This window comes from Rhineura floridana, chromosome 2, assembly GCF_030035675.1.
Source record: "Rhineura floridana isolate rRhiFlo1 chromosome 2, rRhiFlo1.hap2, whole genome shotgun sequence".
Classification (NCBI taxonomy): Eukaryota; Metazoa; Chordata; class Lepidosauria; order Squamata; family Rhineuridae; genus Rhineura; species Rhineura floridana.
Window position 1 is genome coordinate 162,004,893 of NC_084481.1, and position 107,946 is coordinate 162,112,838.

The 107,946-nt window shown below is 43.7% G+C and overlaps 2 protein-coding genes and 1 long non-coding RNA gene across 3 annotated transcripts; 1 reads left to right on the top strand and 2 right to left on the bottom strand.

Moving 5' to 3' along the window:
- The first annotated feature begins 12,898 nt into the window (after positions 1-12,898).
- Positions 12,899-61,545, top strand: PLEKHD1 (pleckstrin homology and coiled-coil domain containing D1). The gene is made up of 13 exons (XM_061611143.1): positions 12,899-13,146; positions 25,183-25,276; positions 26,004-26,093; positions 27,805-27,881; positions 37,746-37,837; positions 41,568-41,620; positions 45,121-45,215; positions 46,418-46,511; positions 47,473-47,654; positions 48,222-48,354; positions 52,778-52,922; positions 54,443-54,592; positions 55,955-61,545. Exons 1-13 carry the CDS (start codon positions 12,998-13,000, stop codon positions 56,107-56,109), a joined length of 1,509 nt encoding a protein of 502 aa, XP_061467127.1. The 5' UTR covers positions 12,899-12,997; the 3' UTR covers positions 56,110-61,545.
- An 8,932-nt stretch (positions 61,546-70,477) lies between these two features.
- On the bottom strand, positions 70,478-79,063 carry LOC133378353 (uncharacterized). The gene is made up of 3 exons (XR_009760972.1): positions 78,981-79,063; positions 71,527-71,682; positions 70,478-71,387 (listed from the first exon to the last, which is right to left on the bottom strand). It is a non-coding gene; the product is annotated as an uncharacterized LOC133378353 (long non-coding RNA).
- Positions 79,064-84,149: 5,086 nt separating this feature from the next.
- CCDC177 (coiled-coil domain containing 177) lies at positions 84,150-89,628 on the bottom strand. The gene is made up of 2 exons (XM_061611144.1): positions 89,055-89,628; positions 84,150-88,068 (listed from the first exon to the last, which is right to left on the bottom strand). The coding sequence occupies exon 2, from the start codon at positions 88,056-88,058 to the stop codon at positions 86,028-86,030; it is 2,031 nt and encodes a 676-aa protein (XP_061467128.1). The 5' UTR covers positions 88,059-88,068; positions 89,055-89,628; the 3' UTR covers positions 84,150-86,027.
- Positions 89,629-107,946: the final 18,318 nt, after the last annotated feature.

Here is a 107,946-nt window from a genome sequence, read left to right on the forward strand (position 1 = left end):
TTTTAGCCAGTTCTTCATTTCCTGCATTCCTGAAAAGCTGCTCTGGAGGGTTGGAGGCAGGAGGTTCTGCAGAGGGAAGAATTAGCCCAAATTCCCTTCCTGTCCTACAGAAGCTTCCACTGAATCCCAGTCACTTCGTTTTATGGAAGGGAAACTGGATCTAACCCAGTATGTTGAGAAAGGCATATAAACATGTATTATGCATTTTTGTGCTGATTTTATTTTTAAAAAATGCATATTGATGCCAGGATGAGATGGACTTAGGAGAAAACACATGCAAAAGTAACACAGGCTGGAAATGGCTGATTCATCCATTCCTAGTTTCATATTACCACTGGCTTAAGATCCCATCCCAGAGTAATTCAGTTTATGATTGGATTATTTTTACAAATAAGAGGCCACAATACTAGACAGCAATAGTGTGGTGGTGGGCTGAGTAATGTCAACAGGCAACCAGATGTTTTGTTTTTATTAAAATGTTGCTATGCAGCCCTTCACTTCAGCATTTCCAAGGCAGTTTGCAATTGATTCACCCTGAAAGTTGTTACTGAAGAATGGACAAGCCGCTTTTTCACACAAAATCAAACTAGAAAGAGACTTGCTGGCCCCCTCATTTTGGTTGTGATGAATGAGCAAAAATGTGCTGAACTGGGTAATATTTGCAAGTCAAAATCCAAAGTTAATGAATTACAGCATGAGCTAAAACAAAGTGTGTCCTCTTGTTTTGCATTCTTTAGTTTGTGCGACTCTGTGGCGCAGAGTGGTAAGCAGCAGTAACGCAGCCGAAGCTCTGCTCACGGCGGAGTTCGATTCCAACGGAAGGAGAAAGTCGAATCTGCGGTAAAAGGGGTCGAGGTCCACTCAGCCTTCCATCCATCTATGGTCGATAAAATGAGTGGGGGGTAAAGAAAGGCCGGGGAAGGAACTGGCAAACCCACCCCATATATATACGGTCTGCCTAGTAAACATCGCAAGACGTCACCCTAAGAGTCGGAAACGACTTGCACTATAAGTGCGGGGACACCTTTACCTTTTTAATACACTTTTACAGAAGCTTTCCATTTTGGCTTTCTTGCCTGCAGTTGATTTTGCATCCATAAGGTGGAGTATATGGAGAAGTGAAAGAAGGAGTTGAGAGGGTGTCGGTCATGCCATTGCCTCATTTGCAAGAGCAAATAGGGTGCATTGCAGGACGTGACTGAGCTGAATCTGGAGCTCTGGCTAGCTAAAATACTGTATTGGCAAGATCGGGGTTTCCAGTGGTCCGTAAACTTCATTCAGGTGGTCCGTGATATGTCTATTCAATATTTATATTGACTTTTTTAAATGGTATTTTATTGCTTCTTTTATTTATTATACTGTATTTTATTGCATTACATTTTGAATTCCACAGAATGCAAATTGTAATGCAAGTGAATCCAATTAAAAATCAAACAGCATCTAGCACAGCAGAATACAATTGCAGCGACAGACAGAAAAATCAGTAAGTGGTCTGCCAAGACCATCAGCAATTTTCAAGTGGTCCATGGGGCGGGGGTTGGGAACCACCAAGCTAGATCCTGTGCTTCTGTTTTTCTTATCCACATACATTTTTAATGTGGAATATAGAAAAACCAGGGCTCTATTGTAAACTTAGCAAGCCACTACATCCACTAGAGTAGACTCATTCAGATTAATGGGCTTAATTTAGTCGTTGAAATCAATGGAGACACTGAGTGTTATTAAGTCAGATACAATCCTCTGTGTTTTGGGGTGCAATACAATGTAAGGTATACCCATATACCATGTTTTTTCTTCACAGAGCAGCAATGATTGACAGGTGCAAATAAGCCATTATCTCTTTGTGCAACCCCACATGTGAGTTTAAAGGACATAGCTATTCTTGCTTAGCATGCTAGATAGACCATCACTATATTTACTTTAGGGCTGAAAACAAAGCCTCTGTTCACCTTGTTGTGAGGGGAATGTTTATAGTTTGACAGTATTTTAAAGAGAATCAGTGAAGATACATTTTTATAGGCTGCCCCCATTCCCCAAACTAACAGCATGTAGCAAAGCATAAAAGAGAAGAGACTAAAGCAAAACAATGTATTTGAATTAAAATGCAGACAAGTAGATTTTATCACTACTTCCAAAATGGGCTCAGAATTGGGATACCTGCATACACTCTATTTCGCAGGAGGGCTTCAAGTGCATAACAGAAATTTAAGTTTTCACGATTAAAAATGGATTAAAGTGCTCTGTCACCTTGACCCTAGCATGGCAAATCCATTTTAAAAAAGAATCAGACTTTTTGTGGTTTTGAAAAGTGACAGGGAAATGCATTTAAAAGTGTGGGACACACGCCACAAGCCAGTCAGGTTGCAAGCAGGATGAATGGTCATTGTTGTATAATTGCCTGGCACACAAATCAGTGTAAATGCTCAATAAAGACTGGATATAATCTAACCTCTGCATAAGCTTTGCACAAGCAATTCAGGATGCATTTTAATAAATAGGTCATCTGGAGTAGCTTTTAGATTTTGGCAGGTTTTGGAGTGGGGGAGGCTGGAGAACAAAGAAGAGTAACTGAGGGTGTGTCTTTGGGATCTTTCATGTAGATAATATAATTAACGGGGTGTCCTCAATTAGGATTTCAGATTCTCATTTTTCCAATCTTAAAATTCATTTCTCCACGTTTCCACACAAATTTGATTTTTTTTAAAATCCTCATGAAAATTCATCAGCATTAGTATGATTTCTCCTAATAAGCCCAGTTTTGCATGTAGTTTTGACTTATACACATTTTTGCAGTTTTCCTAATATGCATTTTTGTATGTTACTTCCACTTATTATCTGCATCACTTTCCCCTGATAAATACATGTTTGTACACATTGGTTGGAGAACTGTATCACAAAATTTGGAGACGTGCACATTTTGAAGGACAGCTGTGCTTGCATATTGGTTTGAGTAGTACAAATTAGGTAGCTTCTCACTGAAATGCAAACAAAAACAAATTTCTCCCCCATCCTCAATATATCTTGAAGATCATAATGGGTCAGTTGGAGTGAGATGTCTGTAAGCTATGCTGAGCCTAATGTCTCTTCTCTCAAGTGAATATCCTTAATTATGTTCCATTATGGATAGACCCAAATGTGGCTGCACTGTGCAGTGTACTTGGCACAGTGGCTAATCTTGCTCTGTCCATGTTTAACAGCATGATTTTTAGTTTCATTGTAGGTAAGGATATGCCACATTAATAGAATCAGTAATTTTGGTTTTGCCTGGAAGGCTGAGTCAGGCCTTCCAGTTATATCCTGGGGATAGCATACCCATTAACCTGATAGCTTGCTAACAATCTTGGCAAAGCTGAACTTCTGTGTTCTAACTTGTATGGCTTTCTCTTTAATAACCTTCCTGGCTTTCCAGTGTAACTTTGCTATTCTCCTACTCCCTTCTATTCAATCTCTTAAAATGTAACAGTGCTGTGGGCTGAGTAAGCCTCATTGGGGGTGTTATTACCCAAGTAGACCTGAGCTTCTAGGGTTTAATTTGGGTGCATAAATATGCAGCTACAGCTCATGATGTGGAGGAGTGTATCTGTGGGAGGAATTTTAAAAAATGCTAGAGTGAAAATATTCCAGATTTTCAGGGCAGTTTATCCTCTTCAAGACAGCTGTATCAAGGTTTTGCACACATCACCATATTTTCACTGCTACATGAAAGCTGATCTTAGATGCTTTCCTCACCTCACCCAGATGGATGGTCGAAGACCCACTGTTGTTGACTACCTCTGCCCTCCAAGCTTCCTGAGTAAAGGAAGTACTTCTTTACTCAGCGCATAGTTAAACTATGGAATTTGCTCCCACAAGATGCAGTAATGGCCACCAGCTTGGACGGCTTTAAAAGAAGATTAGACAAATTCATGGAGGACAGGGCTATCAATGGCTACTAGCCATGATGGCTGTGCTGTGCCACCCTAGTCAGAGGCAGCATGCTTCTGAAAACCAGTTGCCGGAAGCCTCAGAAGGGAAGAGTGTTCTTGCACTCGGGTCCTGCTTGCGGGCTTCCCCCAGGCACCTGGTTGGCCACTGTGAGAACAGGATGCTGGACTAGATGGGCCACTGGCCTGATCCAGCAGGCTCTTCTTATGTTCTTAAGCTAAGTTAGAGGAGAGCAAGCCTATTTAGAAGTGACAGCCTACTTCTGTCATTCTGCCCACTGGCTTCCTTCAGTTCTCCCTCTGTTTTTGCTGGCCTAGCTGGGGCTCCTAGCCTGCTGGTTTAGAATGCATAGATGGATGGGGGGGGGAGAGAAGGAAAAGTGACCAGTACTTAATTCCATTGGCCTCATGCTTGTAAGAGGTGGTGGGGAAATGGTGGCTGTCTCTGAGCCCCCGAGGAACACGCATGTTTTAAAAATGGAATCAGACTTGGCAACAACTCATTGTGTGCAGTATTCAAATGGGATGACTGAACACTACTTTGTGTATATGATCACAAATCATTCCCAGCTGTCAAACTCATGAAGTAAACAATCTGGACGACAGCAGCACAGATGTTAATTGTTTTGTGCAAGGTATAATTGTATGATCCTTAATATCCATCCCTTGTTCTGGGCCTGTCCATAACCAGAGGATAACTGGGGGACGCAGGACTGCATCCGACCTTTGACTGCTGTTGTGTAATGCCAGGTCTGTGACGCAAAAAACAACGCTCATTCATGATATGATCCTGGATGAGAGCGCAGACCTGGCATGTATTACGGAGACCTGGCTGGATGAGGCCTCAGCTCCCACGCTTGAGGCCATGTGTCCAGCTGGTTTCCAATACGCACAGCAGCCGAGGGTTGGTAGGCGGGGAGGGGGAGTGGCAGTCATCTATCAAGGGTCTTTGGTTTTCGCCAGGCCCCCTCTCCATGCGACCAAGTTTGTTGACTGTATGTACTGGAGGTTGGGTCCAAAGGGCAGTTTAGGGATTCTACTTGTGTACTGCCCACCCCACTGCGCAGTAGACTCCCTGACTGAGGTGCTCGAGGTGGTCTCGGGTGTACGGATGCTCTCTCCCAACCTATTGGTTTTGGGGGACTTCAACATGCACGCCGAGACCATCCTCACTGGGGCCCCTCAGGATTTCATGGAAACCATGACTTCCTGGGAACTGCACCTTAGTAATATAGGGCCCACCCATGTAGCCGGTCATGCTCTTGACCTTGTGTTTGTCTCGGGAGGGGAGGGAAGTGCTCTGGAAATGGGGGCTGTTTCTTCCAGTCCCGTGTCATGGTCAGATCACTACCTGGTGAGAATAGACCTCTCAATGCCACACACCCTCCGCAGGGGACAGGGACCTATTGGAATGGTCCGCCCCAGACGCCTGATGGATCCTAATGGATTCCTGAATGCGCTGGGAGATTTGGAGCCGGCTGAAGGGCGCCCGGTCGAAACCCTGGTGATGGAGTGGAACAGGGAGATCACTAGGGCAATAGACCGGGTGGCTCCGAAACATCCTCTCCCCCTGAATAGAACTCAGATAGCACCCTGATATACACCACGGTTGTGGGGTCTGAGACAGGAGGTGAGACGACTAGAGCGCCAGTGGCGGAAATCTTGCTCTGAAAACGATCGGACACTGGTTAGAGCAGCAATAATGGCCTACCAGGTGGCAATAAGGGCAGCAAAGAGGGAATTCTTTGCTGCCTCTATTGCATCGGCAGAGTGTTGTTCCAGGAGGTTGTTCCAAGTGGTCCGAAGCCTGGTCGGTCCAGTTGCTCAGGAACCCATGGAACCTTCTAAAGCCTCCTGCAACATATTTGCTAAACACTTTGCCGATAAAATCGAGCGCTTGAAGAACATGATTCCGTACGCTGTGGACACAGGAAGTGAGCCAGAGTCGGCCAGTTGCATTCCGGTCTGATGGGATCGGTTTCAGCCTCTTCCTTCCGAGGAAGTGGACAAGGTGCTCTCTACTGTGAAGCCAACCACCTGTCTGCTGGATCCTTGCCCGTCATGGCTCATTATGAGCTGTAAAGAGAGACTGGGCGAAGGGATCAAGGCAATGGTAAATGCATCCTTGGAAGAGGGTACAATGCCATTAGCCCTCAAGGAGGCAGTAATAAAGCCCATCTTGAAAAAGTCCTCCTTGGATCCCCATGTGTTGGACAACTTCCGCCCAGTCTCAAATCTACCATTCTTGGGCAAGGTGATTGAGCGAGTGGTGGCTAAACAGTTACAGAGACACTTGGATGAAACAGATTATCTAGATCCATTCAAATCGGGTTTCAGGACTGGACATGGAACTGAAACAGCCTTGGTCGCCCTGGTGGATGATATGAGGAGGGCATTGGATAGGGGAGAATATACCTTCCTTGTCCTCCTGGACCTCTCAGCGGCTTTTGATACCGTCGACCATGGTATCCTTTTAGATCGCCTGGAGGGATTAGGAATAGGGGGCATTGTTCTACGATGGCTCCGTTCCTATCTCTCAGACAGGCAATAACGAGTAGCATTAGGGGATGAGGTTTCAGACCCTTGGCCTCTCAATTGTGGAGTGCCACAGGGTTCTATCCTCTCCCCTATGCTATTTAACATCTATGTAAAGCCGCTGGGGGGCATCATCAGGAGATTTGGGTTGCAGTGTCACCAATATGCAGATGACACTCAGCTCTATCTCTTGTTTAAGTCCTCGCCAGAGTTGGCTGTGGATACCATGTCCAAGTGCCTGGAATCCGTAAGTGGATGGATGGGAAGGAATAGGCTGAAACTGAACCCCGATAAGACCGAGGTGTTACTCGTGGGAGACAAGAGAAGGTTGGGGGATATAGACCTGGTGCTGAATGGGGTAAAGTTGCCCCTGAAAGACCAGGTTTGCAGCCTTGGGGTCATTCTTGACTCCCAGCTGTCCATGGAGGCTCAGGTTTCAGCAGTGAGCTGGGCAGCTTGGTATCAACTTCATCTGATACGGAGGCTGCAACCCTACCTTCCTTCCCACCTGCTCCCACGTGTGATACATGCCCTGGTCTCCTCTTGCTTAGACTACTGTAATGCGCTCTACATGGGGTTACCCTTGAAAACGGTCCGGAAATTACAACTGATACAGAATGCGGCGGCTCGTTTGATCAAGAACAGCCGCCGCCGTGACCATATCACCCCGGTGTTAGAAGATCTACACTGGCTACCAGTTGTTTACCGGGCCCAATTCAAGGTGCTGGTGTTGACCTTTAAAGCCCTATACGGTTTCAGCCCAGTTTATTTGAAGGAGCGCCTCCAGCATCACCAATTATGCCGCCTGACGAGATCAGCCACACAAGACCTTCTCTTGGTCCCGCCGGTCAAAACAGCTAGGCTGATGCGGACCAGAGAGAGGACATTTTCGATTGTGGCCCCCACCCTCTGGAATTCCCTTCCTTTCGATCTGTGTCATGCCCCCTCCCTGACAGTTTTCCGCCGAGCCTTGAAGACCTGGCTATTCAGGCAGGCCTATGGGATCTCTGGGGTGGGTTAGTTTTAATGTTGTTTTAACTGGAAGAGGGATCTAGATCATTATTGACTGTGGTCCTCTTTGTTTTTATATTGTATTTTGCTATGTTGTTGTACGTCGCCTAGAGTAGCCGTTCACTCGGCCAGATAGGCGACTCAAAAATAAAAAATTATTATTTATTATTATTCTTTATTATAAGTTAAAAAACAAAATGCCTACAAACTTGGTCATTTATAGTTGGACTTTTTGTTTTTGTCATTACTTTACAAGAGGTTGAAATGATTTTGTGCCCAGAACAGCAGACTTGGTTGTGCTTGCATTAGGACTGAGTCACACATGCATGTTCACATTAAGCAATTATCATGTGTGAACAGACCACTGATATTACATCAGATGTGATGCTTCAGTATGTATCAGTTCATAGTCTCAGCTGCCTGCCATCAAGCAAGCAAATGTTGAGAAAATAACACAGGCACTTGTAAACTAGCCTTTGGACTCCTGAATTCCTTTATGTAAAACGGGTAGGGTACCTTTTTAAGCCTGAGAGTTGCATTCTTTCACGGGAAACCTTCCAGCGGCCACAGGCCAGTGGTGGATGTGGGCAGAGCGACAGATGTGACTCTTTCCTGCGGACTACATTCCAACCACACAGGTTAGAGGTTTCTATACATGCACACCTCTCTTTCCATGGGCCATCCAGGCAATCAAGAGGGGTTATCACAGTGCAAGGGCACCTTCCAGCCAGACAAAAACACTTAAAGGGATGTAGAGGAGGGCCAGTGAAGGGCATGGCCTGAGGCGGGAGCATGGCGGCCTGGGAGATTCATGAGGGCCAGTTAGAGAGGCCTAGAGGGCCACATTCAGTGCATAGGTCTGAGGTGCCCTACCCTGATGTCAAATGATGTCTAAAATCATCTCCCAGGATATGTAAAGGAAGACAGACATACACCTGGTTCTCAGTTAAGTTGACTAAGGAACACTAGGGGTTGTATTCAACTAAGCCCTACTCAGAGTAGAACCATTGGAATTAATTAACCTAATTTAGTCATGTCTATTAACTAATGGGTCTGCTACTCTGAGTAGAACTAGCATTGAATAACACCCCATGACTGTGAAGGAATATACAGTTTCTATGCTAGCAGACCTGGATGTGGACAAGACATAATAACTTGCCTTTCTCTCTCTCTCTCTAAACAATGATGGCTACATGATTCCTTGGGGTTGCTAACAGGGAGCATAGTGGTGTTCCGCTATTCAGTTCATGTGGTGGCATGTTTGGTCAAGCAATATTTACTTTTGCCTGGATGAAGCCAAAGGTGAGCCTTGGGGAATGTGAGGTTTTTATACCCTTTTCAACAGCTTCAGACAATTTGTGTTGTTGTTGTTGTTGTTATTATTATTAGTAGTAGTAGTAGTATCAATTAGATTTATATCCCACCCTTTCTGCCAGTGGGAGCCCAGGGCAGCAAACAAAAGCATTAAAAACACTTTAACACACCATACAAATAGACTTTAAAATATATTAAAACAAAACAACCATTAAAACCATATTAACACAAAACAACTTTAAAAACATTTTAAAAACTTTTAAAACATCTTTATTTTTAAGAAAAGGTTTAAAAACATATTAAAAAGCAATTCCAACACAGACGTAGACTGGGATAAGGTCTCTACTTAAAACGCTTGTTGCAAGTTGAAGGTCTTCAGCAGGTGCTGAAAAGATAAGAGAGATGGCATCTGTCTAATATTTAAGGAGAAGGAATGCTAAAAGTGTAGATGTCACTACACTAAAGGTCCGTTTTCTATGTTGTGCAGAATGGACCTCCTGATAAGATGGGCTCCTACTGGGAGGAAGGGCGGGATATCAATCAATCAATCAATCTCTGCAGGAGGCCCTCACTTGCAGAGCGCGGTGATCGACTGGGTATAAAGGGGTAAGACGGTCTTTCAGGTACCCTGGTCCCAAGCTGTATAGGGCTTTTTACACCAAAACCAGCACCTTGAACTTAGCCCGGTAGCGAATAGGTAGCCAGTGCAATTCTTTCAGCAGTGGGGTGACATGTTGGCAATACCCAGCCCCAGTGAGCAGTCTCACTGCCGCATTTTGCACCAGCTGCAGCTTCCGGACCAACCTCAAGGGCAGCCCCACATAGAGCACATTACAGTAATCCATCCTGGAGGTTATTAGTACATGGACAACATGTTCGGTATTATAAAAATACCAGAGAGAAATAGGAACTAATCTGGTTGGTCCTATTTCTTAGCAGAGATATAAAAATACAAGCAGCAGAATGAGAATAAACCAGGCCCACCTTTCTCTATATAAACAACAACAGACACAGTCTTTTAGGTAAAAGAAAATGATGTTTACTTACGACCTCATATGTTAGGAACATAGGCTCTAGCTTAGAAGAAAGAAAATAGGAGTCTCAGTTCATTTTAGTGGTTTAGTATTGATGCTTTCAGAGAGAGCATCTGTGCCATGCAGCCTCTCTCAAAGGTAGGAAGATCAGCAATGGAGAATATTCAAAAATCCCCCAGGACAAAGGAGGAGGAAGTCGGGTAAGTAACCCCACCCATTAGGAAGTTACATCATGGTAAAACAGGTACATGGGATATTTCCCCAAATATCCCTTAAAGGGAACATGCAACATTTGCCTATTCCAACACAGCAGTGGTCAGGCTATCCAGGTCCAGAAATGGCTGCAGCTGTCTTACCAGCCGAAGCTGGTAAAAGGCACTCCTAGCCACTCTGAGGTCACCTGGGTCTCTAGCGACAAAGATGGATCCAGGAGCACCCCCAGACTACGGACCTGCTCTTTCAGAGGGAGTACAACCCCATCCAAATCAGGCAGCTGACCAATTATTAGGAACTCGGGAACCACCAACCCACAGTCTCCTCCTTGCTAGGATTCAGACTCAGTTTATTGGCCCTCATCCAGCCCACCACAGAGTCCAGGCACTGGTCCAGGGCTTGCACGGTCTCTCCCGATTCAGATGTTACAGAGAAATAGAGCTGTGTATCATGAGTGTACTGCTGACACCTCGCCCCAAATCTCCTGATGACCGCTCCCAAGGGCTTCATATACAGTGCCTTTCCCAACATAAAACCAATGTGACCTTACAATAATTGATTTTGCGTTTCAGTGTTTCAAAATAAAATATCATACAGAATGAAATTACAATGTACCATTTGTAATTCAGTAATATGAGAGTATTGGACAGGGCTCTGATTACTTTTACAAGGAACTATAAATGTTAAACAGCACAGGGAACAAGATGGTACCCTGCGGCAACCCACAGCACAACTGCCAGGGGGGCGAAAAGACAATCACCCAATGATATTATCTGAAAACGACCATGGAGATAGGATCGGAACCACTGTAAAACAGTTCCTCCAATACCCATCTCACCAAGTCGGTCCAGAAGGATACCACGGTCAATGGTATCAAAAGCCACCAAGAGATCAAGTAAGAACAACAGAGTCACACTCCCCCTGTCCTTCTCCCGATGAAGGTTATTCATCAGGGTGACCAAGGCCAATTCAGTCCCATAACCAGGCCTGAACCCAGACTGGAATGGGTCAAGATAATCTGTTTCATCCAAAAGTACTTCCAATTGCTGTGCCACAACCCTCTCAAGCACCTTCCCTAAGAAGAGGGTATTTGCGACTGGTCAGTAGTTGTCTCAAACCAGTGGGTCCAGGATGGGCTTTTTCAGGAGCAGTCAGATCACTGCCTCTTTCAGGGAGGCTGGAACCACTCCCTCCCGCAATTATGCATTACGGAAGACAAAATTCACCGTGTAATCCCCACTACCACAGCAGAATATGATTGCCAAAGCAGAAAGCATATTGTGTCAGGCTTCCTCCCTCCTTCTGAATGATGGGAAGTTCCAGGCAGCTTTTATAGGATAAATGTCCTTTGGAGAAAATTGCTCTGGAGGCTTAATGTTTCTTTATGATGATCAGTTTGCTTATGCATTTTAAACATTGAGCAAGCATTATAGGGGCACAGAAGCAAGCAGACACGATGCGTAATGTGTCAAAGCAATCTCGGCACTCTGACTTAATAAAATCAAGTCTTCAGTGAAATGTATTGTTTTGTACAAAGTAACTTAGAAGTTGTATTCCCGAATAAGCCAACAACCCCTTGCGGTTTAGGCACATTCTTGTTTCTCACAGTGACCAACCACCTGTGACTGGCATTCAGGGGGATACTGCCTCTGATCCTGCAGGTAGTAAAGTCACTGGCATTATCCTCTATGCCCCATTTGCCCTAATGCACTAGCCTCCATTGGCTCTTTCCTTTCAAGAACTCTGTGCCAATTTCAGGAGAATGTGTGTGTCTTAGCTGAAGGTCATACAATGAATTTCATAGCAGAGTGGAGCATCCCTCACACTATATCAGAGTGCCCAGGTCACTGGTCACAGTGATCACGTGTTCCACGATAATCTATCATCCAAAGGTTTTCATACTGCTACAAAAACCAAATTTGGATTTATGCCCACTTTTTGTGTGCATAGTTTATGTATTTATGACATTTATATTCTCCCTTTTCTCCAAGGATTTCAAGGTGGCATATATGGTTCTCTCCCCCCCTTTTTTTATCCTCACAAGAACCCTGTGAGGTAGGTTAGGCTGAGAGACTGTGACCAGCCCAAGGTCACCCAGTGACCTTCATGACTGGGGATTTGAATCCTGGACTCCCAGGTCATAGTCCAACACTCTAACCACTCTACCATACTATGCACACTGTGTCTAAATCCCTCTTTTGGAGCTGCTGCAGTAGAAACAGTACATGTTTTAAAAAGAGTGAGAAAAAGTACTTTTCCAGCTACTGCCAAGTAACATGTGATGTGGCTACATATCTTCCCATCCACTCCAGTCTGTACACTGTTGTGGGGAGGGGAGGGGTCCACAGTTGTAAACTACTTGGTTGACCCTGGCTGTCACCATGTTCCTGTTACAGGTCAGCCTTGTCCAACCTGGTGCTCTTTAGATGCTTTGAACTACAACTCCCATCAGCCACAACCAGCCTGGTCAGGGATTATGGGAGCTATAATGTATACATAGCAGGAAATAAATTTAAGCTCCCTGCATATTACAGGACAGAAGCAGGTGCATGTATCTGCCTCTGCTGGAGTGCACAAATGCCACAATTTCATATGATGCCACAATCTTATACAAATTTTGAGTTTGGCCTGTTATATGATGTGGACTATAGTGTTCATTCTGCCTTGTGAACGAGACTGTCATCAGGCTGGTCTGGAATGTTAACTCTCTCCCCCCCCCCCAGCACATCAGGAAGTCTGCACATGGAATGAGGAAGCTCTCATCATCATTGCATCAGGGAGACAAATATTGACTGAGCACTGAGCAGTCCAATTATTGATTCAAAACATAGCTTCAGACTCGCTCGCTCTCGCCCTCCAGAGTGGCTGGTTACATGCTTCTGGTTCATCGCATTTAATCGGATTCCCTGAGCTGCAGAGCAGAGGCAGAGAATTAGATTTTTAAAAATCCATCTCCCTCTCTTGACAATGTTCACTTCAAAATCCAGCTCTGTGTCTCCTTCGCCATCTATGGAACCTGCAGATTCAGATGCGTTGGATATCAGCACCAAAGTGCAGCTGTACGGAGTGCTCTGGAAGAGACCTTTTGGGAGACCGTCGGCCAAATGGTCCAGGAGGTAAGCTGCAGAATTGGGTTGTGAAGAGCTGCAGTTGCTATGAAATGGCTTCCCCAGGCAGTGAGGGGCGTGGGGATAATTGAGTTTATGCTGGAGGGGGAAAGCCAGAAAATCAAGGAAAGCCTCTGAGGGAGTCTCAAGCTTGGCATAAAAAACAGTTACATGACTAAGCAGATGGATGCAAGAGTCAAGGGGAAAGCTCAGCAAGGATGTTCAACACAGTGTTGTAAGAAATCAGCTGCAGCTTTGTAGCATCTGTAGACAACCTACGTAGGCAATCAAGTCAGGTATGTACAGCGGCATTTTTCCTCTTTAGAGATGAGCTTTAGATTGTTTGCTGTCCTCCGTGTTCCTGGCAGAGAAAGTTGCAGCTAGCATTGGGTCAACTTAAACCGGGAGATGTGTGGCATTTAGAAGTTTCCAGAACACTTTGCTTTGGGGGCCACGTATTTTCAGTGGAGTGTGGTGCTAATTTGAGCAGGGAGTTCACCTGCCACTTTGGGCGGGAATAAAAACCATTGAACAGAAGTTGTGCCAAGAACTAAAGTACTGTAGCTGCTTTCCTGCCTATTATGCTGAGTGATGAGCGAACTGAATCCCAAAACGCTTTCTGAACTAGCTGGTTGTGTGACCTGAAGGCATGAAATGGTGTGGGCATGATGGGGAGGATCTGTGTTGTTAGCGATGTCAAAGGTACTATCCAGTAGGGGTCTGAGAGACTTTCAATCATGTTCTTCCTTGCATTTGAAATAACAATTGCCACACTAGTTGGGGAAGAATGGCATTTCTGAATAAGACATTGTGGTGTGAGCTGAGAATGTGTGATATCTGCTTAATGCAGACACTTTTTCTTTTTAAAAAAGGCATCTGGATGTCTAAAAAACCCAAACAAGCACCCAAGAACTGAGCCTTCTATTGCCAGGAAGCTGGAAATGACTCTGATGTTTTGGTTACTAGGTAGCCCTACTTTCAAACCAGGAACAGTTATTGTATACAGTTATCAGGTTTCAGAAGTGCTTGGGTAGATTTTATATAAAAGGTTCTTCTTAATGTAAGAGTTACTGCTATATTAAACACCCCAGTAGCATTTATATATCAAAATAAATGTATCTTCATATTCATCACCTTGAAATTGTGTGTGTGCATGTATGTACCAGGGACTCTGTGCCTGCTTGCTTCACTCGCCAACCCTGCCTACCCTTGCCAAAGCCCCCCCTTCCCCCTGGGTCACCAAAGGCCCCTTTCCCCCAACAAGGGTTGCCAGAGCTCCCCTCCCCCCAGGTATCATCAGAGGTCCCCTCCCTCACCGCCATCCAGAGGTCACCAGAACTCCCTCCCTTTCCTCCCCCCACCAAGGGGTCACCAAGATCAGCCTCCCATGCACCAGATGAGGCCGAGTCCTAGGCTGGCATGCTCCAGACCTCACTTGTGGGCCTGCCAAGCTCCAAGCCGAGCTGTGGGCCTCACGCCAAGCTCCAGGCATGCCACCAGCACCACCGCTACCGAACTCCAGGCCTCCCATCATCATCATTGCTGCCCCCGCCACCAACAATCTCCAGGCCCAATCTGTTTGGAGTTTGTTTGTAAGACACTTTGTTGCTGTGCCTGCACATCACAGTGCATGATATTATGACAGTGTGACGGCATAATGTCTTACAAAAATATAGTATAGGAGATGTATATTCATAGCCCAGTGCATAGCCCAGCCGTCCCCACCTTACAGCTCCCATCATCCCTGAGTTTGGCTATGCTGACTGGGACTGATGGGAGTTGGGAGTCCAACAATATCTGGAAGGCATCAGGGTGAGGAAAGCTGCCATCAGTGCAGCTCCTCATGAAGTCTCAGAGTTTAAAAGCAGAGGCCTAGTAGCAAAACTGCAGTTGCGGAACATCCCAGCTGGAGGAGTGTCTCCTGAAAAGCTGCTCTGGAGCCTTCAGGGACCCTCCAAAATGTGTGGGAGTTGGGAGAGGGTGTACAGCTGGAGGAAGAACTGGTGAAAATTGCCTTCATCCATGCTTCCTTTGGAAGCCTCCACTGGATCTCAGACCCAGAAGGGGTCAGTAAGGAGAGGTCCCGCTGTGCCCCTGGCCTCTGTACCTGGAAGGAGTGGGGGAGGGGTGGGAAGATCAGTGCTGTGTTAGGTGCATCGGTGGAAGCTGAATGCCTCTGGGACTGGGACCCACATGGGGTTCTTTGCCTTATTTTCCGATTGGTTGGTAGGTTGGTCAGCTTTATGGGAGAGTGTTTTCCCTTCTCTGTCTCTCTTTCTCTGCTTGGTTCAGGGATATTTTGCCTGGATTTGAGGTTTTTTGGGGAGTTGCCTCTTTATTTATTTATTTATTATACTTTTATACCGCCCCATAGCTGAAGCTCTCTGGGCGGTTTACAGTAACTAAAAACAAATACAATTTAAAATACATATTTTAAAAAACAATTTAAAACACAATTTAAAAATTTAAAACAATATAAAACACATGCTAAAATGCCTGGGAGAAGAGGAAATACTTGACCTGTCCCCGAAAAGATAACAATGTTGGTGCCAGGCGCACCTCATCAGAAGAATCATTCCATAATTTGGGGGCCACTACTGAGGAGGCCCTCTCCCTTGTTGCCAGACTCCCAGCTTCCCTTGGAGTAGGCACCCGGAGGAGGGCCTTTGATCTTGACCGTAGTGTACGGGTGGGTTCGTATCGGGAGAGGCGTTCCATCTGGTATTGTGGTCCCAAACCGTGTAAGGCTTTATAGGTCAAAACCAGCACCTTGAATCGAGCTCGGAAACATAAAGGCAGCCAGTGCAAGCGGGCCAGAATCGGTTTTATATGTTGGGACTGTCTGGTCCCTGTTACCAATCTGGCCGCTGCATTTTGCACACGCTGCAGTTTCTGAACCATCTTCAAAGGCAGCCCCACATAGAGTGCATTGCAGTAATCTAATTTAGAGGTTACCAGAGCATGGACAACTGAAGCCAGGTTATCCCTGTCCAGATAGGGACGTAGTTGGGCCACCAACCAAAGTTGGTAGAAGGCACTCCGTGCCACTGAGGCTACCTGAGCCTCAAGTGACAGAGACGGTTCTAGGAGAACCCCCAAGCTACGAACCTGCTCCTTCAGGGGGAGTGCAACCCCATCCAGGACAGGTTGGACATCCACCATCTGGTCAGAAGAACCACCCACTAGCAGCATCTCAGTCTTGTCTGGATTGAGCTTCAGTTTATTAGCCCTCATCCAGTCCATTGTCGCAGCCAGGCACTGGTTCAGCATATTGACAGCCTCACCTGAAGAAGTTGAAAAGGAGAAATAGAGCTGCGTCTCATCAGCATACTGATGGCAACGCACTCCAAAGCTCCGGATGACCGCACCCAACGGTTTCATGTAGATGTTGAACAGCATGGGGGACAGAACTGACCCCTGCGGAACCCCATACTGGAGAGTCCAGGGTGCTGAGCAATGTTCCCCAAGCACCACCTTCTGGAGGCGACCTGCCAAGTAGGAGTGGAACCACTGCATTGCAGTCCCTCCCACTCCCAGCTCAGCCAGTCTCCCCAGAAGGATACCATGGTCGATGGTATCGAAAGCCGCTGAGAGATCAAGGGAAATCATCAGAGTCACACTCCCCCTGTCTCTCTCCTGACAAAGGTCATCATACAGGGCGACCAACGCTGTTTCCGTGCCAAAACCAGGCCTGAAACCCAACTGAGATGGATCCAGATAATCGGTCTCATCCAAGAGTGTCTGGAGCTTTTGAGTATGTGTATGTATACACATGTTTACAAGCACGTTTTGCCTGTTTTGGGGGAGGGGGTTGCCTGCTTTTTGTCTGTCTCATTTGTTTGGGGGTATGTGTAAGGAGGGGTGGTGGTCTGAGCACCAGCAGTTCTGTGAAGGAGTATTTTGTGATGCCCATGATAATTTCTTTTGGGGGAATGGCATCTAGGTCCAAATGGAACTCGTTCCTCAGTAAATGGGAAGGGGGATGGTAAAGTTGCTATGGGAATCCAGGGATGTATAAAGTGTCATGTGGAACTGGCATTTTAATTCTTGCTTGCAGAGCTTGGAAAAGTTACTTTTTTGAACTACAACTCCCATCAGCCCTAGCCAGCATGGCCACTGGATTGGGCTGATGGGAGTTGTAGTTCAAAAAAGTAACTTTTCCAAGCTCTGCTTGCAGCTGATGGATAAATCTTACCAGCAGCAATAAAGTACCTTCATGTGGAATGGACCACTTTCAGGGAGTTTATTGTTCCTGTCAACTTTCCTTTTGTTCCCTGAATCTAGCAAAGTGTTTGATGTTTACAATCAAGTCCTATTTAAAATTCCAAAGTCATTGTGTTTCTGAAAGGAGCCAAGGACTGGTGTTTGTCCCCTGTGTGAGAGAATGCTGAAGGGCAAAGATTTCTTTGCAGTTGGCAGAAAGTTCTGACGCTCATTTCCTCCTAACAAAATCTCTCATCTGCAACTCTAGCCTCTGAGTGTAATTATTAATTTAGCAGTTTTATTGCTGGAAGTTGCCTCTTTCAGCAGATAGTATGACTCAAATATATAAAACTAAGTAACAAGAATTAGGGTAAGGTCATTCCCATCTTCCATAATCTCTGACCAGTGGCCATTCTGGCTGGCTAGTACAGATGGGAACTGGTGTCCAACAACATCTAGAGAGACAGAGGCTCCCTTACCTGTAGTAGGATATTGTTGTGGTGCTTACAGCAGTTGGTGACACTTGTCCAAACCATGGGGAGGGGAAGGAGATTTAGTAGCAAAACAGGATGCAAAATCAGGTGACAAAACAACAACAGAGCAACAAAAATAAGTGTTATGTTGTCCAACAACAAAAGCACCACAGATTTACAGGAGCGTCATGCAACTCCATATTGGAGAATGCACAGGTGTGGCTCCTGCCCTTCTGTTTAGAGACTGTGGACATTGTTTGCCACCTAGACACGTGTGGTGCCTGTTCAGTAATTGAACTGCTAGCTATCCACTGTCCCCCAAGTATATGGAATGCGACTCTCACATTCAATTGCCAGGATGAATAGATTTTTAGGCACCCTTTTAAAGTCACAATAGCCTCTGCTTATGCCCTGATTTGGCAAGTTTCTCTGATATCTTAAGGACATTATCTCTGATAGAGAGGGAGAACTTGTTATTACTGGCGATCTAAATATCAGTCAATTTCCCGGTGCATAAATCTAGAGGGAGGAATTTAACCAACAATATTTATATGTAATTTGAGAAAGTGTTACGTCGTTAGAATATGGCGGATATGAGACATTATAATGGGATGTAAAAGTTTGTTAGGAAGAGGCAGCTGCCTTATACAGAGTCAGAATATTGGTTTTCTACCTCAGCGTTGTCTACGCTGATTGGTAAAAGGCTTCAGACAGGGGTCTTTTTCCTCTCTATCTAGAGAAGAATTCAACCTGGACCTTCTGCATGATTGCAACAGCAGTAGTGGAAGGGGGGGTTAACTTCCTCCTGCGTCGAAGGCACAGTCATAGGAAGCTGCCCTGCTCTTAGTCAGACCATTGGTTCTGCAAAGGGCCAGCCCAGCTATTGGCTGAAAATGTGCATAAAATGTGCTGAAATCATTTACATTTTGCTTATATTGTTTAGTTTATAGCTTTTTAATGCATGAGTTGCATAGAGGAAAAAATGTTCTAAGCTGGTATTGCCTACACGGACTGGCAGCAGCTCTCCAGGCTTGCAGGCAGATTCTCTCCCAGCCCTCCCTGGAGATGCTGGGGATTGAACCTGGGACCTGAGGAGCATTCTGTTGAAGTTCAAGTGACTGTGAGTAAAATCTCCTTGCAGACCTTCTCCTCTCAACATGGGAAGATCAGGGCTGACATGCATGGGGACATTGGGGGTGCGGTTTGCATATGTGGCCCCTGCTCCTGCTTTTAAACATCACATACAGTATTCAGACAAACACTGAACGTCATCAGCCCCAGCCAGCATGGTCAATAGCAGGGATGATGGGAGATGTACTGCAACAGCATCTGGAGACTATCACATTGGCTACCTCTGAAGTAAGGTAACCACAACACAAACTCAATGTATGACCCTTCCAAGGGACACAGTTTGAGAAGTGCAGTGCAATACTAAGGCCCCAAAGTCATTTAAGAGTCATGATTAATCAGGGGAAGCATCTGGACAACTGTTAATAAAAATTCAGGCTTTGCAAACAGAAAACTGCAATTAACAACAGGTGTAAAGCACTTTGGACAGCTCCTTGAAGGTTTGGATTAAAACCTGGAGCAGATTCTATTGCCCCACTGGCTGTCTCAGCCTCTCAGGTGGCACATGCATCAGTCAAAGCAGCTTCAGATTTGGAGATTGTCTTGTTCCACTTTCACTAGAATATTCCCAGAGAATGAGAAATCACCCCATCAATTACTTGATATACTTAGTTCCTGGAGCAATTCCAAAAAAGCATTGTGAGCTCCAAAGGCCAACAACGATGTTATAATCTTCTGGGAATACTTAACACAGCCTTTTTATGTTTTCGAAACACTCTTGTAAATATTACCTAACTAATCTTATAGACTATGTGTATTAGCAACAAACCATTTATCTGTGAAAAACAGGCTCTCAGCGTTGATCACACAACATATTTCTATTCCTCACCCCCCCAAGCAGTCTTAATCATGCCAGGTGTGAGTTCAGAAAAAATAGTGTATGCACCAGCAGCTTGTGGAGGCAGTTCCTTGGAAAGACCAGGAGAGACAGAGGGTGAACCTGAATCAGTTCTTGGATGTGGTAATGGACTGCATGAAGGCTAGTAAACTAAGGCTCAATCCAGACAAGATGAAGATACTGTCAGTAGGTGGTTCATCTACCCAGGAGAGTGGTGTTTGACCTGAAGGGGGCTGCACTTTCCCTAAAGGATCAGGTTCACAGTTTGAGGGTGCTCATTGATCCATCACTGTTGCTAGACACATAAGTGACCTTGCTGGCTCAGAGTGCCTATTAAACCAGCTGTAACCAGACAGAGAGTGCCTTACTTCAGGATCCATGCTCTGGTAACCTTGTGTTTGGATTATTGCAATGTGCTGTATGTGGGGCTACCATTAGATAATATTCCAGATACTTCATTTAGTCTAAACAGAGCTAAAAGGTTATTAACTGGGACAGGATATTTCAATCATATTAAGCAAATGCTTTGTCATCTATTATGGTTTTTTTATATATATATAGTGAGTTTCCTGGCCTGGTTTAAAGTGCTTGTTTTGACCTTTAACGTATTTCATGGACGTGTGGGGAACCTTTGGCCCTCCAGATGTGGCTGAACCACAACTCCCATCATCCCTAAGGCTGATAGGAGTTGTAGTTCAGCAGCATCTGGAGGATTAAAAGTCCCGCACCCCTGGCTTGGGGCCAGGTTACTTGAAAGAACCATGAGATCATATTTGGAGGCTTTTCTCCAGGTGCCTCTGCCAAGAAAATGAAGTGGGTGTCTAGTTTGGAGGGAGCTGTTTTAGTAGTGGTATCCTGGCTGTGGAACACACGCCCCAGAGAAGCTCACCTGGCACCTTCCTTGTGATCTTTTCGGTGATGTGAAGACCTTTTTATTTATCCAGGTTTTTTAAAGCTTAATACTCTAAATGTGATGAGGAAGGTAATATATTGTATTTGTTAGTTATGTTATAGTTAACATCACTAGTTGGCAGTAGTGATACTAGAGCTACATAACATGAACCAAGCCAAGTGAAGTGTTCTTTGTTAGCAAGCAGAAATCATGTGTCTACTCCTTATCAAAGAGGAGTCACCCCAGACATTACAAGGACAATCCCCATAATAAATACTCCTAAACATTATGTCCTCTTGCTAGCATCAATGACACTATGATTGCAGGAGCATATACTTTTTCTTGGCGATCACTTGTGACCGAGTAAGATTGTCTTCCAAAATATAGTCTTTAACAATGGATCTGTCTGAATCTGTACCCACCGCCGATGTACCAGACCATGACTAGGGGCTTCTGGATTTCACAGTCCTGCCCTCGTCTCCATTTGTCAATTGCCATGGGACTTATGTTATGGAAGACGCTTGTGCGTGAATTTGTTTTATGTGGGGAGATTGGTGCACCACGATCAACACACAATCTTGACAGAAATAGGCTTTGATCCAATGGCATGGGTACCATGATGATTGGAAGTCCTTTATCTGCTGCAACCTTCATCCACCTTCACAGCCGTTGTAACATACACATTGTTTTCCTCTGCCTGTTCTGCCATTGAGGACTTTCTTGGATCGTTCTTTGTCTGGTTCCTCTCCCTTGACCTTACCGCCATAGGTGACCCTGCTGGGAGTACATTACTCCCAACGGCATCGCTCACAGGGTTCATTGGAACACGCAAGCCACTCACCACTACAAGGTGCCTATTCGAGATTTCTTTTGACATAATTCATGTAAGTACAGTAATACCTCAAAGTAGATGCATTCCTGGACATTACGTCTTTAACAGAAACTTGGCACCCACCCACCCTCCTTCTCCTCCCCTGAATTGTATTGGATCCATCCCTCCCCAGCCCTGGGAGACAGCAAGAGGTCTTTTTAATGCAAAGCAAACACACAGGCTTGAAAGTTTATGGGTAGCAAAGCCAAGACACAGGCTGGTCAGTTTCACCTTAAAGCAAAGGCACAGGCTTGAAAGTTTATCCATAGCAAATAAAATCTGGTCAGTTTCACCTTTAAAAAAGCCTTGTTAAAAGAAGATTGGTTCCTGGAGGATTCCTTAAAGGAGGTATCAGGTAATATATTATCCTGTATCATGAACAGTTTTGGCAATGTACTCAAAAGGGTTTTTTTTAAAGAAAGCTAATTCTCCTGCATCTGATGTTATGTGATTGCTCCAAATGACCTCATGGATAAAAAGGAGAGGCCCAGTTGGCCTACTCAGGTTCCATACGAAGGTTCCATAGCACTGCTTTAAAAAGATGAGGGGAGGGAGAGTGTTCCCACTCTTTTCAGTCCTTTCCTTCCTATCAAGAACATTTTCTTAATTAAAAAAAAGGTTCATTTGGGAATTAAATTGATTGAACAGAGGCTACTTACAGTCTGAACTAGTCAATTTCACCACTCTGACTTCCATGGGACTGGGCTAGAGGAAATAGCTGAGGTTAGGACAACTAAAATGGAAGTCTCCGCCAACTTACGTTAGTTTTCCTTGCTAGAAAAATGCTGATGCTGGATCAAGGTTAGCACTCTCAAAATGCAGAAGGGGGGGTAGGCTTTTCCTCATACTATACAGTAATTGCTGCACAATACCTTCCAAAAGTATGCATTGCATTTTCTCACCTTTTCTGATTGTAGCGTGAATTTCTGTAATTCAAGTAATGTTACAGCTTGTGGCAAAATTAGTTGCCAGTGCTTTACAAAACTTGTAGGCAGGGCACTGTCAGTTTCTGTCCTGTTGAATTCAATGCAGCTGAGGTGTGCTGAAATGTGAGATGACCCTCAGTCCATAATGGTAACTGTAGCTTGTAAAGGCGTAGTCAGTCTGCCTATGCTCAGGACTTTAAAACTTCATTAAGCCATCAGTGCCATTATCATTACTGCTTAGAGCTCAAATCTGGCTTGATGTGGGGAGAGGGACCATCTAAACAGAGAATTATCTTGAATACTACTAGCCAATAATTATAATGGAAAGAGCTAATAAGTAGGTGAAATAGGATCTACCCTTGCAGAAACCATGCTGGCTCTGCTTCAGTGAGGCATGCTTTTCTATATGCTTGGTTATTTTATCTTTAACAATACTTGCTACCAGGATCATTCAGACCATGGTATTTTTTATCTCTATGTATGGATGTGAAAGTTAGACAGTGAAAAAAATGGATAAGAGAAAAATCAACTCATTTGAAATACAGTGTTGGAGGAGAGCTTTGCGCATACCATGGACTGCGAAAAGGATAAATAATTGGGTGTTAGAAGAAATTAAACCAGAACTATCACTAGAAGCTAAAATGATGAAACTGAGGTTATCATACTTTGGACACATCATGAGAAGACATGATTCACTAGAAAAGACAATAATGCTGGGAAAAACAGAAGGGAGTAGACAAAGAGGAAGGCCAAACAAGAGATGGATTGATTCCATAAAGGAAGCCACAGACCTGAATGTACAAGATCTGAACAGGGTGGTTTATAACAGATGCTATTGGAGGTTGCTGATTCATAGGGTTGTCATAACTTGTAATTGACTGGAAGGCACATAACAACAACAGGACCAGTTTTCCCGGGACAGGCTTTAAGCTAACCGGCCAGTAGCACTTTTTAAAGATTGGTGTAACATTGGCCACTTTCCAGTCCTCAGGTATGGAGGTGGATCTGAGGGACAAACCTACTTCACAGATTTGTTGAGGATAATATGGGGGGGATCATGTATGCCACTTTAAGTTTCTCAAATGAAAAATGAGACAAATGTAATAATAAAATAAAATATTAAGGATTGTATTCAATGCTGGTCCTACTCAGAGAGTTGACTCACTGAAGTTAATAGACATGATTAACTTAGGCTTCCTACTTTAAATAGGACTAGCATTGGATACAATCCTAAGAGTCTCCAAAGTGGCACTTTGACTTTGAGATAGAGATGCAGCAATTTGCACTTGGCCTTGTGACTGTTGACAGAAGTGATTCTGGGCTGATTTATTGAAGAAAACACCTAGCCAAGTAGGAGCTTCTGGGAATTATGAATCAAGAGGTCTTTTTTTCTGCTTAGACAGAAAATGCCTTTCCTTTGCCAGAATTGGAATCACTTGAAATATATTAGCAATTAAGGGCAAGCCTATCACCTAAAGAAATATTAGGAGCTGAAAACCTCTCGAGTTCCTTTTGTGGTTGTAAGTACATTGAGAACAAATCTCCAGCCTTCAAATTACATTTCACTTTCAGCTTCAGATCCCTTGACAACATCAGTGGTTTCTAGTATTCAACTTACCATAGGTTTCTAGTGTCGGTGTGCTGCTTTTGCACATAAGAACAAACCAGGGTGAACAGTATATTATTCTAGAATTTGGCCTCCTGAGAATCTTAAGATTCCTTTGTGAAAAAAGAAAAAAAAAGATTCTAGCCGTTGTGATTGAAGAGCAACATTTTAAAAGGCTCTCATTGAGATGGCTTACAATAAATGACATTAGAGGGTGGCAAGGAGTGAATTCCTAGATATCTCTTTAGATCTAACTGCTTGGCCGGGTTTAATAGTGAGAGTCTCTTCACAAACACTGCCACCATCCAAAGGTGAAAAATAACCTAGCTTAATGGGTTGTATTCAATGTGGTGTTGAGGCGATAGTTCAGTCAGTGCAAGGATTACATGATGGAATGATCTTGTCTCTTCCCTCCCATGCACCCTCTGTTCTGGGTGTTCACCCAACCCTCTGCAGCAGATTTGGGGACAGTGTGGGGCATGTGCGGGTGGAGGAGGAGGAACTCTGTTGCACTAGCAATAACCCTAGTGCTAACGCAAAAAGTTGAATACTGCCTATTGATTCATTTTACACACACACACACTTTAAAATTCAACATGTTAACTGTTTTCAAGCATCTGGTCGTCTTCATGGACATGTGCACATATATGGCAATAAACTTGAACTACTAGCAATAAAAAGGGCTTCTTCTCAGATTATCTTCTAAACTAGTATGTCTCAAACAGTGGGCCAGGACCCAACAGAGGGCCTTGATAAAAGTTTTAAAGGCATCCCAACAAAGGATTTACCCTAAAACATCTTTCCATGATGAAGCATGAGTCAGTGGCGGGTTTCAGGCATGTTCCAGGTGAGCCACATAGGCTATGAAACAATACCATTTTACATGAAAAGTGTCTCTTTTTTGCTGGGTTCTTCCTTCATCTTATTTGTTGGGTTAATTTCTCCCTTAAAATGACCATCCAGATTTGTTTCTACCACTCTTCCATCAAATTACAATTAACTTGTTTCCAGTTGTTGTTTCCACCTGGAGTTTTTTCATCCATTTAATATTATTGGGGAGCTAAATGTTTCTACAAAATTTCATATTTCTGTCTTCCTTTCTTTTCAGGTTCTTTATTATCAAGGAGAGTTTTCTGCTTTACTATTCTGAGAATGAAAAGAAGAGCTTTGAAAACAACAGGTACTTTAATATCCACCCCAAGGTAAGCAGCATCAGCAAATGCCATCTTTATAGACAACCAGGGCTAGAATCTCTGTTGTTATCTTCACTGGAAAAAAATATGACAAATCAGGTGTGCATCTGGGTCTGACTTTTATCCCTTTAAAATATGTATGAATGGGAGTCCAGTACTTTCCTGATAACTGAATATTTAGTCTCAGAAAAAAGTTACTTGCCTATCCCTGGGACACCACTCATCCAGACACTTTTATAGTTTGTTTGCATATGCATTTAAAACATTTTCTTTTGCTTCCCTTCAGTAAAATTATTCAGGGGTTGTCGCTGGCACACCAGCATAACCTGGTAAAAGAGACCCCCTTTGGTAGTTGGAAAGGATTCCCACGGATCACTGAGACTAACTCCCCCAAACTGTAATTTCTTTCAACTAGAATTGCATAATCTTTATAAAGTAGTTCATGTACATTTTCACACAATCCTTACTGTTTATAAGTTAGACCCATATTCTTACTCACACCCACACCTAATATTGCAGAAGGGCCACAGCTGAAAAAGAGTGATGATGTCCATGACTGAGATGAGAGCTAAAGTGGGGCATTTCTGGCTTGTCCTCCTTTCGGCTCTCACCATCTCTGAGCCAGAAACCACCACGGCAGACATCTGTCAATCCTAACTCATTATAAGCTGTATCGTGCTGCAGTTCAGGGGTGTTCTTAACAACTAGCCTGAATCTTTGGTGTGTGTCTCCTCAGGGTGTCATACCTCTTGGTGGCTGCATCGTTGAAGCCAAAGAAGAGCCAAACATGCCTTACGCCATGAAAATCTCCCATGAGGACTTCCATGTAAAGTCAACTTCTTATTTTTCCTTTTCAACTTAATGTATTTTTCATGCTGAAGCTGTTGGAAGTGGGGCAAGAGCAACTCCTGTTTTGTTCTTTTGTTTATGTTCCGGAAGGGAGATAGAGCTAGGGTCCTCCAGATGGATAGGCTTGTTTACCTTTTCCTGTGATGCTCTGACTGACTTCCTTCTGTCGCTAGACTATTATGTCTTTAGGGAAGCTTACCTGCCCCTCCTTCTGCCCTTTCCACTTCCTTCTTCTCTGACTGTCCGAGAGAGAGGAGACATCCATTTGTCTCCGCTCTCTCTCCTAGCCATGGGGCTAACTCCCACACCTGGGTGTTATGCCTCCAACTTAGTTAGTTAGTTAGAACTAGGTTTGCCTTTCTATCTATAATGTATTTCTATAAATAAAGTAGCTTTTCTTATTTTACTAAGTCTCAAGTCTCAGTGATCCTGATGCAGGGTAAAACCCTGCTTTCTTAGGTAAACGCACACACACGCTGGCACACTCGCATTTCAACATCCGCTGTTACTCTCTGCTGCTGTGGTGCTGCTTTAAACTAAATTAAGCACACAATTACACAGCAACAGAAGCAAGCTGCTAATTAAGGAGGAAGTAAAGTGTGCTGGCAGAGAGAAAATGAATGGGACTCCCGCTGCTGTGCATAGGAAGCTGCCTCATCCAGAGTTAGACAATTGGTCCCTGTAGCTCAGTACTGTTCACGCTGACTGGCAGCAGCTCTCCAGCATTTCAGATAGGGGTCTTTCCCAGCTCCACCTGGAGATGCCAGTGACTGAACTTAGGATCTTCTGCAAGCAGAGCAGACGCTGTACCGCTGAACTACACCCCATATATCTAAGCTACGTATTTCTCATGGAAAATATGTTGTCCACCCAGTTTTGTTTTCTCTAGCTATAGCTCCCAAAGTAAGGTGCCGAGTAGCTATGGCATCAGAAGTCTGAAGACTCTCAAGCAAACACACAGATACACATACTTCACAACCCATTATCTTGGCTTCAGCAGAATGCTACTTTCAAGTCTAAATCTAGTGGAGGGAGGGAATCCTGTGAGCCCTGGGGAAGGACTCCACATTGGTGATCCCTGTGTTTAGCATTTCCCTATGTTTGTGACTGCATGTTGTTTTAAACTGTTTTTAATGTTGCATTTCAGTGGTTCCCAAAGTTTTTTTCCCCCGCGGACCACTTGAAAATTGCTGAGGGTCTTGGTGAACCACTGATCAATTTTTTTTGTCTGTTGCAATTTTAAGGTGTTGTGCTAGACGCTGTATGATCTTTAACTATTTTTTCCTTCTTTTATTTCTTCTTTTGTATTTTATTGTATTTCAGTATGCATTCCATACAATTCAAATTCTAATGCAGTAAAATATAAGAAATAAAAGAAGCAATAAACAAAAATACAATTAAAAAGCACTATGAATATTAATGCTGACTTGCCATGGACCACCTGAATGAAGTTCGTGGTGGCCCATGGGCCACAATTCAGGAACCCTTGCCTTAAACTGCAATCCAATACATGTCTACTCAGAAGTAAGCTCCATTGGGTTTAATGGGACTTACTGCCAGGTAAGTGTGTATTGGATTGGAGCCTTACAAACTCTTCTCATGGTAGCTGCAGTTGTCTGGTTTTTCTCCTTGATGGGACATACTTACATGCCAGCTTCTCTCCTCATAGTCACTGTTTCTTTTTTAAGGGTAACATTGTCCTGGCCGCAGAATCAGAATATGAACAAGCCCAGTGGTTGGAAATGCTACAGGAGTCTGGAAAAGTGTAAGTTTGTGAGAAGTCACTCTATTAGGCCTGCATTTACTTTGAAGTAAAGTGGAGTTTCCATTACCTCAGCTCTGATTTCATTAACGATCTGGTTATTAGGTGCTTTATTTTTTTTGCTGTGTTCATATAAATACTATATAAATAATACTTCCATTTACTTACCATGAAAACCCTATTCACAGGGTCGCCCATAAGTAGGAATCGACTTGAAGGCAGTCCATAATAATAAAGGGAATCAGATTGATGGATCCTATTTTCCCTCCTATATTTATGTTGCCACCAGTATAAATCTTTATTTAAGATACCAACAATTTTTGCTTGTGATAGCAGTGTGATTTTAAACATAAGTTTATCAGTCCTCTTGGTTTGGATCAAGGCTGAAATATAACTTTTTATGGATAAACAGAGACCTTTTGAATTAGCTGCTAAACTTCCATCATGCAACAAAAGTCTGAATTCTAGGAATCTGTTTGGGGCCATATATCTTAAATGAAATTTCACATTCCTTCCTTGTCCCTTTTCCTTTTTGTGTGCCTCAAGGCAGGGATTTTCTTGTTTGTTACTGATCCTGTGTAAGATGCTATGGGAGCCTTTTTTGTTTGAAAGCAAGGTAAAAATGCTTTAAACCAGGCCTCTTGCCTCCAGATGTTGCTAGTCTACAAATCCCATCATCCCTGACCACTGGCCATGATGGCTGGGCCTGATGGGTGATAATGGCTACAGATTCCCCATCCCTGCTGTGGTTAATGTTAACAGTAGTTTGTTTTTTAAAATCCATCTTCTGAAGCGATGGTTTGAAGGTGGCTTGTTTCAAACAAACTATGATTAATGTTAAAACTAGGAGAAATATTACATGGCCAAAGGGGATTTACAAGGATGTGTTTAACTATGCAGTTGGGCTTGATTTACATTCACTGGTGGGTACAAAGGGAGAGTGTGTGTGTGTGTGTGTGTGTGAGAGAGAGAGAGAGAGATGTTCCCTCCATCTTAGAAGATATTAACAATTTCAGACCCCAACCATACGTGTCACAGGTATGTCAGTTTGGTGGACAGCTGTACCTGCATGTAAATCTGACTCTGGTTTTCTGCTTGTGTACCGCCCACCCCGCTGCACAGCAGACTCCCTGGCCGAGGTGCTGGAGGTGGTCTCGGCTGTACGGGCGTTGTCCCCAGAATTATTGGTGCTGGGTGACTTCAACGTGCATGCCGAGACCACTCTCATTGGAGCCCCTCGGGATTTCTTGGAAACCATGGCTTCCTGGGAACTGCACCTTAGTAATATTGGGCCTACCCATGTAGCCGGTCATGCTCTCGACCTTATGTTTGTCCTGGGAGGGGAGGGAAGTGCTCTGAAGTTGGGGGTGGTTTCTTCCACCCCTGTGTCATGGTCAGATCACTACTTGGTAAATATAGACTTCTCGATGCCACACATCCTCTGCAGGGGAAAAGGACCTATTAGAATGGTCCGCCCCAGACACCTGATGGATCCAGAAGGATTCCTGACTGCGCTTGGGGAATTGGAACCTGCTGAAGGCCGCCCGGTCGATGCCCTGGTGATAGAGTGGAACGAGGGAATCACCAGGGCATTGGACCGGGTGGCTCCGAAACGTCCTCTCCCCCTGAATAGAACTCAGTTAGCACCATGGTATACACCACAGTTGCGTAATCTGAGACGGGAGGTGAGACGACTAGAACGCCGGTGGCGGAAATCACGTTCCGAAGATGTCCGGACACAGGTTAGAGTAGCAGTAGCTACCTATCAAGTGGCAGTGAAGGCAGAAAAGAAAAAGTTCTTTGCTGCCTCCATTGCGTCCGCAGAGTGCTGTCCCAGGAGGTTGTTCCAAATGGTCCAAAGCCTGGTCGGTCCAGTTGCTCAGGAACCCTTGGAACAGTCAAAGGCCTCCTGTGACAAATTAGCAAAGCACTTTGCTGATGAAATCGAACACTTACGGAACTTGATCCCGTACGCCGTGGATACAATGGATGAACCAGAGTTGGCCAGTTGCAAGCCGGTTAAATGGGATCTGTTTCGGCCTCTCCCTTCTGAGGATGTGGACAAGGTGCTCTCAACTGTAAAGCCTACCACATGTCTAAATGATCCTTGCCCGTCGTGGCTCCTTGTGAGCTGCAAAGAGAAATTGCGCGAGGGGATTAAGGCGGTGGTTAATGCATCCCTAGAGGAGGGTGTAATGCCATTAGCCCTCAAGGAGGCAGTCGTGAAGCCCATCTTAGAGAAGCCCTCCTTGGATCCCCAAGTTTTGAATAACTTTTGCCCTATTTCAAATTTACCATTTCTAGGCAAGGTCATTGAGCGAGTGGTGGCTAATCAGCTGTTGGCACACTTGGATGAAACGGATTATTTGGATCCATACCAATCGGGTTTCAGGACTGGACATGGAACTGAAACAGCCTTGGTTGCTCTGGTGGATGATATGAGGAGGGCATTAGATAGGGGAGAATTCACCTTTCTTGTCCTCCTCGATCTCTCAGCGGCTTTTGATACTGTTGACCACAGTATCCTTTGACATCACCTGGAGGGATTGGGAATAGGAGGCACTGTACTGCAGTGGTTCCGCTCTTTTCTCTCCGATAGGCATCAACAAGTAGCATTGGGGGAGGAGGTTTCAGACCCTTGGCGTCTCAATTGTGGTGTGCCCCAGGGCTCTATCCTCTCTCCCATGCTATTTAATATCTATATGAAGCCGCTGGGGACTATCATTAGGAGATTTGGGCTGCAGTGTCACCAGTATGCAGATGACACTCAGCTCTATCTCTCGTTTAAATCCTCACCAGAGTTGGCTGTGGAGACCATGTCCAAGTGCCTGGAATCCGTGAGTGGATGGATGGGAAGGAACAGGTTGAAGCTGAATCCTGATAAGACCGAGGTGCTACTCGTGGGGGACAAGGGAAGGTTGGGAGATATTGACTTGATGTTCGATGGGGTGAAACTGCCCCTAAAGGACCAAGTCCGCAGCCTAGGGGTTGTCCTTGATTCCAAGCTGTCCATGGAGGCTCAGATTTCGGCAGTGAGCCGGGCAGCTTGGTATCAATTACACCTCATACGTAGACTGCAACCCTACCTCCCTGTTCATCAGCTCCCATTGGTGGTACATGCCCTGGTCACCTCTCGTTTGGACTACTGTAATGCACTCTACGTGGGGCTACCCTTGAAAACGGTCCGGAAACTACAACTTATACAAAATGCGGCGGCTCGACTACTTACAAACTGTCGTCGCCGGGAGCACATCACCCCAGTGCTGTTCGATCTGCACTGGCTCCCAGTTGTTTTCCGGGCCCAATTCAAGGTGTTGGTATTAACCTTTAAATCCCTACACGGTCTCGGCCCAGTTTATCTGATGGAGCGCCTCCAACACCACCAATTATGCCGCCCGACAAGATCAGCCACACAGGGCCTTCTCTCAGTCCCACCAACTAAAACAGCTAGGCTGGTGGGGACTAGAGAGAGGGCCTTCTCAGTGGCGGCCCCCACTCTCTGGAACTCCCTCCCATATGATCTTCGGCATGCCCCTTCCCTGAATGTATTCCGCCAGGCCTTGAAGACCTGGCTTTTCAGACAGGCCTTCGGGACTTCCGGGGAGGGTTAATCTTTTTGACTAATTACCTGCTACTCTGAACTGTCACTGTTTTACTGTTTTATTGTTGTACTGTATTTATTATGATGTATTTTAATTGAGTTGTACGTCGCCTAGAGTGGCCATTGGCCAGATAGGCGACTTATAAATTAAAATTATTATTATTATTATTATTATTATTATTATTATTATTATTATTATTATTATTATTATTATTATTATATATTTTAACAGACCAATATCAATTGATGTGTTTTAATGATAGTTGATTTTACAATTAATTTAAAATGTTAGAATGCCCATATTATCAAAGTGAACTCATTTATTTGGATTGCCATATTCTGTTTTGAAATGAATTGGCATTAGACTTACGGTAATGATATACTGACGTGTTTTTTGCTCTTGTGTTGTAAACTGCTTTGGGCGTGTTTATTTGGAAAAGCCTCATACAAACTGAAATAACACTAATCACGGTTTTTTGGTTTGGACCACACAACAAGTTGTAGTTAAGGATAATGAGAATCAAAAGCTTCTATACACCTCCTTTCAACTTCAGCAGAAGAGGAGAGAGGAGCGAATACAAGCCTGATGCTTGCTGCAGCTTGTTCTCATCACGTTAAACTATGGTTTAGCGTGACATCAAAACACAGCCTATATGTATTCAGTGTACAAATCTCCATCTCTGACAAGCTAAATATTGGGTCAGAAAATCCAAATTCAGTGTCCAGAGTAAATATTCAAATATGTTTTTCAATGGATTTGGAATATTTTGGCAAGGACTTCAGCTTGGTTTGTGGGGAGATTTGGGGCTGAGAAGATGTGAGGATAAGGCATGGCCCCTGAAGTGGAATGGTTCCCTGAGGCAGGTAGGGAGCAGCAGCAGAGGGAATGGGAGTTTTGGATGTTGGGTATTGTGCTCCAATTGCACTTTGGATTCTGAGGCTTCCAACTGGCAGAGCACATATTACCTGACTTTTCTTCAGGATTGCTGGGCCTAGAAACTATGGCTACTATTCAGCAGAGTTAAGAACTTGGAAGTACATGCTTAATTCTCCAGTGAAATGAATGGGATTTAAAGGTACTTAACTTTGGCTAGATTGTGGCTTTGACTTTAAGAAGAAAAGTTGGATTCTCTAGGAACAACTGCATCATCACCTGATTTCATAACTTCATAGTAGACTCATTATTCTGGCTATTTCTCTGTAACATCTGAATCAGGAGAGGCTGTGCAAGCCCTGGACAGCTGCCTGGACTCGGTGATGAGCTGGATGAGGGCCAATAAACTGAGTCTGAATCCTAGCAAGATGGAGGCGCTGTGGGTTGGTGGTTCCCAAGTTCAGATAATTGTTCTGTTGCCTGCTTTGGATGGGGTTGTACTCCCTCTGAAAAAGCAGGTCCGTAGTCTGAGGGTGCTCTTGGATCTATCTTTGTACTAGAGGCCCAGGTGACCTCAGTAGCTAGGAGTGCCTTTTACCAGCTTTGGCTGGTAAGACAGCTGCGGCTGTTTCTGGCCCGGGATAGCCTGACCACTGTTGTCCATGCACTGGTAACCTCTAGACTCAATTACTGTAATGCACTCTATGTGGGGCTGCCCTTGAGGTTGGTCCGGAAGCTGCAGCTGATGCAAAAAGTGGCTGCAAGACTACTCACTGGAGCTGGGTATCACCAACATGTCACCCCCCTGCTGAAAGAATTGCACTGGCTACCTATTAGCTACCCTGCTAAGTTCAAGGTTCTAGTTTTCATGTACAAAGCCCTATACAACTTGGGACCAGGATACGTGAAAGACCATCTAATCCCTTGTATATCCAGTCGATCACTCTGCCCTGCAGGGGAGGGCTTCCTGCAGATACCATCTTATCAGGAGATCCATTTTGCACAACATACAAAGTGGACCTTTGGAATTCCATCCCCTTAAATATTAGACAGGCACCATCTCTGTTAGCTTTTTGGTACCTGCTGAAGACCTTCCTCTTTCAACAAGCCTTTTAAGTAGAGACCTTATCCGAGTCTGTGTTGGAATTGCTTTTTAATATGTTTTTAAATGTTTTTTTAAAAATAGATGTTTTAAAAGCTTTTAAAAATGTTTTTAAAGATGTTTTGTTTTGAAATGTTTTTAATGGTTGTTTTGTTTTAATATATTTTAAAGTCTGTTTTTATGATGTGCTAAAGTGTTTTTTAAAGTGTTTTAAAGACCCTCCGTGGCGCAGAGTGGTAAGCAGCAGTAACGCAGCCGAAGCTCTGCTCACGGACGGAGTTCGATTCCAACGGAAGGAGGAAGTCGAATCTCCGGTAAAAGGGGTCGAGGTCCACTCAGCCTTCCATCCATCCGTGGTCAGTAAAATGAGTACCTGGGTGGTAAAGAAAGGCCGGGGAAGAAACTGGCAAACCCACCCCATATATATACGGTCTGCCTACTAAACGTCGCAAGACGTCACCCTAAGAGTCGGAAACGACTCGCACTATAAGTGTGGGGACACCTTTACCTTTTTCTAAGTGTTTTTAGTGCTTTTGTTTCGCCCTGGGCTCCTACTGAAAGAAAGGGTGGGATATAAATTAAATAAATGAATATAAAAGAACAACACATTTATGCCCATGGAACTTTACAAATTAGTGTCTGTACTTGGGTTACAGTGTCCAGGAGGGTTCAATTTGATGCTCACTACTGTGGTTCTGTGGCCATGAGATAAGAGTCCTTCCATCCTATCCTAGATCCAAGTAACTGACACAGGACCATGGATGCATCCCAAGAAGATGACTCTCACTACTCACATGAAACTCCATGAAGTTTTATGAAGAAGTCTAGTATCCCAAGTTTGCTTTACACATCTGTAATGTTCAGAGAGCATGCTCCAAAATAGTGAATGGGCAGTAAATTAGCAAATGCCATCCAGTGTAAACAAGTGTAAAGTGGTGCGCGTTGTGGTAAAAACAGGAGGTAGTGATAGCCAGCCACCATTCATGGAGGGATAAGGCTATTAATGGCTACCATCCATGATGGTTATGCCTCCACGGTCAGAGGCCAGTATTCTTCTGAAAACCAGTTGCTGGAAACCAAAGGAGTGGTGAGTGCTCTTGCATGCAGGTCCCGTTCGCAGGTTTCCCCTAGGCATCTGCCTGCCAATTGTGAGAACAGGATGCTGGATGAGATGGAACACTGTCCTGATCCAAGAGATTATTCCTATGTTCTTGATTATTTCACTAAGGCTGCAATCCTATGCACATTTACTCAGATGTAAGTCCCATTGAGTATCTCACATAAACATTGCTAGGATTGGACTGCACACCTGCAAACCTATGCCCATTTAAGTGGTTTCTGTGGGCTTCCCATAGACACCTGGTTGGCCACTGTGAGAACAGGATGCTGGACTAGATTGGCCACTGGCCTGATCCAGCAGGCTGTTCTGATGTTCTTATGGCTTAGGGAGTGGGCTGCAAATAACATCCAGTGCTTGTCCTCCTGAGGTCTTCTTCCCGCTGTGAAGCATGAGCAAGCTCTTTCCAGTTCTGACAATTAAGCAAGGCAAGGGCTACAGATGTAGCTGCATGAAGGAGGCTGTCCCAAAGCAGATGGGGAACTTTTAGAGCCCTGTAATTATCACCGAAGCTGCGTAGGTTTTGCTGTTTGCTTCATACCAGCAGTTTATATCCAGCTATAAAGATTTTATTTCATTGACGCTTACAGGAAACAATTTTAAAACCGCTTTCTCACTCTACAGGGGTGTATTCTAGGTTATCCCTCTGTGTGTGCACTCACACTAGGGAAGCAATGTCATATTCAAGTGAAAGAGCAGAAAAAACATGTGCTAACATTTCATAAAAGGTGGCTATGCAGGAGAAATAGCATTGGGCGTCTAGGCAGCAGTCGTAAGCACGTTTCTGGCCCACTGGACACAGTGGGATTGACTTCTGAGTCAACAGGCATTGGATTGTACTGCCAATAGCTGCAAGCCTGAGTTCCCAGTGGCTCCCTATTGACCTGGGGCCTATGACCCCGGCTACTATAACAAGCAATGGGCAGGTTTCATCATCTCATGAGTGGACTTCTACTCACACAACATGACTTCCCATTCCTCTCATCCACCCTGCAGCCCTCTGGATGTGCATACATACCCATGGCCCTGCTCCAAAGGATCCCCCAGCCCTCCAGAACAAATTTGGGGGTTGTACTTGGGACTGCAGTGGAGAGGAAAGTCCTGTTGCATGAGTGAAAGTCTGTTCCACTCACACATTAACACTATTGGATTTCATGTGACTCACCTCTTGTATGTGTAAATGAATTGGGGGCTTCAGAGAGCTGGAAGAGAGTCAATAGCACCTGATTAGGCTGTGGGAGCTTCTTCTCCCTTATTGGTTCAGAGCCTGGCCTTTTGATTGGCTGACAGCCTTATAAAAACCCTTGGAGGTCTGTCCCAGTCCTGCTCATTGTGCAAATGACACCTCCCTACCTCAGCCTACCTAAACTGTCTGCTCCAGTCCTTGCCGCCTGTCCTCCCTTGCCTGCTTCCTACAGTGCCTCAAAACTGCCTCAGACTCCAGTGCCCATTTTAGCTTCACCTCTTTATGCAACTTGCCTCACCCCTAAATGTACTAAAAGGGAAGGATGCCATCAAGCCACCCTAGCTTCCAGCCTTCAGATAAATACCAGGTGAATGTCTGCACACCAGCATACCCTCCAAAACACTAGGCCTATAGCCCAATTACATCTGAACTAAGCTGTACTAGTTCACACATGTAACTACCTCCATCACTGTTTGCTCTGATGCTGCTGCGCACACCATCCTTGCTGAAAAAGCAAAATCACAGAAGAGCACCTTTACTGACCAGGGGAGTTTGAAGAATCGCTCCACCAGTCATGCAGTTGCTTTGTTAGAGGGAAGCGGAGAGGGCAGAGCTGTGAAGGTCAAGAGACATTTTGAGAAATGCAGGCTTTAGCAGGACAGAAGCTAGCAAGCTGCCCATCTGTAGCAGAACTGTTCAGCGAGCGGGTCCATCTTCCTCTCTGTGTAGCAATCACATCCTAGGGCCATTGTAACCATGGCCTCATCTGTGGGGGGGCATGCCATTTATCTAGATCAGGGTAGCAGTAGAGTCTGGTCAGCACTTTGGACAGCTCCTTAAAAGTTTGCACTAAAACCTTGAGCAGATTCACTGCCCCGCTGACACAGAGCCACCAGTCTCCACTGAGGGGTGGGGATTTTTTCCAGCCTGAGGACCGCATTCACTTGTGGGCAACCTTCAGCAGGGGGCAGGCATGCCAGTGATAGGTGGAGTCAGAGGAAAAAGCAGGCAGAGTAACAGATGATTTCTACCTTTGTACAGTGGGCTACAGTTGACCCACACAAAAGTCAGAGGTTTCTACACACCCATTTGCACACATGCACACACACCTCTTCATCCCATCTGGGCAAGCAAGAGGCATCATTGCACTTCAAGGACATATCCCAGCCAAGCAAAAGCACTCAAGGAAAATATGGAGCAGGGTAGGTGAGAGGTGTGGCCTGAGGAGAAGGGGTGTGGTCTTCAGAGAGTCCTGAGCACCAGACAAAGAGGTCTGGAAGGCCATACTTGGCCCCTGGGCCTAATGTTCCCCATCCCAGCTGGGTGAGGCAACCAGTCAACAGCAACAAACCACTCTGGCTTCCCTAGCAGTTCTTTCACAATCTCCATCCATTCTGAGCTCTTGCGCACGCTCTACAAAATGGTTCATATCCATCTGATGCTTCAAAATCTGTGTGTGGTCCTGGCCCATGTCCCAAATTCACTTTGCAGCCTTTCAGGAAACCAAAGCAATTTTGAATGTGATGTTTTGTGGATATATTTCAAGAATCTGCCTGTGGAGGGGACTGGAGGGGATTGTGATTTGTGACATAAGACAAAGTCTGGAGCTGCAAGAGCCAAAAGGCCCAGAAGATTGAAATCAATAGTTAAAAAGACACTATGAATTACTTTGGCACCACATTTTTATGGTCCTTTTGTTCTCCAGAGAGAAATGAGTTCCCTGTTCCATCATAGAGCTGGTCATTTGTTTCCATTATATCCCGCTACCCTATCTGTTCAGGTTAACACTATGGGAGCAGACAGAGTTGCCGGCTCTTATTGTTTTTCATGGAACTTCTCTTTTTCTCTCAGTCTGTTAAATGTTTTTACAGAGGTGTTCCTATTTTCACAGCTACAAAGATAGGAAAGAGTACAAACTTGACAGCAGGTGGTTTTTAAAAGGAGCTCTTGCCATCCCTTCATTTCTTCTTTTCTCTTCCTTTTTTAGGACCTGGAGAAATGCTCAGCTCGGAGAAGCCATGATTGAGAGTCTCGAAGCTCAGGGACTCCAGCTGGCCAAAGAGAAGCAGGGGTATTTAGGTTGGAACAAACAGCTGCTAAACCTCAGGGAATTGCTTTTCAGTAGCATTAATATTTTTTATTGTAGTCTTTTATCATTGATACAGTGTCATCACAGTAGAGTGTGTTTTATTGCATAGCATGATGGGGAGGGGGGAAACAGGTGTAATGACTCGCCCCTGTATGTCACAGCAACATCCCAAGTAGCAACCTTCTTTTCTTAATGACAGGTAGGTTAAGGAGAGCAACTCTATCTGTGTACCCTCAAGACCTTACAATCAATGACCTCAACAAAGTAGCATGTTCTATTACGCTATTATGGGAGACAAAGATAAAGCAGAGTTAATGGCTGCCTTGTGAGTGCAGACTGCTCCCAGATTCAAAGATATTTTGATCTTGTGATGAAAGCTTCCATGTTAATGTGAATCTGTGGAGGAGGGGGACATTTACCTCCTACCAGATTACCCTCGTGCCCACTCATTAAGATTAAGAAGGGAAGCCTTTTGCTGTGCCCCTTCTATGATGGGACAAGGGACAGAGCTTTCTGCCAGGCTGCATCAAGATGGTGGAACAGCAGGGCCACATGAGGCTTGCACGGTCTCCTCTCTGAATGGCTTCTGCCAGCTTGTGAATACTTCCCCCCCCCCTTGCAAACGTTTCATTTGCCAGGTTGAAGTGTTGTTGTTGTTTTTTTAAAAAAAGACTAAAAAACAAAGAGTCTTGTGGTACTTTAAATACTAAGAAATTTATTGTGGCATAAGACTTCATGGACCACAGTGCATTTCAACATGCATCTAGTGGTACCCTGATTTTGCAAGAATATACTTCTTGTGGTAATTACATTAACAGTGGCCATACACAAAAATAATTGTTGACAACAAAAGACATCTTGGCATTGGTTAGCTAATTAATGCATGTAGCGTGTAAAAAACCTATGTCCTGATACAACTCACAAGTCATTTATCATTTGTGATAAATTCAACGGATCAACAGTTGCACATTTGAAGTTCTCCTTTGAAGTTCCCTTTGTTCCAGTGTGGCCACTTTAAGTTGCAGTGGGACCTGGGAGGTTGAAATGTTCCCCCACTGGTTTTTGGATATTCCCATTTCTGCTGTCAGATGTGTGCCTATTTATTGTTTTGTATAGAGACTGGTGTGTTTGTCCCATGTGGAACGTAAAAGGGCATTGTTGGCAGATGATGGCCTATCTCACATTGGAAGAGGATAAGGTGAACTGAACCCCTGAAGTTGTGGATTACATTATTAGGTCTTGTAAATAGTGTTGCCAGAGTAGATATGGGCTTGCCACAGGCCATCTGGATCTATCACAGGGGCTGCTCCCTGTGTCCACTCTCTGTTCTGCTGACTGTTGTTGCTTGTGAGTAGCTATTTTAGGTTGGAGGACTGACTGTGTAAGAAAGTGATGGCCTGCTGCCACCCTAGGCCTGCTGTGAGAAAAAAATGTCATGGTCTAGCATCAGGGCCAACGCCAGGCATGGCTAGGCCCTTGGGCACCAGCCTGCCCTGGGTGCACTGCGCCTGGCCACATGTGCCACCTCCCTCTCCCACTGTGGTAAATGCTGGCTGCGCTGTGCGCACATGCCTACCATCAACCAAGATGGCAGCCGAAGCTTCCCTAAGGGGCTGATGCCTCCGCTGCCATCTTGGTTGATGGCATACATATGTGCTACACATGTGTGCGTGAATGCCTGCCATCAACCAAAATGGTGGCAGGGTCATCAGCCCTTTAGGGAAGCCTCAGTCACCATTTTGGTAGATGGAAGGCATGCGCGCACAGCACGGCCAGCATTCGCAACAACGGGAAAGGTAGGTGGGGTGTGCATGCAGGTGTCACAGGCCTGCGTGGTTGTAGGGGGGTGCCTGGGAGATCCCTTTCTGTGATCTGTGGCAGGGTTGGGAACAGATGCTGCTGCAGATCGCGGAATGAGAGCAGTACCCACCCACCTTAAGGAGGGGCCCTTGGCTAGGACCTGACCTGGCCACCCTCTGGTGCCTGTCTAGGATGGCCTGGAGATCATTAATAATATATTTGAATGGTTTTAACTGGGAGCTGTAAGGTGATCTGTCTACCCAAAAGAATAAATGGATTCATATCTGACATCAGAAATGGCAATATCTAAAAGGCAGTGAGGAAACATTTCAGTGTCTAAGGACACTCTGGAACTGACAATAAGAGGGCCATGCTGGGGGGGGCACGGAGGGGACTACAAAGTGAAAGTACTGAATTGCTTTTGATCAAGAGGCTCATTGCTCTTGCTTGTGACTTGAATTGGGGACAAAGGACGCTTTTGTTTTTTAATCACGCTATATGTGTAATTTGGCTTAACAATGCCAGGATGTTTCTGCTATCAGCATTTTTTAAAAAATGAATGGCCAGTGTTAATCTATTACTTTCTGCATTTCATTTCTTCCTGACTTCACTATTTACAAGCAACCTGTCCCCTGTACACCATATGTATATATGCCTGCAACTCAGGATAACACTTCATGCATCTGATAAACTAACCTTTTATCTATGAAAGTTCATGTCCTAACAAATTTACTAATCTTTAAAGTGACACAAGACTTTGAAGAAACTTAACACATGTACCCTTCTGGAAATTATTGAAGACTGTACTTCATCTGCCATGTGTGTCTCTTTTGTTTGTATTATTGCGGTATTTCACTTTTTACAAGGCACTATAATGCTGTAGTGAGTGTCAGACCTGTGCTGGGGAGACCCAGGTGAAAATCCCCCTCAGACATGAAGCTCATTGGATGACCGAGAGACTGCCATCATCTTTCAGCCTAACCTACTTTGCAGGCTTGCTGTAAGAATAAAATGGGGAGAGAATCATATATATGGCCTTGAGCTCTTTGGAGCAAAGGCAGGATATAAATATAATTTTCAATTTTAAATATTGTAATTTTAATTATTGGAAGCACGCTGAGTAACACACATGTATTAGAAAGGTGGAGTATAAATTATTTTATAATAAATAAGTTGCTTGATGGGATTTTAACCCTTCTTGCCAATGATTCCTTGCAAATGTTGTGTGTGTATCCCCAGGCAGCAACTGCATTCCCTCTTGCATGTGTCTTTGGCCCTGGTTGCTGTTTATAGGGGTGAATTTGCAAACTAGAATCAGGCAAGGGAAAAGTTAAGCATCTCCCCCTCCTAGCCACTTGTTCTCTCTCTCTCTCTCTCTCTCTCTCTCTCTCTCTCTCACTCACTCACTCACTCACACACACACACACACACACACACACACACATGCATGGAAGCTGGGAGCACTGTGTGTTATTTCACAATATGTACTTCCACAAATTTATTAACCAAATCACAGCCTCTTAGGGTAAGGGGGCGAGCCTTCTCCACTGCTTTGCCGTTGACCTTGTCCAGTGTGTCATCCATTTAATTAAGGTAGTGATGCCATCACACTCGATGAGAGCGATAGTAAAGGTGGGCACATTATTGGACACTGACACCCACCCACTCCACTTTGGAAGGAAGTCACTGGAGGCAGAACAAGTCATCACTGGCATCCGTAATTAATTTGGCAGGTAACAGATCAAAGGCAAGAACACATTAAAGGAGTCTCATCATAGCAAATGCAAATCAACACGTTGCAATATACAGGAAGAAAGGTTCTTGCTATGTTTCCAGGTCTATGCAGTCTGTGTCTAACAGTTCAAACAATTTGCTTCCATGGCGACTCGATGCACTGCACTTTTCTCTTTCCATTTGCAGATAAACTGATGGAAGAGACTGAAGAACTCTGTCTACAGAGGGAGCAGAGAGAGGTTTATTCTCCCCCTTTTAAATTATTTAATTTGTTTATTGACAATATTTATAATGGTAAGACTTTCGCTGAATGCAATAGATACGGATTGCACTTGTTGTCTTTCTCCTTTCAGGAGTTTAGAGGGTGGGGACTGGGGGTTTAGGGAAATCTGAGGTAGAGCTATGCAATGTATACCTATTGCCCACTTGCAAAAGGAAGGCTTGGGATCTTCTGATTGTGTTACTTCTTCTTAGGGTGAAGGCAGATATAACACTTTTAGAGAAGTAGGGCTATCCTGAAAGCACTATCTAGATATACTGTTCCTCTAAATTAAGCTCTGGAAAAAAATTGTTTCTGCAAGTTTTGAAGCACTAGCTGCCTTCCACACCTAGGGATGGAGGAGAAATATGATTCGGTTTGCATTTAAAGGCAAACCTACCTAATTCGCACTTACCAAAACAATGCCCAAACCGAGATACAGCCATCGTTCAGAATTTGCACATCTTTTAATTTTGCATTGCAGTTCTCCAGCCAAGAAATGTGTACAGAAATTATGAACATACTAGAGTAAACTGTGCAAAACAAGACATATATTTGTGGAAATAATATACAGAAATGCATTGTATTAGGCAAAATTCCTTTGCAAGAATGTGTGTTAGGCAAACATGCATACAAAAATATATATATTAGGAGAAATTTGCAGTAAATTGCTGATGAATTTTAATGACTTTTTTTTTTAAAAAAAGTGCAAACTGGTGCAGATATGTGAAGAATTGCCCTTAAGACTGGAAAAATGAGAAACCAAAATTGAGAGATTTGCCCATCCTTATCCACGTCCCATGACTGCACCAAAAAAAAATCTCCCACACAATCCCCAGAGCATTTTTGCACTTCACAAGTGTTTCCAGGTGTTTTTTTAAAAAAAACTTAATAAAGTGATGACTGACCTGACTAACATAAGAATGTTGCTCATGTAGTGGTTTAATTTTTTTTAAGTGATCATCCTGGAAAAAACTTTTCAAAGGCATCTATTTAAAGCAGGGGTGGAGAACCTGAGGCCCTTCAGCCATAGCTGGACTACAGCTCCCATCATTCCTGATCGTTATATAGAATCATAGAGTTGGAAGGGGCCTTGTAGGCCATCGAGTCCAACCCCCTGCTCACAGCAGGAAATCCACAGCTAGAGCATCTCCCGCAGATAGCTGTCCAGCCTCTGCTTGAAGACATCCAGCGAAGGGGATCCCACCACCTCCCTAGGTAGTCAGTTCCATTGCCGAACTGCCCTTACTGTCAAGAAGTTCCTTCTAATGTCCAATCTGAATCTACGCTCCTGCAACTTAAAACCATTAGACCTAGTTCTACCCTCTGGGGCAGCAGTGAACAAATCTGTACCCTCCTCTATGTGACAGCCCTTCAGGTACTTAAAGAGTGTAATCATGTCGCCCCTCAGCCTTCGCTTCACCAGACTGAACATGTCAAGTTCCTTCAACCTTTCCTCATAAGACTTGTTCTCCATACCGACTATCATCCTCGTCGCCCTCTTCTGAACCCGCTCTAACTTGTCTATATCTTTCTTAAAATGAGGCGCCCAGAACTGAACGCAGTATTCCAGATGAGGCCTGACCAATGCAGAATATAGTGGGACTATTACTTCCCTTGACCTGGAAACTATAGCTCTGTTTATACAGCCCAAAACCGCATTTGCCTTTTTTGCTGCAGCATCACACTGCTGGGTCATGTTCAACTTGCGATCCACTACAATTCCAAGGTCCTTCTCACACGCACTACTGCTAAGCCGGGTATTTCCCATCCTGTACCTGTGCATTTTGTTTTTGTGGCCTAAATGCAGAATCCTGCATTTGTCTTTATTGAATGTCATTTTATTAATTTCAGCCCAATTTTCTAGTCTATCCAGATCCCTTTGGATTTTATTCCTGTCTTCCATTGTGTTAGCTATCCCTCCCAGTTTCGTATCATCCGCAAACTTCATAAGGCTTCCCTCCACCCCATCATCTAAGTCATTGATAAAAATGTTGAAGAGTATCGGCCCCAAGACAGAACCCTGTGGCACTCCACTCGAGACCTCCTTCCAGGCCGACCATGCTGATTGGGGCTGATGGAGTCAAGCAACAGCTAGAGAGCTTCAGGCACTTTAATCCTCCATGGAAAGCACTTTTATATAGAAATTATAACATGCTTTTCCCTAGTGATCACTGAACATATGGGTTTGTATTGTGTGTTTGCTGCTGCATATGCACCTATTGGCTGCATTCTCACTTAACACTTAAGTCATAGTTTGCTTTAAATATGGTTTCTTAAATAAACTAGATTGAGTCTCACAGATATGTTGGTTTCATTTTTGAATGTTCTTGCCTTGCACCTCTATAGCTCAGCAAGCATCTGGGGCAGGGCACCAGAACATACCAAGATTAAACCAGGACAGCTGTTCAGACATAATGAGAAACTAAGGTTAACACAAGCCTAGATTTGTAAGCCAGCTTTAAACCATAATAATAATAATAATAATAAAACTTTATTTTTACCCCGCCCTTCTCCAATAGGACTCAGAGCGGCTTACAACTAAAAACAACATCGTTAAAAACATACAAATATATTATTAAAAAAGAATTAAACTATAAGGGAAATTAAAAACTACAAGATATAGGTTAAAACAGCGAACAATTTAAAATAATAAAGCCATATAATATGATCACCAAGCTGATAAGACGTTAATCCTGATCATTCTCTGTCCCAAATGCCCGCTGAAATAAAAGTCTTTACTTGTCGCCGAAAAGACGGCAAGGAGGGAGCTGATCGTACCTCACTCGGGAGGGAGTTCCACAACCTAGGGGCGACCACCGAAAAGGCCTTGTCTCGTGTCCACGTCAAATATGCTTGCGAAGGTGTAGGGAGCACAAGAAGGGCCTCACCTAAAGATCTCAAGTCCCGGGCAGGTTCATGTAGGGAGATACAATCTGTCAAATAGTCTGGACCTGAGCCGTATGGGGCTTTGTAGGTCAAAACCAGCACTTTGAATTGTGACCAGAAACAAATTGGCAGCCAGTGGAGCTGTTGTAACAGGGGAGTTGTATGATCCCTGTAACCAGCTCCAGTTAGTACTCTGGCTGCAGCTCTTTGTACCAGTTTAAGTTTCCGAACAGTCTTCAAAGGCTGGTTTCATGTTCCAATTTGTTGGCTACAAACGAACCATACTTAGCTGGCTGAGGTGGGTTTGGACATATAAACAAATCAGCATAACAAACTATGGCTTAGATTACATGTGAACCTGGCCACTGTGAAGGTGTGATTTGCTATGGCTTCTCCATGTGTACATACAGCAGTCATTGAGTGATGATGCCTGTGCAAGTTTGGTATTATCTTCTATACTGAAGTGCTTTCCATGGAGAAATGTGTTACGCCTGAAGCATCCCTGAAAGGAGTGTGAGACCTGACACATTATTAGATAAGGAACTCTGCAACCTTTTGGTCTCCACATATACCCTTTTCTTCTCTTTTAAGGCTCTGGAGCGCCTCAACCAAGTATTGGAGGCAGAGAAGCAGCAGTTTGAGGAGGTGGTGCAAGATCTGCGGGTGGAGCAAGAGCAGATTAAACGGTAATAATATCATATTTGTGAAGGGAGCCTGGTGAAAAAGTGGGTCCTTCAATTGGCGTCCTAGAGTGGTTATCCTGGGAGACAACTACTCTGGCAAACTCTCACTTTAAAGTCCTTATGTTTTATTTCCTAATGGATTCCATTGCTTCTTAGTAATCCCTGTATACTAGCTTAGTTCCTGTACATTGCCCTCCATATAACATCAGTACATGCTAATTCCTCCTTTGGTAATTTGGACTACTCTATTGGACATGGCCTTCAGATTCTCCTTTCCATAAATTGTGCCAGATTTGCACAGGGCCAGGAGTTCACCTAATAGTAACTTTTCAGTCTTTGTGTGCGCGTGGATGTCTAGGGAATTGTGGAAATAGGCATGTGTACCATTAGACGAACAGACAACAAAGCTACAAAAATGTTCTAACATATGAAGGCTGGTGAAAAGGCAGATGCATGCTGCACAAGTTTAAACAACAAAACTCAAAATAAGGCTGAGTGAAAGTGATGGAGTGGTGCAGTTTGGCACATGGCTAAGCAGTTAAAAACTCCCTTTGCCTGGTGGCATGGACAGCTACATCTCTGATGAGCTCAAGACATTTTTGTTCACCCAGGAGGTCGCCGATTCATGGGACCACCATAAGTCGTTATCAATTTGAAGACACATAACAACAAGAACAACAAGCTTACTGTGGATCTGGTTAACCTGTTCTGATTTATGAGATTTTTATGCTGCCCTATTTTATGGATTCTGATGGTGGTTTTGTGTTATTGTTTTACTTACGGTATTTCTTAAATTGATGTTCTTTTCTTCGTTTCTTTTTCAAACCTCTTTGTGATCCCTTTTCTGAAAGACATGAAATAAATGAGTAATTTTTAATTCAGTGGTCTCACGACGAACCTTCCCTGTGAATATCCTTGTTTTGAGAAAGCCTCCAACAACTCTATCCTCGTATGTTCAGGAAAAAAGTGAGGAAGGGACTTCAGGTGATCTGTCCAGCCCCTATAGTTACTTTACTGCAGGCATGGGAAACCTCCAGCCTGTGAGCCTCTTTTGGCGAAGCCATGCCCACTTGCCTACACCAACCAGCTGTGCTGACTAGAGTTGATGGGAGTTGTAGTCCCAAACATTTGGAGAGCTCCAGGTGGACAAAGGCTGTATGAATCAATATTCTTCCTCCAACGGCATTGACATGGTTGTTTTCCAGAGAGCTGGAAATGACTGCCCAGTCCCTCAAAGGAGTGGAGGAGGAGAAGAAAGGACTTCGAAAGCTGACAGAGACATTGCAGAAAACACTGGAAGTAAGTGCCTGGTTTCTTTTTTCCCCTTGATGCGAGCCTTTAAGATCTAGTAGCTGATCCCTATGAAAATTCTTTAAGAATGAGTTCTTACCTATAGAGCAAGAAGTACTATTTATTTATTATTTTATTTATTAATTAATTTTATGTCCTGCCCTTCCTCCCAGAAGGAGCCCAGGGCAGCTCCTGTTGATCTCTTAAGGCTACACGGAAGGATTTTCCCCCTGTACCACAATTCTCTTGTTTATGGCAGGTATGTTGTGGGAAATGGTTCAACTGACTCCTGCGCTTTGCAATACATAATGTTACTCACATTTTAATGCAAACCTATCTAGTTTGCACTTTATGAACCAATACACGAACCATACCTCAGTTATCCTTCACAATTTGCACTTGTCCAAATTTCATAATGCAGTTTTCCAACCAAAAAAGATACAAAAATGTGTATATTAGAAAAAGTGTGTATATTAAGCACTTGACAATGCATCTGAATTTTTGTGCTGACTCTATTTTTAAAAAATCACAAGCTGATATGTAAATGGGGGAAATGAAGTTAAGAGTGGATAAAATAGAAATAGACACTGAAATTGACAGATTCATCCATCCTTAGCCCCAATAAAACTATCTTCCCTGCCCCCTCCCAATTATCTTGGAAAGTCTTCTCAAACTTATGACTTCCCTTTTACTTTGTTGGCTTGATACATTTCCTGGATTATGTAATCTTAAAGTTTGCCAGCCTTTATACACTAAATGACAGGTAGAAATTAAGCAGGTAAAGCTTCTTCCAGTATGGAGCTACATATCTTTCCAGTATGGGAAATGTCAAACTGCAAATTTCTGTATAATGTGTTAAAGACCCAAAACCTCTACCAACGAAAACTTGGCAGCACTGCATTTCATACTGCAACTAACTGTATGAATGGAAACCTGCTCATATGATTTAATCTGTTTGTACATCTTGAAGGAGCTCTCCCTGGAAAAGCAACGAACTCTGGAAATGCTGGAAGAGAATCAGGGTCAGTTGCGGCCCGTGACCAGCCCTAGTACTGAACAACCTGATACTACCGGGGGTCTGCAGAGCAGCTTGCACCAAATCGAGGAGAAAATGCACCAACTGCTAGAGGAGAAACTCCTGGCTGAGAAAAGGTGAGATGAAGAGAAATAGGGGAGTCTTCCAAACAGGCAGCATCCCCTGTTTGCAACTGGAGATTGACTCAAGGAAGCAGTCAAGGAAGCAGACACCTCAGCGGAGGCTTCTCCTACCCAGTCCTTCCTTGGTCCTCTCACCCCAGAGCCTTGCTTTATCTAGCAGGTAGAGGAGGGAGGGAGGGAAGTGAAGATGGGACCAGAGGAGGGCTTGGCCAGAAGGGGATCCACTCCTGCTGCATGGAAGGATTAAAAAATATAGAGTCAGTCTCCAGGTTGCAACCTAGCAACCCTACAAACAGGGAAGTAACACTATATTTAAATGTTTTTAAAGATGTTTTATTTTATTATATTTTAAAGTCTGTTTTTATGATGTTTTAAAGTGTTTTTAGTGCTTTTGTTTGCCGTGCCGGGCTCCTACTGGGTGGACAGGTGGTATAGAATTATTGTTGTTGTTGTTGTTGTTATTGATGATGATGATGATGTAATATTCATGTAATATTAATGATAATATAGAAACAGAGAAATGGTACAAGAGCTGAATCTCTTTCTCGTCCTGCTTTGCAGAATGAAGGAGAATGAAGAACGCTCCCAAGCTCTAGAGAAGGAGCGGGAGTTCTACTCTTCCCAATCCCAGGCTTTACAGAATTCGCTGTCCGAACTGACGGCTGAGAAACAGCAAACCGAGCAAGACCTCAAGGTACTGATCGCATTCAGTTGTATACCAGTTTGGCTTCTGTTATAGGCTCTCAGCACACAATCTCACCTTCCTTCCCTTGGTCTCTCCCCAGCAGCTAAAGGTATATTCTGATTTTTAGTTATATAATTCATTCATACAATCATACCGAAAGAGCTTCACAATGAAAACAAGTTAAAAGAAAATTATACATTGGGAGCTAAGTAACTTAGGCTACCAAACTCTACAAAGGATGCTCGTCTTTCCTCCGAAGGAGTATTCACAGTCAGAATGTTAACTGGCTTTAATTTGTCAAGCTGCAATCCTTACCCCAGTTACCTGGCAGTAAGCCCCATTAAATTCAGTAGGACTTATTTCTGAGTAGACATGGTTAGGATTACAGCCTTGGATGTTAATTCAACATAATTAATATAATAACAATATGTTTTAACCTTTTTTTAAAGATGTCTTGAAAGCTTTTTAAAATATATATTTTAAAAGATGTTTTGTTTTAATGTATTTTAAAGTCTGTTTTTATGATGTTTTAAAGTGTTTTTAGTGCTTTTATTTGCCACCCTGGGCTCCTGCTGGGAGGAAGGGTGGGATATAAATCAAATAATAAATAAATAAATGCCTACCATTCCAGTTGTCCCAAAAATAAAACCAAATAATTAAGAGAGAAACAACTTTCATGGTTATTGCTTATTTAAAAATGTATACCCCCACCTTCCCATCAATAGGTCTTCAAGGTACCTTAGAAGAACTGAACCAAAATATAGCAGTTTAAAAAACTGATATCAGAAAAAAACAAGCAAAGCATTGGCACTATAATCAGCAGAAAAATACTACTAATAAAAGAGCTCTGTAACATATCCTGCCAAAAGGTTGGAAAAACAAAACAGATTCCATTTGGCACCTAAAGAGAGCAAACTGGGCATCAGGCAAATATGATTGGGGAGGGCATCCCCTATTTTATAATATTGTTACATTGGGTTGTTATTGATAATTGTATTGTTGGACTTGACTGTTTTATGGTATTTTTATATGTTTTGAATGTGTTTTATGTGTTGAAACTTCCTTAAAGGCACGTCTCTAAAAAATCTTTATATATATAGATTGGAGCTTGGAAGATTACTTTTAAAAAGTAATAAATTACAGTTACAGTTGCATGCCCCCCAAAAGTAGTAATTACCGTTACAATTACAATTGCTCTGAAAGTAACTGATTACTTTACTTTTCCTTCAAAGTAATCACTACAATTACATTTCAGTTACTTTTAAAAAAACCGCCTACAAGGTGCTGGCCTTGGCTGCTGCACATCTAAGTAGCCTAAAACAACATTAAAAATAAACACACACATACAGAGGTAGTAGAATAATTATTTTTATTCATAAGATAGCAATGGTGGTCTCTCCGCTGGTAAGGGTGGTAGGGAGGGAAGCTGAGGCCACTACTCAGATCTTTGCACGTCAAACCAAGTGCAAACTCCCCCCCACTCAGACAGAGCATAATCTCTCTCACTTAACCACCTCCCGGACCCTGCCCTGCCACCAACTAAGGGACACTCACTCAAGCAAACATTTTCCCCTGAGATGCAAAAAAGTTAAAATACTGCAAATGCAGCACAGTAGCCAAAGAGGGTGGTGGAGGCCACTTTGTGTGCCAAGTGCAAACACACACACATGCACACACACGTTGTCATCTTTCATCTCCACAGTTCTTTATCTCCATTCTGCTGCTGCCTCCTTATCCTCCTTTATCCATGTTCTTGACCTCCAGATCCTTTTCCCCTCCACTCCATTCTTCACCACCACTATCCGTTTTTTTAAATAATTGTTTTCTCCACTCCACCCCGTCTCACTCTCCGCCTCCTCCCTCGTCGCCTCCTGCCCATCCACAGAGCACGAGGAAAGAGCGACACTGCACAGAAGCCCAGTTTGAGGCACATGATTTTCATCCACAAATCAGAGGAGCAGAAGACTTCCCCTGCTCCCCCCCAAGTAATGCCCAAAAGTAATTCTGGAAACGTTACAATTACTCCACAAAAGTAATAAAATTACTCCTAGTTCTGTTGCAATCAAAATGTAAAGGAATTACCCACTCGTTACTCAAAAAAGTAATGAATTACAAGTAATTCATTACTTGTAGCTAGTTACTTCCAAGATCTGATATAGATATAGATATATATCTATATATTATATATCTATATATTATATATATATCGATATCTATCTATCTATCTATCTATATTATAATATATATATAGAATATATCTCCAAGGAGGGGTGCTGATACAGAAAAGATTCTTTCTACAGATGTGAAGGCCTGAAAAAAACACAGGGAAATGTTTTTTTCTGAATGCTTTTTTGTTTTTTTCTGAAAAATTGGAAAAAACTGAAATTTTTTTATTAAATTTTTTTTAGAATGATAAATAAAATGTTTAAAACAAGGTGTTCAAATATTTACTCCCCTCCCCAAATCATTTCAAAAACCAGGTAACAGAAGACTTTTAAGTAAGGTTATGAACAGAATCAGGCTTGTAGCCAGGGGATGTAGCCCCCCTAAATTTTTCTCCCCCCCTTAACTTTTTTTTAACAAAAAATAAATAATACATTTATTACAGGGGGGGAAATCCCACACACACTTTTTTGGTTCCCCCACCCTGAACTTTTATGCTGGCTTTGGGCCTTTACCAAATTAGATCATTACATTTCCTGTACAAGCAAGTCCTGGGCTGTACACTGAGGGCTCATCTACATGGTGGTTTACTGTGTGTTTGGTGCTATACTACTATTCACATCTCTTTTAATTCGCATGGTTCACATGACGTTACAGGGAAACAGAAGCTATCATGCAGTTTCCCCCTTGTAAATCCATTACTAACCCAATCTGCTGAAAAAAGGGCAGAAAAAAAAGCCTTCAGTCCCTTTCTCTAGTGCTTGCAGAGTCTTTGCTCCGATGCCTTTAGGTGGGTGTCAGTCGTTCCCCTCTCCACACCTACCCCCTCCTACTCCTGGTTCATTTTATTTTTCACAATACGTACTAATTTTCTTGGTTTTATTTTTTTAAAGATGTTTTTAGATGTTTTATTGCTTGTGTGTTTTCCACCATGGGCTCCTTTGAGAGGATGGGCAGAATATAAATTTAATAAAGATGTAAATAAATAAATAAATGTTGATGGTTTCTTCTGTTTGTCTGTTTTTGCCTACTCCTCATAATCTGGTAAAATCAACCGTTATTTCAATTTGTTGTTATTGTCTGAATAAACTGTACTTTTAATATACTAAACATAGAGCGCATTGCAGTAATCTAATTTCGAGGTTACCAGCGCATGGACTACTGAAGCGAGGTTCTCTCTGTCCAGATAGGGGCGCAGCTGGGCCACCAGCCGAAGCTGGTAGAAAGCACCCCGTGCCACAGAGGCTATCTGAGCCTCAAGTGACAGGGATGGATCTAAAAGAACTCCCAAGCTACGAACCTGTTCCTTCAGGGGGAGTGCAACCCCATCCAGAACAGGTCGAACATCCCCCATCCCGTCAGGGATTAGACAATATATCATATAGGTTATAATAACTACAATTAGGACCTAAAAGGAGCCCACTATTATACAGCATAATTTTTTCTACTGAAGAAGATCTGATATAGGTCAAAACGTGTATGGTCTTTTGCTAAAGTTGACCTTTTGTCAAGTTTTTGTATTAAGAAATTATTGTGAAGTTGTGATGTCTAGATTTATATGCACACAACAGATTGTGGGTGAACCTTCCATCTCCACATATGATGACATACATTATATGATGAAGATGGTTGTTTTAGTTATGTTTTATGGTGACAACTATTAAATACAGACTTACATATTTCTAATACTTGAGTTAGCATACTACTTTGCTCAGTAGATACCTTGGTCAGTTAATTAATTATTGTTTGTACAAACCAGAGTTTCCCATATTTAGATGAAACAGGCAACTGCAGTTTGTTTGAAAGGCAGCGGGAGGCTTTGTACTTCCTCCCCCTGCACCTAAAGAGGAAGAATGGGGGAGCATGCAAGCCTGAGGCTTGTGCTTGCTTGTGGTTTGTCATTTATTATTATTATTTCTTCACTGCTCTTCCTCCTGTGGCAAGCCAAGGAGATGAACAACATAGAAAATACAGTCCATACCATAATTAAAAGCATCACTTCTGAACTGGGTTGCAACACATAAGATCCTCTGATGTGTGTTACTACTGGTCTTGGGAGTTTAAGTTGTTCTGGTGTTGATTGGGGATTGGTCCCAGCTTCTGCATGAAGCAGATTTCCTGTTACGAGGCAGAAGAAAGCTTTAGGAGAGGACAGACTACACAAGAAAGAAAGACATCCCTTGCTTATGTTTTGCCTTTGGGTGTTTCTTTTTCCCCTCTGCTATTTTTATTGCTTGGTTATGGACTGTCTTGTTTCCTTCCTGCTCAGGCAGAAGTGAAGGTGCGCATGGACCTGGAGAAACGTTTGCAGGAGGCTGAGGAGGCCCTGCAGAGCCTTGAACAAGGCCTGAATTGTAAGCATCGTAACAAAGAGAAGGAGGAAAAAATGAAAGTTGATGTCAGCAATCTGAAAAGTAAGTGAGCAGTGTTTCATCTTGCCTTCCCCACATCTGGTGCCATCACTCCCAAATCAGGATGAACAACTGAAAGCAGATGCCCATTGTTAAGCATTGTAAACCTAACGGGCCAGAGATGAGCACCATTCAGTGTTGAATCTGCCAAATCCTCAAGGGTGATGATTGCTGCTATGGCAGTTTACTTCTAACAATTGTAAAGCAAACTACAATGCGCTTTAACAAAAAGAGTGGCAGGGAAAAAAGCATATACCATAAACAGTGCCGGTGCCAGGCTATTTTGCGCCCTAAGCAAGGCTAACTACTTGCACCCCCCCAAAAAAATTGCTAACTTCAATTTTCAAAAACAGATGTACTGTAGAAAAAATGAAAAGCACAAAACTTTAAACTGCTAAATTTATTTTAGTTGCATTTTTTCCAAGGGTTAAAAAAACTAATCTGTATAAAACTGTGCCCCTCAAAGGTCAGTACTGCGCCCCTCTGAGGTCTGCGCCCTAGGCGGCTGCCTAGTTGGCCTAATGATAGCACCGGCCCTGACCATAAATGAAGGCCAAATTAGACGCGACATTAAATTTATGTTTGCATTTAACCTGCATGTTTTTAAAAATCCAATAGCAGCTGGGGATGGGGTGAGTGATAATTCTGCGACTGTAGCAAGTGCAGAGGAGGAGTTTTACCCTTTCCTCCCCTGCTGCAATCCTGATGAAAATTGGTCCTCTGAAGCTGCTATCTGCATTGGGAGGAAATACACACACACATTGACACTACTGTGCAAAGACACATTTAAAAATAATATCTAGTTTGGCCCTGAGTATCTATTTTGTTATGTGCATAAGTATTTGGAACCTCTAGCTTATGTAATGGGACATACTCTGCACATACTCAGAGGAACATTCTCATTACTTTTCATGTTCTAAGCATATTACTTTATATGTTCAAGGTGTGATCCATGACATTCAAAATGGTTTCTAAAGCAAAGTCCTGCTAAACCACAAGTCATATTGAGCTCTGAACCCTCTATCCTGACACCCTGAGATGCCAAAATGTTCTTTTGAGATAATAAAACAAGTGCAAGGGAAATACCTCCTTGACTGCCCTGGGGAACCTCTGTCCCAGAAACCTCAGAGAGGCGATTATTAGGCAAGAAGCAAATTCTCCTGGGTCAGAGTAGCTTGAAAAAATTCCAATGTGTGTTCTCTCAGTTTAGTTTTTCCAGATGTAGATTTCAGAAAAAAATAAACTAATAAACAAAAACAAAACAAAGTAAACAAGAAATAAACAAATAAAGTTTGAAATTTAGCAAGTTAACATTGTTGCCTTAAATTGATTCACAGGAGGAAAAAGCCACATTTTCTAAAAAGCATCCATCAGTTAAATTTCTAAATTTCAAAAGCAACATGTGAAGATGTTCAGAATTTAAATCCTAAAAGGTGGAGTGATTTAAAACGTCTTCAGAAATGTATATTAGCTTGAACTGATTACAGCATTAACTGGCTCCTTTGGGTCTCCTCTTCCCATAGAATTCTTTGAGGAGTGCATCCGGAACGCTGAGTTGGAAGCCAAGATGCCAGTGATCATGAAGAACTCTGTGTACCTTCACAAGGCTGCCACCCGCAGGATAAAAAGCTGTAGATTTCACAGCAGAAGATCCAGCAACTCATGGGATGACTGTAGGTGTTATTCCCCATATTCCCTTCCGGTCTGCAGATGAGGATATTGTGGGGATCGTGAGGCTGCAAAGGGCAGGGTTTTCAGGAGCCCTTCTCACAACAATTTGATGCAGTAGCTGAGACCAGCTCTGAATATCCTTTTGCCATGCTTTTTCTGTGACATACACAGAATTCCTCCAGTTTAGTACTGGCTTAACCTTGCTAGGCAGGAAGAGCTTTGCCTCTCTTTCTAGAGGGCCACTAGCAACACTATGCAGGAAAGATATGTGGCTTTTAACAGCCTCACTGACACAGCAGTGAAATCCAGGATCATTCTCTTCCTTTTAAGATGAAGTCAGGAGGATGTTTTCTGCTTCCATCCAGGAGGATTGGTTTAAGATTACCACCTGCCATTACTTTCCTGGCTATTCTTTTGAGTAAGATTTATGGACAATTCACACAACCACTTCTTGACATGATGATGATGACCTGTTTTCACTGTGGGCTGAAATGAATGTGTAAATGCACTGGCTCTGATGCATAACAAATTTGATCTATGCCAAGTAAGATTCTGTGATAGGCACACAAACCTCAACCTGGTTTGTGACTACAGTGAGTGAGAACAGGAGTCAGTAATGTGATAGCCTTATGACCGCAAGCCCTAGACTGCCAGCATGTAGTGCAGGGGCAGCCAATGTGGCACCCTTCAGATACTGTAGGACAACTACGCCCATCATCTATGAGTATTGGCCATGTCTGCTGGGCTGATGGGAGCTGGAGTCTGACAACATCTGGAGGGCACAACATTGGCTATCGCTGATGTAGTGGTTCACCCCCTGACTGTGTTAAGGGAAAAGGTATGGGGGCCGAACTATACTGGCTCCATGCAGTCTATTTTCTATAGAATATTTATACCTTGCCAGATTGATGACTGAGACGGAATATCCCACCCCATGATGGTAAAAAAAAAAGTAATAATAAACTAAATGATTGCCAATTTGCTGTCCTTTACTGACAGTCCAAAATCTGCTAACCTGCAGCAGATTTTGCAGCCCTAATAGTAGGGCTGGCCCTGGGGCAGAATCAAGCTGTGAGTCTCTTGAGGGCAGTGGCACACCTAGAGATTTCAATGGTGAAACCCACATGATGTTCAGGTTCTGATGGGCCTATGAGCTCATGTGGCTCAGTGAATTGCCCTTTATTCTGTTATCTTTGCACTTAGTTATATGTACACTGTCAGACTTCAGTTTTTTCTGTCTATGTAGAACTTTATCTCACTGAGTAGAATGTGACATGATAGCTTCCAAATTCAGCACAACAGTTCCTTAATGTGTGCCTGGTGTGGTTCTACCAACGTTAAGTGTTTGCTATTTTGGTTTTCAGTGCGGCTGTCGCAATCGTTCATGTATTCAGAGGCTGAAAACATAGAAGAGCTGAAGCAAGTTGCCAAGAGGCTGACCCAGGACCAGCATTTCCGGGAAACCATCTATCAGATCATGATATCACATCAGAGTTCCTCCTCAGGCAACAAAAAGTGAACTCTCTCCTTTCCCGTTGGGAGATAGAGTCCAAACTCAGCTTCCCATCATTCCATTCAGCAAAAATGAAATTGTTGTGACTAGGAGGCAGAAGTGGGATGCCAGTTTGTATTGTGCCCTTTCCAAGGGAATTGGGAATGGTGAATGTAACACTTTCCATTGTGTGAGGTTGTGGGGAGGGGAGCTGTTTCACCTCACACATTGTGAATATTTTGCCATTTGCTCCTGTCCCATCTGTTAATGCTCCCATTTCAACATGTTTTGCCACAGTTCTGCAGTCAGTGTTAAAGTGAATCACACACCTTAGCTTAGAGTCTTAGAGAATGCTCAGCTGATCCTTTCAGACCAGGGACAGATACCCAGTTTGCCCTTTCCCAACCACACAAGGATAAAGTCTTCTATATTGTAGTACAGAGTAGGTATATACTACTCATACTCTGCTTCCTTGGGTTTCTGATTACATATGGAAGTCTGGTCAAATCCTCTTTACTTTATGCACAGGCAGTTCCCCTAAGTGCTCAGATGGCCATTTGGTGGATAGTTATCTGTTTTCACCCTGCTTTGGCTGTAAAACATACATGCTTCTAGTATACTGTTTTATGCTTCCCACATTCTCGGAGTGGCAGGAAGTTTCAGGGTAGAAACACACTCACTGTTCTGCCAGTTCCAGTGCATCTCCACCTCTCTCTTCTGAAAATGGGGGCACACTATGCCCATTTTGGCCCATGGGGTCAAACCCTTCCCCTTTTTTCTTTAAAACCTGGCAGGAGCAGCTTGAGTGCATTTTTTTTTTAAAAAATCAGCTTCAAAGAGCTTTTGCAATTGATCAGCAGATCAACCGTTCCCCCTCCAGGTGTGGCTAATGGAAACGCTTTGCACTGGCAACTAGTGGGTTCACAGCCTCAGAGGCAGCCTTCCACAGGGGCTTCCATGGCTCTTGTGAGGCAAGAGATCTGAGGATTTAATAGGCTTTTATAGTATCTGTTTCCAAATCGACAAACAGAGCAAGGCGGAGCAGCTAAACAATGCTAACACTGTTAAAGTTCCTTAACCAAACAGCATACCTTTGTAACTTTCCCCAAGGCTGCTTCTTGCTAGCCAACAGCAAAACTTACTCTGTTTTATTTATTGCCTAAATTTAGACTGCACCCTCCTCTCCCTGCTTTCTTCAGTACACCCAGTATTAGCTTCTGGATACACTCTGCTGTTGGTGTGACCTGCACATCCCAGCATCTTGTAGCAGCTAGCCACCAGCTATCAAGCAAGGAAGCCTAGGCAGATGGGCTTAACACAACTTTGCCCTTTCATTAGCCTTCTCCCAAAAAAACTATATACAGCTAAACAACTCTCTTCTAATTCCACCTGTTAAAATACATCTTGAATGTTGTTCTTCTAGACGATGGACAGAGAGAGGGAGAGAGTAGTCTCCTTAGCATGTGTAATGAAGTGAAATGCAGACCAGATTCTTGATTTCAGTCCTCTGTGGAATCAAGTAGAAAATAAGATACTAATTTCCCCTTATTTATTTTATTACAGTGGTATATAACCTGCCTTTTTACATGGACTGTGTTCAAGGCAGTGAAGGGCGTCCTCAGTTATGCACTGTTCAAAAATCTCTTTGAGGACTGTGCTGGGCTAATGGTCAGTGATGACTGTTGCACAGCCACTGGCCTCAGCTTGCTCTAATATTGTTGATGCCCACAGCTAGAAATGGAAGCACAGCATGGCAGTACAAGTTTGCTGTAGTTGGCCTGCCACAGAAACATTAGCTAACTGCACACACTTGCATTAATAGTTTTCTTTGTTGTTGTTGTTATGTGCCTTCAAGTTGATTACAACTTATGGTGACCCTATGAATCAGCTACCTCCAATAGCATCTGTTATAAATCACCCTGTTCAGATCTTGTAAGTTCAGGTCTGTGGCTTCCTTTATGGAATCCATCCATCTCTTGTTTGGCCTTCCTCTTTTTCTACTCCCTTCTGTTTTTCCCAGCTTTATTGTCTTTTCTAGTGAGTCATGTCTTCTCATTATGTGTTCAAAGTAAGATAACCTCGGTTTCATCATTTTAAGCTTCTAGTGACAGTTCTGGTAATAGTTTTCTAATCTAACAAAATTAAAAATGGAGGATCTAGGGCAGAGCTATTGCCATGAGGCTGTGTATCTGCCATATATTTAAAGCACATTAAAAGCACATTTTCCCCAAAAGAATCCTGAGGACTTTTTTTTAAGGATGCTGGAAATTACAGCTATAAGGGGTTAGTAACCCTCCTGTAACCATTACCTTTTTGGAAGAGCATTGGCTCCCTCTAGTGGTCCTCTGTAACAATGGAATTGCCTTGAGCCCTGCTTTACAGGCTGTAAAAAATAATAATATACAACACTACATTACAGACATCCAGTTGTGAATTAATAAATAACAGAGTCACCCCTGTTAGAGTTATTTCATAAGAAACAAGAAATGCCTTTATCTAAATGGCAGTGAGGGATTTTCCTTTCTCATCTACCTCTGTGGGACTTCTCAAAATGTTATTTCCCCAAACTCATCCCAACAGAATATTTGTCCAATGTGATATGATGCTGTACATTAGGGGAGGACATCTTTTTTTAGCCTAAGAGCTACATTCCTTTTTGGATAACCTTCTGGGGACCACATGACTGCGGGGCCACGTCAGAGGCAAAAGTGGGCAAAGCAATGAATGTGCTGTATTTGACCTTTATACAGTAGGCAAGTTTCACACACACTTCTCTGTCCTCCATTCAGGAAAACAAAAGGCATTATCAAGAGTTCAGGGACACATTCCAGCCAACCAAAAGCACTCAAGTTGGGCCAGTGAGGGATGTGGCAGGGGAAGGAGGAGTGGTGGTGAGGAGAGCCCCAGGGCCAAATATACTCCCCTTTCATGAAGGGCCACGCTGGGCCCCAGGGTCAGAGGTTCCCCGCCCCCACTGTACATAAGAGTGAAGTGAGTATCTGTGCAATACAGACTGATAAGAGCATCCTTTTGAAATAGTTATACAAATCCATTAAGAGTATAAGAAGAGCCTGCTGGATCAAGCCAAGGACCCGTATAGTCCAGCATCCTGTTCTCACAGTGGCCAACCAGATGTCCATGGGAAGCCTATCGGGAGAACCTGAGCGTAATAGCAACACACACACACAATTCCCACCAACTGGTATTCAGGGGCATACTGTCTGCCCCTGATGCAGGAGGTAGAACATGGCCATTGTAGCCCGTAACCAGCCTAAAAGTTCACAGAGGGCACCAAAAAGGTCAGGGGGAGGGAGGAGAACATTTTTTCCTGTAATAAATTTAATTATTTGTTTGTAAAAAAACCCCAAATAGATTGGGGTGGGCCCCCATAGCTCCCCCAGCCTGAGCCTTATCCTCCATGAATTTGTTTAATCCTCTTTTAAAGCCATCCAATTTGGTGGCCACAGCTACTTCTTATGGGAGAGAATTCCATAGTTTAACTATGCGCTGTGTGAAGCAGTACTTTTTTTTTTGCCTGTCTTGGATCCTTCGGTATTCAGGGCTTGATCAGAGCAGATAACTTAAGCACTGTGTGAATGCATTTAGCTCAGCAAGGCTTCTGCCACTCTCAGATAGGCCTGAAGGTGAGTCAGCAGATAGAGGGGGGAGTATGGAGTTGTGTAAGTCCTATGTGCGGGTGCAGGCATAATGCACACACAGGCAGCGCATTGGCAAGCTCTTTTTCATTCACATAAAACTAATGTCTGTCAACATGCCTGCATTGTGGCCTCTGTTGTGTAGGGATGGGTAAATTGAGGTCCCAAAGACAATGGAAGAACCTCAATTAAAGCTCAGAGGAAATGTGAACTCTTACAGATGTGCTGAATCTTAGAAGCCAGTTTTCCAGTCTATTTAATGTAGTGATGGGTGTGGAATGTAATGACTGCAACAAAGAATACGTTGATGTTTGTGAAAGATTACCCAAATCACCTATTTCGTTTCACGTACAATACAGTACTGTTACCTTTCCCTCCCATTTTCTGTGTGTGGTGACAGTGTTCAGAGTTCTAGATGTGACAAACACACTATTAAGATATCCCAGAAAACCCCACAATACATACATTAAATATTTTTGGTTGAAAACATGGTCTGGGTACAAATGTGGCCAAACTATAGTTTGAGCATTGAAAACACACTGCAGGCTTGTATGTGGGGCCAGTGCCAGACTGGGGGGGGGGCTTGGCATGGTGGTGTTAATGGGCCCAGCCACCCTCAACCATGAACCTAGCCAGGCCCAGCCACACCACCAGGTTTGTAGTCATCCAGGGTCATGGGGGGTCTTAGACCCCTTAGTTTTGGGGGAGCAGAGTCCCAGCAGGATCCTTATGTCTCCAGTGTCCTACAATCCAATCAGCATGAAAGGGGAGTATGTTAGCCACTGAGAAGAGCCTTCTAACTTGCTTCCTTGCCCTTCCCTGCTGAGTGGAGCCAATCAAAGTGAAAGGAGGTGAGTTTGCCACTGAGGAGACTCTTTTTAGTAGCTTACACTTTCCCCTTTCATGCTGCTTGACTCCTATGGACATCTGTTGTTGTGGGGGAAGGTATTACCAAGGATCTCATTCTCAATCCAGCAGCAAAGAAAAAAGGGAGGGGGTGTGGCTGTGACTATCTTGAAGGGACCCTGCACTTCTGAATTTGCCACTATATTACTGCATGCCATCAACTTATATTTTTTCTGCCACCACTTCTTGGTTGACAGTACTACTCCTTGCCCTCTATCAAGTTCATAGATGTATAATTCTACTCAGATTATATACCTATAGGATCAATCAATTTAATAGATCTATGGGCTGTGGCATTATATTTTGGGCAACTTCAAATGGCAGGTGGCCACTATGGATGGGAGCCAAGCACAGCTCCTGTTCAAAAGTGGCACTGCCACCCACTGCTGAAAAGCATCTAGGGGCCCATCAAGGGCCCAGGGAGAGTGATGAATGGTTGTGAGGCCAAGATGGGCTAAGTCCCTGGGACCCTCAATCAGTGTCAAGCCTTGCCGACCCTGGCACCAGCCCGGCTTGCATGCTGCCTCTCCCTTCTTTCTCCTCCCCTTGTGTCAGAGCACATGCTGCAGAAGGTTCCAGGTTCAATGCTTGGGCTAGAAAAGTTTTTGGAGAGCTACTATCATCTACAGAGCTAGACGGACCAAAGGTCTGACTCAGTATAAGGCAACTTCCTCTGTTCCTAGAATAAAGGTGGTATTATTTATTAAGAGTCCAACAGAGGTGTACTCAGGACATTGCTATTATATGTTTTGACTATGCAGTATTCATTACTGTTGTTGTTGAGATTTTTGATGTTCTAATATAATTATATGTTTTTATTCTGTACGTCGCCCAGAGTGGCTGGACAACCAGCCAGATGAGTGACTAATAAATCTAATAAATAAATAAAATAAATAAATAATTATGTGACAGAGTAATACTATTGTCGAGAACAGAGTGGCTCAGTTAGCCCTGGTGTAATATTGCTGTATGTAAAGCTGATAATCTCACCAAAATGTCTGCAAATGAATTAAAAATTGTCTGATATCATTCAACAATTACTGTTAATCCATGGGGGGGTGCTCTGTTAATTGTCATTTTCATGCAGTGTTTCCTCTAAAGTTTTCTTTCCCAAAACCTATTTTCTGCTGGAAAATATAGCCAAATTAGATTTCTGATACTCCTCCATTATTCCACTGAATTTATATCTGAGATTGCTGGTGCAATACACCCTATCTCCCATCTCACTTGTGGGACTTTGATGGCAAAATAATGCATGAAGCAAGGTAATCAGTCTTGGAAAAAGCTAGATTGAGTCTCTTGTGTTTTGAAAAGAATGCGCTACAAAATGGTGATCCACAACATTTTCTCCACTGACATATCAGCAGTGGGCCCTTAGAGATGCCTCTTTTTTAAGGCAGGGGAACCACAGGGCCAAACAACTTCCTTCCACCCATTTTCAGAAGTTTAATATCTACAAGCTTTATGACAAGGATGGAGAACCTGAGACTCTCCAGATGTTGTTGAACTTTATAATCCCCAGCTAGCATGGCCAACGGTCAGTGATGGTGGGGGTTGTAGCAGTCCAACATGATCTGGAGGGCCACAGCCTCCCCGTCTCTGCTTTATGATTTAATCAAGCTCTCCTTGCCTCTACTCTCATATTAAATCCAATCCCAGTCTATGAAGAAGGATTTATAGCCCAGTTGTAGAACACATGCTTTGTATTAGAGCTTGGAAAAGTTACTTTTTTTGAACTACACCTCCCATCAGCCCAATCCAGTGGCCATGCTGGCTGGGGCTGGCGGGAGTTGTAGTTCAAAAAAGTAACTTTTCCAAGCTCTGCTTTGTACATGGAAGGTTTCACCAGTGCCAGTGCCAAAGGGCAGCCAGGTTGGGCCCTGGCCAAGGGTCCCACAGCCCACAGGGGCCCTTGAAGGGGTCCTCATTAGAGTGGGGGAGTAGCACTCCCCTTCCACAATCCGCAGCAGGCAGCTTCCAGGCCACCTGCCCATTCACTTGCTCCACCTCTCTCTCTCTCATGTCTTCTGCTGCTGTGTGCGCTGCGCACGCAGGATTGCCATCACCCAAGATGGCGGCAGAGACTTCTTTAAGGGGCTGATACTGTTGGTCAGTGACGCAGGCTGTGAGACTCACAGACAAGGTTTTTAGCAGAGAGAGAGAAACCTGAAGCAGAAGGGTTAAGCTGTGAGAACAGAGTGCCAGACTATCAAGGTCACTGGCTGGCTGGGAGTGTGATAAGGTGGGAAACTTGCAGGAACTCAGAGTGGGGGAAGAAATGTCAATGGAGAGAGCTGTGTCTAATGTCTTTGCCTAGTAAAGACTCTTATAAGAAACTTGCCTGGCCTGTCTTATTCCTGTTCTATACGGCGCTTGAATTCAAACCACGTTTGATCTATACACGCAATCGCCAACAGATACCCGCATGTAGCGTGTGCAGCAGCAGGAAACAAGAGAAAGGTAGGTGGAACAAGCAGGAGCCGCGTACCCTGGGCAGGCTGGTGCCCAAGGGCCCAGTCATGCCTGGCTCCAGCCCTAGGTTTCAGATTCTGTTTTGCTAACTTACTTAAAACAATCTTAGGTAGCTGGTTTGGGGAAATACCTCTGGAGTACTCCTGAAGATCTCCTGCCAGCAAGAGTAGACCATGCTGAGTTAGATGGATTGATAGTCCGAGTCATTGATTTATAAGGGAGCCTCATATGTGCATGCATTTTCCGTCCACAGTTCTATTCAATCCTCTCTGCTTGGGAAATAGTGTATTACTTACTCCCTTTTCAATGTATCTTGGCTGCTGTTGGTTTGCAGAATGGGGCTGGGAGGAGGAGGGTTTTCACCTGTTTTCCTCTGAGTGTTAATACTGCAGAGCAGACCTTCACGTGTGCTATTTCTTTGGGCCCAGACAAGAGTCTGACTTCAGATCTGAAGACAGTAGAAACTGGGCATATTTTTTACATTTCTATCTCTTCAGTATATAGGATGGCCTAAAAAATTGAAGTTCTGTGTCTTCTAATCTGGTTGTGACTTGTGCGGCCTTTACTTGCTTGTAAGTAGGTGTGGCCCTTCCCAAAAACTACTAAAGTAATGAACGGCAACTTTGTGAACAATTATTAGTCTGCAAAGAATGAGTAGCTTTTGTTGGTCCCCACTTTTGGTTCCAGATGCTTCCACACCTGCTCTTTGATTCACAGAAAACCCAACACATGACTATTCATAAAGCAATCTTTTAGAACTTGAAGAGCTACCTCAGCCTCTTTTGCAAAAGACCCAGTGGAGAGGAAACAGAAGCTGCCTTTAGGCCTGGGAGTCAATACTGAAGCAACTGACAATAAAGAAGCATTATCCTGTTCATCGTGTTTCCTCGAGTAGTGGACATGCACCTGCCACAGGGAAGAGAAGTATTACATGTGATGAAAAATGGGAATGGAGGGGTCTGCCTGGACACTTGAGAAAATTGGGAACTGATGGGGCCATTCAAAATGTCTTTGAAAGCTATCAGATAAAAATCTCACTAATGGGAGCAAGCAGGGTCATTTTACTAGGGTTTTGCTAAAGGTCTTTCAGAAAGAATGTTTGAGATTTTAATGATGCTGTGATGCAACAATATTCCAAATTAAAAGGTATATTCTGTGATGTGTTGTAAAATCATAGGCCTAGGATACCCAGGTGACAATTCTGCTATTGTACCTCCTTACCCAAAAGTGGGTGGAGTTGTAAAGAAGGCATATGAAGCTGTGTATTACATATTATTACTTCCTCTAATCTGCATATAGTTAGGATCAATTCACATAGCTGCACAGGGTTATTTTTCATAACAGACATACCTGCTTTGGGCTGGGCACTCTTGTGGCAAATAGGGTGTATGAGTCCAATCTCATCTCTTTGTGACTGAGATTGCCATCTTGGTGCCTCTGGGTGCAACGGCACCCTTGAAGACTGGTGGCCAAGAAGCCTCTGAGCCCTATCCGGCTCACTGCCCCAGTCATCATGCAGTGAAGAGGGTGGCTATAATTTTTCCTCCTTTAAAATTAGATAGAGGGATGCTCTTCCCATTTTCTCTTTCATCTTTATGAAGGCTCAAATCAGCACCTGAGCAACTGAACAGAAAACGGAGAGACCCAGAGGATAGGAGGGAAACAGGAGCAATCTGGGAGATTGGGAGAAGGAAAATGGAGTGACTGCGGGATGGAGGTAGAAATTAGGGTGTTAGAGGACAGGAGTGAGAATGGAGTGTGTGAGAGAGCAGGTGCACGCAAACACACAAGTCAGATCCAATAGAACAGATCCTATTGAAATTGCACAATCTTTTCCATGGGTTCATACACCATCATATCAAAACATCTGCCTCCATTGACTGAACTATAAAAATCATGGATCCAGTGCTTTCCAGGACTCCCATGGGGCAAAAACATGGATCTGAGGCACAGATAGATTCCCATAATTTGTACAAGGGATCCCTCATGACCACCATCAAATCATAAGTCACCTCTTTGTCCACAGATGTGCTTAGTAATTTGTCAGTTGTTCTGTTGTCATCCTATGTAAGAAAAAAAAGCGTGAAGATCTGTGAGGATCCATGCCTTTGATAAATGGCTTTGTGGTTCTGGCAAGCATCGTAGCTGTGATTTTTATTCTTTTTTCCCCCGTGTGGTCTACCACTGTAATTTGATTGTGGTTTTGTGAAGATACTAGATCTAACTCAGACTGAATGTAAAAGTAAAGTATGTGTGTATGTATGTTCTCTTTCTTTCGGGCAGAGGAAGGGGGATTGACCAGAGAAGAGACATAGCCAAAGTGGATAGTATCTCATGGGATTCTCAAAACTGCAAATATGCTCATGCGCCCAAAAAGGTTGGTGACCCTTGAGTTACGATGAACAAACGCTGTTCTTGTGATGAATCCACTTCTAAAGGGGCACTTCTCTAAGACCATCCAGCCATTAGGCAGGATAAGGTGACCTACCTTAGCTGCCAGTTTTTAAATCCATTCAAGAGCAACTTCTTGCCATGTTTTATCACATCTTTATAAGCAAGGGGGCATGTAATTTGGATTTCCTACCTCAGACAACAAATGTCTTTTGCCATCCCTGCTCTTACACAGAGCACTCAGTACTCACAGGCTGACTTCTTGAAGGGATCCCACTGAGTGCACAGAGAGAATGGATGAACAAATCTGTGAGCAGGATCCAATAGGAATCTAAGATCCTGATCACGGACTTGTCCCTCCACATGCGATGGGTGCTGCTGCAGTGTCCAGTCCGGCTCCTCTCTACTTTTGCAAAGTATGTTTTGGTCCTCTAAAGCAGCAGTGCAGAAAGTGCTGCCCTAAGGGAAAATGCACGTGTGCACGTGTGTGTGAGAGAGAGCGAGGTGGGGAGGTGGCAGGTCAGACTGTGTGCTAGACAAGAGGGCGCATTTAAAGTTTTCTCTCTCTCTTTGAGTCTGTCTGGACTCTCGCGCGCTAGCCAATTTCTGTATTATATTTTTCTATTACATACCAGCAGTATCTTGCACAGGCCACAACTTATCTTTAGCGTTCAGCACTCCACATCTGGGCAGTGCCGCCTGCAAACATGCCATTTTATGTCCAGGCTCTCAGCTAATTTAAATCCCTTGTATTTTATTTTTGTGGTGTTTCTTGTAAATGTCAAACAAGGTTATGACAATGTTGGAATGAATATGGCCCCATGTGCTCCCAATTATTTGAGCAATGAGAACCTCAGTGGTGTAGCGGGTACTAAGATTCTGCTTCCTTTGAATGAGGCTACTAGATGCCAATAGGCATTTTGTGTTTATATGGTTTAATTTACACACATATCCAGCATATGTGAAGGAACAGCTTAAGTCCAGTAGAGGTCCAAAGCTCATTGTACCCTATCAGGTTTCTAGGGGACTCACTGGCACATCAGAGAGCAAATCATCCCTCTGCATGCTTTTCTCACTCCAAATTCTGTTTGCGTCCAAAAATAACTGCAGACGGCTTGCTTTGTTCTCTCTTACACAGATACCTGGCTCCTTCCCTCCCCTGGCTAATGGGGAAGGGATATGGAAGTGTCGCCTCCACCCTTCACCTAGGCCAGTCTTCCCCAACCTGATGCTGTGCTGGCTGGGGATGAAGAGAGTTGTAGTTGAAAACATCTAGAGGGAACCAGGTTGGGGGAGGCTGTCCTAGGTGAAGGATGGAAGTGACTTTTCCTTAGACCTCCCCCATTAGTGGGGGAGAGAAGGAGCCAGGTATCTGTGTAAAAGTGATGAAAGCAAGCAGCCTGCAGTTCTTGTGGGTATCAGCAGAATATCTGAGGCTATCTATTGTCAGCCCTTTAGAGGTATTGCCGCAGGGTAACCCATGCTGAGAGCTCAACTCACATAAGAGATCCCGAGAGATCATGTGGACTCACCATATCATTTATTCCATAAAAAATAACAGAAACATAACTCATTATTACCTGTCCTCAATTTATATATATAAGTAAGCGCACACATTTTAAAATGAATGTGTTCGCTAACAGGTGATGTTTTGCATTGTTGTAGAATACTAGTGTTACTACTTTCCATATGTGTGGCACTCCAAAAATCATGAAACTGAATTACTGCACTTCAGCATTTATTTCATTTGGGGGAAGTACCATTGGAAAGATCACCAAATATGTAACATAGAGGAGAAGCACACTCATTGTTCTGCCGGTTCCAGTGCATCTCCATCTCTCTTTTCTGAAAAGCATCCTCCTAATACAGGCTGCACTATTTGTGTAGGTCATACAGTGGCCCTATTCTGTCTTTAGAAGTTCTGTAGGTTGAACCCTTCACTAGTCAACTGTAACTTAATTCACTTTATGTAACCAATTATTTCAGCTGTTACTTTGAAAGGACTGGACATTCCAAGCTTTAGCTACTTCAGGAACTTAAACTGGAGAGAAAAAAGAAGATACAAACTGAATAAATGAATGAAACAATGAAGGCTGAAAATTTTGCGAGTTTGGATTATGGTGGTCAGAATACCTGATCAGGCTCTAGATTGTCAAATGGCTCTGCTCTTGGTGGTTGTCATCAATAATAAATATTTATCAGTCTTAATCCTCATGTTTTTAATTGAATAAGTCCCTGTGGTTTTAGTGGGAGCTTACTTCTAAAGGAGTTTGCCATCTTGAATCATAGCTATCGGCTATTCTAATATAAACATCTGCCATTAGTAAGCATGGACAGTGCAAGTGGTATACACTGCATCATGGAAGGGCAAAAAGAATACTGAGGAGCAGCAGCAGCAACCTAATTCAAAGTTAAAATCAAAGTTGCTGCAGTTAAAAACTACACTATGTCCAACATTCATGAATATGAGAGGAAACCATTTCAAAGCCACTTCTAATGAGCTACCAGCAAACTCAAAAGCTACAAATTTTCATAGAGCCTTTAAGCTTCTCCCTTGGGCTTCCAACAATACCCTGAGCCTGGAAGATGGAGGAGACTTCGAAAGGTCTGCCAGAATCAAGTGGCAACTGAATAAGAGGCTAATTTCTTCTGCTCTATGTGTGGACTCCTTACCAGTTGTTAGTGTGTTTACTCATAGGAGTTGGGGGTGGGAGGTATTAAAACATTACATGAAACATTACTGGAAAGGAAGGATTTAAAAGTGGTATGCAAAGAATTTGCATTTCTTTCAGATGTTTAATTTTTGTTCTCATTAGTAGTTTAAAATGCATCTCTGTTGATTCTCACAAGGAAGCATGTGCCAGGCTCATTATCAGTCAGTGAGCAGAAAGACTGCAATGTTCCTCTCACGGTTCTAAATCAAGCCTCGTCTATTATTCTGCTCAGGGTTCCAAGCCTAGTAAAGGGTGGAGAAGAGCTCTTCCAGGGAACTCTGGCGCTGTGTTTGTCACTAGTACACAGACTCCTGTGGCCTGTGGGGAGGGGACTGGGAAGCGGACTGGCACTTTTCAAACCAATTGGCTACATCATAAAATCTCCTGTGGGTCTAAAGACAAAGGGCCACCTCAGTAGAATAGATAAGGAATAAAATTACTATTCAGAATTAATTTAATTCAAATTTTCAAACAAGCCTTGCCAATTTATTGTCTCTTGATGAAGTCTTGATTAAAAGAGATCCACCCAACTAATTTTGCTCTCTTTAGGAAAGCTTGAAGGGGTTTGGTTTTTTCCATCTGGCCTTTTGGGCGTAGAATAGATTGATCTCTGTTAAATCCTGTCTCCTGTAATCAACCTTTCTTTTTAAAAAGCTGCCTCCTGTTATCTACTGTTTAGTATTTGTTATTGATTTTTGTTATTCTTGCTGAAAGTTTTTGAGTTTATCTTTATATTGTCTGCTATATTGTTATGAGCTTTGAAAACTGTCTTAAAAAATGGAAGGTTAATGTAATTAATAATAATATTAATAATCTTAAAGTTGCAGGAGCAGGCCAGGGTGGTTCTCTTCCAGTCAGCAGACAGTTCCACTTCTTGCCTGTTGGGTAGGCATCATGATGCAACCATAGTTAAATCATTGTGTTCAGGTCTCATAGCTTTGTTCCATACCAGAAAGTTCCTAAATCATAAAACTAGCATGGAGGCTGGAACATATTCAGATGATGCATATTCCCTGAAGCCAGCCTCAGTCAGTCAGTGTAAAAATGGAAAGAATTCCTAAAACCTTAATGGAGGCACAGACAGACTCTGAATATGTGTATTCACCTGTTGCCAGTGTGGTGCCCATAGGTGAAAAGGCACCCCAGAGGACTGCCATGGAGCTTGCCTCTGTGTTCTATTAAATAATGATGATAATGAGGCCTCCCAGTGCTGCTTCTCCAGCTGCTTGCAATTCCCTGTTATTACTTTGTTGCATGTGCCCACTTCCATGCTGATTAGATGGCAGCAGGCCTTTGAATTGGTTGGAAGAGAGGGACTATTGGCAGCTGAGCTGTGCCTGTGTGTGTTTGTGGAGTGAAGGAGTAAAAGGAAATATGGAGTCATGCAAGGAATAGCATAACATGAGGGGGGAGTGGTGATGGGAAGGTAGGACGGGGAAATCAGAATCATGGAGGAAAGGCAGAAAGTGAGGTGGATGGAGCCTTGGGAGAGTGAAAAGAGACAAGATGGGCCCAGAGGGGAGAGAAGGGAGAGACAAGTGTGTGTGTTGGATGAATTGTATACTTGCTTGTGAATGGATGGAGGGGATGGCATATGTGAATCCTGAAAAAGAGAGATTGTGGGAATGTGTTTATTTGGGGAAATTAATGGATTTACTTTCTGAATGTTCTGTTGGACAGAAAACTGGGATTGAAATAGTAGTTTTGTGTTCAGATCCCAGCAATGCATTGAACTCACTTTCCTAGGCATGTTATTTATCCTTATAACTAGCCATGCCTCCATAGTAGCCATTTTCTGACTAACCACAGCCCCTGGGCAACCATTTTCTGATGGTTCCAACAATAGTTTTCCCAATTTCCAAATGTGCCCATGAATCCAAAAAGGGTGGTGTCACCTGCAGTGGCTGAACCACATGCATTGGGAACTGACAAACTGGCTTCAAGCAGAAGAGAAACAGAGGTTGCAAAGAAAAGGTATTTGTTTCTGAAGGTTATTGCCACTGGGGTTCATTTTGAACATGAGAGACTGCAATTATTCTGTTACTCATCCAGCTCAGAGCTTGGAAAAGTTACTTTTTTGAACTACAATTCCCATCAGCCCCACCCAGCATGGTCACTGGATTGGGCGGATGGGAGTTGTAGTTCAAAAAAGTAACTTTTCCAAGCTCTGATCCAGGTATATATATTCATCTCACCATCTTGCGTGAGATGTGGGTGGTTAATGAAGGAACTATTAATATTGACTAAAGGAAGGGGAAAGTCTATAATATTCATTAGAGCCAAGTTCTAATTGTTCCAGGGCTCATCTACACGGTGGTTTACTGTATGTTTGGTGTTACTCACATCTCCTTTAAATTTGCATAGTTCATATGATGTTACCGGCAAACAAAAGCTGTGGTGCCATTCCCCCCTGTAAATCTGTAGTAACCCAATCCACTGATAATATGAGAAGAGAGGTGGAAAAGTCTTCATTCCTTATCTCTAGTGCTTGCAGATGCTTTGCTCCAATGCTTTTAGGTCACTGTGTCAATCACTCCCCTCTCCTCACCCATTATCTTCTACTCTCTTCTTTCATTTCATTTTCTGTGGGCTGACAAGCAACCAGCTGCTCTCCTCCTTTCTGCTGGCCTTTTTTATGTTGCTGCAAACTGTGCAGTTATTTTTCTTTTCCTTATAAAGCGCAACACAAAAGCGCAATACTGCTCAAACAAAGATTTGTATTTCAGCTGTATTGTACAAGTGAAAATACTAATAATCACACTTCTGGGTTTTTTAATGGAACCTACTGCAAGTGGTAGGACGAACTGAGCATGCTTGTCAATCAACCAGAGGGAGTGGAAATGTTAAATTAGAGAGCATGGTCACTAGGAAACTGCATGATTGATCCTTCCCCTCAGTGTGAATAGAAAATACCTTGTTTACAGCAGGCATTGAGCCCTTACTGTGGATGGTGCAAACTAAAAAAAAGGTAAAAACAGCATCTTTAGTATGAAGTAGGGATCCTCCGTGGCACAGAGTGGTAAGCGGCAGTAACGCAGTCGAAGCTCTGCTCACGGACGGAGTTCGATTCCAATGGAAGGAGGAAGTCGAATCTCCGGTAAAAGGGGTCGAGGTCCACTCAGCCTTCCATCCATCCGTGGTTGGTAAAATGATTACCCGGCATATGCTGGAGGGTAAAGAAAGACTGGTGATGGAACTGGCAATCCCACCCCATATATACGGTCTGCCTAGTAAACGTCGCAAGATGTCACCCTAAGAGTCGGAAACGACTCACACTATAAGTGCAGGGACACCTTTACTTTTACCTTTAGTATGAAATAATGCTCCCATGTGTAGAAGGCCCCAGTTGAATCCTGATTGCTGGTGAATGGGCCCCATACAAACTCCTAAACATATATTGTATTTCGTTGCATTGTATTTCCTCCTGCTAATCAAGTTCTTGATCTTCTCATCTCTCAGTTCTGTAGGAAAATTCAAGTTAGAAAGATACTTTGTCTTCCTGTGTCTGCTATGTAGCCCACTCGTTATAGCATTGCCACAACATTTCAGTTTGGACAACCAAATGACACAAAGTTATTTTTGCCCCCTGTGCACTCTTCCTGAGTGATGATCCAGCCAAACTATGTTGCGTTATGATTGCCTGTCATGGGATATGATGCAATTAGATATGAAATTTAATTTTAGATAAATGACCGTTTCTTTCTAAATGCATTCCTGTCTTAAAATTTAAAGGAGATGAGATATTATTTATTTGCACTGGAAATAATTATTAGGCCTTTTTGGAAGGGCTATTCAGGTGTATCCCCCCCCATTTTTGACAGTGTTGTAACAAATCCCACCCACTCATTTCCAACATCCAGCTGAGGCTGTTGGGATGATGGCTCTTAGCAGAATGCTTTTCAATCCACAAGTGCATGTGAAATCCCTGGGGAAGCTCCCCCTTTAAAAATCAATCATTGACTCATGCATTTGTGTCTGTCATACTTAATGGGTCTCATCTGTGGTCTCTAGCTCAGCCCTCTGTTTATCTCATGTTCTCTAAGATTTTGTATTGATTCTGTACATAGATTTTCCTCTGTTGCTAATCCTATCCTCTTTTTAGCTGTGAAGGAAACCTTAGCTTGGCTACATGTGAATTTAATTCAGTTCAAAGCACCAGTCACTATTTTATTCTTGATGAGGCAACTGGACAAGGGTGCCAGTGTGGTATAATGGTTAGGGTGTTGGGATAGGATCAGGGAGACCATGGTTCAAACCCTCAGCCACAAAGTTCACTGAGTGATCTTCGCCCAGAGACTAACTCTCCATCTAATCTACTTCACAGAGTTGTCGTGAGGTCAGAATGGATGAAGGAGATCTATGTATGCTCCTCTGCAGGATTGGCCCTAGGATAAATAGTGCCTTGGGTGAGGAGTGCCTTTGGTGCCCCCCTGTCAGCTTTGCAGGGTCACACAGAGAGTTTATGGAGCCTGGTGCAGGTGTGATGTTGGGGGCACTGCCCCCTACAAGGAACCATGCATATATGCACAAAGCTGGGGGCCACATGCAAGAATTATTGCATTCACGGGCTACATGTGAGAGTTCTTGCCTGCAGTTCCTCCTTGCCCAGTCTGCTTGTAGCAGAAACCATTGTGTGTGTATGTGCAAGCTCTCCTCTGTGAGCTCCAACACTCCCTCCTCAGCTACAAGAAGTAGGCCCTCCATTGGAGTGGTATAACTAGTCTTAAAGGGACAGCATCACCCTACATTATAGTCTCTCAGGCTGTAGCTTCTTCTTCTTCAAAACCTTGATCTCTCAGCCACTGTGCTACAGTTTGTGCAAGCCAAAGTTTGAAAAGCCACATTCTGAGCAGTGGCAGGACACTATGCAACACGGCAAGTTTTACTTTTATTATTATTTTTCTAGCATTTCCTATCATATTGTAACCATTATTTATTTTAGCATATCCATTATTTTTATCTTTAAAAATAATTAAGAATAATTATAAACAAAACAGATATCCAACTGACCTCTTGCAGCTTTATTTTATAGTGTTTATAGTATTTGAAGTGCAAAGTGCTTGGTAACATTGCCTCAAAGTAAAGCTGTGTTCCACTTATTTTTACCTAGCTCAAATAACATCAAGCACAAACTGAAAAAGAAACACACCTTAAAGCTAATTGAAGGAAGATCATTTTTGTAGTTAGTACCCAAACAACCTGTAGAACCTTGAAAAAAAGGTTACAGACATTTACCTTTTGCCACCTTAGCTCACTGGAGACAGTACATTAAAAAAACCACAGCCACTGAGCTCAGTTATGCACCCCCCCCTCCACTCAGCTTGGTGCCCTCTCTCAGCTCAGCACCGAGCTTGCCCATCCCTAAGGCTGGCCTTGGTCCCCTGAGCTCTTTAGAGGAACGGTAGGACAAGAGAGAGAGAGAATGAATGAGTGAATGAACAAATAGCATAGTGATGCTTGTCTGGTTGGCCATCAAGGGTTGTGTGGATTTACAGTAGGGCCCCACTTTAAGGCGCTTCGCTTTACGGCGATTTGTTAATACAGTGGTCTCAATTAGACACAATTAGACTAAAGCCCCACTAATACAGCGCTTGTTCCACTTTTATGGCGGTTTTATGGCATTGCGCGCCATTCTATTCAATGAGTTCCGCTTTATAGCAGTTTTCAATATACAGCGGGGGTCCGGAACGTAACCCGCCATATGAATGGGGCCCTACTGTATTTTACCGTCTAATCTGCTATAGTTTTTTGTATGGATCACTGACATGTAATATCTGATACACATATAATTGCATGTGTATCTCTGACATGCGGTGTTTGCACTGCACTGCAAGATTATGTAGATGCAATTTTCTTGGGCCGTTAATGCAGTTACATATAAACAGACCTATAAATAAGGCAAAAAGAGAAAGCAAGAAAAGCTAGATTGCAACTGTAGAAGGAAGGATATTGTGCCTGTTGAGATTATCATGCAAGGCCAGGCAGCATGAGCCAAGCTCCCTCAAGTTTAAGGCCCATGTAGGAACTCCTTAAAGTCTCCTGCTTACTGGTATCAGCTTCCTTGAGAGTATGAGAAGTTGCTTCAGAAATGATGCAGCAGAGTACAATCCCTTGGGGAGCATGTATTATTGTTGATTATAGTTAATTTATTTCTATACCACCCTTCCTCTGAATTGGGATCCCAGGATAGTGTACAACATCATTAAAATACATTCAACCCAAAACACTGAATTCAAAGTAATGCAAACATTATACACAACAGAGCCTAACTTGAAAACTACAATACCATACTACAACTGCTGAGTTCCTATTTATTTATTTATTAAATTTCTATACCGCCCCATAGCCGAAGCTCTCTGGGCGGTTCCTAGGACATTTCTCTCCCAAACACCAAGGTGAACAAGCATGTCTTCAGTTGACATCTAAAGGCCACGAGGAAAGGGGACAAACATACTTCCTTGGGGAGGAAATTCCATAATCAGGGCATCGCTATTGAGAAGTGCCCTCTGGAACACCCCACTGGAGGGATCATAAGCAAGGTCTCCTCCACAGATCCCACAGCAGAGGCCAGGAGGTACTGAGGGAGGTGATCCTTTAACAACAGCTTGGGTCCTGAGCTGGTCAGGGCCTTGTATGCCAGTACGAATGCCTTGAATTACAGTTGAACTGGTAGCTCACAAGCAGTCATTGCAGTATTTTATGGATTGGTGACATATGATCCCAATGTGCTGCCCCGCTTCAAGGGTAGAACACATTGTAGTAGTTCAAACACAAGGTTATCAGAGCATGGCTTGATGAGGCTAGGTTTGTAGAGGAGCCCACTGGGTTATTCTGAGAGTCTCTATCAGGAAGTGCAATTAGCCCTGGGCAGCCTGAAGCATCAGGGCTGCATGCAGCCTTCAGCCTAAAGTCAAGTAGGTAGTAAGGAGGGGGGAACACATTTCTGGTCCTGACCACTGCTGGCATTCAGCCCTAACAGATTAAACCAAGGGAATGTGGTCCTAACAGAAGAAGTATTCCCCATCCTTGGTCTATTCTGTTGTGGAGGAGGGGTATTGTTAGCTAGTTGATCAGGCTGTGTGAATTCATATAAAGATGTCACCTCTATGAGCTTTGTTGCTAAAACCCTTACAAGCACAAAGTGGATCTCTCTGATGTAAATGTACATCAAATCAGGGCTTGGTTGGTTTGTGTTAGTTTGGAGTACAGTTTCTTTTTGTGTATCTGTTTTTATACTAAATAATTACATACATATTTGTGATTTTCTCAGTTTTATGACAATGAATTCTTTTCTATGTGATATCAGCACTAGGAAATGTATTGGAGAGACTGACCTCCCCAATTAAGGTCAGGATCTTTACACGTACACTGGCAAGGTTGTATAGGGAAGAATCCCATTGGGACACCTTAAAAGAGACATTGAGAATTCAAAATCAGCAGCTTTCAACAGTATTTCATTTACACAGCTAAGCCAAAGCAGTCTGGTATCAGGTTTGCTTCAGAAAATGGTTTCTTTCTTGAGTGTACAAAGAGGTTGGGAAAAAAATATGGAGCACTAAACAGCATTATAAAAATAACAAAATCAGTACAAGCTGCCCTGGGCTCCTACTGGGAGGAAGGGCGGGATATAAATCTAATAAATAAACAAATAAATTTCATACACTTGTTAAGGGTGTTTGTACTGCTCTGAATTTGATTTAGAACAAATGCTAGACAAGTGGATTCCAATAGAGAATTGCAGGATGGTGGTGGTGGTGGAGAAGTGTTTAAGAGGAACTGTGTGAATATATTTGGAAATAAGGGATAACTGTTGGGTTACTATAGCAACAATACCAAAGAGCACGGTTAGGCCTTAATATAAAGGCATCAAGCTTTAGAAAAGCTGAGCGTGAAGGCTGGTTTTTGCTTTGTTTGGGGTTTTGCTTTTATGCCGCAAAGGCTACAGTCCCAAACATATTTACCTGAAAACAAATCCCAACTAAATCAAATAGAGGTGTACTCCTGGATAAACTCGGTTAGGATTAGGTTTTATGGTTGGTGTGTGTGTGTGTGTGTGTTTAATCAAAGGAGAGGCAAATCTTAATGTGTGTAGAAAAACAGCTAAGGACATAAATTATACAGAACACGCTAAGTGATGCTCAGGGTCAGGCAGGGAGAGGGTATGTAAGGGGCCATATGCTGCTTCTTACTATCTTGCCAAAATATTTGACAACAGCTCAGACCAGCTGCTCTCACGGCGCTGTGGCACCCCAAGGGAGAATAAATTGAAACAGGTTTCAAGTTGTGTGAGACAGAGGATCCATATATTGGTGCAATCCTGGTCCATCTCCTTTCTCCTCCCCCTCCCCCCTCCCCATGGACAGTAAACATGATGACGACATTGGCTTCCTATCCCTTCTGAGCAAAATATTTTTATTGTTGTCGCTTGAAGAAATGTCAGTCACACCTCTCTTGAGCATAATACAGGCAGGAATTTGTGGGAAGAAAACATGGTGCAAGCCATCACTGGCTGCGTATGTATAACAAACACACACTGCCTCTCCTTAAACCTGGCTTTGGACCAACTCAAAATCTGGCTTAAATAATATATAATCTTTCAACACCAGCAATAAATCATAAATATTCATTGAAGACCTGCAACAAAAGCTTTGGCTGACTAATTCAATCAGTTAGTGAAATGCAGCCTCTTTTACACTCAACACTTAATGGCTCCCTTTGGCTCTGTAGTTATTTCCAGTGCTCCCTCTGCTTACAGTGGCTGCCTGGCTGACAGCATCTGCTGTTTATAGATCCTGTGCGGGAGTTGTCCCCCCCCCCTTTCTTGGACATCGTGCTTCTTTTTTCCAGGCCTCTGCCTCTTCTACCTTTCCTCTGGCTAGCGGTGGAAGGATCTGTCAATTTTGGTTCTCTCCGTTTCTCATTTTTCCAATCTTAAATTCAGTTCACATTTCTGCAGAGTTGTGATTTTTAAGAAAATCTGCATTAAAATCCTTCAGCATTTTAGTTCTAATTTCTCCTAATAAGCACATTTTTATATGCAGTTTTGACTCATGTACTCATTTCTGCGAGCAATTTCTCCTAATGCATTTTATGGTATCTTCATTGATAAATCCAGTTTCATGCACATTTCCCCCTAATATATTCATTTTGGAGAACTGCATTGCAAAATTCAGATAAGTACAAATTTTGAAGGATGGCTGTGTTTGTTGTTATTATGTGCCTTCAAGTCAATTACGACTGGTTGGCAAACTTTACACATGTGCCTTTTTCTTTCAGGATGTCCTCTATCCCAGGTACTGATCAATAAAGGCTTTGACTTTGTCACATGTGTGATCTCTGTGTTACTTTGTTGTTATGTGCCTTCAAGACAATTACGATTTATGGCGACCCTATGAATCAGCGACCTCCAATAGCATCTGTTATAAACCACCCTGTTCAGATCTTGTACGTTCAGGTCTGTGGCTTCCTTTATGGAATCAATCCATCTCTTGTTTGGCCTTCCTCTTTTTCTACTCCCTTCTGTTTTTCCCAGCATTATTGTCTTTTCTAGTGACTCATGTCTTCTCATTATGTGTCCAAAGTAGGATAACTTCAGTTTCATCATTTTAGCTTCTAAAGATAGTTCTGGTTAAATTTGTTCTAACACCCAATTATTTGTCTTTTTTGCAGTCCATGGTATCCGCAAAGCTCTTCTCCAACACCACATTTCAAATGCATTGATTTTTCTCTTATCTGCTTTTTTCACTGTCCAACTTTCACATCTATACGTAGAGATCGGGGAACACCATGGTCTGGCTATGTTTGGGTTCTTATATTGTTTCGGAAAATGCAAATTTGATAGATTTGGCTTTAAATGTGAACTGAATTGAATGTCTCTCCCATCCCTACCTCTGCCTTTCTACTTTTGGCTTTTTTCTCCTCACCTTCACAGCAGTTCTGCTCCCTAACTCAACAACAGCAGAAGGCAATCATCTCTCTCCCCCCCTTCCCAACACCCAGTCATAGGCATTAGGGGTACAGGGGGCTGCAGGAGAAGCCCTAGCCGACTGTGACACCTTCCGTTTTACATGCAGATAGGAATGGGGGGGGGAATTCAGTTCAGATTGCATTTAAAGGCCTGACTGGGAGTCCAGAGTCTGTGACTTCAAATCCCTGCTCATGTCTCCTGGGTGTCAAGGGCCAGCTAAAGATCACCCCCAAGGTGAGTGGCTCAGGGGTTACATGCTCTGCCACCTGTGCAGCCGTGGGCAAGCTGCATAGTCCCAAGCAGCCCAATTGCCCCCCAGCTGGCAGTTGCGGACAAGGAAGGGGCTGGCTTGTGCAGCTGTGGCAAGCTGAGCAGGCCCTGGCCAGCTGGGGAACACTAGCCTCAAAATCCAAAAATCTTGCTGGACATGGCTAAGCCTTTAGGTGTGCCCAAACAGTCCTTTGGATCCCAGGCCTGGCCTAAACCCCTTTCTGGTCTCTGCTACAAGCACTTCATTATCTCCACGCCATACCAAAATCCCTGCAATCCATTATAGTAAACTCAGGTGGCCATCTGAAAAATGGGACAGGGCTCCTGAACCTTTAAGAGGTTGTGTAGAAGAGGGAAATTCAGGAAGTGTCACTTACATGACAAGCAACACTTGCTGAAGTCCCCTCTTCTACACAATTATGAAAAGTGCAGGAGGCCTGTCCTCCCAAATGTACACTTTCTAGTTAGCAGCATTGGCAAGGTAGCATAGCAGCCTCCACTGCTGTCCTAAAAGAGTCTCACCTCATAACATTCTTTGAGGTTCAAATTCCAGCTTCAGTGTCTCCAGCTGCATACAACTTTTTCTTCTATTGCAGTAAGTGTTTCTTTCTTAAATATACCCTGCCTTTCCATGCTAGGTGCCTAAGAGGGAAAATGATCTCATTTGTGAGATATGAAAAACCTGACTTGCAGAGATCTGAAGCTTAGCAGGCATTGCAGCATGCACCTCAAGGGCACTTCCAATGGCTATAAAGGACATGAGAATACTCTTGGAATCATGTTTGCCTTGGACCTTAAAATGCACAGAATTCTGATTACATACATTTTCATTTTGAATGGAAAACATGCAAACTCCATGTGCAGAAAGTTAATCTATATTTATTATGCACTCTGGGATGACGGGTGGGAAATAAATCAAATTATTGTTTCTCTCTGAAACACATAGTTTATTTTACATCTTGTCATTTTGCGTATTGTACTCCCACTCCCCTGACCAGTAGGAGAATCGGGGCAGCTTTTGTAAAGCATGGTAAGCTGTTGGAGAGCCAGTGTGGCATTGTGGTTAGGCTGTGAAATTAGAACTATGGAGTTCCAGGTTCAAATCCCCCCTCAGCTGCAAAGCTCACTGGGTAACTTTGAGCAGTCACTTTCTCTCAGCCTTATCTACCTCACAGGCTTTTTGTGAGGATAAAATTGGGGGGGGGCTTGTATGTTGGCTTAAGCTTCCTGGGCGATCAATGTAATTAACAGAAAAACTAAAGACCTCCATGATTACTAATATGAACATGTGCATGTGCACTAACAAAAATACTGGGGGAAGGTGGCTACTTCTAACCAGTTTCTTATTGGCCCAGCCTCTATCCAACTGCTATCCTGGTTACTAGAAAGATCCTTGCAACAATTGAGGGCACTTCCAGAATGTTGCTATTTTCTGGGTGGAGTTCAGTTGCATGCATACCAGCAAATTCAGGTTGCGCAATTAAAATAGATTTGGTGTTCTTGCACAACAACCCTCCCTTGACTTTTTGTGATATGGAACATAACAGGAAAGTGTGGGATTAACAATTGCTTGACATCACATTGTATAACCTTCCTGCAAATTTTGTGCAAACAAATCAGGAAGAATGCTCACTACCTGCAGACAATTTTAAAAATAGCCTGTAAAAGTCCAGATTGGTTGTTGCTACTCGCGTGCAAAATGTGGATTTTGAGTTACATCACTGACATTTGCAGAGTATCAATTTGTTAATAAATTAATTATTAGTAAAGTGTGACCCACAACCGAAGGCTTCTAAGTGGAGCATCCAGATTCTTCCCATTTCACCGTCTGCTTTGTGCAATTCTGCATCGCCAGTAAATGTTGAAAGATTTATCGTGCTAGGCCTTGCATCTTTCCCTTATCTACAACCACAAGCTATCCTTTAGTATTTGCATTCATAAAGGATGGCCACTGCTGCTACTGTGGTGGAGGAAAATATGTGCACAATACATAATGCCTGAAGAAAAATACTCCATGTAGTAGGCAGGATAACTGATAACAAGCCTATACAATGATACACAAAATATAAGATAGAAAGAACTAAAAATCATCGATCATAGATGGAGTCTAACGTAGTTGTCTCAGTGAAAAGCATCTGCCTGTATGTAGAATAAAGCTATCATTATCTGTGTGTCAGAATCTTAACTGGATCTTCAAAGGGCCAAACTGTACGGTACGCACATCTGCACATATCTTTTCTGTGGCATTTCATTTCATTTCAAAGCAAAATTGGCCTCTGAGGTTGGAAGTATCAGCAGAAAACTGGCTGGGTGATGGTCTCTCTCTCTCCCTCTCTCCCTCTCTCCACCCACACACACAACACACACACACACACACACACACAGAGGTGGGGTGCCTTTCACTCAACAGGGAAATATGTGGGTACTAATTTCTCTTCCCCTTCAGCTTGGGGAACAATCTTGAGCAGGAAAAATATCCCTCTTCTTCCTGCTGATCCTCACTCAAGATTGCAGCCTCCTACTGCTGCTTTAATTAATTTCTTTTTTAACTCAGAAAAGATACAGTCTTGCTGTCTGTAATGTGCAGTTTGACCCTACATGCACCACTAAGGCTGCATCAGTGCTGTAGGAGCAGGGAGGTAGTGTCACCATTTATTTCACATTAGGGATGATGTTATCTTCTGGAGTGCTATTTCCCAGTTCTCTGTATGCAAAATAAATATGTTTTTCTCAGAAAGAAACTCGCCAAATATACTAAGCAGCAGAAGAGGTTATAATAGAATGCATGGCTAAGAGTTAATCTGCCACTTTTATTTTGAAAACCTCCCAAGTCCCTTTATTACAACCAACTAAAATGGGAATTTATGCAGTTTTATAACTGGGCAGCTAACTTTGTTCAATGTGAACAAAGAAAAACACAGCTTCAGAGTATTTTCTTACTCATTAGCATGACCTTCGCATAAAAAATGTAAGTGCTGCTGAATTAAATTAATTAAATATCTACAAAATCACTGTAAAGATATCAATTGATCTGAATAACCTCCAGAAGAGAATACTATCTGAACAAAAGCAGTTTGATTCACTTCCTGTTGTCAGGCATGAGACTCACATTACTTTTTCCTATACAGAGATTCTCATGAAAAAGTTATGACCATCGTAAATCAGATTGGCTCTGTGAGTGTATATGCAACTCACAAGCTGTATCAGACTAAGTCATACTCAGAGCAGACCCACTGAAATCAACGGATTTAAGTTGGTCACATCTATTGATTTCAGTGAGTCTATTGTGAGTAACACTTAGCTGGATACAGCTCCATATACCCAGTTGTGTGATTGTTTAGTTATTACAGAACTTCTGTGCACTAAATAACACTAGAACAGGGCAACAGTAGAGGGTTGGAAACCCTGCTCCTTTTTTGAACATGGGCACTCTAAACTCTTACATTACTTTGGGTTGCACCCAATGGTACAGGATAGGGGACCCTTGAGAGCAGATTTTGGGAGCAGGCTGGGGGTGAGGGAAGAGGAAGGTGAAGGCACATTGCATGAGTGGAAGTCTGCTTGTGCAATGTTGTATTCCACCCATTGTATTTAATTCCTGTTCACAAATCCAAATCCCTGTGTAGGAAAGAATCCCACAAATAATGGTTCTCAGTTCTGAACAAAGTGGCAATCAGCTAAGCAGATATTAGATGTAGGCTAGAAGGACAGTGCTGAAGGGATTACGAAGCTGAGGTGGAGAAACCTTTCTGATATCATTTTGAGACTCCAGCTATCTATATATTAAGCTTTATTATTATTATTTATAAAACTTCTATCCTGCCTTTCCTCCCAGAAGGAGCCAAGGGCCGCAATTCCCTAAGAGGAGTTCCCCAAGAGCTGGCTAATGAATCACATTCTAGCTAGGAAACAGCAGGAGTGCTTTGTACCTTGTAAGGCAAGTGCTCAAATGGCAGCTTGATCCATTCAATCCAGGGCAATTTGTAAAGTTTTTTTCCCTTCAGAAGGATGACGTAAATATCACATGAACCAGACTTATAGTGTGATTTCCATGTGGAGAGTACACATGTAAATCACACATAACCTATAAAGCAGGTTATGTTATATCATGTTATGTTAGTAGCAGGAATGGAAAGGGACAGGCACATGCTGGTTTCTCCACAAAGAGGATTGCCAGCTTGTTACGTATCTGCACTTGACCAAACAAAGCAACCAAAAGCCTGCCCAGCCAAGTTAATGGCAGGCTTCAGAATATAAATGGTGCTTTAAGTCATTTATTCATTTATTTCTAAAAGTATTTATATCCCGCCATCTCATAAAATAGGATGGTGTACAGCAATGTGTATACAATAAAACACCAGGAAAAACAGTACAAATAATCATTAAAATGACTTGCTAATCAATATAGTTTTAAGAGCTGCATAGGCCTGTTGTCATAAAAAGGTCTTCAAGAGATGCCGGAAAGTCAAGAGCAAGGATGCCTGCCGAACCTTGGCTGGAAAAGTGTTGCACAGCATGGGACTGGCATCTCTAAATGTGCCCTAGTGGGGGCCAGTCAGGTTCTGTGACATAGGAAACAACTATACGTGCTCCTCTAGATGATCTCAGTGATTAAGCTGGGATGTAAAGGCTCAGGTGGTCCTTAAAGAATATTGGAGCCAAGTTGTTCAGGATTTGTATGTTAACACTAGCTTTTTAGTTGCTCAGATTCTCATTTTCCCAGTCTTAAATTCAGTTCTCCACATTCCTGAAGCAATTTGTGATTTAAAATAAAAATCCTCATGAAAAATTTCCAGCATTTTAATGCAAATTTCTCCTAATAAACACATTTTTGTATGCAAGTTTGACTAATGCACACATTTGGCAAGCATTTTCTCCTAATATAATATACTTTTGCATGTTACTTTCACTAATATATTCATTTTTTTGCACATTTCCCCGCCAACATAACATATGCATTTTTATAAATTTTGGTTGAAGAACTGCATTGCAAAATTTGGATAAGTGAATTTTGAAGGAGGGCTGTGTTTTGCTTTTCATATTGTTTTGGAAAGTGTGAATTTGATGGACTTGGCTTGAAAGGTGAACTGAAACTAATTTCTCCTCCATCTCTACCTTTGTACCTGATGTACCTTTAATCATATCCTATATCCAAAAAAATAAAAGAACTCTGTAAACTCTGTGTCCCTTTTTGTTTACAGATTTTCATTCTGTTGCTCCCTGATGTTTTTGCTTTTATGATTCACCACCTTGGTATTACATCCTTTTAAAAACCATGTAAAATGTTACTTCAGACACAACTTTTAAGAAGCATCTTGTTATCTGAAGGATCACCTACACCCATATGAGCCAGCCTGGGCATTGAAACCAATGCCTGTGTCCTGCTCTGTCCTGTCAATGAGACATCCTACACATAGTCAACATGGTGCCCTCTAGATGTTGCATACTACAACTCCTATAATTTCTATGCATTTGCCTTGCTGGCTGGTGCTAATGGGAGTTGGAGTCCAAAACATCTAGGGGCACCATGTTGGCTCTTCCATGCTAGACTGGCAGGTACCTAAGACAGGGCTTTTTCAGTGGTTGCCCCAAACCCCTGGAAATTTGTGTGGCTCCATCATTATGTTTTTTTAAACAAACACTCTGAATACATTTCTTTTTCAATTTTGTTTTATTAAATTTTGTGCTTGGATTAATTTGTACTGTTCATTTTTTACTTTATACATTATGTTTTATTCTGGAATTTTGTACACCATATTGTGAGAGCTATTATGCCTTGAAAGGTGCTGGAGACATATTTGTAATAAATAAATAAATAACCCATCCAGCATATATTATCTCGTGATTTTGAATACTTTATCTTCTTATACCTGTTTGCATAAAAACAGAATTGTAAAGCATCCTGATGCTTCTCCTACATTTAGCAATTCTATTCTGTTTGGGACATTATAATTTCTATAATAGCCCCTTCCCATACTACTGACAGTGAAGCATATCTTCTGCTTGTGAGCAAACATCAGATGCACCTTGGATTTAGAAGGCATAGATCAAAAGATCAAAAGGCTAAGTCAATGATTTTGATATTAACAACCAAGCAAAAAAGGAAATATCACAACTTATTTCTTCATAGAACGATTCTTGAGAGGACAATCATGCTTCCTTAAGAGACTCATTCTACTATACTCAGTATCTAGTTCAAGTTGTAAAAATGTCATGATCCCATGCTGAGCTATTACAAAACCTGTTTGATTGCAAAATATGTCTTTGCACACCATTATTAGCACCAATTGACAAATAAATGAAATACATTTGAATAGGCCTTGTTTCATACTGTAAAGAAATTATGTTATCGTTCTGTCATAAACTTTCCCCTGCAGCTAGCTTCAAATGTGTGTGTGCTTAGCTGCTATTAATGTTTTGGATAAGTGGAGCGCATGGCATACTTTCTCCTCTCTGATTAGCAATAATGCTTTCTTCTTATATTGGGTACATTCGTCTGAACTGGTTATATCTAATACACTAGGTATGACACAACTGGAATGCACTTGGATGAAACACAATAATAGAGTTTTCAATATGGTTTCAATCACTTTTGGTGCAATTATTCCTACAGATCAATATTTGCAACAGTATAAGGCCTGCTCTTTCTGATATGTTTTTTGCCAATGGTGGATGATATCCATTGGTGTCCACCCACTGTTGGAAGGAATTCAACAGCAGAATGGGGGAGGCAGTCTTTAGTGATTCCCCCTATAGCCCCCCCCACACCACCTTTAAATCTACTCTGAAGGATCTGCTGCAGGGAAGAAGGGAAATTGCTTAAAAGTGCCTCCCTTTCTTGTTCTGCTGATGGATCCCTTCCATCTGTGATGAATACTGTGATTGGATACCACCCAATACTAACTCTCAGATGTAACTGTCCACAAAAAAGTTAATGAACGCGACTGTAAACACCTTCTCAGCTTTTATAATTTTATTTGAGCTGGAGTTTCCGCACATTGCTTCTGTGACATGGATCAGGTCTAATCAGAATGTTACCTGCATTTTTGTTTTAAAATGTACGTTACAAGCTCCATTGTTTCCATTCTAACAGCATGGATAAAGTGCACCATATGGGCCAAAACACTATAAAACAAACTCTTCATATTTAAGAGAGCACAAGTTCCAGCATACAATGCTGCAGCCTGATTCAAAGTGAATGGCATCCATATTAAGAGTTAGGTGTGTAAAACTGAAAGTAGCTGCTGTTGGATCATTTGTGCAGGAGGAATTGAAATGGCCTTTGATTTTCTGGGGAGCTTTTACTACAGCACTCGGCTGTATAAAATTATTTGTCCCTGTTTTGCGCCTTGTAAACAACTTTTTGTTCAATGAAGGAGAGGAGAGGATACATCTTTCTCTTCGTAGGGATAGTTAAAACATGTTAGAATCTGAAATCTTTTTTTGAAAAAGGTCTATGAAGTAGCTGCCAAAGTTTTTGCGCTCCCCTAAAGCAATAAATAAAGGTTTTTAAAAAGGGGTTGACAATGGGCCGCTGAATCCCCACTTAACTGAAATGGAAAAGACCATTTATTTTTTAACTAGGCTGGCCTGCAATTCCACCTCAAAGGCCATCTTGTCAAAGGTGCGCGTGTTCATCTCTTCCCGTACTTTTTCCCGGACATGGAATGAGGCTCGAGCAACAGACCTGGCATTTTCCAAGACATTTTTTCTCTCCTTACAAATCTGTTCACTCCGCTCTAGCTTTTTCTCAATAGATAGTAGGATCTCCTTGCGACGGATATCTTCACACTCTTCCACCTTCCTTTTGTTCACTTTCTGAACCTTCTCCTTCTCCAGCCGACTCTGGACAACCTTCTGGGCTTTCTGTTGGACCACTTCCTCAGCCACCTGTGTGGCATGCTGGAGCTTCCGCTCTGAAGCTCTGGCCAAGGCCTTCAAGTACTCCTTCTGCTCCCTGTCCCGCCTCTCTGCTGCCCTCTTGGCCCTCTGGATCTGCATTTCCTCCCGCTGTGCTCTCTCCCTCAGCTCCTGGTTCCTCTTCTCAACCAGCTGCTCATACTTCTCTTGGGCCTTGCTGAGGCTCCCTTCCAGGGAAGCCCTCAGCATTGCCTTCTCCTCAGCCTCCTGCTTGGCCAGCTCCTTGAGGATGGCCTCATGCTTCCGCTTCTCGGCTTGGTTGAGCAGCCGCTTCTCCCTTTGCAGCAGCTGCTCCTTCTTAAGCTTCTTCTGGGTAGCCAAGGAGAGCTTCTCTTGCAGCAGTTGCACCTCCCGCTCCACAGCCTCTTTCTTGCCCTCTTCCTGAGCCTTCAGGTTGTGCTCTTGGTGACGCTTTTTCTTCTTGTCTTCCAGGGCAGCCTTCTCCTGCTTCTCCCTCTTCATTTTCTCCTGCTTCTCCAGGTGTTCCAGCCACTTCTCCTCCTCCATCAAGCTTTGCTTCTGCTTCATCAGAGCAGCCGCCTCCTGCTGGTGGGTCATCTTGCAGCGCCGCCTCTCCAGTTTGGACTCCCACATCCGCTGGCACTGTAGCAAGGCCCTCTGCTTCTCCTTCTCCTCCTGCTCCCTCCGTTGGTCGGCATGCCTCCTCTGGATGTCCCACTGGAGGTGGGCGCTGTACCTCTGCTCGTTCAGGATGCTCTCCTCCTGGTGCTTGGCTATCATCAGGGCCGCAATCTTCCGGTCCCTCTCTGACACCTCCTTGAGGCCCTTCTTCTTCTTCACGTCCTTGACTATCCTCTCCACTTTCTTGGCAGTCTGCGGGGAATGGCTCAGGTCGCCCAAGCTAAAACTGCGGCCCACCAAGGAGGTCATTGTTGCCACCGTCTTAGTCCTGGGCACCTCCTTGGGCCATTTGTCCTTAAAGCTGTCTCCGCTGTAGGAGGAGGAGGCCCCTGAATCGGAGGAGGTTTTGGTGGAGAAGCCATCCCTCCTCTTTTGCAAGGAGTCCAAGGAGTGGCTCTTGCCCTTGGAGCCTGTCGGGGGAGGAAGAGGAGAGGGAAGGCAGCCTCCCCTTGGCTGGCCAGCCGGGGCGCCGCTCCCGCTTGTGCTTTTGAAGGCGAGCCGGGAGGCTGGGGAGGAAGGGAGGCTACTAGTCAGGAGGGGAGTGAAGAGCCTCCTCTTCTCCTCGCGGATAATCCTTTCCCTTTCCTCCCGGCACTGCTGCAGCTTCCTCTGCCGGTCCATCTCGTAGACTTCGTAGAGGCCGGCGGCGACCCGCATGGACCTGCCGGGGGCCTCTTTAACCAGCTCGCTGAGGGACCTGGGCAGCAACTCCACCGGCTTGACGGCGCACCGAGCGCAGGCTTCCAGCGAGCGGGGGCTGGTGAGCACATAGCGGCTGTCCTCGGCCTCCGGGCAGTCAAAGTTGTACAGGTCCAAGTGCAGCATCGGCGACTCTTCGCGGACTTTCCCCGCATCTCCAATAGGAGTCGCCGCTTCCGACGCTGACGCGGCTGCTGCAGATGCGGCCGTCTGGGCTGCACCGTTCGCCCCCGAGGAACTCGTTGGTGCCGCCGCCGCCTCATCTCCACCTGCTGCTGCGGCTGCAGTCCTGGGGTCTGCGCATTTCTCCTCGCCCGGATCCGCCACGGGATCCACCATGCCTTGCTTCCTGCAGGATGTGCAATTGAAATTTTTTTTTAAAAAGAAAGATGAGGAAGATAAATCGTAAAAATAACCTCGCTGGGATTTGATCTACTACAGTCGAGGGATTCGTTGCCGGCCTCTGCGTCTCCATGCCCAGCAAGGAGACGGGGAAGAGGGGGGGGGTGAGAGCAGGAAGCAGCGCCCAAAAGAGAAGCCAACAGCCTCTCCTGCTCTCTCTCGCCATCCGGGGGACACCCCCCCTATTATTGCTTGGGTGGCTAAAAGTTGGTGTGAGTTGAAAAGCCCGCGGTAGGCGTTGAGGCCAGCTAGCCTAGGTTTGCGGGAAGTTACGAAGTAGTCTTGAGTAACAGGAGATCAAGAGGAGGGGACGGGGGTGGAGGCTGGGCGGGATCGCGATCGAAACTACTCATATACACTCCCTCCTTCCCTCCCTCTAGCTGTCTCTGTCCTGGGTAAGGTGGTTGGTTGTGGTTAAAGCCCTTTCCCCAAAGAATAGTGGCTTGGAGGGGTGGGGCGGCGGAGAGATCCCCCCCCATCATTGTCAGTCTAGCAGCCCTGAAGTTCCGCCATGGAAAAGAGAGGCCGGGTAGGTGGGTGTCAAAAGAGATCCATGTGCCCAGATCACCCTTGAGAAACACACGGAGAATAACGCTTCGCCTCTTTTTGAATGCAACCCTTTTCTTTATTTTCATTCTGGCTCCGAACTGCGGCTCTCCTCGCCGACACTGACCTCTCCGCCGTTTTCCGGATTCTGGGCAAACAGCCTCCTCTCCTTGTCGCTGGGATGGGGGGGGGCGCTCTCCCAAAACACCCTCCCTGGATCTGATGGAGAATGGCCATCCTTTTTAAGCATCTTGGGCCACAAACAGTGAGCTGCCTGCCCCGCCCGCCGCCCACCCTGCCGATCCTCAAACACAAAACCAGCAGCAGTCGAATGGACCCTCCGCCCCCGACAAAAACATCCCTGGGGAGGAGATGTCATTCACTCACCGCTTGGGCGCCCGGGGACTTGTCCAGATCTTCGGTGGCTCCCTGGTCTTTTTTGTGCCCGGCCGATGTACCACCAAGCCAATGTTTTATTGAAGGGAGGGGGTTAGATATCAGGTTACTGGTGGTAGCTGCTGCAGCAGCAGTGGCGGCGGCCTCTCCATGGCGCCCGGCAAACCCCGCACTCTACCTACAGCCAGGAGGATGCAACTTGGAAGTGGCTTCTGTGGCGCAATCCCCGCCATGTTTTAGCACCTAAGCCGACGGGGGAAGAGGACAGTGACTTCCCATCTTCGCCACGACCGACCTCAGCCTTGCAGTTCACCTTCCCGTCGCCTCCTCCAGCTTGAATTCGATGAGTCGCTGCGCTGCTTTTCCGCGGAAAGAAGAGGCAGGGGGGCGGGCGAGAGACAGGGAGAAAGCAAGGATCCAGTGCTGATCCACAACAGAGGAGAGACAGGGAGGAGGAGATGCATGATGGAATAACAGATGAGTATGAGGGTGGGTGGTGTTGTGGCTGGCGGGGTTTGTTGAGAGGAGGGGGTGGATCCTACCAAGAGATTGATTGCCTTTGCAATATTTCCTCATCTCCCTTTTGAAAACGCCCAGCCTAGAAATCATATAGGTGATGTCCAGTCAAGTAATTTATGTTACTTAAGCCCTGTGACATAAGTCTGAGTATGACCAACTTTGGCTATCACCCTATGTGTAACTAAGATCTTAGTAGCTAAGAACTTGTACCTGAGTTTGCTTATTTCCTCCTCCCTCCCAATCTATTTTCCTTTTGTGGCATGTAAACCTTAGGGCAGGGTCTGTTTTGTTTGTAGTGATCTGTAAGCCACTTTGAGACTCTTGCCTGAAGAGCAGGAGGGGAAAAATCTTTAAATAAATATGTGAATAATTCCTAGCACAAACTGCTTCATATGTGGTATCTCAATAATCCTCACAACAGCCTTGTATGGTTGACCAGTACTATTATCTTCATATTTGCAGACAGGGCGTGGTGTGTGTGTGATGGATTGAGACAAAGAGAATAAATGGCTTGCCTAAGGCCACCTAGGGGACATTTCATGGGTGGGATATGGGATTTCTCAGATCATTACCTTGCTGTTATGTTACACTATCCTTCCAAGTGCAAGGTTAGGATGGCAAGTAAGTTTTGTTTCATCATCACTCCTAATAGCAAACTCAACTGGTGAGCATTGATACAATTGTACCCAAAACAGGGCATGCAGTATCGGCATGCTCTGGGGAAGCCCAAGTGCAAATTAAAAACAACAGCAAACCCTTAGGGGGCAACCCTGTCACAAAAATAGCCCAGTTGTCAGTTGGAAAAGGAAAACAAAACATTGGGGACGGGATGGCATAGCCTGCTAAAGAAGAGCATGGTGGGCCATCTGGCTAGAGCCTGCACAGGGAATGCTTCTTCACAACATTTTGTTGCAGGTCCCACTTACAACATTCTATACTGCATTCAAAACAACACAAAACATCAGTTTCCTTTACTGCAGTCATAACAGTGTTCCAAATAATATTAAAATGTAGCTTGGTTTTCATTGGTCTTCTGGTGATGGCTTTTGAACTTCTGTGAAACATTCACATTCATATGTTATTCATAATATTTCATATAATCATATACTACTTCCTCAATAAAACAGAACTTCAAGATTTTTTGCACAACTTAGGGTCCAATCCTAAACCAAAGATCTGCTGACTAAGGGGCTCTAGGAACTGGCAGAAGTGCCATCATGCATAGCAGAACTTGAAATGCACTGCCAGCAGGACAGATACACCAGCAGAATCCCCCACCAGTGGAGCAATTGAAATGGAAGGCAAAATTCTACACTCCTTTAAGTTCATAGCCACACTCCCTCCATCATGATGGAGTTTTGCACCAGCCCCAGACCTGCAGCAAGTTAATTTCTCTCACACATTGACTTCAGTAGGGTGGGGGTTCAAAAAAGCTGCTTTCTGCCCCCTCGTGCCCTATCCATATCATGAAAGAGCACAGGATATGGTATAACTTAACACTCAATCACAGCATGCTACCACCACAAAGAGAAACCACCTCAGATGCCAGGACACATAGAGCATGAGCTATACCTCACTGGCCCTATGTTGTGCATGCTTAAAACTCACTGGGTGGGGAGGGGATAAAGAGAAAGAAAGGACACTTTGTGGAGCAAGGGGGCATTGTGCACCAGTCTGGCCTCACAAATATCCAACATCAAACTGCACTTCAACAAGCAGTGTTCTAACACCCCACATAGTCAATATAGGGAAGGGGGCAACCATGCTGTAATGTAATAACTCTTGCTCCCATGTCTCAGCCCCCCCCCCAACTCCTTGTGATATACTGTATATAGATACTGTGCCTTGTCTGACCTGTATTGCTGAAACAATCTTGCTCCCTGTTGGGTTCTTTAATGGCTGGTAGACCAATTAGAGATTTGGTAAATTAGCAGAGTTTAGCTTAGTGTAATTTGCTCAGCGCTCTGTGCTGCATGGGTCTGATTGTACCTGAGAGAAAGCGAGCTTTTACCTTGCTTTCAATCATTCAGACTTAAGACTCGGTTTCAAAGAAAAGACTACTTTATTAATAGAAATACATACTGGATAGGAAAGGTGCTACTTCTACTAGCGAACTAAGTTGGAGGCTGCAATCACTATGCCTGGACATTGCCCCTCATGCTAGAGGAGAAGAGACAAAGAGAACATGGCTCCTCCTCCTCCAGTGGTCAGCAGAGAAGAAAGAATCAGGAAGGTGAGTCAGAGGTGTGAATAGCTCCTTGAGACATATCAGTTTAGACGGAAGGAAGACAGACAGAAAAGATGAGTGCAGGTCAGCCTAGCCACTATGAGGACTATCTCTCTATCTCTATCCCCATGCAGAGGACCAAATGGAACTTGCTCTTGTCACACTTCTAACCAGGGGTGTAGTAGTCCAGGGTCTCAGGGGGTCTTAGACCCTTTACTTTTTTGGGTCTCTATGTCTTTAGCATTCTTTAGCATTCTATGAGACAATCAGCATGAAAGGGGAGTGTGTTAGCCACTGAGAAGAGTCTTCTAACATACTTCCTTGTCCTTTCCTTCTGATTGGAGCCAATCAGTGTAAAAGGAGGTGAGTCAGCCATTGAGAAGACTCTTCTCAGCAACTAACACCCCTTTCATGCTTATTGGTTCCTAGGGATAACTGTTGTGGAAAAAGGTGTTAACAAGGATCTCATTCTCAACCCAGCAGCAAAATGGGAGGAGGGGCATGGCTGTGGCTATCATGAAAGGATCCTGCACTTCTTAATTTGCCTCTATACTACTGCTTCTAACACCCACCACAAAGAGGAGCAGCTCCATATGCAGGTAACCCTCTATTGGTAAAGGACACTCTAGTCCCTCGGTGTTGCCACTCACCACGTGTGACAAAATTGCTACTGACCTGTGGAAAATTGGTTCTTCTACTACCTATTTTTTTAAATAAATGTTTAAATGAAATTATTATACACGGTACCAGTTCAAAAAAGAATCCACCCTCCACCTTTAACACTCACAGATTTGTCCTTGGGTTCTATACACTTTTCCAATTTTTAAAAATACAGACTTCATGCAAGAGTCATTTCACCTTGACATCTACAATTCTCAACTATCTCAGGAGCTTGTGAGGCTTCTTTGGAGAGGCACCTATTCCAGGCGGATGAGATTTTACTTCAAAGCATTTAACATTTGAAAGGTGATTCAATTTTTACAACGTGGACTCTTATTTTAAACCAAAATGAGTTTGCAGTTCTAACTACAGTTACTCCAAACTGTTTTCAGTTTTTGGTTCAGTATGGCTGTGTTAATTTTTTCTGTGGTTAGAATGGTAAAATCAAGATACAGGTTGCAGATATTGGATGATTCAAAAGACTGTGTATTTTTATACCCTCAGAAACACAGTTAAAAACCCTTTTTGTTGTGTGGCAAACATTTTACAGTCGCCACAATTTTGGCAAGTATAAAAAAACTATTGGACACGTCTGCTCTGGTCTAACCATTGTCACTGCTGCCTAAATACACATGAACAGTTTTGCTTCACAGGATCACAGCTTGAATGTATGGGACAACAGACAGACATTTCACACACAGTCTTTCACTACAGTCCCCAAGGGGGAGGGGAAGTATAGTCACAATCATTGCAATTGTGAAGGCCCAGAAAAAATATAAAGTTTCCCCCCATTTTCTTGGTTGTTTTTTTTCTTCTCATTTCCCCCTGTTTTTAAAAAAAAGAAAATTGGAAAAATTTGGAAACCTGGGGAAAAAACAGCTGGTTCCCCCCCAATTTTTTATGTCCCCCCCATGCCTTCACATCTAGTTGATGCCACTCACTCTTCCCTTTCCCCTCCTCACAAACTTCTGTTCCAGTGACTGACTATTGCTCATAACTCTCTGAGAGTTCCCTTGCTCTCCACAGGCTTCTATCTCACAGGTTCAGGATCCATCCCACATTTTCTCTGCTAACCGCAAGAGTGGCCCACGCCAAGACCAGCAGCAATAACCAGGATGTTCCCAGCTGTTCCTCCAAGGAGTTATTAACCTACTTGTTCCAGGTTTCTCTATGACAGCTATGCAACAGGTGAAGGAGTTCCTACAATGAAACTAGTTATTCACCTCTGATCCAACTGACAGGCAACTAAAGTTTAACACTATTAATTTGAAATCAAAGTTAATCTGTCATTTAAATCCTCCACTATATGCAGGGCCGGCTCCAGGTTTCTGGGGGCCCTCAGACACAGGGTATCAGTGGGCCCTTGTCCCCTCGCTTTCCTCCTCAAACCACATTCCTTCTCCCTTTTGGCCCCACTCCTTTCAAAGAAAAGAAATCTTCAGCAATGTTGCAACCCCCTCTTATAAAATAAAAATACAAACTGTTTATTTATTTTAATTTGTAGGGGTAAATTTACCTGTTTTGTAGGCCTCAGCTACTAAGAATTTATTCTGATTTACCATGTTAATGATAGGCAGGTTATATGAATAATATCAGAACCTGAGATCTTTGAAAAAAGCACTTCAAATAAACATTTCAGTTCTCTACCAGGATTTTCCTCTCACATAGGAAGCTGCCTTATACTGAATTAGACCATTGGTCCATCTAGCCCATTACTGTCTACACTGACTGGCAGCAGCTCTCCAAAGTTTCAGACAGAAGTCTCTTCCAGAAGGTCTCAGGTTCAGTCCCTGATGGCATCTTTCCTACCTGGAGATCCCATTGGGGACTGAATCTGAGGGACTTCTGCATGCAAGGCAGATGCTGCAATGGCTCTTTTCCTACACTCACAACAACTTGCTCAATTGTGCTGAGGTATTAGGAGGCATTCTAGAACTAATCTTAGAACCCCTAATTGCCACATGGCACTGTTGTATCAGAGCACCAGGGCAAGCCAAGGACAGAACAGTAAATGAAAAGCTGCCCTCTTAAACAAAATACTATTTTTAAAAGTTAAAATTCCATTCCCCCCCCAAAAAAAGACATTCACAATAATTCAGTTACAATTCACTTACAGATTAAGAAGTGTGTATAGTATACAAAAATGACAATAAAGGATACTTCCACATCACAGGACTTCCACACAGAGAAAATAAAACTTCCAGATACTGTAGACCTCTATAAACGCAGATGCATCATAACACTCCATCAGAAAATTTCATTAAAATGTCTAATAAAGAGGAATCACCTTTGATGTGTAGTGCAGAATAAACACACAGCGCTGGTGGAGATTTGATGCTATTAGTACTACTAATATAGCACTTTGTATGAAGGACTGAAAAAAGGGGCCTTTCTAGGGACAAACTATTAGTCTCTGAACATGCCATGTTACCACCAAGCATCATAAATGTACAAGTTTCCAAGTTAAAGAGACACATGATAACTAGGACCTCCTGCCAGACCTGGTTTCAAATTCCTGCTCAGCCATGAAGCTTTCTGGGTGGCCTTGGGCCAGTAACTGTCTCTCAGTCTAACCTACCTCACAGGGGTGTTAATAAGATAAAATGGGGAGGGGAAGAACCACCTTATATAAAAGAACTCCTTATATAAAAAGCAGGATATGAATGAAAATATTAATAGGAGCTTCCCAGCTACAACTGGGGTAGTGGAAAGGCGAGGGGGGGGGGAAAGAGAGGGAATCCATATACAAAAGCCCCAATAGAGACCTGAACAATGGAAGCTTTCCTATAGAAGGAGAGGAAAGGTCTTAATACGCATGCAAGTGCACACACATATATGGGACTAAATCAGCCTTGGTCACCCTGGTCCCTGATGGATGACCTCTATCAGGAGAAAGACGGGGAGTGCAACCCTGTTATTCTTACTTGATCTCTCAGCATTGGGAATGGTCATCAGGACATTTGGAGTAAGGTGTCAGCATTATGCTGATGATACCCACCTCTATTTCTCTGTAACATCTGAATCGGGAGAGGCCGTGCAAGCCCTGGACCATTGCCTGGACTCAGTGGTGGGCTGGATGAGGGCCAATAAATTGACTATGAATCCTAGCAAGATGGAGGCGCTGTGGGTTGGTAGTTCCCAAGTTCAGATAATTGGTCAGTTGCCTGCTTTGGATGGGGTCGCACTCTGAAAGAGCAGGTCTGGATCCATCTTTGTCACTAGAGCCCAGGTGACCTCAGTGGCTAGGAGTGCCTTTTACCAGCTTTGGCTGGTAAGACAGCTATGGGCATTTCTGGATCGGGATAGCCTGAGCACTGTTGTCCATGCACTGGTAACCTCCAAGCTGGATTACTGTAATGTGCTCTATGTGGGGCTTAGAGTTGCCAGGTTCAATCCCTGAGACTGATCCTGTATCTTTAGGAGAAGAGAAAGTCAGCCAAGTGCAGGTGTTCTTGCAACACTGTAATGGGAAAAACCACAAGGTAGAATTCTCCCTTCCCCCTGCACAACTTTTAAAGATACGAAAGACCTCTTGGAGGCTGGGCCTGGCAACCAGTCTCAGGGATTGAACCTGGCAACCCTAGTGAGGCTGCCCTTGAGGTTGGTCTGGAAGCTGCAGCTGATGCTAAATGCGGCTGCGAGACTGCTCACTGGGGTGGGGTATTGCCAACATGTCTCCCCGCTGCTGAAAGAATTGCACTGGCTCCCCATTTACTATTGGGCCAAGTTCAAAGTTCTAGTTTTGGTCTACAAAGCCCTATACAGCTTGGGACCAGGAAGTTTGAAAGACCACCTTATCCCATATATACCCAGTCAATCACTGCATTCTACAAGTGAGGGTCTTCTGCAGATACCATCTTATCAGGAGGCCCGTTCCGCACAACATAGGAAGGAGACCTTTAGTGTTGTGGCACCTACCCTTTGGAATTCCCTCCCCTTAAATATTAGACAGTCACCATCTCTGTTATCTTTTCCGCACTTACAGAAGACCTTCCTCTTTCAACAAGCCGTTTAAGTAGGGCCCTTATCCCAGTATATGTCTGTGCTGGAATTCCTCCTTAATAAGTTTTAAAACTTTTTTAAAAAAGAAGTTTTTAAAGCTTTTTCTTAAAAAAGATGTTTTTAAGCATGTTTTGTTTTAATATATTTTAAAGTCTTTGGTTTTAGTGCTTTTGTTTGCCGCCTTGGGCTCCTACTGGGAGGCGGGGCAGGATATAAATCTAATAAATAAATAAAGCCACTCTCAGATCAGTGAGGCAGAGTAAGTCCCATTGAATCCAATGAAGCTTACTTCTGAGTAGATATAATTGGATTTCAGCCTAAAAAAACCAGAAAAGCTTTCTTACCTTACTTCCAAGCTTCGCATCTCACTCTTAGGCTGCAATCCTTACCTGGAAGTAATCCCCATTGAACACAATGGAGTTTACTTCTGAGTAGATGTATTGGACTGCAGCTTTAGGCTGCAATTCTAACTACATTTACCTGAGAGGAAGCCCTTCTGAATTCAACAGGGATTACTTCTGAGTAGACATTAGAACAGAGATGGTTTTTCAGTGGCTTCCTTCCCTCAGCATTGCCTTACTTCTGCTGCTACAGGCCAGTAAACTCTGCCCCTTGTCCTGTGCCTGAAACTCAGGACAGACAGGCAGCTCTTTAGCAACCGGCCTGCCGCTTATCTTTGTACAGCAGTGGCGCAGCTGAGCAGGACAGATTTTGTTGCTGTGGAGCTGCCAGCTGCTGGCCTGTTCTTAACCCAGGAGAGCCCCCTGGGCTCCTGCATGAGATCCTGGGCCCTCTGGCCATTGCGCTACCTTGTCATGTGCTAGCACTGGGCCTGACCATATGAGTGGGATATGAACTTGCTAATTATTTTGAAGCCATTTTGGTTCTATATTTTTAGGATGCAGTATAGAGCACTCTATAATATTGTGAAACTGACAAGAGAAATATTAAGCATGATCTTTCCTACATACATGACCCGCCCTCAGCTCCAAAAAGTTTTGCACTGTAGCGTAACCACTGTGTGCTGCCAAAGATATCCGGCGAGGATTGGCCCAGCCAAGTTTGATCTGCTTTCATATTGCAAATTGATGCTACGATTTATTTAATGTTATTAACTGAATGTATATAGCCATCCCATAAGTTCTTTGGAAAGTTCACAAACCATATATAACAATTAAAATACAATATAAAGCACAACTAGGAAATGTGCAACCACATGTTGTTGAACTACAACTCCCACTGTCCCTGACCATTAGCTATGCTGCCTGGGGCTGATGGGAGTTGGAGTCCAACAAGATATAGAGGTCCACAGCTTTTCCAACCCCAACAGAAAACAATAAAAAGGATTAAAACTAAAAACACAAAATTTTAAACTAATAGGATGAGACCATAAGACATAGCTTATTTAAAAGGCCTGGGTGAACAAAAAAGTCTGCACCTATCACAGAAAAGACCACAGTAATGGGACCAGGCAAATCTTTCTAAGAAGGCTGCTCCATAACTGGATGGGTGGGTGAGTGGGGGGCTGCCATTACTAAAAAGGCCCTTTCCCTGGTGGTTATCGGCTTCCGTTTGTTTGGCGGAAGCCCTCAGAGCAGATATCTAATATCCAAAACTGGAAGTTCAAACAACAGGTATTTGTGAAAGTACTTTCAAACAGCCCCACACTGCTTTTTGAACCTCTGGTTTTCAGACGTTTAAGGAGCAGCACTGGGAGGGAAGAGTTGCTGAAAGGAAAATTTTCTCACCCCTTTTAACAGAAGTTTCCATGGACATTAGTTTTCCCTCCTTGAGCACAATGTGCTCTCACCACCTATCAGCTAGTGGGCAAACAGCACATTTTGCTCCAGCAAAGAAACAATAATGTGTTCACTTTAAGCTCCTGATTGTTCCTTTGAACCCCGCCCTTGTCAGGTACAGGGCAGGTGGGCATGGCTTGCCCAAAACAGCCTCACAGGCCAAACGGAGAAACCTGGTGGACCAAGCGTGGCCCCTGATGTGCACCTATTAAAACCACGTACAGCCTAGTTGTAACCAGTGCCTCAGCAATCCCCCTTCTCCCACTACACAATATGCACTAGTTCCCTGATCTGCCTATGCTCATTCTATGCAAACAACCTGATGCACAATTACTGAGAGAGTAGTAAACACTGAAAGGAACAAAAGCCTCTGCACTTGATTTGAGACCGGCAGTGGGCACACTAGTAGCTCCAAAAGCACCTCCCTCCCCCACCGCTGACTTCAGATTTTTCAGGACCGCCCACAGCAAAGTGTTGGGCCAGTCACTGTCTTTGCCTGAGCCTGCAGCAAAGCATTTCCATTGGCCATACCTGGAGGGGCAATGGGTTGATCTACCAATCAGTTGCATCACGTGCTCCATTTTCAGAAAACAAAGATGGAGATGCACTGGAACTGGTACAACAAGTGAGTCTCTGCTCTACATTTCAAATCAATAGGTTCTGTTTCAGGTGTTTTGGACTCCTGGGAGACTCCAGAAGAACAACAGGATAGGCACACCACTGTGGGCATCTTCTTTGCAATGCAATTCATAGAGAGCAAGTAGAAGTGCCCACCAGTGATGATCTTGTGCTGTCAGTTAAGACCTGTATAAACCTGATGCTGCATCCTCCTTTGATCTCTAGGAACTTAGGAAGCTGCCTTATACTGTCAGACCACTGGGCCATTTAGCTCAGTATTGTCTAAACTGACTGGCAGCAGCTCTCCAGGATTCCAGACTGGGTGCATTCCCATCCCTATCTGGAGATGCCAGGAATTGAACCTGGGACCTTATGCATATAAAACAGATGCTCTATCACTGAGCTACAGCCCTTCCTTCTCTGCTATAGTCTTGCTCCTGGGGTATGCACAAATTACCTGGAACATTGCTAGATCCAGGTTTGAAAGCAGAGGCTTGGGCAAAACTTTCTCTGGGCAAGACTCTGTGTGAGAACCAATATCTCAGTGGTTCCATCTCCTGCCTACTCTCATTACCTAGGAACCAATTACCTTGAAGGTTTGGGCTCTCCAACATTGGAGGCATTCAAAGGTAGCTGGACAGCCATCTGTCAAGTATGCTTTAGGTTGGATTCCTGCATTGAACAGAGGGTTGGACTTGACCTTATAGGCCCCTTCCAACTCTTATTCTTTTATTATTCTTTTATTCATTGTTACTAGTTGTTCCTGCTGCTGCTCCTCATTTGCCAAACACTCAGTAAACAAGCAGGCAGCTGCTGCTGCTTCCCTTCTTCACTGCCTCTGTTGTTTGCTTGCTTACCCCTTTGGTCAAGATAGAAGGAGAGGGTGGGTGGCAACTGTGAGGCTGAGGAGCAGGTCTAGGAAGCTCTTGATGCTCTACTAGGGCATAGGCCTGAGCAGATGCCCAACTATGCCAACTCCTGATGCTGGCCCTGACGTAGGACATAATGCCAGGACATATAGTTTTAGGACCCACCCTAGCTTGTGATTCTGGTTGTCTTTAATTGTTTTTAACACTGTATTTTAAGGATATTGTATGGGGTGAAGGACGGGCAATTAATGATAATAATTCTTATTCTTATGAGTTATTGTTCACATAGCAATGGTTGTCAGACATCCCATCTTGCTAAACTGGAAGGACAAAACATCCTTTCCAGAAGATCTTCATACTGTGCCTACATCCCTTGGATGATAAGGGAGTCAAAGGTGTACTAAAGAACGATAAGGAGATTGCAGAGAAGCTAAATGAATTCTTTGCATCTGTCTTCACAGTGGAAGATATAGGGCAGATCCCTGAACCTGAACTAACATTTGCAGGAAGGGATTCTGAGGAACTGAGACAAATAGTGGTAATGAGAGAGGAAGTTCTAAGCTTAATGGACAATATAAAAACTGACAAATCACCGGGCCCGGATGGCATCCACCCGAGAGTTCTCAAAGAACTCAAAGGTGAAATTGCTGATCTGCTAACTAAAATATGTAACTTGTCCCTCGGGTCCTCCTCCGTGCCTGAGGACTGGAAAGTGGCAAATGTAACGCCAATTTTCAAAAAGGGATCCAGAGGGGATCCCGGAAATTACAGGCCAGTTAGCTTAACTTCTGTCCCTGGAAAACTGGTAGAAAGTATTATTAAAGCTAGATTAACTAAGCACATAGAAGAACAAGCCTTGCTGAAGCAGAGCCAGCATGGCTTCTGCAAGGGAAAGTCCTGTCTCAGTAACCTATTAGAATTCTTTGAGAGTGTCAACAAGCATATAGATAGAGGTGATCCAGTGGACATAGTGTACTTAGACTTTCAAAAAGCGTTTGACAAGGTACCTCACCAAAGGCTTCTGAGGAAGCTTAGCAGTCATGGAATAAGAGGAGAGGTCCTCTTGTGGATAAGGAATTGGTTAAGAAGCAGAAAGCAGAGAGTAGGAATAAACGGACACTTCTCCCAATGGAGGGCTGTAGAAAGTGGAGTCCCTCAAGGATCGGTATTGGGACCTGTACTTTTCAACTTGTTCATTAATGACCTAGAATTAGGAGTGAGCAGTGAAGTGGCCAAGTTTGCTGACGACACTAAATTGTTCAGGGTTGTTAAAACAAAAAGGGATTGCGAAGAGCTCCAAAAAGACCTCTCCAAACTGAGTGAATGGGCGGAAAAATGGCAAATGCAATTCAATATAAACAAGTGTAAAATTATGCATATTGGAGCAAAAAATCTGAATTTCACATATACGCTCATGGGGTCCGAACTGGCGGTGACCGACCAGGAGAGAGACCTCGGGGTTGTAGTGGACAGCACGATGAAAATGTCGACCCAGTGTGCGGCAGCTGTGAAAAAGGAAAATTCCATGCTAGCGATAATTAGGAAAGGTATTGAAAATAAAACAGCCGATATCATCATGCCGTTGTATAAATCTATGGTGCGGCTGCATTTGGAATACTGTGTACAGTTCTGGTCGCCTCATCTCAAAAAGGATATTCTAGAGTTGGAAAAGGTTCAGAAGTGGGCAACCAGAATGATCAAGGGGATGGAGCGACTCCCTTACGAGGAAAGGTTGCAGCATTTGGGGCTTTTTAGTTTAGAGAAAAGGCGGGTCAGAGGAGACATGATAGAAGTGTATAAAATTATGCATGGCATTGAGAAAGTGGATAGAGAAAAGTTCTTCTCCCTCTCTCATAATACTAGAACTCGTGGACATTCAAAGAAGCTGAATGTTGGAAGATTCAGGACAGACAAAAGGAAGTATTTCTTTACTCAGCGCATAGTTAAACTATGGCATTTGCTCCCACAAGATGCAGTAATGGCCACCAGCTTGGATGGCTTTAAAAGAAGATTAGACAAATTCATGGAGGACAGGGCTATCAATGGCTACTAGCCATGATGGCTGTGCTGTGCCACCCTAGTCAGAGGCAGCATGCTTCTGAAAACCAGTTGCCGGAAGCCTCAGGAGGGGAGAGTGTTCTTGCACTCGGGTCCTGCTTGCGGGCTTCCCCCAGGCACCTGGTTGGCCACTGTGAGAACAGGATGCTGGACTAGATGGGCCACTGGCCTGATCCAGCAGGCTCTTCTTATGTTCTTATGTTCTTATTGCGTTAAGAAAGCATCTCTAGTGGGACACCTGTCATAGGAACAGAGGAAGCTGCCTTATAAGGAGTCAAATGATTGGTCCATTTAACTCAGTATTATCTACCCCGACTGATAGCAACTCTCCAGGGTTGCAGACCAGAGTCTTTCCGAGCCCTACTCTGCATGCTAAGCAGTTGCTCTACCATTGCACTATAGCTGTTCCCATTGTCACACAGTCTGGGTGGCTTACACAGACATCTGTCAGGAAAAAGGTGTCAACTTAGCACTTTGGATAAATGAGAGTGCTATTTATAAAGGGATATACTGGCATGGGTTGTGTGTGTGTGGCAGGGTATACAATGAATTCAAAGTGTTGCTTCTTTTAAGACCTTAATGTGCTCTCTAGCTCCTGAAATGTTTTCAGGGACAGAGAAGTAGAGACTCTTTTTGAAAGAACACAGTACTCTCCTCTCTGAATGCTTGTTCTTCTAAACCTTACATACCAATTAATGCTGATGAAAGTTAAAGAGGAAAGCACAAAAGCAGGACTACAGCTGAACATCAAGAAGACTAAAGTAATGACAACAGAAGATTTATGTAACTTTACAGTTGACAATGAGGACATTGAACTTGTCAAGGATTATCAATACCTTGGCACAGTCATTAACCAAAATGGAGACAATAGTCAAGAAATCAGAAGAAGGCTAGGACTGGGGAGGGCAGCTGTGAGAGAACCAGAAAAGGTCCTCAAATGTAAAGATGTATCAACTGAACACTAAAGTCAGGATCATTCAGACCATGGTATTCCCAATCTCTATGTATGGATGTGAAAGTTGGACAGTGAAAAAAGCGGATAAGAGAAAAATCCAGTTCATTTGAAATGTGGTGTTGGAGGAGAGCTTTGCGGGATTAGACCAAGATGAAGGAGGTGTGAAATTGGAGGAAGAAATAATTTAAGATATGCAAACTCAGTGATACTACATTTGAATTTAGACAACAGGCCAAGAAACAATCAAACACAGACTTATCACCTAAATTCTCTTCATTCATTCATTCAGCTCTCTTCATTCACGCATGATGAAATCCTAAGGATATTTATTATGAATAAGGCCCACTGATCCTAGTTGGATTTTCAAGTAAACATTTGTATGCAGAGCCACCCCTAGGCACTGGGAAGTGGGGCAGTTGCCCCGGGTCCCACACTTTGGGGCCCCCCCACGCTTGGCGATCTGCTCACCAGCCGACTCCTCCCTCCCTGCCTGCCTGCTTGCCTTCGCCACGCCAGGCAAGGCGCAGTGCTCTCTCTCTCTCTTTCTCTCCTCCTGGGACAGGGGCTCGTTCGCCTGCCCACCCGCCATGCCACAGCTGCCGCTGCCGCTGCCACTCCCGCTGCGGTCAGCGAGCGGTAGACGCCCCGGGGACAGCAAGCTGGGCCGGCAGTTCCAGGACTGGTGCCTGTGCACCTACGGGGACTCAGCCGAGACCAAGACGGTGACCTGGAGCAAATGTGGGGGGGGCCCAACTATGCTTTTGCCCCAGGCCCGCACATGCTAAGGGAGGGCCTGTTTGTATGAACTGGCTGTTAGTTAGTTCATGGATTAAACTAAATTGCCTTCACCTGACTTTCTCTTCTACATGCCAAGAACAAGACACATAGGACCAGAACGCATGCTGCATTTGCCACTGGGAAGCTTCCAAAAATGGACTCCCCTGCTGAGTGATTCCCATGACAAAATCTGAGATTTTTCTGAAAAGTCAGACATTTTAAATTAATATGAAAAACATTCAGTTAATTTCAGTTTGTGTGCAAAGAATCCATTAGTTTCAGTGGGGCTTGTATGAGACAGTTTGCCAGTGGATTGTGTGTGCCCTCTGTTGTTTTAATGGGATCACTTATTTTGGCTGGTATGTGTTTGTGCGTGTGTGTGCATGTGGATACCGCATAGATGCTTCATTTTCATTCCACAGGTATCTGGGAATACTACCAACATTGGAGATTGCTGAAAGAAAATCTTCTGAACTCTGAAAACATTTGGAATAAGCCTCTGTGTCAGATGTTGAAAAGTTAATCCTGTGGAAGTCAGTGGACCATACTTTAAATGTGCTGCCCTTGAAATTAACATTCATCAAGGTTTGCACTGATGTTAATTGGGAGATTTCCACTTTCCTGGGTTCTTTCAATTACTATATGTGGGTTAGCCTGACCAAAAAAAATCAAGCAAACCTCAACACAGATATATAGGGTTGTATTCACCATACTGCTAAGAAGAATGTCCTGTCAGCACAAGAATTTCTCCTTGTGCAATGGAATTCTCTATGCCTCTCCTCCCCCTGCATACCCCCTAAATCTGTTTTGTGGCTTCCCCTAAACATCCAGAGCAAATTTGAGAATGGCGTGGGGCACATGTGGGGGGAGAAGGGTGGAAAGTCCTGTTGCACTAATGCTAATCCTTGCATGAATGCAAATAGTTTATTGAATACCATCTGTAGTCTATGATAAAAAAAGTTGTCCTGACACATTTTACATTTTCTCAAATAAACAGAAATATCTGCCTTCCTAACATCATTTCAAAAATGTCTGTAAGTCAAAGCAAAGTCAAATGTCTGTAAGTCAAAGTTTAGAACTGCATGGGTATGTAAACTGTAGAACACAGAAGACACAGTAGACGTGCAAAGGAGAATTGAAGCTGCGATTAGCGTTGTATAAACATGTTTGTTTGCATTTTTTAAATAGAACAGGAGTTAATTTTCTAGAGCAGTGGTTCCCAAACTTTTTCGCCTTGGACCACTTGAAAACTGCCAAGGGTCTTGTCAGACCAGTAAATTATTTTTCTGCCTGTTGTAGCAATTGCAATTCCATAGAATTTGAATTGTAATACAATAAAATACAATATAAGCTTTCATTTGAAAGCATGTCCCCCAAACTGGGAATTAAATTGCTCCTTTCATGGAGCTAGCATAGTTTTTTTCCTTACCAATGGCAGGGTCATTGTTAACAAACCAAAAACTCCCCCACCCTGCTGGTGAAAGCGCAGCAGGGCAATTAATGAGGCAGTTCACCCACCTTTGGTTACCCCCACCTCCACCCTTAGGTGAGGTATCAAAACAGGCAACCCTCCACCACACACATACTTCAGTGAGATACTTCCCTTCCTCAATTCCATTTTAGTGCTGTCATTGTGGGGGGCAGTCATGTAAGAAATAGGGTGTTCCTGCCAGAGTTCCAAGGCAGTCAAAGAAGTTAGAACAGGCCACGTTTGCTTCTGGGCAGTCTTCTGAAGGCCAGGCATGAATGGGGTCAGAGGTAAAAGTGAGCCAAGTCTTTTAAGAAGAGACCTCATTATCCCAGTCCACATCTGTGTTGGAATTGTTTTAAATATGTTTTTATGGTGTTTTTTTTAAAGATGTTTTGCTTTTAATATTGTTTTATAGATTTTTTAGAATTTTGTCATTTGCTGCCCTGGGCTCCTTCTGGGAGGGAGGGTGGGATATAAATTTAAATAAATTAACAATAACACAAGGACACCTTTCAGCCAGGCAAAAAACTCTCAAGGAGAGTGAAAAATAGGGCTAGAGAGGGATTTGGCTGATGAGGAGGTGTAATCTAAGGAGAGTCCCAGGCTTGGGATTCCTAACCCCTGAGTTAGAGGAAGCTGGACAAAACTTTCAGAGGAAGGCACTGCTGTGAATTCTGACTTTCCCCACAGTACTACATAGGCTTGTTTGGGCTCTTGCAAGATCATCTGGGCAGCCAGGACTTTTGCCTGCTGTCTCAGTCTCACCCCATCCTCTCTCTGCACCACACAGTTCTTTTCAGTGTCAGGGTGTCAGTAATATTTACAGCACAGCTCAAAGGTTTGATCTTGGATGAATTTGCACAAATTAAAGTAAAACAATGTGTTGTTTTAAATTAAAACAATGTGTTGTAAAAGATGTAGAGCATCTGCTGTATTTATTGTATTATATATATCATCATAGCCTGGGCTCATTTGGAAGGAAGGGCAGGATAGAAATTTAATTAATTGATTACAACCAGAAACATAATTGTTAACAAGGAATAATCACATTCCTCATCCTAAACCCAACTTCTTTAAATGCTGCCCTTGCACTTACTTGTGAAGGAGGCCCACTGTTGCCTTGCAACCCTCTTAAATCCTGGCCCTGGAGGAAGCTTTCACCTGAAAGCACCCTTACTCCTCTGATAAAGTTAGATCAGGGATGGAGAAGCAGTAGCCTTCCGGATGTAGCTGGACTACAGCTCCCATCATCCTTGATCATTAGCCATGCTGGCTGCGGCCGATAGGAACTGGAGTTTTACAGCAGCTGGAGGGTCACACATTCCCATCTCTGGGTTAGATGATAACAGAAGCTAGGAATTCTTCCACCTATCCTATGTGGATAGAAAGGAAGTGATTTACAGAGCAATCCATTCCTATAATTATGCTGTGGAAGAAGATATGCCACCACTGTACAATATTCTGTACATGCTCAGCCGAGGAAAGAAGTGCAAAGCACATAACCAGAAAATACAAAAATGGTGTCAGAAGTAAAGATATGGCTCCAGCCACCCTGGAAACATCACCAGTCGTAACTAATCAGGAACTCTGCTCGCAATGGCAGTGTTCCATCTCGGGACTTCATGGCCTTCGTGACGACCATGGGGCTGTCTCAAGTTGTTACTGGCCTAACACATAGGGGAAGGCACACCATCAACTTGGTTTTTGCTCCAGATGGAGGAAGGGGTGGTCTGGAGATAGGGGGGTGGATGTCACCCCACTGTCATGGTCAGATCACTTCCTGGTGAAGTTCAGACTTATGGCTCCGATCCTTCCCTGCAGGGGTGGTGGACAGATTAAGATGGTCTGCCTCTGGAGCCTAATGGAATCCACAGGATTCCTGAAGGCCCTGGGGGAGTTCCCAGTAGATAGAGCAGACGACTCTTTTGAAGCCCTTGTCATGCTGTGGAACAGTGAGGTGCGTCTGGCACTTGACACGGTTGCCCCCGAGCGCCCTCTCCAGCATTGTGGCTTGCACCTTGGTACACCAGTGAGCTAAGGGCAATGAAACAGGCTGGACGATGGCTAGAGCACAAGTGGCGAAAGACGTGCTGTGAGGCTGACTGGGCACGAGTAAAGCATTATAACTGTGCCTACTGGGTGGTGGTGAGGGAGGCAAAGAAGGCCCACTTTCTGACTCTATCGCATTCTCAAGCAGCCGTCCGGTGGAGCTTTTCATAAACTCCATTGTCATGAGTTTATTGGCTGTCTCTGGGGGCATGCATTAATCGGGTTTATTACGTTAGTTTTACTGATTTAATGGTTGCACTTCTGTCCCGATTTTTAACATTCCTTTCACACTGTAATACCTGTTGCATTATGGAGTTTGTGGCTTTTTGACCAATATATCGCCATGTTGCACTAAATGTCATTCACACCAGTGGGCATGGTGTGACACAATAATGAATGTCATTGGAAATGTTGTTAAGTCCCCACCCTTTCTGCACATGCGCACTTCTGTTCCCCCATGGTTCCCTCATGAAAAAGGCGGGAAAGAACTGTATGTCAGCATATTGCCCAAAATGTCATCACTTTACTCTGATGATTTTCTGAGTCAATGCGGTTGCAAACAGATTTTTTTCTGGAAGCAATTAACATGGAAATAAGTGCTGAACTTCCACTTTATTCTGCTAGATTTCCAGAAGTGGCTTTTACTTCATGTGAAAGATCAAATAAAATGTGGAAATTATCAGGTAAAGAAATGTTGGGAAAATGGAATAAACTGCTGTCTAAATGCAGCCCCAGTGTTGGCAGCATGTGAGTGTTATTGTCAGCACAGTTCCTGATAGGTGGACACAGGTTTCTGCATTTTTGATTGCATTACATTCTGCCAATGTAATGGTGTGTATCTCCAGTCCTGGTGCAATGTCAATATAGGTTTGCTCTCCC

Excerpts from the sequence above, each read along its gene's own strand:
- PLEKHD1 (XM_061611143.1), top strand. The coding sequence starts at position 12,998 with ATGTTCACTTCAAAATCCAGCTCTGTGTCTCCTTCGCCATCTATGGAA. Across the intron at positions 37,838-41,567 it reads AGAGAAGCAGGGGTATTTAG|ATAAACTGATGGAAGAGACT; the intron begins GTTGGAACAAAC and ends TTCCATTTGCAG. Across the intron at positions 45,216-46,417 it reads GAGCAAGAGCAGATTAAACG|AGAGCTGGAAATGACTGCCC; the intron begins GTAATAATATCA and ends GTTGTTTTCCAG.
- CCDC177 (XM_061611144.1), bottom strand. The coding sequence starts at position 88,058 with ATGGTGGATCCCGTGGCGGATCCGGGCGAGGAGAAATGCGCAGACCCC.